General features: G+C 36.4%; 7 protein-coding genes across 8 annotated transcripts; 3 read left to right on the top strand and 4 right to left on the bottom strand.

Annotated features, from left to right (window-relative positions):
• The first annotated feature begins 2,578 nt into the window (after positions 1-2,578).
• Positions 2,579-4,599, top strand: LOC132270298 (protein FAR-RED IMPAIRED RESPONSE 1-like). The gene is made up of 3 exons (XM_059771482.1): positions 2,579-3,163; positions 3,244-4,352; positions 4,524-4,599. The coding sequence occupies exons 1-3, from the start codon at positions 2,579-2,581 to the stop codon at positions 4,597-4,599; spliced, it is 1,770 nt and encodes a 589-aa protein (XP_059627465.1).
• Positions 4,600-43,943: 39,344 nt separating this feature from the next.
• Positions 43,944-47,697, bottom strand: LOC132270299 (ferric reduction oxidase 2-like). Its single transcript, XM_059771483.1, has 8 exons — positions 47,514-47,697; positions 47,264-47,366; positions 46,742-46,936; positions 46,412-46,646; positions 45,941-46,268; positions 45,554-45,797; positions 44,519-45,234; positions 43,944-44,083 (listed from the first exon to the last, which is right to left on the bottom strand). The coding sequence occupies exons 1-8, from the start codon at positions 47,695-47,697 to the stop codon at positions 43,944-43,946; spliced, it is 2,145 nt and encodes a 714-aa protein (XP_059627466.1).
• A 6,751-nt stretch (positions 47,698-54,448) lies between these two features.
• Positions 54,449-93,757, top strand: LOC132271770 (protein VACUOLELESS1). The gene is made up of 15 exons (XM_059773243.1): positions 54,449-55,443; positions 59,732-60,022; positions 66,174-66,313; positions 67,569-67,674; positions 67,770-67,862; positions 76,892-76,981; positions 77,089-77,202; positions 77,436-77,543; positions 77,674-77,747; positions 77,878-77,932; positions 80,518-80,699; positions 81,411-81,540; positions 81,716-81,818; positions 92,727-92,824; positions 93,287-93,757. The coding sequence occupies exons 1-15, from the start codon at positions 54,667-54,669 to the stop codon at positions 93,449-93,451; spliced, it is 2,526 nt and encodes an 841-aa protein (XP_059629226.1). The 5' UTR covers positions 54,449-54,666; the 3' UTR covers positions 93,452-93,757.
• A 1,598-nt stretch (positions 93,758-95,355) lies between these two features.
• LOC132271772 (probable F-box protein At1g44080) lies at positions 95,356-98,577 on the bottom strand. Of its 2 annotated transcripts, XM_059773245.1 has the most exons (3): positions 98,364-98,574; positions 96,051-97,383; positions 95,356-95,803 (listed from the first exon to the last, which is right to left on the bottom strand). In XM_059773245.1, the coding sequence occupies exons 2-3, from the start codon at positions 96,471-96,473 to the stop codon at positions 95,777-95,779; spliced, it is 450 nt and encodes a 149-aa protein (XP_059629228.1). In that variant the 5' UTR covers positions 96,474-97,383; positions 98,364-98,574; the 3' UTR covers positions 95,356-95,776. The 2 variants fall into 2 exon arrangements, with proteins under 2 accessions (XP_059629228.1, XP_059629227.1); XM_059773244.1 differs by having other exon boundaries at positions 95,356-97,383; positions 98,364-98,577.
• Positions 98,578-106,316: 7,739 nt separating this feature from the next.
• On the bottom strand, positions 106,317-106,787 carry LOC132270300 (uncharacterized). Its single transcript, XM_059771484.1, has one exon. It carries the CDS (start codon positions 106,785-106,787, stop codon positions 106,317-106,319), a length of 471 nt encoding a protein of 156 aa, XP_059627467.1.
• Positions 106,788-107,068: 281 nt separating this feature from the next.
• On the bottom strand, positions 107,069-107,680 carry LOC132270301 (uncharacterized). The gene has a single exon (XM_059771485.1). It carries the CDS (start codon positions 107,678-107,680, stop codon positions 107,069-107,071), a length of 612 nt encoding a protein of 203 aa, XP_059627468.1.
• A 28,927-nt stretch (positions 107,681-136,607) lies between these two features.
• Positions 136,608-139,314, top strand: LOC132268657 (peroxidase P7-like). Its single transcript, XM_059769472.1, has 4 exons — positions 136,608-136,868; positions 137,770-137,961; positions 138,075-138,240; positions 138,543-139,314. Exons 1-4 carry the CDS (start codon positions 136,653-136,655, stop codon positions 138,932-138,934), a joined length of 966 nt encoding a protein of 321 aa, XP_059625455.1. The 5' UTR covers positions 136,608-136,652; the 3' UTR covers positions 138,935-139,314.
• Positions 139,315-144,179: the final 4,865 nt, after the last annotated feature.

The following is a 144,179-nucleotide window of genomic DNA, read 5'->3' on the forward strand; positions in this document are numbered from 1 at the left end:
TACAGTGACGAATCGCCTCTTCTAAATATGTAATTTTATTTCTTGTTTTTCTCTCCCAATTTTTCTTCCTTGTTTCCAAATTTACAATTTTTTTCAAAGGTTCGATTTAAGGGCGGAGAAGAGGAAGCTACAGTGACGAAGGTAAAGCGCTAAAGCGCCTGTTCTTAATCTTCTTTCTTCTTCTCTCCCAAAATATAGAAAGAAATAAATTGATCTTTCCTACATTGTCCCAGCTTTCCTTACTTTTGTTCTTTCCAAAATTACAATTTCTTTGGAAAGGTTTGATTAAACGGCGGAAAAGAGGAAGGTGCAGTGTCGTGTGGTTGATTTATGGCCGAGGAAGACAAAGCTACAGTTTACTGGTTTTGTAAGTGAATTTGTGAATCGTATGACATTGTGTTTCATTAGTTTTGTTTGGTTATTCTTGAAGTGTTATTAAATTGTGAAAAATTGAATCAGAAATTGTGAAAATTATATTATGAAATTATGAAAAAGTTGTTATATTCTATATTATATGTTATGTTTTAAACTTCCAATTAAAGATGTTAGAATAAAATTTCCATTGTATTCCTGTAATGCAGTGTTTCATTCGTGATAAGTAGTACAATATATTTGGGATATTCTGTATAATAAGAAATGGAGGTTTTACACGTCCAATTGAATATGTTAGAATAAATTTTCCAGTGTATGACATGTAAGTTTCCATTGAGAGTTATGATTGTTCATTATAAATAACTTAACATGGTTGTAATGTTTTTCAAAATAAGCTGAAGACCTTCCCATCATTTCCCACAAACTAATGCTCCCACATTTCATCATTGTCAGTTACACAAGTGGGAAAAGTAAGGAAACAAATAAACAATGAAGTAAAAAAAAAAACCTATTGAATAAATTAGATATATGAAAGAGTGAAGGAGAATTAATGCAGATTCTTTTCACCACAATATTCTGTTGTTGTTGGTGGTAACAGTGATTTGGATTTCAAAGCGCCCATCTTCTCATGTGTATTGACATTGATAGTTGGCTTGTTCACGTCCTTTTGACCCTTTATTTCTATGTTCCCCTGTTTCTGCTTGTTTGTGAAGAAGTGAGCAGTGGGTTAGGAATTAAAGTCACTGTGTTTGTGTGTGTGTGAGAGAGAGAGAGAGAGAAAGAAAGACAATGGGTTCTCTGGGACTTGAAGTTGCAAAGAAAGCAATGTGGCTTTATCCAAAGGTCATGGGTTTTAATCCTTGTGAGAGATGGGGGCACTATGCTTGCTACTCCAATGGATTTGTCTATGTCTTTGGGTATGTATCTTTCTTTAAAATAAGAGAAATGAACTTGTTAGTTTATTTTTTTGCTTCTCATTATTCATTAATAATAATGCTATTTGGAGTGTATTTTCTTTGATCATGATGTTTGGATTCCTTCTCTTATTTTACTTAATTAACTCTGTTACTATCTGTGTGGTAGCTTTCATGATGTTCTCTTGTTATTCTTATTATTAGTATTATTATTATTATTAATTTTTATCTATTTAGTTTTCAGTTTTGGGTAAAAATTTATGCTCTTTTTTGTTCTAGTCTGTTGGTATAGTTATCTTTGGCTAATAACATGTTAACTTTCCACAAATGTTATAGTTTTTTCCTGTTCTTTCTCTAATATTTGATTCTTGTTGGTTTGTCTTTGTTTTAATTTGTCAAATTAGTTGGGATGTTGTTCGGTTGCATGATTAGCTACATCACACTACTACTCTTGGTTTGTTGACATGGAAATGTTTTTTCAATTCTTATTGTTGTTTCTTCTTAGACCCCTAAGTTAACGGTTGTAATGTTTCTCAAAATAAGCCGAAAAAAGTTTGCAAGTCCATGTTTGATTTAGATAAAGTTAAATGAATACTTGAACATAGTTATAATTAGTTTGAAAATAGGAGGCCCAAAAAGGTTGGAAGTGCATGTTTGAGATGGAAAAAGTGAAATAAATCATTTATTTTGTTAGTTGTAGCAAAATTATGATGAGTGCAGTTGAGGAAGTCGGTTCTCTGATACATTATACCATCTTGAATTATGTTAATAGGTCAGAAAATATTTCGAATTAATAATTCATACCTGCAACATAGGCCTTCGTTGAAACATTCTTTTGTTTTTTTTCTTTTATTGTAGGTTTCTGATTTGAATTGTTGGAATGGAAGAGGTATTAAATAACATCGAAGACACCACATATACAGAAAACTCTCCTATTGCAGGGGCAAATGTCGTAGAATGGAAACCAAGAATAGGTATGAAGTTTGTAACTGAGGAAGAGGCATATGATTTCTTTAATTCATATGCCGGTCGAGTCAGTTTTAGCATCCGCAAAGAGTATTTTAATAAGAGCAAGAAGAGTAGTAAACTGTCATCGAGATTGTTAACATGATGCAAGGAGGGTTTCAGGGGTGATGACATTCGGGACAGTAATACAAAGACTCCCAGGGCCGAAACACGAACTGGTTGCCTTGCTCAAATGCTTATTCAAGTTTCCAAGTATACGCATAAGTTTGAAGTTACAAAATTTGTTGAAAGCCACAACCATCCATTGATGATTGATGATCGAATGCATGCACATGCTACCGTCGCAGCGTAGAATTAGCCGCGTTCAGGCCATTGATTTGGAATTGGCTTCTGATTCAGGAATAAGCCCTCGCAATTCATATGAGTTGATGGGAAGGCAAGTTGGTGGAAAAGAATCAGTCGGGTACATGAAGTTAGATTTGCTAAACCATATAAGGACCCGAAGACAAACTGAGCTCAAATATAGAGAGGCAGCATGGCTAATGAATTATTTTGAGACTCAGTCTTGTGAAGATCCATCTTTCTTTTATGCATTCCAATTGGATAGTGATCAAATGATTACTAACATATTCTGGGCTGATTCAAAAATGATAGTTGATTATTGCAATTTTGGAGATGTTGTAAGTTTTGACACAACATACAAAGTTGTACATGGCAACCATCCATTTGGAAGTTTCTTGGGGTTGAATCATCACCGGGAGACCGCTATGTTTGGAGCAGCGTTCATGTATGACGAGACTACAAAGTCGTTTGTCTGGTTGTTTGAAACATTTTTGAAAGCAATGTCCGGTAAAGCGCCAAAGACGATCTTCACTGATCAAGATGCTGTAATGGGAAAGGCATTGACACAGGTGATTTCAATTCAGATCTTCACTCTTTGCATTTCCTGTTGCATTATTATGTAGTTATATTACAGAAAATAATTATGCAGGTGATGCCAAGGACAAAACATTATTTGTGTGTTTGGCACCTAATGCAAAATGCACAGAAGCATCTAGGGTTCTTGTTTAGACGTGTGCAAGGCTTTAAGAAAGTGTTATCAAAATTAATGTTTCAAATTGAGGAGGAGGAAGAATTTACCAGGGAATGGAATTTAATGATAACAGAATATGGTGTTGTTGGTAACACGTGGCTTACAAATCTGTTAGGTTTGAAACATAGATGGGCCATGGCATTTATTAAACATGCCTGGTCCACGGGTATTCACAACACACAACTAAGTGAAAGCTTCAATGGTTGCTTGAAGGCATACTTATCCAGGCAACTAATTCTTCCAGATTTCTTAACACACTTTGAAAAGCTGTTGTCTGATAAACGTTACAAGGAGTATGTAGCCGAGTATGGGTTACTCCACAATCTACCTCAACTAAAAACAAACTGTAACATATTAGTAGAGGCGACAAACCTGTACACAAAGGTTATATTTAATAGTTTCCAGGAGGAGTTCTTAACAGCTGGTGCCAGTCAGAGGATCATTGGTTGCAGTCCCATCGAGGGCAACGGAGGCTGTGTTTACAAAGTCGTTGGTGAGGATGGAATGCAACGCGACGTCACGAGGACATCAGAAGATGAATTGTTTTGTTCTTGTTGTAAATTTGAAAGGGAGGGTATTATGTGCAGGCATAGTTTGAAAATCTTAAAGGACTTCATGTTCGCTAATACATTGCCTCATCGATATATATTAAGAAGGTGGACTAGAAGTGCAAGAGATGGCAGCTTGGAGGAAAATCTTTCTGGTGAAATGATTGCTAATGTTGATCCAAAAATTGAGGTTAGGAGATCGCATAGGGTACTTTGTCATATTCTGACAGAAATTTCGTCCATTGTATCGGAGGATAAGAACCGATACAATGATTTGTTAGTGAAAGCCATGGAGTGGAAAAAAATTGCCCAATCAAGTTATAGGCGTAGGTTTGCTGAGAGGAATGCAATTTATATTGCTAGTAAAGGCAAAAACCAATATCACGGGAGCAACATAAATACTGACAAAATCCCCAATGGCCTTAAGTGTAAAGATACATGGAAAGGAAAATTTAACAGGTTAAAACCGACCATAGAGCTAAAGAGTCTCAATAAAAGAAAATCACTGAAATGAACAGTTCAGCTTCAGGTACTTTTATCCCCTTACTGTTTTCCAAGTAGCTTCATAAGTAATTCTAGTTGTGTGTATTAAATTATACATACGTAATACTTCTCATAATTGTGTTGTAGAATTGCAATGAAGCCCTTCAATCCGGAGATGCAGGTGCCAGTAGTCATAGTGGAACAATCCCCTACCACGTGTTAGTGAATGTGAGTATTGTTGCATAACTATTTTCAGCACATTGTTCAACATTTGTTTTTTTTTTTCCCCCTAAATGATAGGAGTGTATTGAATATAAACAAAACCTTTGTCACACAAAACGAATAGAGGAGGGGTGAAATGGTCTAATTAAAAACTTTTCTCTTTGAAAACAAAACCAATCAATCATAACTCAAGCACATAACACAAAATTACAAAGGAAAACCCTCTCAATAGGGAAAAACCTTGGTTCTTGGCCTCAGCCAATAAAGCATCCACTAGCTGCAAGTATCTTGTTACACACTCAGATGTCTCACTCTCTGCACACACCCTTGTACAAGATTAGACACTAGCTTTCACAACCAATACTCACACACTAGCTCACTAATGTGCACAGATGCACTCCCCCTATCCAAAGCAACCCTGCTTGGACTTATAAGCTCTCAGTAGCTAAATCACCAATGGAGTAAGATGTCAATACATATAGAACATACTACTTCAGCTGCAACAACAATAACAGAATGCAATACACAGCCTCAAGTAGAACAATGTACAACCTTAGTCTTCAGTTTTTTTGCAATCAAAGGATAAAATTGTTAAAACACAATGCAGCTTCAGTTGATGCTCAAGCTAGGTTCCCACAGCCTTGTCTCAGTTCAACATACTTGCACAAATACGTATTGGATAGCGAATAGCAACTTCCGTTAACCATTCAGCTCAAATACACTTTAAACCCTCTTCAAAGGGTAAATCTGTCAACTCACAGAGTATCTTCTGTAAGAACCCCTTTTAATGTCATCATACCTTTATAATCTCAGTATATAGTTGGTAAAATGATGAACACATTAATCAAAGCAAGATAAAACACTTTCAGCCCCAAAACAGATTGTTTTCTGCAGAAACACTTCAGCTGGCAGCAATAACTTTACACAGATAATGTACCACCTCTATTCATCTTAAACCTGTGTAATCTCAGTTGCCAAACAATACCCTACACTTGCTTAACATATAGGATTGATGAACCAAGCAAGTTAAACCACTTCAATGCATATTTCAACATATCTCATCTCATAAGAAGCAAGATTAGGCTTAAATCAATAGTAACACTGCTCAAAGGGTAGAAATGGAATTTTGACTTTTGTCAGGACTTATCCAGGTTCTTATAGTCTTATATAAGCATTCTACTTATGTTTAAATGAAGATAACAATGATAACAGCATGATATCTCATATTCAGTTCTCAGTTCACAACAATGAGGTTGAAACCCTACGTAATTGAAGTTTACAAGGCCAACACAAAGACTTGTCCATTTTCTGAATTTAACCTAACTTTAACAGCTTCAAATCATCAAGTTAATCATGCTCAGATAGTTACCACAACTTTCATAGAAGGTTAAATCATTATATATCAGCACAGTAGGAATTTTACTTCAAAATATTCAAACAACAAGCTCAGATATATCAAATTCTGTATATGTGTGTCTTTAAGGTAATACCTGAGTTCAGCAGATGTAAATAAGAGTATTCAACTTGATTAAACCTTATTCCAGCTCGTTCAACCTCTACAGCAACATTTGATACCTCAGTCCAACAGTCTGAACAGCAGCCAAATTACACCAGCAGCACTTAATTCTTTGCAGGTCTTGAAGAGATATTGCACACATAGTTAATTTCTAAGATTTAAACTAACTTTACATGGTTAAATCACTGCTCAGAATTAATCATTTAGGTCCTCTTCACATTTCACTCAAGAACAGCCTCTAACACATATGAAAATCTATTCTTAGGGCTTAAGTCATGCAGCAGCTATAACCTTCCATTTATACTCAGAACCTTTGCTGATGTAGGCCTAAAATGGATGGATAGATATGAGCTAAGGTCCTTCAATCCATGAGGGAAGCAAATCTGACATTGTAGAGGTGATAGTACCTTTATACCCTTGCCAACACACCTTCTTTTGGCCTGCAGCTGACAGCATTGATAGTCCACCAATATATATATATGTAAATACACCAGCTGCAATGTAACATGCACACATTGTGTAGCTGTCAATACACTCTCTCACAAGGACCACATTACACATGTCCACACCTGGTAGCCTCTCACAGAATTACAAACAAAACGTCCCTACAATTGCCTTTTGACAGACCAGTAACAAACACCCTGCTGTATCATTTTTAGACTATGTGATTGATCTGTTACATTATAAAAAAAAGCTCAAACCAGCAATGTAGCTCTACAGAAAACAATGTAATATTGATATTAGGATGTGTGTAAAGACAAAAATACCCTTCGCTGTGGCTGTAGACAAAATGAGTGTGCTGTCACAGAATTCACATTCACTAAACTGAATATAGCTGTTATGACTTATTTGTAAGTTCTGTAGGCTATTTATCTGGATCAATTAATTAGAAATTCATTGAGTGAGCCTCCACCCTATGCTAACATGTTCGTTATGGTTATAAGTTATTATCTGGCGAAATGTTTTACAACATTTATTTTCTAGGGCTGTGAAATTCCAGTTGAATTTCTCAATGAAGAAAATTATGTGACACCACCAGAACGTGTTATGCATCAGACAAGGTTTTCGCAACCTGGTGAAGCAAGTACTCCATTAACTAACTAGGCAAGTTTTGCTGTTAAGATGGAACCAACATATAAATTGCAATTTACAAAGTCGCATATTTATTTAATTAATTGTTTATAATATATAAGGAAAAATATAAAATGTTGCAAACCTTTGTTGTTGATTCATGCAATTCCAATACCAATTATTCACATGATGATTGCTTTAGTGATGGTTTCAGAATTGATAAGGTACATAGTTATCCTCATCAACTCAATTCGTACCACTATAATTATTTTGCAATTTTTTTCTGTGTTGTCATGCTATCTAATTTGATTGCATTTTGTGGCATGATCATATTGAAAGATAGCAGATTTAAATAATTGTGAATAGAGTGTCAGGCGAACGCCTGAAATGCCAATCGCGGAGCTGGACCGACCAATTCAACGATTCTTTCCTACTTGACAATCATTACATTATGTATTGCACATTGTTTTTATAATGTTGTTTATTTAACTCTGCTTAATTGTTGTTCACTTTTATAACAATATCGAGGGGTTGGTGAACTTTGTATAATTTTCTATATTATCAAAATTATATTAAGTGGTTTTGATCATTTATTATGAAATTGAGCATACTATTGACATATGAGTGTAACTCAAGTATTTGAATTGGGGCAAATGCATTGAAAATATTTGCAAGGGCCAAATTAATATAATACAAATGCAACAACATTGTGATCCACTTATGCAACTGCATATGTAGCAGTTATCGTAATACTAATATACGTATATGCGTTATACTTTATGGGAAACCTCGTAATAAATTTGTGAACCACAATTTCGAAGGCCTAAACGAAACTCATCCAAATATAACTGTCAGCTGATAATTTATGCAAATATATATGTTGCATTTATCGTTAGATTTTTATAGGTAATATCCTTAGTAGTTTAATCAAACATCCCAATAAATTTGTAACATAAATTCTAAGGCCCAAAGGAAAATCATGCAAATATAACTCCCAACTGATACAGTTATGCAAATATACATGTTTTATGTATCCTTAAATTTTTATAGATAATATCCTATTAATTTATAAGAAACATCCTAACAAATTTGTAAGACTATTTCCATGGCCCAAAAGAAAATCATCCGAATATAACTCCCAACTGACCCATTTATGCAACAATATATGTTGAATTTATCCTTAAATTTTAATAGATAATATCCTACTAATTTATCGAAAACATCCCAACAAATTTGTAAGACCATTTCCCTGGTTCAAAGGAAAATATCCGAAAATATCTCCCAACTAACCCATTTATGCAAATATATATGTGTCATTTATCCTTAAATTTTTATAGATAATATCCTACCAATTTATACAAAACAACCCAATAAATTTGTTAGACCATTTCCATTGCCCAAAGGAAAATTAACCGAATATAACTCCCGACCGACCCATTTATGCAAATATATATGTTGAATTTATCCTTAAATTTTTATAGATAATATCCTACCAATTTATAGAAAACATCCCAACAAATTTGTAAGACCATTTCCCTGGCCCAAAGGAAAATCATCCGAATATAACTCCCAACTGACCCATTTATGCAAATATATATGTTGAATTTATCCTTTAATTTTTATAGATAATATCCTATGAATTTATAAGAAACATCCTAACAAATTTGTAAGACCATTTCCATGGCCCAAAGGAAAATTATCCGAATATAACTCCCAACTGACCCATTTATGCAAATATATATGTTCAATTTATCCTTAAATTTTTATAGATAATATCCTATCAATTTATAGAAAACATCCCAAAAAATTTGTAAGACCATTTCCCTGGCCCAAAGGAAAATATCCGAATATAACTCCTAACTGACCCATTTATGCAAATATATATGTTGAATTTATTCTTAAATTTTTATAGATAATATCTTACCAATTTATAGAAAACATCCCAACAAATTTGTAAGATCATTTCCCTGGCCCAAAGGAAAATCATCCGAATATAACTCCCAACTGACCCATTTATGCAAATATATATGTTGAATTTATTATTAGATTTTTATAGATAATATCCTATTAATTTATAGAAAACATCACAACAAATTTGTAAGACCATTTCCATGGCCCAAAGGAAAATCATCCGAATATAACTCCCAACTGACCCATTTATGCAAATATATATGTTGAATTTATCCTTTAATTTTTATAGATAATATCCTACAAATTTATAGAAAACATCCTAACAAATTTGTAAGACCATTTCCCTGGCCCAAAGGAAAATCATCCGAATATAACTCCCAACTGACCCATTTATGCAAATATATATGTTGAATTTATAATTAAATTTTTATAGATAATATCCTACCAATTTATAGAAAGCATCCCAACAAATTTGTAAAACCATTTCCTTAGCCCAAAGTGAAATCATCCGAATATAACTCCCAACTGACCCATTTATACAAATATATATGTTGAATTTATCCTTAAATTTTTATAGATAATATCCTACCACTTTATAGAAAACATCCCAACAAATTTGTAAGACCATTTCCCTGACCCAAAGGAAAATCATCCGAATATAACTCCCAACTAACCCATTTATGCATATATATATGTTGAATTTATCACTAAATTTTTATAGATAATATCCTACCGATTTATAGAAAACATCCCAACAAATTTGTAAGACCATTTCCCTGGCCCAAAGGAAAATCATCCAAATATAACTCCCAACTGACCCATTTATGCAAATATATATGTTGAATTTATCCTTAAATTTTTATAGATAACATCCTATTAATTTATAGAAAACATCCCTACGAATTTGTAAGACCATTTTCATGGCCCAAAGGAAAATCATCCGAATATAACTCCCAACTAACCCATTTATGCAAATATATATGTTGAATTTATCCTTAAATTTTTATAGATAATATCCTACGAATTTATAAAAAAAAATATCCCAACAAATTTGTAAGACCATTTTCCTGGTCCAAAGGAAAATCATCCGAATATAACTCCCAACTGACCCATTTATGCAAATATATATGTTGAATTTATCCTTAAATTTTTATAAATAATATCCTACCAATTTATAGAAAACATCCCAACAAATTTGTAAAACCATTTCCCTGGCCCAAAGTAAAATCATCCAAATATAACTCCCAACTGACCCATTTATGCCAATATATATGTTGAATTTATCCTTAAATTTTTATAGATAATATCCTACCACTTTATAGAAAATATCCCAACAAATTTATAAGACCATTTCCCTGACCCAAAGGAAAATCATCCGAATATAACTCCCAACTAACCCATTTATGCAAATATATATGTTGAATTTATCCTTAAATTTTTATTGATAATATCCACCGATTTATAGAAAACATCCCAACAAATTTGTAAGACCATTTCCCTGGCCCAAAGGAAAATCATCCGAATATAACTCCCAACTGACCCATTTATGCAAATATATGTGTTCAATTTATCTTTAAATTTTTATAGATAATATCCTACTAATTTATCGAAAACATTCCAACAAATTTGTAAGACCATTTCCCTGGCTCAAAGGAAAATATCCGAATATAACTCCCAACTGACCCATTTATGCAAATATATATGTTGAATTTATTCTTAAATTTTTATAGATAATATCCTATAAATTTATAGAAAATATCCCAACAAATTTGTAAGATCATTTCCATGGCCCAAAGGAAAATCATCCGAATATAACTCCCAACTGACCCATTTATGCAAATATATATGTTCCATTTATCCTCAAATATTTATAAATAATATCCTACCAATTTATAGAAGACATCCCAACAAATTTGTAAGACCATTTCCCTGGCTCAAAGGAAAATCATCCAAATATAACTCTCAACTGATCCATTTATGCAAATATAGATGTAATAGTTATCCTTAGATATAAATAGATAATATCGTTACTAGTTTATAAAAAATATTTCAATAAATTTGTAAGACCATTTCCAAGGCTCAAAGGAAAATCATCCACGTATAACTCTCAACTGAGTTATTTATGCAAGTACATATGTTCTATTTATCCTAATAGTTTTATAGAAACTATCCCAATATATTATTGCAAATACATATGTTGTATGTGTCCTTAAATTTGTAAGACAATTGCGAAGATCCAATGTAATATAATCCAAATACAATTCTCAACTGATCCACTAATGCAAAAACATTGATGACATGGCAATATTTCCTTTGGAAGCTAATTTGGAAGCTTCACCAGCACACTACATTTATGACATGGCAATATTTTCTTTGGAAGCTTCAGCAACACACTACATTGATGACATGGCAATTGCCATGTGATCAATGTAGTGTGTTGCTGAAGCTTCCAAATTAGCTTCCAAATGAAACTTTTATTGAGCTCTCTGGTCCTTTGGCTTAGTTTGTTTTGTAGTTCTTCGGATATGTAAAATATAAATCCGTAGTAATGGTTAAGTTACATATATATGAAGTGTTAACTATATCCAAATGTGTGATACTTTCTCTTTAATTATGTGTGATAGTATCAGAACATGAATTGTGTGATACTTTCAGCACATGACTATACACAGGTTCTTATTTTATAAATTGTGTGAATCATAATATATTCTTTAGATGACAGACAATTAATTAAGTATAATGAGTGCTGAATTGGTGCCAATGTGACAGTTTCCACTTAAAGGTTGAAAAAAGGATATATTCTTCAAATACATGCATGCATCAAGCAAAGGAATAACACTGTTTACAATTAATTGCGAATCGACTGGGTAATGAATTTCTGTCAGTTACCATTTAATGGAGTACATATAAGGCGATTACCATTTAAAGTTTCTAAGTTCGAGGAAGGGTTACCATTTCAAGGAAGGGTTACCATTTCAAGGAAGAGTTATCATTTGAAGGACGGGTTACCATTTAAAGGAAGGGCTACATATTTAGACGGTTAGTGTGAGAGGTTGTCATACCAATTTGTAGGAGGCACTCAATATAAAAAAGCAGAACATACACACATCTTTTATTTAAAACTCTCAATTCTGATATATTTTCTTTCTCACTTCTTACTTACAAAATATATTAAGAACATAGTTTTATAGGCACCAATACATGACTAGAAATACACAAATTACAAGACAATAAATAAACCACTAAGTTTAGCACAATTGTTTCATCTCCTAATGCCCAAGTCCATGTATTCCACACATGAGTTGGTTCATGTATTTTACACTTGAGTTGGTTCATGAATTCAACCCTTCATATTTCCAACATTTGGTTTAATCTTCCAACAGTTAGATTTAAATTGTATTTAAATGGGACTCCTCAAACATGTACTGTAAGATTATTTTGAGCAACTCTTATGGAGATGAAGCTGCAATTCACGATTGATGACGTGGTAAGCCGAATTGATGCCATATGTTTCAAGTCTTACCACGACAAGTGTGAGTGGTGAGTTATTTGTAAAATATTGCATTTGAAGTTTTGATGCATTACTAGTTTTTTACCATTCTGAAATTTAATTTATTTAGGGAACTGCAACAACTTGGGAATGCACCTTGGAGCACTTCATGGGACCATTATGATGTAGCAGAGCAAATACTAGCAACTGAGGGCCCACAACATGTACTCGGAGAGAGGCGTATCTACTTACAACATTGTATGGAGTGTATGAATAATGATGCAAGGTTTATAAGGAGTGTGGTACGATTTCTACCATTTTATATAAAATATTAATTTACATAAATAAATACTTTAGAAATGTAAATGCAAATATATGTTTGTGTGGTTGTTGTAGGTTGAATGGATTGTGTATAACCAAATCAAAGGGTTGGCATTCCTACGTGGAGGTGGACTTGAGTATACATATGTCATGTGTATTGCGTTATTGTTTGGAGACGAGGAAAATAAGGAGGCCGGAATTAATTTATTAAATATGCTATGGACAAATGAACAAGTCAGGGGAGCGGTGAAATCTGGGCGGAAAAAAATGGTTACAGTGATTCAAAAAGGGAAATGCTTCAATACTCGATTCTTTGAACATATCCCTTAATGCTGTAACGAAGGCAACCACGTAAACTGGCGATGCTGGATTCTTAACGAAGAAGAAATTACTTGCCATCGTTGTTGGTGCGATTTCAATGTCATGGTGTTGCAAGGAAAGCTTTCAAGTACTTATGTTCTCTCATAAAATTCGTTTTAATTTCCCTTGAATGGTTTAGGTTCATGAAATGGATTGTATTACACGTATTTACAAGTTATGATGTTTTTTTACACATATTTTTTTATGTAATATTTTTTTTTTGGTTTTTATCTGAAATTTTAATGTAATGGAATAGCACTTATTTTATCATTAATATTGTTTGTATTCAGTTGTCTTATTGTTTGCCTAAACTCTACTCATCAAATTGTCTAATAAATTTGTAAAACAATTTCAAAGCCTAAAGGAAAATCATCCAAATATAACTCTCAACTGAGCCATTTATGCAAATATATATGTTTATTTTATCCTTATATTTTTATAAATAATATCATAGTAGTTTATAGAAAATATCCCAATAAATTTGTAAGACAATTTCAAAGCCCAAAGGAAAATCATCGTAATATAACTCTCAACTGATCATTTATACAAATATATATGTTCTAGTATCCTTGTATTTTTATAAATAATATCGTCACTTGTTTATAGAAAACAATCCCAATAAATTTGTAAGACAATTTCCAAGACCCAAAGCAAAATCATCCAAATATAACTCTCAACTGAGTCATTTATGCAAATAAATATGTTAACTTTATCCTAAGGTTTTTATATATTATATCCTTACTAGTTTATAGAAATCTTCCCAAAAACTTTGTAAGACAATTTCCAAGGCCCAAAGCAAAATCATCCGAGTATAACTCTCAACTGATCGACTAATGCAAATACATTAATGACATGGCAATAATGTATTGCCATGTCATCAATGTAGTGGGATGGTGAAGCTTCCAAATTACTTTCCAAATGAAGCTTTGAAATAGTTTGTCAACAACAATTATTCTTGGCCAGCCACATATTTAGCTTCCAAAAGAAGCTTTGTAATATACTTGGGCACCAAGTATAGTTTTTGGCTATAAATAGCCTTGCAGTCATTCCATGAAAAGCATCCGACCAAGAGACAATATTTATGGAGCTGAAGAGAGTATATTGGTTATGTGTTTGTAAGAAAATCCGTTCGTCTGTGCAATCTTCAAGTGTCAGTTGAAGCTTGTGTTTGGGTGGATTTTTTCTATTTATGTAAAGCATATACTGTTTTGGCATTTCTTCTAATTATTTTTATTCTATTTTTTTGTCGTCTTTATATTTTACTTCTAATTATTTTTATGGTAATTGTTTTTCTAAAGTAATTAGTTTTTCTCATTTTCTCATGAATTGAACCATTTTCCTTCTAACCGACTTTGTACCCAGTGTAATACCCCTAATTTTACAAAGGATGGTTCTGGAATTTCATTAGTTATTTAATTGAAATTTTTAATGGTTAATTGTTTGAATTATTTGACTTAATTGTGATTATTTGCTTTATTTGAATTAATTGTTTAAGTTAATTATTTAATTGTTTTACTTGAATTTATTTAATTCAATTTCATTATTTTTTTCTGCCTTAACGTGTAATACCCCTAATTTTAAAAGGATAGTCTCGGTATTTTTTAAAAAAAAAAATTAATTTAATTGCATTTAATTTTTTTAGTTGATTTCTTGACAAATTGTTTACTTGTTTAATTAATTTAATTATTTGTTAAATGTGTTAATTGATTTAATTGTTTAAATATTAATTGTTTGATATCCCTCAGATCTGTGCTCGGACTTGATCACCCGTGGCTCTAGAATCGAGGGGTATCACAGTTGGTATCAGAGCACTCCAGGTACAAGTGTCTCTAGGGATTTATCGTTTTAAGACTTCCGCGTAGCGTATTCTTTTATTTAGAGCTTAAGATTAGGATTTGTTGTATTCTTTACGATTCGGTTAAATCGTACTAATGTCTGTCTTTCTATGTTAACAGAATGGTTAACGCTAGAAGAAGACGGGACAATCAGAGAAATAGGCAACAAAGGAAGGCAGCCCGTAGGCAGCGTCAGGCGGATGAGGGTCAGTTCCATGAGGAGCATGAGGAAGTTCAGCAGACTCGGGATCAGGGAGGAGATCCAGAGTTTCCTCCTCACATCAATGACCTTATTGCTCGGGCTATAGAAGCAGGGGTAACCGCTGCACTTCGGAATCAGCCTCAAGTACAGCCGGCACCGTTACCGGCACCGGTTGTTCGGATTGATACTTGGGAGAAGGCTAGGAGTTCTTTCACAAAGGGGAGCCCACCTGAGTTCACAGGCTCCACCGATGCGAGAGCAGCTCATCAGTGGAAACAGGATATCGAGCGACATCTTCGCTTGGTTCAGTGCACGGAGGTTCAGAAGCAGATGCTTGCTACCTTCAAGCTAGTTGGGGATGCACTGCAGTGGTGGGAGTCAGTTACCACCGTAACGGAGAGGATGGCATTGACTTATGATCAGTTCAGTGCACGCTTTGATGAAAAGTATTTCCCTTATGCAATTAGGGTAGCCATGAAGACTGAGTTTCTTAATCTGCAACAGGGGAACATGACAGTGGCAGAGTATGAGCAGCAGTTCACGCGCCTATCTCTTTTTGCACCGGAGGAGGTGGATACAGAGGAAAAGAAGCGCAACAGTTTTGTTAAGGGACTGATGTGGTCTATCAAGAGAGCTATTACGGGTAGTCCAGCCTATACTACTTATGCTCAGGTGGTAGACGCCGCTCTACAGCAGTATCAGTTGACCGTGGATTTCAGACAGGCCAAGGGTGAGAAGCGGGGTGATCGAGACTCTGTTAATCAGTCAGCTGAGAAAGGGAATGGGAACGGACACCGACAAAATGAAAGGGGCAAATTCCAGGGACATCAGCCTTGGAAGAAGCACAAGGGTGGTTCAGATGCTCAGTAGAATGGGGCACCTATTCAGAGGCAGCAGAATGGGGGACCACAGGCAGGACAGGGTCAGCCACAGGCTAACCGACAGAGGAGGCCATTTGGTACTTTCCAGGGTAGTTGCTATACTTGTGGAGAGTATGGTCACACTTCCAGGCAGTGTCCTACAGTAAGACAGGGACAGAGACAGGGACAACATGTGCAGTAGGGGCAGAGGGCACCAGTGCCTTTACCAGCTCCACAGGTTCCACGGATTCGGGGATAGACATATCCAGCTTTACCAGCGCCGCCGCAGCCTCAGGGACAAGCATCGCAGCAGTTACATTATGGCAGGGTGTACAACCCCATGCCACAGGATGTTCGGGCACCTCAGGCTGTTGAGGGTAAGTTTCCTATTCATGGTTTGCATGGACGTGTTTTATTTGATACGGGTGCTACACACTCATTTGTAGCTAGGACTTTTGTTGCTTTATCTGGGATGAGGACGAGGGTATGCACTAAACCTCAAGGTATTTCTACACCATTGGGCGATACAGCCATTTTACATGAGAGTGATGGGCCTGTGACACTAGATATTGGTAGACTCAGATTTCTAGCCAATCTATTGGTCCTGGACATGCACACTTATGACGTGATACTTGGGATGGATTGGTTATCGCATTACCATGCCCAAGTTAATTGTTATGATAGATCAGTTATTTTCACCATACCTGGTCAGGACATGTACGTCGTCGCTATGCCGCGTTCTAAGGGGATCACTAGCACCTATTTGTTTCATATGGAGGAGGAAACGGATGAGGGGACTACTGTATTATTGGATAACATACCAATTGTACAGGATTACCCAGATGTATTTCAGGAGATTCCAGGGTTGCCGCCTAGTCGCGAGATCGACTTTGTGATAGACTTAGCTCCAGGCACTACGCCTATTACTAGGGCACCATATAGGATGGCACCAGTGGAGATGCGCGAGCTGAGGGATCAGATTCAGCAGCTACTCAGCCAGGGTTTCATTCGCAGGAGTACTTCACCCTAGGGAGCACCGGTTTTATTTGTGAAGAAGAAGGATGGTTCGCTCCGCTTGTGTATAGATTATAGGGAGTTGAACAAGGTTACTATTCGTAACAAGTATCCTTTGCCCAGGATTGATGACTTGTTTGATCAGTTGAAGGGAGCTACTTATTTCTCTAAGATTGATATGCGGTCTGGATATCATCAACTTCGGGTTCGGGAGCAGGATGTCCCGAGGACAGCGTTTCTCACTAGATATGGATCTTATGAGTTCAGGTGATGCCGTTCGGGTTGACTAATGCACCAGCGGTTTTCATGGATTTAATGAATAGAGTCTTCAGAGCTTACTTGGATCAATTTGTCATTGTCTTCATAGATGACATTTTGATTTACTCGAGGTCAGAGGACGATCATGCTAGACATCTTCGGATAGTCTTACAGACGCTTCGTGAGCATCAGTTGTATGCCAAGTTTGAGAAGTGTGAATTTTGGCAGCGGGAAGTGAAATTTCTGGGTCACGTGGTGTCAGAAAGGGAAATAGCGGTGGATCCAGCCAAGGTTTCAGCGGTGGTTGAGTGGGGACAGCCTACATCACCTACCGAGATTCGGAGTTTTCTCGGTTTGGCAGGTTATTATAGAAGGTTCATCCAGGGGTTCTCAAAGATAGCGGGACCACTCACTCATCTGACTAAGAAGGGTGTACGGTTCGTGTGGGATGAACATTGTCAAAAAGCTTTTGATGAACTGAAGACTAAGTTGACTTCTGCACCGGTTTTGTCTACCCCACAGAGCGGGATTGAGTATCTTGTCTACACAGATGCTTCTTTGCAGGGTCTGGGATGTGTCTTGATGCAGGAGGAGCGACCAATTTCGTATGGATCTCAGAAGCTTAAGCCTCATGAGCTTAATTATCCAACACATGATTTGGAGTTGGCAGCGGTGGTCTTTGCCTTACGTATTTGGAGGCATTATCTGTTGGGTGAATCCTTCAGATTATTTAGTGATCACAAGAGTCTGCAGTACTTGTTCACTCAGCGAGAGCTGAATATGAGACAGCGCCGATGGTTGGAGTTTGTGAAAGACTATCATTTCTCTATCCAGTATCATCCAGGGAAAGCGAATGTGGTGGCAGATGCACTCAGTCGTCGACCTGTTGGTAGTCTTTCCACTCTATTCACTACTGAGTGGAATGCGTTGAAGAGGGTGGATGAATTGTCGGATGCTTTCTTGGCTTGCATGGTAGTTACACCTTCTATCATTCACAAAGTTTTGAATGCACAACTCACGGATCAGCAGTGCATTGATAAAGTTGCAGAGATAGCTTCCGGAGAGGTTCCATTCTACTATGTTGGGGCTGATGGAGGTTTGAGGTACAAGGGACGGTTAGTGGTACCTTCTGCTGATGAGTTGAGGAAGGATGTGATGACTGAGACTCACCACTCTGAGTTTTCAGTTCATCCTGGAGGTGACAAAATGTATCAGGATATGAAGCGGCAGTTTTGGTGGGCAAGTATGAAGAGGGACATTGCTCTATTTGTCTCACGATGTAGTACTTGTCAGATGGTCAAGATTGATCATCAAAGGCCGCCAGGAGCTCTACAGCCACTGCCGATACCGGAGTGAAAATGGGAGAGCATTTCTATGGATTTTGTAGAGGGATTACCTAACTCGTTTAAGAATCACAATTCCATTTGGGTCATCGTTGATAGGTTGACTAAATCTGCTCATTTCTTACCTATTCGCACTGATTACACTTCGGAACAGTTGGCGAAACTTTACATTACAGAGATTGTGAAGTTGCATGGCATTCCGTTATCTATTATATCGGATAGGGATTCGAGCTTTGTATCAGGGTTTTGGAAGAGTTTTCAGCAGGCTTTGGGTACAGAGTTGCATCTTAGCACTGCTTATCATCCTCAGACTGATGGACAGACCGAGAGGGTTAATCAGATAATGGAGGATATGCTTCGTTCTTATGTCCTTGACTTTAAGGGCCATTGGGATGAGTATTTGCCACTTGTGGAGTTCGCATATAACAATAGTTTTCAGAAGACTATTGGTATGGCACCGTTTGAGGTATTATATGGACGACCATGTAGATCTCCTGTTTGTTGGATGGAGGTTGGCGAGAGCCGATTTTTGGGTCCTGAGTTCATTAAGGATACTTCTGAGAAGATTGCTCTTATTAGGGATCGCATGCGCACTGCCCAGAGTAGGCAGAAGAGTTATGCGGATCGTCGTACTCGTGTTTTGGAGTTTCGGGTTGGGGATCAGGTTCTACTCAAAGTGTCTCTTATGAAAAGTGTACTGCGCTTTGGGAAGAAAGGGAAGTTATCACCACGGTTTGTGGGTTCATTCATGATTACCGATCGCGTGAGAGCTGTAGCTTATCGGTTGGCACTTCCGGATCATTTGGATCGCGTCCACAACGTGTTTCATGTTTCCATGTTGCGGAAATTTCTGTGCGATGAGGATAGGTATTAGCACATAGATGTGGGTGAGATTGAGTTGCAACCAGATGTAACTTATGTGGAGCCACCGTGTCGCATTATAGACCGTAAGGATCATGTCCTTCGCAATAAAGTCATATCATTAGTGCGTGTCCAGTGGAGTCACCATAATGAGGCTGAGTCTACTTGGGAACAAGAGGATGTCATTCGCTCACAGTTTCCAGATATAATGGAAGAAGGAAAGGGCGAATCCCGATGACGAAATTCCTTTTGTTAGGGGGGAAGAATGTAATACCCCTAATTTTAAAAGGATAGTCTCGGTATTTTTTTTAAAAAAAATTATTTTAATTACATTTAATTTAATTGCATTTAATTTTTTTAGTTGATTTCTTGGCAAATTGTTTACTTGTTTAATTGATTTAATTATTTGTTAAATGTGTTAATTGATTTAATTGTTTAAATGAAATTGTGTGTGATGATGTGTATTTATTTAGGAATTTAATTGTTTTATTTTATTTTTATTTTCATATTTTTAAGGAATTGGATATGAATAGTAGTAATGGACCAACCAATTGGGCTCCATGGACTACTTGGATAAGGGGTTTAATGGGGACGGATAATTACCCATGTATATGTATATTTAATAAATAAATAAATATATATATATATATATATATAAGGAAAGTCATATATATTTATATATTACATATAAAAAGGATTACACATAGATTATACGTAACATATATTTAAGTTACCTTTTTAGTATTTAAATTTTATTTTATTTTATTTTAGTTTGTCTTGGAATGGGAAAAAGATTAGGGTTATGTTAGTTGCCTATAAATATATAACTATAGGATTGGGAAAGAGGTTAGAAAATATATCACGTACTATATTTTAGAGAGAGAAAGAAGGAAGAGGAAAAGGAAGAAGGAGGTTAGGGTTTTTATCAAATCCCTAAAGGCAAATTCTAATTCTTCTCTTCTCCTTTGATTCGTACCCTATGCATGCTAGATTAATTCTAGGTTCTTTAAATAAATTAATTGAATCTAATTACATGAATTTATTTGGAAATTGTATTTCATGTTTTAATAATGGGTTTTAATTAATCTGTTATGCCGAACTGGCATTATTGGTGGCCTTGATTTTTAATTTAATTTAATTTATTTTATTTTATTTTACTTGAATTAATACTCGCATGTGTCAGTATTGTGTATATATATATGAAATCAAAATTTGTTCATGCTTAAAGAATGCACACGAAACGAGAGAAAATTAATGAACCAGTTTATATATTAATCGGTGTATGCATATATAGGTAAAGTCATAAGGTGTTTTTGCATAATTTGTGCGCGCCGAACGAGGAAACCATTGATAAGGGATTTAAATAAAAATCAGACTATGATTTAAAGGATAATGAGACTTTGTGTTTTGTCATGCACGCCGAACGAGGAAGAACAGTTTAGGAATGTTTCAGTTTATCTCATTGTATTTGCAATTGAAATTTCACTTCCTTTCTAATACATACACGCGGCACGAGGATGGAAAGGTCAGCTTAGAACAATTTGATATTGTGAGAAATTGTTAGAAAGGAATCTGGTATATTACAAAAATCAGTTATGCATTAAATATTTTAAAAGTTAGACTAATTAATGTTGGATATTAAATTGAGGCTATTGTTTTGTTATTAAGGAATTTTGTATTAAATATTTATTTATTTAATAGATTCATTAAGAATTGAAGTGCATAATTTAAGTTTACATGTTAAGTATGGGTTTAATTGTAAAAGGATAAATTAATTAAACATGGTTGGGTTAAATTATTTTAATCAATTGTTTAGATTTAAATTAATTTAAACAAGGCATGGAGATATACAATTTAGTGGAGTTGCATGTTAATTTCTTGTGAAGTAAATTAAATGCATGCCACTTAGAGTTGATATTTTGCTCAAGTAAATGTAAAGGATGTGTATATGATTTTTATCATATTTATTTGGATTGTTATATGTAAACATTATTGACATTATCCTTGGATTTGAAATTTTTATTTGATTATGATATGGATTAATGCACCATTATGGGATGGGGGCATATTAGGGACGGATTAACTTAAGAGTTAAGTCCTACCTATTTTAAATAAGGGAACGGATTAACCATAGTGTTAAGTCCTACTTATTCGTGTCAGGTCAACGGAATAGTTGGATGACATATTATTAAAATAATAATTGGATAGTTTATTTTGATGATTGGATAGGATGGATTTTATATATATAATTATACGCCATGATATGAGCTTAAGTCTCAGGATCAGTGGTTAGGGTGCGTATATTGCCAGGGATGTGTAGCTAGATATAGCGTAGTTGTGTACCCTGGTAGGTCTAGGTACTCATGCCCACTATATGTGCGTTTTGCATGTTACCTACTATTCAGGTTGAGACAACTCTATAGTCTAGTGAGGTTCCTTTAGTGTGTATATATCTATTTATGGACTATTTAGTTATTGTTGAATTAATTAGGATGTGTACGTGTATCGGGTCTCTGTTTGGGATGTAGTAGATTAGAACTTGTATGTGGGCCTGACCCACCATTATTTTTCAGGTGTTCGTCAGTTCCAGTCTTAGAGATTGTTCGTGCCAAGCAGAGACAGTCATTCACTCTTCCGACTCTACGTAGGACTCTTCTTCATGGTTTAATTATTAGTTTTATTTCAGTTCAGTATTTCAGTTAGGATATTGTTAGGGGTCCACAATATGGATTCCCGAGTTGTAGTTTAATTAATTACTAGTATCCGAGGATTGGAGGATTTTATTATTAGATTTTTAATTATTATTTATTTGAGAATTTCAAAATAGGGATTTATTATTTAGTTTCCTTCAGCTTATTATTTATTTATTTTTAATTTATCTTGTATTCCAATGCTTGTTTAAATATTAATTGTTTGATATCCCTCGGATCTGTGCTCGGACTTGATCACCCGTGGCTCTAGAATCGAGGGGTATCACATAACGTGACTGTATGGTTAGTTGCATACATATAGTACACAGTTCATAGCCGACATAGTTTATAACCTAGATTGTTCTATGGGCCGAGTAAATCAGATTAGGGTTTAATTAAGTCTAGGATTAGTGTGGCCTATAAATATTCACCTAAGTTGTCTACCTAGGGTTTTAGAATAAAATTACGACATAGTAAGGTTGAGTGAAGTTTTGGAGACGGCTGAGAGAAAACAGAGAACAAACAAAGGATTCGTTGGAGAATTGAGATGGACGTCGGTGTAACGCAAGTTCTATCCTTACTCTCTCCCTTAGGCTTCGTGTTCTTTGCATTCCTAAATAATTCTAGGATTGATTTAATCAATAAAAACGTTATCTGTTTATGCTAAAACTTTGATTATCACAGTATGTTTGCTTGCTTGCAAAACCTGTTAAAATGTGTTATTTGCTTGCTCAATTCTCTGTTTAAACCTATGCATGGAATGTATTAAAGACTTAAACATGGACTGGGAACCTACTAGGATGGAGTTACAACTTTTGGGAACCATAGCATAGGGCAGAGAAGTTGCAGAAGGCGTCTGAAAAAGAGAGAAGACAAAGAGACGAGGCAGGGAGGGAGAGAGCTGGCTCCCTTTGATGTGGAGGCGGCTCCCAAGTGTGGGAGCCTGCTCCAAGGCCTAAAGGAGGCGGCTCCACTTTTGGGAGACGTCTCCTTGCTGAATTTTTATTTTTTTCCTTCGTTTCCAGTCAATTTTGGTTGCAGTGATTGATTCTCTGTGGTTTTAGTTGGGTTTAGGGCTATGTGTGAGGTGTATGGATAATGCTTAGAGACAATTCTAAGACTTCAGGAGGCATGTTAATAATCTAACTGTGGTTGTCACTTGAACAGTATACGTTTTAAATAAATTAACACACTGTGGTTGGAGATGGAAGAATTAAATTGGTTTAATTCTGTGTGATTTGAAATCTTCTGAGACAGATAATATAATTAAAACATGCTTTATCATATATCATGATCATGTATCTGAATTATACTTGTTTAGGATGTGTTAGTGTTGAATGATATTAAGTCTTAAACTTAGCACTAACGGGATTTTTTAAAACAACTTAAACTAAGCATGTTTGTGTATATACCGTGGTTCTGTTGTTAATGCTTATCTTACCACTGCTGGTATCAATTGCTCGAAGGATGGACCTAGTTGATGGTTATCTTAACTGACTGTAATATCAACTGCTGGATGTTAAATGCTAATAAGATTTAAACTTAGCAGTAGATCGGATTTTATGGAACACTATAAACTGAGGATGCTTAGATAAATAGTTTAACCGTGCTTAATTGATAGTATCAGTGATGGATATAAAACTGAACGTGTTTATGTATATAGTTGACTGTGTTTATTGATGCTTACACTATGCCTATTAGTATCTGTGATGGAGTTATGGATTCAGTTGAGGTTTACTTTAATTGTTGGTATTATCAACTGCTGGATGATTGGATAGTATACACCGGTATGGGACTGTGGTATACTAAAGACGGTTTGGTTTAAAAACACCAAAACCTACCTACTTTGGATTAAGAATTGGATTAACTAAAAGTTAAATCCTATTGATTGTAGTGTCATGGCAACAACTAGTTGAGCGGCACTACTAGGATACAGGATGGATTTTAAATATATTGTTATGGTACCTCAATATGAGCTTGAGTCTCAGGATCGATGGTTAGGGAGCGTATATGCATTGGGATGCATGGCTGGATACGCTGGTTGGAGGTGTACCCTGTTTAGGCTTAGGTGCACATGCCCACTTCGTGTGCGTTTTAGCATGTTACCTCTATTCAGGTTGAGATCGGCCTGTAGTCCAGTGAGAGTCCTTTAGTGTGACTATATATTTATTTATGGATTATTAGCTATTGTTGAATTGTTTAGGATGTACATGCGTATCAGGCCTCTATTTGGATTATAGTAGTATAGAACTTGCGCGTGGGCCTAACCTACTTCTATTTTTCAAGTACACGACAGTTCCAGACTTGGACGTATTCGTGTTGAGCAGAGGTTTCTACTCACTCTACCGATAACATAGGATTTCTCTTCATAGCTTATATCAGGATATTCTTTCAGTTGTTTTATTTCAGTTTGGATTTTTATTAGAAGTCCACTAGAGATAGATTCCCGAGTTATTTAATCTATTGGAGGTTTTGGATTATTAGGATTTTAGTATTTATCTTTAAAGAATTGTATTTTAGTTTCTTTCAGCTTTTAATATTTATTCTAATTTCATTTTGTCATTTGTGTTCATTTTTAAAATATTAATTGTTTGATATTCCCTCGGGTTTGGGCCTGGGCCTGATCAACCCGTGTCACGGATCCGAGGGGTATCACACCTAGTTGTATGCGTAGGTTTTCAAAATATTTTTATTCTATGTATTTGTCGTAAAATGCATATTTTACTTGTAATTATTTTTATGGTAATTATTTTTCCATAGAAATTAGTTTATGTGTTCTATTCTCATGAATTGAACCACTTTCCTTCTAACCTGGTTTGTACCCAGTTTCATGGACTGAACTGCATGTCACATCCTAATTATCTACTATATTTTGAATTGGTGTCACACTTCAATAACATCCAAATAACTTCAACTGACCTACTCATTTATTGCATTTAAGAAACGTCCTCCCTCTATGCCGGATTGCAGTTTAGATTTTAAATGCAAATTACTATTCTCACAGCAAACAAATTAACAAGTATCTAATATGTGGTCCACAGTCACTTATTTTTTACTATAAATAGCACGAACTCGTCTAAAACCACTAGGCAAACAAATATATCATCAAGGTAGCATGCCCAAAATAGTTCTGGCTTATGAGGTCCCCGGAGAGGAAGAAGAGTGAACCCGAATCCTCCTCCACCTCCTCCTTCAGTGAACCCTCCGCGTTCTCTTCCTCCTCCTCCAGCACCCCATCATATTGCCCCTGATCCAGAGTATCTACTCATGAGGGTCAATCACCTATCGATTGAACTAAATCAGCTCTGGCGGTTATGCCGTGCCATGAGACGAAGGATCCACCTCCTGGAGAGGGATTTCCAGGACTAATCCGACTCTACCATAGTGGAGGTGCTGGGGGAAGCAAGTGACTCAACTGCCTCCTAACCCAAATATTGATCATTCTGTGGTTATTTTGTGCTTCTCTCATGGTGCTCTCGGTGTGTGATATTCTGCTTAGTTTATGTATGGATAACATGTTCCATGTCTACTATATCCCAACTATTGGTCACTCTGTGGTTGTTGTGTGGTTCGCTGATGGTGCTATCTATTTTTCAGTGGTTATGGGGGAAATGGTTTGTTGTTTTATTCGGCTCTATAAGCCATTCAGGTCCTTTGGTTTAGGTTGTTTTTTACTTCTTCGGATATGTAAAATATAAATCCGCAGTATTGGTTACCGTAAATATATATGAAGTATGAACTCTATCATTATGTGTGATACTTTCTCTTTCATTATGTGTGATACTTTCAGAACATGAGTTTACGCAGGTTCTTATTTTCTGAATTGTGTTAATCATAATATGTTTTTTAGATGCCAAACAATTAAGTAGAATGGGTAATGAATTGCTGTCAGTGTGACAATTTCCATTTAAAGGTTGGAAAAAAGGAATATATTCTTGAAATACTGTGTACAATTAATTGCGAATCGACTGGGTAATGAATTTCTATCAGTTACCATTTAATTGATTACATATATGGCGGTTACCATTTAAAGTTTCCAAGATGGAGGAAGGGTTACCATTTAAAGGGAGGGTTACCATTTTAAAGAAGGGTTACCATTTAAAGGAAGGGCTACATATTTAGACGGTTAGATTAAACTTGTATTCAAATCAGACTCCTCTAAAAAAAAAATAACAGATTGAACAACTCTTATGGAGATAATGCTGCAAAATACGATTGATGACGTGGTTGGCCGAATTGATGCCATATGTTTTAACTCTTACCATGACAAGTATGAGTGGTGAGCTATTTGTAAAATATTGCATTGAAGTAAATCATATGTTTAGAAATAATGATCGTTTTTGTGTGTTTTGAGTGTAGGAATAATGATGCAAGGTTTATAAGAGGTATGGTATTATTTCTACCATTTTATATTAAATAGTAATTTTCATAAATTAATACTTTACAAATGTACATCATAATATATGTTTGTATGGTTATTGTAGGTTGAATGGATTGTGTACAACCAAAGCAAAGGGTTGGCATTCCTGCGTAGAGGTGGACCTAAGCGTACATATGTCATGTGTATTGCGTTATTGTTTGGAGACGAAGTACATAAGGAGACCGGAATTAATTTATTAAATGTGCTATGGAGAAATGAACAACTCAGGGGAGCGTTGAAAACTGCGCGAAAAAAAAATGCTTACAGTGATTCACAAGGGGAAATGCTACAATAGTCGATTCTTTGAACATATCCTTCAATGTTGTGAAGAAGGCAACCACATGAATTGGCGATGCTGGATTCTTAACGAAGAAGTCATTACTTGCCATCGTTGTTGGTGTGATTTCAATGTCATGGTGTTGCAAGGAAAGCTTTCAAGTAATTATATAGAATCATAAAATTCGTACTAAAAGCCCTTGAATGGTTAATGTGAAATAAATGTCATGTATTAGACTTGACGTAAACGTTATGGTGTTGTTAAAATAAATTAGGGTTTGGTAGACGACATATTTATTTTGGCTTATTGTTTGTATTCGGTATATATATTGTTTGCCTCTACTCTATTCACTACTTATCAAAATGTTCATATGTCCTTATTATCCTCACTCAATACTGCAACCTGACGTGTATGTAGAAATTGCAAAATTTGTTTAAATTGTCAACTGATCAAATTATGAGGTTTTGAAATACAAAACTCCAAATGGGTTACTGTTGCCTGGCGGTTATCAGTGACCGTTTTGGTACTTTGGTAACGTTACAAATACAACCTCTATAAATTTGGACTTTCTTACATTACAATTCCTAATTTCTCGGGCCATCCATCTTCATCGTTAAAGCGTCTTAGTCAAATACACCTTCTTAGGTATTGGAACCTATAATCAAGAAAGTGCAATGGCTTCCTCATCCAACAGTCGTGCAAGTCGAAGAAATTTCAGGCCAACGAATGTATGTATTGTGGATCGACAATCTTCTTCTTTGTTTGCAAGCGTGTTTTTTATTTTTATTTTTTTCCATTATTTTTGCTGTATTTTTTACTGATGCTGAACTGATATTGCAGCCCATTAAATTCGTTTTAATTTCTTCTTATGTTTTTTTTTCGACTTCCAGGAGCCATCTTCCACCCAACCACCTACAAGACTTAAGGTATATGAATAAAATTTGTTGGTGTCGAGATGAACATAATATGACAAACATTAAAATCACAGGGAAAGAAGGCAAAAACAAAGGAAAGCTGTATTATGTATGTCCGAAGGAATGCCATGAATGTTGCGGCTTTTGGGAATGGTGTTAGCCTATTTCAACCAACATTATTCAAAGTGCAACTTCAACTAACCCACATGAATCACCATTTTCTCAGTCCATGGGAGAAGACATAAATTTGGTGGATGATGTGGAGGATCTAAATTATGAACGTCCAATGTATGCTTCAACTGTGAGACTTCTCGAAGCCAGCAATGCAAATGTGAAGCTGCTAGCAAAGTTTGGGTTTTTTATGACAACCTTATGTTTTTTTGTTAATTGTAATAATTTTTCTTCACATGTGATGTGATTATGAATTTCTGGGTTTTACACTAATGGATGATGTGGATGTTCCCTATAAATTTGTAACCACATTTTGTATAAGTTTATCAGGCTATATGAATAATTGTCCTTCTCAAGTTTTACCAAACAACAATTATATAAAATTATTTCCATTATACCCGTCAGAGAAGTAGACCCTAAAGTCAACAAAATTACAAATTCATTGGAATGCTTCTTAGAAATGATGAACGATAATATCTATATAACTATTAGCATAAGTTACACATATGTATTTGCATAAGTGGATCCCTTAGCGAGGTATTTCGATTGTAATAGGAATATTAAATTTATCCTTATATTTTTATAAATAATTTCAATAACAATTTTTATTCAAAATCCCAATAAATTTGTAAGACAATTTCCAAGGCCCAAATGAAAATCATCGACATACAACTCTTAAGTGATACATTTATTTTTCCATATGTAATATTTATCCTTATATTTTTATAAATAATGTCTTACTACTGTGGAAGCTTAACCATCACAGTACATTAATGAATCAGTTGAGAGTTATATTTGGATATTTTCCTTTGGGCCTTGGACATTGTCTTATAAATTTATTGTGATGTTTTATACAAATTATTACGACATTTATGTATAAAAATTTAAGGATAAATCAAATAGCTGTATTTGCATAAATTATCAATTGAGAGTTGTATTTGGATTATTTTCCTTTGGGCCTTAGAAACTGTCTTAGAAAATATTCCGCTTTTAATGACACACTTATGTTTTTTTTAACTTGTAATTATCTTTATTCACCAGTGATGTGATTATGAATTTCTGGGTTTTACCTGAATGGGTGATGTGGATGTTCCCTCTAACATATTTAGAACATTAATTTTAAGGATTAAACATTGAGAACAATATATTAAACGAGATATAACATGCAAATTTTTTTGAAGCAATTAACAACAATGACATAAAGGATTGCAGGTTCAAATTTTAAACATGCTCAAACTCATAGTTCTAAGCTTTCTTTATTGCTCTTGTTGTTTCATGGAATCATAGATGAATAGATACATGAATATTATAAATTTGAAATTTTATATCATCATATTAAAATAATCAAGTTCATACACCCAAATGTTCACTTATTTAGTGTTAGAAAAATAAATTTTAAATACTAATAGATTTTGGTGACTAAATTCAAAAAAAATTGCTATTTCGTGACCTTAAAATTGAGAAAATATGAATAGTCACCAATTTTAAAACTTAATTGCTAGCAACTTCATTGTTATCAAGTGACCATCTGATGTGATGAGTACCTTATTACATGGGTAGTTATATAATAAACAGTACACATATAGAATTAGCACATAAAGATAACACCTATAATCAAACGGGGTGTGGAACACAACAGTAGCTAAACAACAAAGAATTGGATCATCAAAAACTAATAACAATTAACTGGCTTCCAAGTAAACCACAAAGAAGAGGTGAGAATTTCGATCCCTCATTTACAAATTTGTTAAGTACAAACATATCCTGGTCTATAAAAGAGATAACGGACATATTCCAAAACTATGAACTGAAGCAAACATCCTTGGATTTTTGTCCGCATACAACACAAATAAAGTCTAATGATACTCTGGAGCTAACCCCCAATATTTTGGGACTTGTTCAGGATAACTCCCTCATATTTGACTTCAACCCACTTCATGGCATCCTCCTTTGTGACCTTGTGCTGGATTCCAATGGTAGACTTGCACCTACGATAACGCCCACACTCGATAACCTAGCAGTTCCACGACAACATAGAAATCCATACCGTAAATGGCAGTTGAAAGATCATACCTGAAAGTTGAAGGTAGAATAGCAAACAAGAATCAAAGATACAAACAAGTTGGTACATCTCTATTTCATAATAAAGCATGGTTCTATATACAATGAGGCAGAAAAAACTCAACCAACCCAACGATGAACTTGAAAAAGGTCCTAACATGTTTCAATCTGATTCAGATTAAAGAATCTGGTCCCAGATTGAGGAAGGGAGATAAGATCATACTATCCTTCAAGATGATGACGAAATAAAACTAAAAATATATGCATAAGTACAGAAATCTTAGATATAGAAAGTGAACAAGCCAAGATACACATAAAACTGTAATTATATTAGGATAATGAATCCATAAGTTCATCCAAATTAAATTAGCGAGAGTAAACTAATATTAGCGAAAGTAGACTAAGTTTGTATGGACATATTGAACGTAGACCCAATGTTACGCCTGTTAAAAGAGGAAGAGTTGTTTGCCTAAAAGGCAAGCGACACAGACGCAGACCAAAGCTTTTGCAGATTGTGCAATTCTACAATCTAGATTGCAACTTTAACACTACAAGGGCTGCCGGTCTCAATATAATAGTAGAAGACAACAAAAACAGCTTCTTATCTAACTGTCAACACTCCCAAAAAACATACCTTCCATTATTCTGTCACCTGAACCCCTTTTCTTACATTTCTATATTAAAATGGTTTACCATCAAAAGACGTGCTGTAATTAACAGACATTCCATGGAAATAAGATGTCTAATAATCACACAACTCTTATGGATATGGATTAGCGGAGAGGGAAAGGTGATGGGGAGATATGCATCTTACAAAGCACCTTAACTATTGAATTATATCATAGTCCATTTTGGCATACAATAACACACACCTATACATAATCATCTGAAATTGAGCATATAATGTATGCCTTTAAGTTGATCAAGACATGCTCATATAACACTGATGTATGCCTTTAAGTTGATCAAGACATGCTCATATAACACTGTCAAGTATTGATGAAAAAAAAACCTTGCATATAACACTGTCAAGTACTAATGCAACATAATATGTCATTGATTGAAATGAAGTAAAGTTATGAAGAAAGATCTGTTACTTGATTCCAAAACTAGGTGGCAACAACATACCACCATTCCCTCAATAACCAAGAACCCCTAACTCTCACATGTAGTTGGCAACACCATGCATCATGACGCCATAACTTCTTTTGATTACTTCAATAAAATCAATTTCATTTAGGACACCGTAGTAGTTTTATTTCCTTCATGGATAAAATCAAAATCTGCCTCATGCTCCAAAAAAATGGTCACCCTATGCATTTTGACAAATGAACAAACAATTAATTACCATAAAAGGCTGGTAGCATCTATACTGTCAAATAAATTAATAAAACATGTAATCCACTCATCAATGTTATTCTATTCATTCCAAAAGCACAGATATATTAAGAGGCAGATGGTGCATATGACACGAGACTCATATATCATTGTTTTACAGTTACAAGTTCTTCGTTCACAAATAAAAGAAGTTCAACCTTGTCTTTATTCATGCAAAACAGTGCTTAGTTCACAAAAATCATAATTATCTGTGTTTAGCAAATATTCATTAGGTTAAGGCAATCTTTAGGTCTATTAATTTAATTTTTCCTATTGTATGTTCATCTATACTTAAACTGGAATCATATTTATTAAGGCAGTACCTGTGAAAGATGCTTTCTTTTCATGGACAGTGTCATTTGTGTTTACCTAGTTTCATTCCAAGTAAAGCCTAAGTGACCCACTCTCAAAATCTTCCTTATAAATACAGCATTGACATCAATCATCTCCTTCAACTTTGGCAGCCTTATACAACTCCTCTCCGACTCTATTCTTGGGATGATCCAATAGTTCCACAAGGACCTCAGAACGCATTGGCTTGCAGTCTACCTGCAATATTACAAAATGTTACTGCCAAACAATACTACAACTTGTACCTTATGTACTTTATACATACATAGAAATAATAATGATAACACTACTTACATAAAATTTCTGATTGAAGTTAGTACCATTCTAGAACTACATATACCTCATAACCAACACACCACAACTATTCCTGATATGCAAACATTATTTAACTGATCTACTCAGCAATGGATAGTATTGGATTTATGATACGGTGAAAAAAAAAATTATTATGCACTTGTATTGAAATATATGTTTACATACGGATCATCCTAGAGAGGGATTTTATGGTCTGTCTTTGTTATGTAAGCTGGCCAGTTGTCTTCCCCCAAGGCAACCGCAACAAACTCATTCTGTAATACACATGAACCTGAAGTAAGTATGCATTTTTTATAAACCAAACTTTAACAAATGGGGTTGATTTCATTAAATAGATGTCTACCACACAATCCCCAAATGCTTTGTATCTGTACGGTCATCCAATTCCACATAGGTAGTCCACTACTTTGTTGGGTCGGTTGACAACGAGTAGAAACCAATGTTTGTCAATGATTGCAGGGAAGAATAACTATACGATAATGACTATAAAGTTAGAGACAACAAAACATATTGGTCAAAAATAGGACGATTCAATCATTCGTACTTAAAACATCTTCTACTTTACTGTAATGCATAACAAATTACTCCAAAATCAGTAAACTAACCAGCTCGGAATCCTTGAAGACCGTCGAATCTTGAAGCTTACATACTCGTTTATATTGTTCCCAGACTTTTTTTATGAAAGGCCTGCGCTTCTCTGCAGTGTCATATTTAATGACACTGTGTTGATTCATAAACTGGACAGCGCAACTATCAAAATAGTAGTGCTTCACATTCCCTCCTTGGTCTTGGTTCAACAGCATTGCCCAGAATTTGACAATCTAATTTCACAAATGCAATTCTAATAGGTTCATCATATCATAACCGTACACAACTGTATCAATTAATTGAAAATTAACGCACCAAGTTCGAGATCCAGTTCGGGTGAAACAACTCGTGTATGTTCGTCCTTGTAAGATGCATATCGTACATGGAAACCAGAATTTCACTAACAAATGTACAGAGTATTTACAAATTAGTATACGTGCACTAATACAATAGTTCTTCGTAAATAATAAGGCCCAAACGACAATACAATGAACAACAATATATGGACTTAGGAAATTCACAAATGTGGGTTACACTTACCCTTTATCTTGATCATCAGCTTGCGCAGCAGCATAACTCAACAATTTCTTCTACTTTGGAGTCAATTTAATTTTCTTACTATCCCTCAATACCCATGGAGAGAAGCAATATGGTGCGGGTTTTCTGCTCCTAATACCTCTTCTGACTTGTTTCACCGCATGCTTCCCTTTACCATGTAAACTTTCCGATGTAATATCAATGACTAAAGAACTGGGAGTTATATGTGTTGCTCCTAGGTTCTCCTCCAAAGCCATGCCCACAACGTCATTCAACTCTGTCCTCTCATCCTCATTCAGTATATCCTTGCTGGTGGGACTAAAGTGGCCATGATCTGTACCACAACATTTTGCTTCCTCACCTCTGTCAACCGGAGATTTAAATGTTTCCCTCTCAACTTCATTTTCAGAATTGAGTGCCGCATCTTTGTCCTCAACGGACACTCCCCCATCTCCTATAGAAATGCTTGGTTTTCCTCCAGGCCCTTTCGACTTTTTTCTGACCAATCTCTCCATTTTCTTCACCTTCCTCTCAACATTTTCCTATTTTCTGCTTCTCTTTCCATTTTGTTGCGAATTTCTTTAACGCAACGCTGCATACAAAATTGTAATTGCTGTCACTGATCAATTACATATTCACAATTTCATTGATACTCATTAACCGCAAAGTAATATATCGTTACCTCAACCTCACTTTCTGAAGAACTACCATTGTCTTTTTTACCTCCAGACCACGACGATGACGGAGACCGGGACACATTCCCCTTAAGAACTGTTCCAGATAAATATTTCGAACCAAATGTACGTCAGTAAGGAAACGGTATCATATACAACAAAAATTGGGAACTTACAAATACTTGTACAAATTAGTGTCAAACCTGACCCATTCCAAAACCTCCCATTTTCAACTCCCATTTTAAGCGTTCCCGTACTAGGGATGTGTCCCAAAAAGCAAGACTATTTTTTTCGCCCGTGGTTGGATAACTTAGGTATTCCACTTTACACCTCATCAGATATAGCAGCTGAATTAAAATGCAGCAACTTTAATCAGTCATGATTCATACTAATCACATAAATGATAAAGTTTTTTGCAAAATATAAGTACGTTATGTTATTTACCTGTAAGAAGAGCACGCATCCGATATACTCGTGCTTCATTTTCTCACGTCCTTCAGATTCACCCAAGTGAGCCATCAAAGTTTCAAGCACGTACGTACACCAATTGTACGACTTGATTTCATGCACATTGTGCACAGCCTTTAATTCTTTGACATACGCACTATAACGTCCATTGGGCGTTAGAAACGCAGCACATGCAAAAAGAACAAACGCTCTTTTGAAATCATCACCAGCCTCACACTGCTCTACCCTTTCCATCAGCTTATTTACATGCAGCCCACTTCGATATCCACCTTCAGTTACCCAATCGGCTTTAAAAAGCTGATATGTAGGAACGTCCATAATTCCAGTGGGTAACCCAAAGATTTTGTGGACATCGATTGCATTTATTGGCAGATATTGATTATCTTCAAGTTGAATGCACTGTTTTATTATGTCCAAATGGCCAATTATGTAATCAAAGAGTGCGGTAGACAAATGCTCACATTGTAGGTTCAGCAAATAGCCAAAACCTATATCTGTCACATCCTACCTCTTTTCATCTCCAAGTTTTGCTACTATGTTAATGAATTTCGCGATTGAGTATTTGTTCCACCCACTTTTCACCTTGTATTTAACCTACAACATCCCAATAAATTTCATGTCACATTCAAAATTTCATTTAACTACCAGTACGAAAGCATTAATTGCATTATTTTGTACTTCATATTATGTTATTAACACAATAACAAATTAAATTAATAATTTAATTAAACTCCCCAACTTACCTTCTTCTTCTTCTTTTTGTTGACTAGTAAGCCTCCACGGCTTTTGAACTCAGCATCACGCAATCTTTTATCTTCATAATATGGACCCTTCTCCACCATGGTCATACATTCCAAGCATCCTTGCATTTCAATTCCAATATTTTTTTATCTCCCCCCTTCATTGGCCCATGCACGTGTTGATAGTTCTTCATAAAAGCAGCTCTCATAGACACAATATCATATACAATATCACCAACTCAACATTAGACTTATCGATTCAAACATAAACATGTTGAACCAAATATTTCCTAAATGCTCATATTTACCAAACTAACACATCAGTAAAATATCAATTCCATTTCAAAGGCGTGCAGAAATTATGTTCTACCATTATTAATAATTCATCTTAAAGAATCAATTTCCACGCCAACGTAAATATCAGACAGATGAAAAATAATTCATAGAAATGTTATTCTTAACATTAATACTAAAATGAACGTATACTTACTTGAACAAAAGGTAAACTCCTCCTCCACGCTGCATATTATTAACTGATGCGCTGCTGCTTGGCTGCGGATCATAATTCTCTTCCTCCACCTCAACATTGTAATCCTCATCACCAAGGTCAGATGATTTACGGATACGGCTACGACTACGAGTAGATGATTTAGGCGGGGGAGGTGTACGCCCCGTAGAAGAAGATTAATTACGCATAGTTTTGCATCATACATTGGAGAGTAGGAGAAGGAGGCCGATCAACGATATTGTCCGCATTTTTTTTCCGTATAGGTAATTTTTTTCGTACAGGACCTTTCTTTTAAGCTATCGACTTCTTCCGATCCATTTGTAAACCACTCTTTACAGCACAGTAAAGCACACTCTATTATGCACAAACAACCTTTCCACCAATTGTCAATCAACAAAATTTTAACCACAAACAGATAAAACAAACACACACACGATTAACTGCAAAAATGGTGCAACAACAAAATCATACCACCAAACAACAGATACAACACACCAATTACCATTACAAATTGTATAAAATATTGCATTCCCTTACACAAATAACATTTTTCATAATTTGCAATTCATTTTTCCACAATTTAATAATAACAAATAACTTCTATCACGAATTATACTGGACTATCTGGGCCACATATTGGAACTGGTGGGAACAGGCACAGGAGAGGATTCCTTCCCGTGTGAACGACTAGAGTTAACTGCAGAATTAAACAATTGAATAGACCTTTAATTTAAACAACTTGGAACCACTCCATTACATACTATTTTGTATGGTCTAAAGTGCATAACATGTAAATACATCCTCTCAATCATATGATTAGTTAAATGCTTTATGAATTATGATTATTAAGTAGAAAACACAGTTTGTAGCTACAATTTTCTAGGCCATTGTGTTGTATGGTATAAACTTGTTTTATGAATGGCTATAGCACAATTATAAATTAGAGTTTGAAAATTTTGCAATGTATCTCATTTTGATGATCTAAAGAATTTAATACATATACTATCATATTCCTCAAATTTAATCTAAATTACATGACTGGAAGAGATTCCACTGCAAAATTCCAACAAACCACTATCTATCTACCCTTTGACTATTAAGATGTGCATAATTTAGACGATGATCTTTCACATTTCAAATTAATCAAACATAACTAATAAAACAGAATTTAATATACTATATTCAATCAAGTTAAACCTCTGACTTTGGAAAGGGATGGACAGAATTTAATAGGGTTCAATCAATTTATACTGTATTCTTTATCACAGAATAACTTTTCCAGAATTTCACAAATAATCAAACAAAACTAATAACATACAATTTAATATAGTGTAATAACACATAATTTATTTATCACGAATAACTTTTTCAGGATTTCACAAATAATCAAACAAAACTAAAAACACATAATTTAATATAGTGTATTCAACAAAATTAAAACCTCTGCGTTTCTGAACAGGATTTAATATAGTTAATTCAAAGAAATTAAAACCTCTGTGTTTCTGAAAACCTTCCGCTCCGCAAACCTAACTCCGACCACTGTCACAACAATCCGACAACTGTAATAATAACAATAACAACCTCTTCTCGCGACCTTCTTCCACTTCCACCTCCACTTCCGAAAACCTAAGTCCGACCTTGACCTTCTTCCACCTCCACTTCCGAAAACCTAATCGCCTCTACTCCACTCCACTTCCGAAAACACCTTCTTCCACATCCACTTTCGAAAACCTAATTCCGACAACCTCTTCTCGCGATCTTTACTCCACTCCACTTCCGAAAACCTAATTCCGACAACTTCTACTCGTGATCTTCTTCTAAGTCCTCCTCAATCGCTCCTCAATCGCCTTTTTCACCTTTTGAAAGTACTTCTCCTTCCGACCTAGAAAAATGAAGGATAATTTGGAGGATTTTTTAATGTCAATGATATTTCAGTAAATTCCTCTACATATACACAATATAATATATACATACACTAACATATACAGTACAACGTATAAAAGTAAAGGCAAGTAAACGCGGATGGTAACTTTTTCGGCGCCAATTTGCTTTAACCGACGTGGCGCAATCTGGGCCACACATCGGAACCGACTGGAACAGGAACAGGAGAGGATTCCTTCCCCCATGTATGTCAACCCAAAACAAAACAAACCCAGGAACATTTTGGCATTTTTCTTTTTTAATTAAATTTATCATAAAGCAAGACATATATGTGTATATATATCAGCACAATAACCCTATCAAATAGGGTGAGGTCAAATTAACAGTGTATATAGGTGTGTACAAAGGTGCGTTTGGGTGTAATGGTTTCATTAAGGGGCAATATAGTATTCTCATGTTTGCAAGGGCATTATAGTCATTAAGTTATAATTTTTATGTGTAATGGTTAGGGGTGTTCAAAAAATCCAGTAAACCGAAAAACCGAACCGGGCCGTACTGAATCAGGCGGTTTGGGCTAGTTATATAGCGGTTTGGTTCGGTTCTGGGCCCAAAATTATGGAACAGTAATTTTTTGATCCAGTCCTGGTTTAGGGTCGTGTTGGACCGGACCAGCCCAGACCGAACTGTTACTATGTTATATAATATATATATATATATATATATATATATATATATATATATAAATCATGTAGGACAAACAAGCTCTCATGCGGTCTAAAAAACGGATTTTTTAGTGGACCAAAAGTCAAATAGTCAATTAGCACTTTTTTACTTTATCAGACGTAACCATAGTTAATATTTGTTATTCAATTTACCATAGTTAATATTTGTTACCTTTATTCAATCTCTCTCCTCATTAATCTCTTCCATCTTCCTTGCAAGTTCAACCACTACCGCCATATCCACACCATCACTGTCACCATGGTGTCCTTTTAATTTTTTTATTTTTTCTTTCAAAAGAGAATTTCGTTTGCCAACACTATTAAACAAACCCTTTGCCTCCAAACACGATATAAAAAATATATATCCTTCATTCTAGACTTTTTCCTAATAACAAGAAGCATTAGCCACCTCAATTTCGAAGCTTCATTCTCCAAATTGACTTCCAAGTCAACGAAGGTGGGTGAAGGCCAATTGACTCCTATACCAATATATCCCTCGGAAGAGCATGGAGGAGATACTAATCACTCGGATGCACAATTTTCTGATACCATAAACTATTTCCAAAATTGGGATAATGAGATTGGATATTTAATTGTATTTGTGACATAAAATTTGAAGGAGATTGTAATGCATAAAAATGTAAATGGGAATGAAAACGAGAAAATTGCCAGAATCAAAATTGGGAGATTTTTCTTATTTTTGTCTTAGAAAATCTAAATTTGGAGACCTTTTATTGTTTCCATGCCAGGATTAAGCAATATATGCTTTCTGTTTGAGACTCTATTATTCACGAAATGTGGAATAATGGGTCAAAGAAAAAAATTAAGAAAGCAATAAAATAAAATAAATAAATAAGGAGCAACAGTTAGGCCATCAAGGGAAAAAAATTAAGAGAGCAAAAAAATAAAAATAAATAAATCAAAGTGTAAAAAAAAAAAGAGAAAGAAAAAGAGAGTAACCGTTGGAGAAGGAATATGGTAGTTGTGTTGTGATCGCAGTGGTGAAGATGGTGGCTGTGATAGTGTGGATATGGTAGAATTGGTTGAGATGGCAAGGAAGATGGAAGAGATTGAACAAATATTAACTATAGTAAATTGAATATTAAGGTAACAAATATTCACTATGGTTGTTAGGTCTAATAAAGTTAAAAAAATGCTAATTGACTATTTGACTTTTAGTATACTGAAAAATCCGTTCTTTTGGATTGCATGAGAGTCTGTCTGTTATATCCTAAACCTAAATCAATTAAAGTTCTCACGTGCCCTTTTCTTTCTTTTGTTCTTTAAATTCTTTAAATTTCTTTTTAAAAAAAGTCAAATTTCCTTTTTCAAATATATCTCAATTTTCTTTCCTTTCCTTTCAAATATATCTCAATTTTCCTTCTTTTTTTTTTTTTTTGCGTATTATATCAATGTTAGTTGATATTTTTAAAAAAAAAAACTTTGCCCCCCTCTAAATTAAAATAAAATAAAAAGAAAATCAACTGAAACCGACCCGAACCAAACCAAACCGGTTTTTCGTGGTTTGGTTTGGTTTGGATCCATGAATATTATTATGGTTCAGTTTGGTTTCAAAAATACTAGAACCGTTATAAATGGTTTAGTCCCAAAATATTCCCAATCCGGTCCAAACCGGACCGTGTGCACCCCTAGCAATGGTTACAATAAGGGGCAATATAGTATTCTCATGTTTATAAGGGCATTATAGTCATTAAGTTATAATTTTTATGTCGCGTGACCGCACATAATATTTTATCAGTGAGATCCAACCGGAGCATTGCCGAGGCTATTTGCAACAAAAATATGTATTGTTGCATTTTTGGTATTTCAGGTTAATTACATTTTGGCCAATAATTCAGAGATTTTTTTGTACTTTACCCTTCAATTTTACTATGCCAAAAATAAGATATTACAAGATGATAATAATATTGCATATTAATTCTAATTTAATGAAAAAAGAAGTCCAGTATTCAATTTATTTATTTATTTGATTGGTATGGTAGTTTTTGATAAATAAATCCTACAATATTTTTGGAGAAGTTAAATCATGATACCATTAGGGTTAGGACCTATGTAACATAAGTAACAGAGAACAGGGCATACAAAAATACCATAATTGAATTATAGCTGAAATGACAGAGATTTCATAAACTTGAGACTACCACTCATCCAATTTAACCTTTTCCAAAACAATTCGGTTGTACATGGTGGTTTGGATCTTGGATCCAACAATTCGGTTGTACATGGTGGTTTGGATCTTGGATCAACGTAGTTTGAATCTTTGGTCAACCTCACATCTCAAACCCAAACTTAAGGCTCATGGTGACTTGTACAATTAGTTTACTCCAATACATCAATTTAGTGCATGCTATCGTTTGTTTATGCGAGAGATTACTAATGAGGGTGTGAGGAATTAGAGAAATGCACTAGTCAATGAGCAAAAACAACTCAATTTTCATGCTTTATTTTGCATTATGCATTGTTTTGACATGCAATACTTATTTTGGATAAAAAAAAACTGGACATTGAAATCCATATATATATATATACATATATATATATATATATATGTGTGGATAAGTGTAAGAAATATCTTGAATTATATATTTCATAACACTTTTACTACTTATTTAAAAAGGTGTACAAAATACATCCCTATTCTTTTTAATTTGTGCAAAAACAACCTTTTAATGAGTATAATACCCATTTTACCCATTTACTCTTTCAAAAATGGCGCTAACCAAACCCATTTATCATCACCATCACCCCTCACGTTCTCATCGCCGGTGGGGGACCCAAGTTCTTCACCGGCCTCGATGCATCTTGGACGCCGCCGTCCGTTCCCCTTCCTTGTTGCCAAAAGTCTCGCCGGTGAGAACATTCCAACTTCTTGCCGGCCCGTTCAGGCACATTGTAACCACCTTGCTATTTGTACCGCCGCTTCACCATCGTTCATCCTCATCATTAGCAGTTCACCATCGGCCACACCGAAGATGAAACCTGTTGGTTTGATGATGAAGCACGACGGTCGTTTCGTTGACGCTCCGACTTGTCGCCGAACCGAACTGGGTTGCTGCACCTCTGCAACTTCCGGCGAACAAAACCAGTCACCAGAGTTTTGAAATTTTTGTGTGCTTCACCGTTACTCGGGTGTTAATTTATTTATTGTAAATTTTGGTACAAATTGAGATGAATTTTTTAACATTGGGTGATTTATATAAAAAAACTTGGAGTAGAGGAGAATGTGAGTGCTGGCAATTGGGGATCTTTGCATTCCACTCAGGGCACCTGATCTGCCACCAAAGTTCAAATCCGTACATATCATTTGCACCGGCAATCTTTGTATCAAAGTACGCCACTTCTTCTTCTTCTCAATCTTTCGAATATTCTTTTTCCTAGTTTATTAGTGTTTTCTTGATTATATATATATATATGTGTGTGTGTGTTTTCTTTTTCTTCTCAGGTTTAATCCTCTTAGAATAAGGGCAGTTTTTTATCAAATAATAACGGAAGCTGGAACCCGTGTCTGAATTTCATTCACACGACCCAATACATTTGATTTTTCTTTTCGAATATGTTTGTGTCCATAAACACAATATGGATCTTAAATGCCAGAAGGTATGAAAAGATTTGTGGTAACTTGATTTTTTTTTTTTAATATGTTTATTATTTTGGTATGTGTCCCAACTACCATTTGATGGCTTGGGAACACGTTGAAGTGAACTGGTTTCCGTACTTAGAGCTTCACCGGAAAGAATGGGACTGGGTGGTGGCGGTGACGGCAATGGCGGACGTCGCCGACACATGATGGGTCTTCTCCAATCTTCCATTCCCTCTCTGCGACGGCAACCATAAGATGATGAAGAAGAAGGGCCAAACCCTTTTTAGTCATTTCACAAAATATTTTATATTTATATATATATAATAAAATGTGTTGTTAAGGGTATTATAGTTCAATTTTTATAAATAGGACCTATTTATACAAATATCATAATTGAAGGATTTTTTTGCAATATGTACTATTAGTATAGTTTTTTGCACTTGACCCGAGAATATATATATATATACATATAAACATACATATATAGAAGTACGAATGCTTTTGGGCTCTTCAACTTAATCTCAATAAAAATAAAAAAATAAAAAACTTGACAACTGTAAGAGTTATGAAGTTTGATTATAAAATTTTACTAATTATATTTGAGATTTTATGCATACTAACAAGATTGGTACGAATGGTGTTTTAACTTAATCATTAATTTAATGGGTCATGGCTCACATATATGGCATAACAACGTGTTTTTTTCAAATGGAATTCTAGCGTGTTCTCTGCAAAATTTCATTTGAAATAGCCATGTTGTTAAATTTATGAAATACAAAATTGTCATCAGAATACATAGTCCTGTAACTGGAAAATCAGTGGCAACTCTTTTTCTCTCTCTCTACATATAAACATGTATACATATATAAATATGTGTGTTTTAGTGTTTGATTTATCCCCATACGCCAATCTCTCCCTTTCTATCCCTCGTGGAATTAAATTATATTGCCATGTATGTGCTGTTAGGGCTAAAATTAATCAATGCATGTCGTCGATCAGCAATCATAAGCGACAAGTGGAGCTCAAATCAGAATCTAAAGCAGCTATTGAAGCTCAACAATGTTCGATTAGGGCTCAGCTGTTGATGTTCTGCATGTGTTTGATTAGGGCACAGTGATTCCTACAAGTGATATGGTGACCTATGTGGATGGTTTTCTATTTTTCTGTGTGAAAATGAAATGGAAATTGTGCTAGATAATGTTTATGGTTATTGTAAGAATCTTTGCATTTGAAGAATTCAGAGATAGAGGAAAAAATGTTTGATCTTGTTTTCCTTGATGTTGACCATAATTAACACTCTATGCAGACAATACTCCAACATGCATTATTTATTATATGTACTATAGGTTGGATAACAGTGTTCTTTAAACAAGTGCAACATTTATCATTTAATTTTACTATTTCAAAAATAAGATATTACAAGTTGATAATAATATATTAAATCTAATTTAATGAAAAAAGAAGTCAACTCCCATTTTCCCTCTAAATTTTCGAAGTAAAGGGAATTTATTTGTAATTGCACATATATAGTAGCATTCAATTTATTTATTTATTTGATTGGTATATAGTAGTTTTTGATCAATAAATTCTACAATATTTTCGGAGAGTTAAATAATCTACCTTTCACTTTAAAATGAGATGAGATATTATTAGGTCACATGCCTTAATTTACAAATCACCAACCTAATAAAAGGGAAAGATATTCTTTTCAAAATAATTATTAGTGTAAAAAAAAAAAAATATATATATATATATATATATATATATATATATATATTATTATCAACTCTCTCTAGTGTGACAGTGTTCACTGTAAAAAAGAAAAAATAATAAAAATAAATAACCTCTACTAAGTAGCAGAGAACAGGGCATACAAAATACAGAGAATGGCAAGGCAGCTCCTCCCAACCAAAGCAAAGCAACCAACAACCATAATTGAATTATAGCCGAAACGATAGATATTTCAGTCGTCATATCTCATACGCGTAAGTAAAAGCTTTCTTTCAGATCACCAGCTAAAGCTGATCGATTCAAAATGTAGGTTATTTGCCAAGCCAGATGAGCAGATCGCTGCAACTTCTTGTCTCATCTTCCAAGGGCCGCTAACGAGAACTCCAATGCTTGATCCTTCACGCTCTAACAGCATTTCTGAAAAGGAATCATTGCACCTAGCTACTTCAGCTTGAAAGTAATAGAGGTTGGGGAAAAGAAAAAATAAAAAATCCCGGGATGCAATATAGTTGTGCTACAAAGGTTGTAGCCTAGTAGTATTTCCTCGCCTTCCAAAATAGAAAGTTCATAGGGACAAGTGAGGTGTGTGAATGTATTTTTTTTTTTTTTTTTTTTTAAGTAACTTTAGAATTGCCTGAGCCTCTTTTTACCATTGTTACTTCTATATGATAAATCATCATCATCATTAATCTACGACTAATTAACACCATATCTGTTAACTAGTTACAGAAGGATACTTCTTGAACTGCAGGTAATGCATGATATCATGTTATAATAGTGATATATATGGTTTGGTGTTCTTTTGGTTTATACAAATTAAAGAAAATAAGTGGGATGGTAAGAATATCTTACTCTTGAGATTGGGTCTTTCACCAAAGTGCACCTTGGTAGCTTGAATAAAAGATTGGTGGGGAAGGCTTTCCAACTCTCTATCGGCACTGTAGAACTGTGAAGCTGACCCTGGCGATGTCACTGGCGTTGGCATGTCCGTGTTTTGGATCAGCCTCGATTCCTGAACAGTCCCTTTTTTGTTCCAAAGAAATGCTGCAGTTGCTGTCATAACTATGGAGATGCTTATGAATAACATGTTTAGAGCAGATCTTGAAGTGTTCGAGTATATCATATTAGTGTTATGATCGATGGGATATATGTAGTATCGCGTGAGAATGCCAATGAGCAGAAGAAAAATGACAAATGAGGATGAAATTATAGCCCCAAGCCAAAGCCAGTTGTTTGAGCCCAAAACTGCAGAAACTGGTGCATCCAGTGCACTAGGCTTGAACCAAATGGTTCGGTGGTGCTTCTGATCATCTTTAATGGGCTCGTCTTCTCTTGTTACGTATGCCTCAATTTGTAACTGCAAGTGAGAAATGTCATAGGTAGTGCTGGCGGAAACTGGGATGAGAAGGTCTAACATGGTGAGATCCTCAGCTTTTCTGAAAGCAGCAATGAGGAGAATCCGTGGCTTCTTGCAGCTAGATGTGCTGGCAGTAAAGAGGAGTTCACGGATTATGGAGATAAAAGGAGTAATGCCACTTCCTCCACTGACCATCACAAGCATGTCATGCCTGCACATTGCAATGCATTTGAGACAGTCTTAAACTTTGTTTGGTAGAATGTAAAATTAGTACTTCTTTTTTCTGTATTGCTTGATAGATCAAATTTTCAAACCACTAAATCAATCATAAGTTTATCACGTAAGACTTTATTTTGTACATTTAAATGTATAATATGATTGATAATTGCAATAAAATGAACTTTTTTCTAATAGACCTATGGCAAAGCTTATGTTTGTTAAAAGTATTTCAAAATTTTAAACTGTTAAAAACAAGGAAATGCTGCTTCTACTCATCTGTGATCTTACTGTTTTCCTATAATTATGCTTACCTTAAAAAATGTGTTGAAGCAGGTCCATAAGGTCCTTCGACAGAGATCTCTACGCGTTCCATTGATGAAGGCGATGAAATCTTTTGGTACAGCTTCTCAGACCAGCTTCCTTCACTTTTTATGACAATGCTTAGCTTCTCGGGCTCCATATTACTGTTGGAGGTAATACTAAAAGGATGCCATTGAAGCCGAGAGATGCCAGGTACGTTTACGAACAAGGTGCTTGTTGGATTATAACTCAATCCTGGTCACATATTGAAGGCAAAGACGAGCATAACATCATTAGTTTGTAGTGAAGGCAAGTCCCCTTTCATTTCTACACATGATACTAGTGTGTGTTTGTGTGTGTTTTCAAATCATTAGCAATTCTAGAGTACAATTTTTCACCTAGGCTTTTAGAGAAGTTTAGTTCCACAGCTTGACAAGGTAAAACCCGAGCAGAAACCAAGCGAACCCTTTGCTGGGATTGCAAAAACCTTAGGTACCGATCAATCAAGAAGAGGTAGAAGCCTGGAAGTGTGATGCAAGAATAGGAGAAGCTGACATGGAATACAAAGAATACGATGAATAGAATGTAGAGATTGTGAGTGTAGAAGAAGAGCTCAAACATCTTTCGCCTTATGCAGGGGAAGCTTGCTGCCCACATGGCCAATCCAAAGAGCAAAGCTACTTCTCCAGCTACATTCGAAACCCCAACTGTATCCCATTTGATCATCTACATTGCCACAAAATCGAAGCATGTTAAAGTTTCTTAAGCCCTCAAAACTACAAGAGATATAAAAGAAATTTATTGAAAAAAAATAAAAAATTCCCAGTGTTTCAGAAATCTATAACATGAATAACAGTAATTAGTTGTACCTCTGACAATTGGTTTTTGTCAAACCAAAATGTAATGTAACATAAGCCGTGCGCGGTGAAGAGGGTCAGAACAATATGCCCCAACCAAATATGATACTTGATACCTGACTCTGATGTGAGGCCTATGAGGCGCAATATGGAAGATCCTCTGGTTACCGGGAAGAAGAGAAATGCTAGACAGATATTACCGACGAGCCCCAACATTAGTGATGCACTGTCCAACTTAACTTCCCACCTGCCCAAACCATCATCATCACCATTTCATAATTTGGATGCAACATTAGTAACAAATTTCTTTACTCGGTTAAAGAAATTAATGTTAGTTCTTACTTTTTCTCATTCATTCGCGCTGCAGATTCTCTAGTGATGTTTGCAAACATGCCATGTAAATAAGCAGAGAATGACCAAATCAAGAGTGCAATGAACATACAGAAGAAGGATAGCTCTGTCCACGACACGATCCCTAGAGGTCCTTTCACGAGTGCTGGCCGTGTCCACGAAGCCAAAGGGGGATTCTTTGCTCTGCTGTCAACAGAAACCAAGTATGGAAGGTATAAACATCAGAAGAAAATCTCATTATGTATTCCGTCTAATTCGAGATGTGCTTTACAAAAAATTTACAAAAAAAATTGGGATATTTGTTAAACATCCCAACTTTTTTTGCAAGGTCCATCCCAAATTGAACGAAACAGGTCTTATTGCTCCACTGGAGAGTATTCAGGTCTATAAACCACCCTCGACCTAGAGTAGCAACTATGACAACTATTTACTTGATCCAAAAAACTAATAATAAATAAATAAAACCAAGACAATTATTTATATAGAATGATAGTGATTAGCTTTTGTAACTACCTTTCATTGTTCTGTTCACGAAGTTTCTTTCCCAAATGGAGATATAAACACCCCAAAGTAGCAATGCTTAGGATTGGGAATGTGTAAATAAGAATGTTTGCACCTATATGGTTGAAAAATGTCAGCAAATTAAAATTCAAAATGCTCATAACACATCAATATCTATAATTACAGTTCTTTTTTAATAGGTGAAAAAATATGGTATCCCAAGCTTTTCTTTTAAATACAGTCAAACAATAAGAGTTCAAACCTTGTTGTCCAAAGTAGGTAGAATTGGCCTTAGATTGAATGTTGGGCAACCAGTGTAGCCAAAAAGTGTTAGTCGGCATCATTATCCATATCATGACATGCCCGAGAAAGATCACCACTATGAACAGCTTCATTGCTAGTCGAACTGTCTTTATTCTTTGATGTGGGTTTTTTCTCATAGCCATACGATTCATCTGTGTGTGTTTTAGTGTGTGTTCTACTGTGTGTATTAAGGGTCTTGAAGCCCTTGTATAAAAAGGATGTTATATACGTATTTGTGAAGAGATCAATTGAGAAAGTTACAGAAGTACAAGGGGAAAGTATCATATTTAGGGTCCAACTGTGGTGGATTAACGTTTGAAAACAATTTGCAAGACATTAGGCGCCAATTATCATGTGGGTGTATATACGTTGACCATGGTTTTTAACGGTCCTTGCAGCACAAAGTGTCATGTAACAGTTTACAAAATATACTTTGGTATCATCAAGTCAGTGCTTTGAATTTGGAATAGGAGGAAGTTTAGTTCAAAATTAGTACTAAAATTTCTTCAATATTAAATTAAAGGCACTAATTTAGTGCTACCAAATATGGCATGATTGTTTTTCAATTATGTCATTTTCAAGAAATGTTTGTTTGTTATATGATTTTAATTTTATTTTATTGTTTTTATTATTTAATAAAAAAAATGTTTCAAGCTCTGGAAGTAATGTGCGTCTGTTATATGATTTTTATGTTTTACAACAAATGTTTTATGTGTACGTTGAATTTGCACCTAACTCTTAAAATATGAATTTGACCGTTAGATTGTTATTGTTGAATGCTAACACAGATTTGAGTCATGAATATTGGCTTGTCTGCATCTATGCACGGTATTAACACACCATCTTTAAGATTAAAAGTCCATTGCTTTTATGCATCTTGAATTGTAAAATACTACTATATTGTTATGTTTGGAAACAACAAATCAGTATTTTGGATTTAAGATTAGAGGAAATTTAATTCAAATTTTATACTAAATTTTTTCTAATTTTAAATCTAAAAGGCAAATTCGGCTCTGTCAGACATAGCATATGATTAATCTTCTTATGCTTTAACTATTTATTTATTAATATAACTTTATAGAGGTAAGGTTCTTGTAAAAATTTTGGTACTTCACAGTGATTAACTACTTATGTGATGAAACTTAATCCAAATAAAAACATTTTAAGATTAATACATATGTACCATTTTGTACAGAAAACTAGTTTATATTCAATGAAATTTAAGATAATCATGTTTGAGGAAATATTTCATCATAATATAACCCATTTGTAGTATACTCTGTATGAGATTGCACCATGAAAAAATCATCAGTAGTTATTCATAACTAATAAACCAATTCATGTATGAGATTGCAAATGTCTCAATAGTCCAGTAATAGTGCTTCCGATGAACTTTAAAGTGTCAGATTTCGACTCTTTGTATCTATGAATTTAATTTCTTGCCTTGAAAAAAAATAATAAAAAAAAGATTAAAAAATGGTGTTATATTAAGGGCTTAAATCATAAATGCTAATTGGGCTGTGAAAGGACAAATTTGATCTTATCATTTAATGTTAAATTAAAAATAAAAAATTATTATTTTTTAAATTATAAAAATACCCTCTCTTTTTTATTACTGTGTTTGCATTCTTATTTCTTAATATATCCTCTGTGAGTTTGAGTTTCTCCATCCACTTTCTGATTCCTGAAAAGAAGAAAAGGGGAACAGGTACGTAGAGAAGAAAGCTTCTCTGTTAGATTTCAATATTTTACCCCTCTCCTAGTATATTGACCTAGTACACCGAACAAAAACACAATCTCGACGAAAAGGCTTACGAGCTGGGAATTGAGAAGGGAATTGCCATCTTTACTAGCCCATCAAAACAAAAGAACGTCTTAATATGCATTTATATGAGAATTCTATTTCTCTTATCTCAACAAAGTGGTTTTTTGCTTTGAGAAGAGATTCTATATCCTTGAATCCCATGGTATCGAAAAATGAGTTATTTTTTCCTGATTTGTGGAATAGATTGGATTATGGTCTGAATAACCATTGACATAGCGCCGCGTTTGGACTATGGGTCACTTTGGTGGAAATCTTGAGTAGCAAACAGCGACCCAAGGCTTGAGAGAAGGACGGGGATGGCCCCCGTCCATGGAGAATCCAGATCTCTGTCCAGCGATTTGGTGGCAGCGAACAGATGGGCAGCGACAAACGTAGTTGCCGGCAACCCATTTTGGGTCAATTCATGGTTCCAAGTGGTTGATTCATGGTTCAAGGTGGTCGATTCATGGTTCAAGGTCGCTGCCTTGTGCAACAACAGATTATATTCAGTTCGGTGACTCCACGCCGGGGTGAAGACTCCGGCGGCAAGTTGTTGGCAAGGAAGAAGAACAGTAAAATGAAAAAGAGGGTATTTTTGTAATTTTAAAAAATATTTTTTAGTTTTTAATTTAATATTAAACAGTAAGATTAAATTTGTCATTTCACAATCCGATATTGAGCCAATGTGATAATTTTTTAAACATATTGAATTTTTAGAAACAGGTTAGAATTTGATAATAAAAAATTAAAAACAAGAGTTGATTTAATCCCTTATATTAAATAACACCACCTATGAGTTCAAATCTTCTTAGGTCATCTGGAGGAAAATTTTTCCATAATTATCTATGCACATGAAATGTCCTAAGAGCTTAGACATCACTATTATCAAAAAATAAATAAAAAATATAAGACTCGTCTTATTACTCCAAAAAAAATTATATAAGACTCGTCTTATTACTTCAAATGGTATGGACGTAATTAAAATCTTCTCCGACGCAACAATGCATCTCTCATGACCAGTGAAGAAAAAATAGAAATACACGTTAGGACAATGTTGAATTGCAAGGTCAAACATTACTTGTATTTCAAATTATTTCATCAACCGTGTACTAATACGCCAAGATATGATTTTTATCCAATTTTTGGCCTGACCGACCCTTGATCCTCCACATTACTTACTTGGCATAAATCATCGCGTCTTGAATAGCATTACTACTGCTTAGTACCTACCGATATATGAAAGTGAAAAGTTCATGGTAGTTATCCCTACTTTTATTTTTGAATTAATTACAATGACATTTTCAAAAGTTTGTTATAATGACAATTATATACAAGTTTAACTTTTTTTGAACAATGACATCACTCAAGTTTGATTCATTTGCTACAAACACCCCTTGAGTGCTTGACACATGATAAAATGACCTAAATGTCCTTTGATGACATTTTTAAATAATGAAATTGCCAATTTACCTATTCTTCATTTTTTTGCCCAATCAGTGTCTCACCTCAATCTCCCAGTTCCTTTTTCATATTAACCTACCCACAAAGCAGCAGCCCCCACCGCTCCCACCATCGCCTCTTCTTTCCTCTCTTCAATCTCTTATATACACACACACACATGTATTACATGCAGTCACATACATATACACACATACAATTTCAATCCAGTCCAATCCACTCCTATACTGCCCTAACCTTCCCCAAATTAATCACAAAAAAATCTCTCCAAACCCAGTTTTAATGGAGACCATCACCCAGTTTGGCAACAAATGGACCACCATCGCCCCTTCCTCTCGGATCGAACCAACAAGGCCAAATAGAACTACTAGAACTCCACCCTCAAGTGGGAATTGCTTGTCGATGAGTACCGACAAAGGCGATGGAGTATTTAAATCAGTAGCCATTAAAGAGATCGGTAAGTGTGGATTCTCCCCTTTCGGTTTTGGGTCTGTATCTCAGACTGGGTAATCCATCCGGGTTGGATGTAATCGAATCGATCCGACCAGTTTCGTGTTCGACGTCTCACATACCAACCTGTAAGTGAATCGAGCCTTATCCAAATAGATCCGGTGATGCTGCAGAATCAGAGTACGGACTTAATATCGTGATGACAATCTCTATTAAGGAGAAGCGATAAGGCGGAATACCAACAACAGAGATGACAGTGGTGCCGCTGTCATAGGAGGTGGAGGATGTGTTTGGGCCGTTCAGTAAGGAGTTCTTGGCAGTGATACAATCGTCGCCGGTGATGGCCCGAGCAAGGTGTTGTACCATGCACTTCGAGCTTCGAATTTGTCCGAGTGGTGTGCTATTGGTGGCGAGCATTTACGATATTTATAGGTGATGATTTGTATCGATCTTATTCATTGACAACTGGTTACCCTTATTCATCAAGGGGGAATGAACGACACTGGTTTAGGGAATGAATAGGTTAAGTGGAGAAGGGCAAAAGTGTATTTTTAAAATTATGATATTTTATAATTAAAATTATGATGTCCAATTTCGTCTTTTTCAACCATTTAAGGGCGTGTTTGGATCAAAAATTCTGACAGGGGTGTCATTGTTTAAAAAAGCATAACTTATCTATGATTGTCATTATAGCAAACCTTAGGGGGTGTCATTGTAATTAACCATTTATTTTAAATTAAGGGTAAAGTTCAGCCACACCTTTTGAGAAGACGAAATTATCCCTCAATATTAAAATCAAATTTATTATAAAATATCAAATATAGTAAAAAGACACAATTACCCTCAATTTTTTTCAACCACAAATTGGCTACCAAGTAGCACCAGATTAGACTACCCACCTGACCAAACCACCTTCTTCCCCCACTCTCTCTACGTTCACTGCCCCACCGCCGCCACCACCACCCTCTTCTCCCCTCTCTCTCTATTTATATATACACACGATGTTCACTCTGCTACCGCTACAACTACCATCCATTTTTCTCCCTACACCACCACTAAGGATGGCAACGAGGACTGATTTGGGTGGGTGTACGCCTCCCCACCCCCACAACCGTTTAGAAAACTCCACCCCCGTCCCTGTCCAAAACCACAAAAACGGGGGGACTTTCCACCCAATCCCCGCCCCCGTTTAACATTTTTACCCCTACGGGTACCCGTTCGGCCCCGTTTAAAACCAAAATTTCTCCTACATTTAATTTTTTTATCAACTAAAATTATATAATTATTGAAAAGATTCATTAAAAATGGAAAATAAATAGTTAATTCAACATTAAAGACATTCTATAACAGCAATTTCATAAAAGATAACATACCAAAACTAGACAAGTCAAATTACATTATTCCAATGCGAGTATATATACTAAATAAAATAAGGATAATTAATTAATTACCTATTAGGTGACGGGTAGGCGCAGCTGAGAGTAATGATGTGAATGAGAGAGTTAAGAAAACCTAGAGTTTCTAATAGGAAATATATATAATAATTAAATAAAGGTAGTTAAGTAATTTCCATATCTAAACGAGGCGGGGCGGGGCGATCTCCCTCAGCCCCCACACCAAACCCGCGCGGGTTTTTGTTATATCAAACCATTCCCGCCCAAATTAGCTAAATGGTCCCCCAAAATTGCCAAAAATGGGGCGGATAACCGCGGGGGCGAGTCAAATTGCCATCCCTAACCACCACCACCTATTTTCCCTCCACCACCACCGATCTAAAACTACCGATGGTGCACAAAGAGGAGAATCGCGAATCAGATGTAAAATCCTACTACTAGAGCTCCACGCGTCGTAAACAAGATTGTTTTCCCTACACGCGCCGCACGCACCACTGTGGAGCTTTCTGCAACAAAGCCAGAAGCGACATTGAGGCTAGTTCCAAGGGTCGGAAGTCTTGAAGAGCAGTCACTTGCTTCTAAGACATAGAAATCAAAATGATGACATTAGCAGATCCGTTCTGTCGTCGATGCTTCTGGGTTTCGCCGGACTAAACTATCACCGATGCTTCTGGGTTGGGGTCAATCCCTTCATCCCTCATTCTCCCAAACAATTTCATCGCCTCCGCTGCAAAACCCATTTTCAGAGTACCCTGGTATCATCGAATTCCACGACACTATATCTCTCTCCCTAATTTCATCAAACACTTTCCATGCATAACCCAATTCACCACATCTTGAATACATTGTGATCATTGAATTAGCCATATAACCATCCACACTCAACCCATTCTTGAAAACCATTTAATGGGCCAGCCTCCCATGTTCAAATGCTAAAAGATTCGCACAGACAATAAACAAGAATGGAAATGTAAAATTATTCGGCTTTAAGCCCCAAAACTTCATTTGGTAATAGAATTCTAATGGAACTCATAAGACTCAAGTCGTCTTTTTGAAAGCAAAAAGAAAAGACACCTGGATCCATGTAAATGGCCAATATGCTCATTGATGTCATCTTCACTTGACCTGTTTGTTTACAGTGAACAAAAGATAATGACCGAAATAAACAACTACCCAGAAGCATCTTTTTCATTTCGAGTTGTTTGCCATGTAGTTGTTAGGCCACGGATCATCACATTAAAAGCGTAGTCACTGGGTTCAGTCATATGAGAGAAGAGAAGGGAAGCATTGTTGAAGTCTTTGAAATCAATAAGTTTTGAGAGTAGAAAATTGGGTTTATGAATAAGGAAGAGGGTGATGACGATGGCCGTTATCCAGACCATAGCCGGCGCCGTCTGGTCTATTGAGAGAGAGAAAGTATTAGGTAGTAGATATTGAGAGAGAAGAGACTTTTTTATATTTTATTTTTTATTTTATGCATAAATTGTTCATAAGGGTAGATTGATCCAATTTATTAAATTGTAGATTTAAATAAGTTTCCTAAATGGTCAAAGGATAATTTGGTTAATTTCTTGTGTTAGGGGTGTCTTTGTTTATTTTTGAACCTTTAAGGGTGTTTTTGTCTAAAAAATAAGTAAGCATCACCTGCGTGTCCTTTTGACAAACCGCACGGGGTGTTGCTGTATTTTACCCTTAAATCAAAAATTGAAGGGTGAAATTGTAACTTCAGCTTCGCTCTTTCAACTTCCCCATTCTTTTTCTTTCATTGTTATACGATGTTGCGCTATATATATACCTACCTTTTTCAAAACCTCAGCTAATCTACAACACCACCACTGATTTTCCCCCAACAATCCACTATTTTCTCTGTAAAATCTCATCAATTTAGTCTTCCTCAATCAAGCTATTCCCACAAGAAAAAAAATCTATGAACCAACCCAACAAATCTATAACCCTAACATTCTCTTCTACAACATTCTCAAAACCCCAATTCAATTCGATTCCTCATGGCGGCAGTATCCGTCGCTGCCGAGTGGCAGCTCCTCTACAACCGCTACTACCGTAAGCCCGAAATCTATTCAATGCAATGGAAACACATCGACCTCAGCCGCAACAAGGTCGCCTGCGCCTCCTTCGGTGGACCAATCGCCGTCATCCGTGACGATTCCAAGATAGTCCAACTCTACGCCGAATCCTCCCTTCGAAAGCTCCGAATCTTCAACTCCGCCGGCAACCAGATCTCCGAGACAGTGTGGAGAAACCCCGGTGGCCGATTGGTTGGGATGGCGTGGGCCCATGACCAAACCCTAGTTTGCGTCACCCAGGACGGTACCGTTTATCGGTACAACATTCATGCCGAGCTGCTTGAACCCAACATTTCAATGGGTAATGAGTGTTTTGAGCATAGTGTGGTGGAGTGTGTGTTTTGGGGCAATGGAATGGTGTGTATCAACGAGGCCAACCAGGTGTTTTGCATTCAGGATTTCGAGAATCCGATGCCGTGCAAGCTGGCTGACACCAATCTCGAGGAGTTGCCTCTCTGCGTGGCGGTGATTGAGCCGCAGCATACTATGTCAGAGAATGTGGAGGTGTTGCTTGGTGTGGAGGATCATGTGTTGTTGGTTGAGGAGGATGGGGTTCAGCAGTTGGGTGCTGGAGTAGGACCACTGCAGAAAATGGTGGTGTCGCGCAATGGGAAATTGTTGGCATCATTTACGCATGATGGGCGGCTTCTGGTTATGTCCACAGACTTCTCAAAGATCATTTTTGAGTACAGTTGTGAGGTTGGTTTGCCATTTCTTTCATCAAAATTGGCTTTTACATAATTTAGTATTTCTGTTTTCTCCTGTTACTTTATAGTAGTAGCATTGAAAAGATACACTCCACTAGAAGAGTTGACCAGTATTAATCTTGCTGTAGCTCAATATATAACTATGTGACTGACATTTAATAAATAGAATTTTAACATCTAAGTATGGGCACAATTTAGTAGTTGTATGATTTGTGTCTCAACTGTCATCTGAAGTGTTCGTCTGGCTAACAAATTTTTTTTATTGTAATATTCATTTATCTCTTTATTTTTTATTATTATTATTATTTTTTAATTTTGTCAGTAATCATTATTAACTGTTAGTTTTCTTTGTGTTTCCACAACTCTCTAACTCATTCATGAATCTGAATGCAAATAAAATTGAACATTGTGGCTAACTCTCTAATCCGTGGATACATGACTGTACTCAACTGATCTGCACCTATCCAATGATCGGGATTGTAAACAATTATCCAAGTAATAAGTGTCAATGTTCATAAGTAACTTGCAAATACATATATTGTGGTTTTAATAGTACAAACCTCACCTAAGAGACGCTCACGCTGTACCATGACTAAATAATGGGGGGATCACATGCAGCTCACCTGCCAAGGCATGCTCGGCAGGAAAGGGGATCATAGAAATTTCACTCATGTAACCATCAGAATCACGTGGAGCTCACACTTCTCTTCAAAAAAATTCTTAAGATTTCCCACAATCAGTGGCTTAATCTTGGGAAGGGTTATTTGGTATGCCATTGCTACCCCAAGGTCTTACCCATGCAAAAGTGTGCATCGTCACTACTACAAGTTGTTCATACTAACCTGGGAATATCATGGGATGCACCTTACCCTCCTAGAATGTTATTGTTCGATACATCGACTCTCCCACAGATGGATCTTTCTAGTTTTGGTTCCTTATCTTTTACTACTCCTAGATAATCAAATAGTTAATATTACATGTTCTCTTAAGGTCTTGTGCACTATGAAACGTTTGAGTTCAATTCATGCCCTTTCAGTGCTCAAGCTAAACTAGCGTAATCTCTGCCACTTAATCTCATGGTTATTAAAGTCAAAATACAAACTGTAAAATTGCATGATCCTACGATCCAAACTTATGAATCGATCTAGATAGTACGAAAAATCAGAGGACTGGATCATGGTAGGATTATCATAGGATCGTCAAGATCCTAAGATTTCCATAGGATCACAAGGTTTTGCCATAGGATCGGTTTGGTATGTAAAAAATCCAATTATCTTTTTCTTTTTTATGGTACTTGAAAATATTCTAAAGTGGACTGATTCTAAACCTTTTGTCAAAAAAATTCATTGTTGTTAGCATATGTTTTTTATATTTGGTAGATTAATTAAAGAGTTTTCTTGGACTTTGTTTCATTAAGAAGTTATTTCAATATTATGAACATGCATTTCGTAAGAGAAATTGAGAATAGAAGTAGTTGAATATTGATCTTCCCATGTACAACCTTTTCTATAGGCTGCATGGTGCATTAGGACTTTTCATACTGACCCGTGCTTCATTATCAAATTTACTTGCATGAACTTGTGTATACATGCATGTTCCATTTGTTTATTATAATATTTATATTTTTATGTATTTAGAATTTTTCTCTATCTGTTTTAAGAATTCTTTACTTGTACATATAATTTTAGTGTGTTTTTTCCTTGTTTTATAGGATCTTATGATCCCTGATCTGGTCCGATGGACCTGCTACTCGATCCAACATAGGAACCCAATCCTAGCAACCTTAGTCCTTTTATGTAAGATATCTTGGGCTATCTAATACTTTATGAAAATGTTTGCTAGACTCTAAAGAAGTCTTTAATAATCCCAAGACTACTTTTGAGGATAACCTAAATAATATCTAATCATATAAAGCGAAAAATGTTATGAAAATCTGACCTTTCTGCCTTCCTTAAAATAACTACAGGTTATTTATATAGAATGTGGTTGTGAAATTTATACTTTCAGAGACTGGACTCGATGAGCTTTCTTGTGACATATGCTTCACCAGTTCACCCCAATCCAACTTCGGTCGACCCCTCAACTAACCTCTTAAAGTTTGACCTTTCGTGCAGTTTCGGTCGACCCCTCAACTAAGTTCTTAAAGTTGGACCTTCTGTGCCGTTTTCTTCCAATTTTCTCTTTGTTGTACCACCAAACGATCTCGTAATGGCATGAAATGTTAGGTGCTTACTATTATCATATTGAGTCGGGTGATGTCATATTCCTACCCAAAACCTGAGTTAGTCAAAGTGTCTTGAGTCGTTTGTGGATATCTATTGAAGATATAGGAGACAGAATCGTGAAGTTCACGGCAGAATATCGCACCCTCAATCACAAATATAGTATCAAGTAAATGGACTTTAGTGATGCCTTAGTTGGACCTAAATTGATGTTGACTGGGCTCATAAAATGTGTTAAATTGTACCTGACTAGACTAGGTCCCATGATTTTTCCCCTTTCGAGGGTTTCCACATAAAAAATATGTGTTGTTCATTCTTTTCTACTGTACTTTAGTTTCTGTTTTTGTTGACTTGTGAGTTGATAATTTGAGATTTAAAGCAAATTAGGATTAAAAAATTAATTCTCACAAAATAACTACCTGGAATTTGAATTAGAGTAACTGATTGTCGAAAAGTTGGTTAAAAGCAGAAAAATATCCATAAGTCCTATTTACCCCAACCCTCCTTTGAGGTCTACTGCACTGCTCACATTCTGACTCATCAGAGCCTCAGGAAATGGTCAAGCACACTTCCACTTATTTCTGAACAGCGAGTATTTTAACTGTAGGATTTTTGGTCCTAAAATAAAATCCAAGATGTAGGGTAAGCATTAGGGTCGATAAATCTTGCGAGATTAGAGTTTTGGGGATGAAATAAGGGTTGCTCTGGGACCATGAGTCGCAATTTGCGAACAATAATTTAGTTTGTTTTGTGTTTTTGGGTTGATAGAATTGAAATGTTGATGGAGAAACAATTAGGTATACTGAAATAAATTTTATAAGTTTAGTAATTATTAAGACTGCTTGTGGGTTAATAGGACTGCAAACAACCAATGGAAGGAAGGAAGGAAAGAAACTGAACTGGACTGTTTTTCTCATACTTCTACTAGATTAAGAACCTACTGTAAAGCAATTAGACTGTTTTTTCCTCCTCCTACTTCTACAAGGTGAAGGCGCAGAGGAGGTGGAGTAGAGTAGGTGTTCTCGTTCTCATACTTCTACTGGTGGAGGAGGAGAAAGGAGGAGGATCTCGAGCTCATACTTCTACTAGGTCACAGACTTGCTGTAGAACACCAAATAACATAATTTGAACAGACACACACACTATACCAAAAAAAAAACGAACTTACGGATCATTACTATATCTGAATGTTTGCAAATGAAATCACCAATTTTTAAAAAAATCTAATCTATATCTAATTGTTGTCAAATGAAATTATCATAGTATCCTTCAACTCCTAACATTTTGTGAATAAAACGGATCACCAGCACACTAAACTGAAAAAATATACGTGATTGCATAATATTAATTTCACACACACAAGCAAACATATGTATGTGCATCTTGAGAAGTAATAACACATAAATAGCTGAACTTTAATGGTGGACATTGTGAAACATTGGGTTTGACCTAACATTGACTGAGGTTCTTTGTAAATCTATAATTAATGAGCACTTCTTCTCATCAACCATATGTGTCATTTGAGATGGTTTATCTTAGTTTGAATGAGTAAGTTCAGCTGCCTCGAGTTTTGCTGTTTGTTGTAATCTGTTTGTTATGGGAAGAAAGGAACTGGTGAAGTATTTAAGTGAAGGACCTCCAGCTAAATGGAATTTTACTATTTTTTTTGGTTCTGCAAAAAAGAATTCAGAGATCCTTGTGGCTAATTGTGTTCCAGTGAGTTGATTTGTCCAACTCAGTATCTTTCATCAAATAATTTTACTTATTTGTGTGCTGTGTAGACATTTCTTTTCTTTCTTCTTCTTCTTCTTTTTTATTTTATTTTATTTTATTTTTATTTTTGGTAATGAACACACGTTTTACTGTTTGTGAAATAAATTGGCAAACATGCACAACGATTGCAACTGCAGTTTGAAGAACCTAGTGGGCAGAGTTAATTTTTTATGGGGTTTTTAAGTTCCCTAATACATTTTAGTCCCTGATATTATTTCCAAGGATGATTGTTAGCCAAATAACATTTATATCTTATTCTTTGTATTTCATTTTTCTTATGTACAGTCAGCCCTTCCTCCAGAGCAGCTAGCTTGGTGTGGAATGGACAGTGTATTACTTTACTGGGATGATATGCTTTTGATGGTGGGTCCTTTTGGAGATCCTGTGCGCTACCTTTACGATGAACCGATTATTCTTATCCCAGAGTTTGATGGAGTGAGAATACTTTCTAACACAAGTATGGAATTTCTACAACGAGTTCCAGATTCTACAGAATCTATTTTTAAGATTGGGAGCACATTACCTGCAGCTTTACTATATGATGCGTTGGATCATTTTGACCGGCGCAGTGCCAAGGTAGGGCAAAATTCACCATTCATGATATAATTTGTATATATTTTTGGAACTCTTTTAGATTCTAAATGTTTGTGTTCACCTTGTTCTTTCTTTCTTTCTTTCTTGCTTTCTTTCTTTCTTTCTTTCCTTTTTAAAAATTTTCTCTTAAAATGTTGTATGTTTCAAACAAAGTGTTTTAACTACGGTCTACATCTATTTAGCAGTCTTACAAAAAATAGTTCTCACTTGTCATATTATGCCATGTTCTGAACTTGTTGCATAAATTTTATGCATGGATCAATTTTTTGGTAGAAACATATTTATGTGCATACATGTTAAAATTATGATTTTAAGAATTGTTGGTTGATTTATATATGTGAAGCAAAAGGAATTTATATCCCATCAGGTGCTCCCTCTCCCTCCCCCCCCCCTCTCTCTCTCTCTCTCTCTCTCTGAATAAAATACAAATAATATGAGTAGAAATATATAAAAAGAAGAGAAAAGAGAGAATTGCGTAAAGGCTTGAATGAGATGAATTACTCATTCACAGCTCTAGTATTTATAGATAAAATGAGCACATGCTCATATTACAAGAAAGGAAACTAAATCAAATCAAAATCAAATCACAACTTATTCTAAAGCATATTCTATGGCATATTCTATAGCATAGTCAACTCTCTGCTATTATGGTAAGTCATACCATAAATCGTGGTATCATATATATGCTATTATATGCATAGTCAAATCTCTGCTATTATGGTAAGTTATTCCATAAATCGTGGTATTATAAATACTAAGACTCCCCCTCAAGTTAGTGCGTGGATATCTGAAACGCCCAACTTGGACAATGCATTCTCAAACACAATCTTGCTGACGCTCTTTGTAAGAATGTCTGCAAGCTGCTGAGAGCTTGTGACAAATGGACTGCAAATTTGACCAGAGATGATCTTCTCTCGAATAAAGTGACGGTCCACCTCTATATGCTTAGTCCTATCATGCTGAACGGGATTTGCTGCTATGCTAATGGCAGACTTGTATCAGTAGAGTGAGAATGGAAGCGACACTGGAAGGCACAAGTCTGTCATCAAGGTTTTCAGCCCAAGCAACTCACCTACCCCAAGAGCCATAGCCCTATACTCTGCCTCTGCACTAGATCGAGAGACAACATCCTGCTTCTTACTGCGCCAAGTAACCAAGTTACTACCAATAGTGGTACAATAACCTGAAGTAGACCTCCTATCTGAAATTGAACCTGCATAATCAGCATCTGTCCAAGCCTCAACACGTAAGTGAACCATGATTAGCGAACAAAATACCACGGCCTGGACACCCTTTTAAGTAGCGAAGAATCCGAATAGCTGCATCAAGGTGTGGAGCACGAGGAGAGTGCATGAATTGACTCACGGCATAAGCAATGTCAGGTCGAGTCATGGATAAATAGATGAGCTTCCCCACAAGTCGTTGATACTGACCAATATTTGACAACAACTCCCCCTCAGAATCAGCCAACCGATGATTCTGCTCAATCGGAGTATCAGCAGGACGAGCGCCTAGCTGACCAGAAGTAGAAAGCAAGTCAAGAACATACTTGCGTTGAGAGATGAAAATGCCAGTCTTGGAGCGAGCCACCTCAATGCCCAAGAAGTACCGTAGGGGACCAAGATCCTTAATCTCAAACTGACGGCCAAGATAGCTCTTAACCTCATTAATTCCGGTAGTATCATCGCCGGTAAGAATAATATCATCAACATACACAATGAGAGCAACTGTCTTACCGCCTGAATGACGTAAAAACAAGGTATGATCAGCTGCACTTTGATGGAAACCAAACTTGAGCATAGCAGTGCCAAAGCGATCAGACCAAGCTCGAGGAGACTGCTTGAGGCCATATAGAGAACGACGAAGACGACATACCATATCAGAATGAGCAGGAGAACGAAAGCTCGGAGGAGGAACCATGTACACCTCCTCCTGCAAATCACCATTAAGAAAGGCATTCTTGACATCAAACTGAAATAGAGGCCAAGATCAAATTGCAGCAACGGAAAATAATACACGGATGGTATTCATCTTGGCAACAGGGGCAAAAGTCTCTTGATAATCTATGCCATAAGTCTGAGCATAACCCTTGGCAACCAATCGGGCCTTGTAACAAGCAACTGACCCATCTGGATTATGCTTAACTGTAAACACCCAACGACAACCCACAGCCTTTCGTCCAATAGGAAGCGGAACCATGTCCCAAGTCTGATTTTTCTCAAGTGCTTGTAGTTCTTCTGTCATAGCATCACACCATTGAGGTTATGCTAGTGCATCTGCAACATTGGAAGGAACGAGAACCGAGGCAACAGAAGCAAGAAAACTCCGATAGGAGGGTGAGAGAGCATAATTAGAAAAAAAATTAGAAATAGGGTAGGTACAAGAACGCTTATCCTTTCGAAGAGCAATGGGGCGATCATCAAGCGAAACAATTGCGTGAGAAGGCGGAGCTGGTGCCGAAGGAACAGGGCAGTCGATCGTGGGAGTAGAAGCTTGTACCTGTTGTCTCCGACTATAAACCTGTGAAAAAGGAACAATTCCCCTTGCTGGAGGGGTATCACGAGCAGGAATTATAGAACAAGAAACAGGTAATGGTAGAGGAGTTGAAGACAGAAGAAGGTGATCATCCATTATATTCAATGGGAACCATTCACTCTGAGAACCAACTGAACCACTATAGTATGGTGTATGCTCAAAGAAAGAAACACCATGGATATAAACCGCCAATGACTGGGAGGATGGTAACACCTATAACCTTTTTGAGAGTTTGCCCCAAAAATACCCCAAAAATACACACTTCAAAGCCTTGGGGTCAAGCTTTGTACGAGTTTGCCCCAACTGGTGAATAAAGCACACACACCCGAAGACTCGCGGAGGAATAAAAAATAGAGATGAATTGGGATGTAAGATTGAGAGTGGGGCTGCAAAGTTAAGAATCCTAGAAGGAGTCCTATTAATGATGTAAACAGCGGTAAGAACTGCATCTCCCCAAAATGACTGGGGAACATTCATGCCAATGCAGATTGCTCTGGCTAAGTCAAGGATGTGATAATTCTTTCTCTCAGAACAACCATTTTATTGAGGAGTTTTAACATTAGCCAGCTGATGCTCAATCCCAAATTCTGTACATAACCGTTGTACCTCCCCATAAGTGTACTCTGTACCCTGGTTAGATCGGAATTTTTTAATGGTGCGACCATATTGAGTCTGAACCATTGTCATAAATTTTTTAAAAATGGTGTATACCTCATTTTTGGTTTTCATAAGATAAATCCAAGTAACACGACCATGATCATCAATGAACAACACGAAATATCGAAATCCAAGACTAAACGTAATTGGGCAATGACCCCACACATCTAAATGAACAAGATCAAAAGGTGTTAAAGCAGATTTATTACTACTAGCTAGATAATTGGAACGAACATGTTTAGCCATATGACATGTTTCACAGGATAAATCTGACACTGCCACGTTGCACAATAAGGAAGGAAATAAATGTTTCAAATAACCAAAAGAAATATGTCCTAAACGCATGTGCCAACGCATAAGCTGGGCTTTATTAGATGAAACAATATTAGAAAATGAAGCTGAATGTGCTTAAGGTGACAAAGGAGCATCCAACAGGTATAAACCGTCCGCTTCACGCCCACTGCCAATCGTCAGTTTCGACACCAGATCCTGAAAAATACAATGAGAGGGAAAGAACGTTACACTACAATTTAATTGTTTGGTAACGCTACTAACAGAAATAAGATTTGTAGTTAACTTTGGAACATGAAGTGTATTTGACAAAGTTAATGAAGGAGTAACTGATATGTGACCCTTCCCAGCAATGGAAGATGGAGAGGCATCCGCAAGGTAGACCTTGCGTTGGCCAGAGTGGATACTATAAGATTGGAAGAGTGAGGATATACCAGTCATATTGTCTGAAGCACCAGAATCAATGATCCATGGTGTTGAAGATGTAGATACGCTATGTGCAGACGCAATAGTACTTGAGTGGGCATAAGTGGAAGTTGACTGAGATGATGCCTCCATTTGGTTGAAGAATTGCTTGAACTTGTCCAAATCAACTTGAGTTAGGTAATTGTGGCAGAAGATGTAGAGGCAGGGTTGTTAGGAGTTGACAACGAGACTGGTTGTGTAACAGAATGTGCAGAGGATCGAGGCTGTTGTTTCTGTTGCGGTGGACGTCCATGTAGAGCATAACAACGAGATTTGATGTGACCAATTTTTCCGCAATGGTCACACCGTCCACGTTGTCGTCCCAAAGGAGGACCGGTGGTAGTGCTCTGAACTGACTGGGATGGTGAAGTTCCTGAAAGGTTGGGAATCCGAACTGCCATAGCAGAACGATCAACAGAAGCAACACCTAATGGATAAGTCCGGCGGCTCTCATCTAACAACACATAGGAATATGTATCCTCAAGAGTAGGGAATGAAGATAAGCCCAATAAATGAACACGAGCATACTCAAACTCGTCGTTCAACCTGGCAAGAAACTGAAACACTCGATTCTTTTCCACATAAAACTGCATCATCTGGATCCTTCCAAGAGTGGAAGGAATCATAATATGACATCTCCTCCCAAATAGCACGAAGCTTGGCGATGTAACCTGAAACTGTCAAGTCACTCTGAGAAATCCTGGTGATATCTCGCCCCAGTTGGAAAATTCGTGCATTATTCTGCCTCTGAGAATAAGTGCGTTGAACTGAATCCCAAATCTGCTTAGCAGTCTTCATAAACATATAGCCAACAGCTATGTTTGGTTACATCGAATTGACTAGCCAAGACATAACCATAGCGTTATCTGCAAACCACTGTGGATATGCCTTCTCTGACTCAGCTAGCTCTTTCTCAGAACCAGTAATATAGCCAATCTTGCCTTTGCCACCAATGAACATCTTGGCAGACTGTGTCCAAATCAAATAGTTGGAACCATCCAACTTCACTGTGGTGATTTGAAGTCCTGGATTTTCTGATGAGTTGGTGGGAAAAATAGCACCACCACCCACAGAACGTGAGCCAAGAGAATTAACAGTCGAGGACCCTGAATCTGCCATAATCTGTCACATGACAATAAAAAGAACTCCAAAATCACCACAAATTCTGTTAATAAATCAAAAGGTCTCCTCAGACCATTAACAATGTCTTCTCAGACCATTCCCGAAAAATCCAAATACATATCTTTTTTTAAGGAGCGCGGCCCGCTTACATATAGCCAGACAGCCTCCTTCCTAATATTCGGAACCTCTTTGTAAACTAATTTTTTTTTTTTTACCCAAGCCCTTCTAGGCGTTGGAAACCAACTATCCCAATTTACCCAATCCTAGAAGAGTGAAAAAGAAATTGTAAAACTTAAAAATGCCTGTTTTCGATCACAAAACAGCAACACAAAAAAACATGTGTAGGTAACGTCACACGATGTCACAAACAGCCTAAGGTAGCTGTCGCACAAGTAGCAAGGCTGCTGAAAGGTGTGGAAAGGTGTTGGCTCTGATACTAACTAAAAATATATAAAAAGAAGAGAAAAGAGAGAATTGCGTAAAGGCTTGAATGAAATGAATTACTCATTCACAGTTATAGTATTTATAGACAAAATGAGCACATGCTCATATTTCAAGAAAGGAAACTAAATCAAAACAAAATCAAATCACAACTTATTCTAAAGCATATTCTATGGCATATTCTATAGCATAGTCAACTCTCTGCTATTATGGTAAGTCATATCATAAATCGTGGTATCATATATATGCTATTATATGCATAGTCAAATCTCTGCTATTATGGTAAGTTATTTCATAAATCGTGGTATCATAAATGCTAACAATATGTAATAATTGGAAAAAGAGTACAGCAGAGACAGGATGAGAGATCCTTTATAGAAGAAACCAAAAGTTTGGCAACAACCAAATAACTTAAAGCAGAAACACATGAAAATTTGCTTCTCTTTACTTTTTCATCTTTTCCCCCTTTTCTTCAATAAGTAAATGCTATGGACTTGAATAAAGAAAATTTCATAGGCTGAGCTTAGAAAGAAAATTTTTCCAGAAAAGCGTTCAACATTGTTTTATGTTATTACCTAACAAAGAAAGTTTTATTTTATTATGATGTCAAATTGGTTGTCAGGCTGATGAAAATTTGAGATTGATACGTTCATCTTTACCCGAGGCTGTTGAAGCATGTATTGATGCTGCCGGTCATGAATTTGATCTTTCACGGCAACGGACCCTGCTAAGAGCTGCAAGTTATGGCCAAGCTTTTTGCAGGTTAGTTTTGCGGCATTGTTGTAGTAGGTCTTGAAATTATATTTTGTTCATGAAAAGTGAGGAATCAAATGCTTTTTGTACATATCATGAAATATTTTTTCCTTGTGCAGGTGATAGGTAAAAATTAAGTAGTGCAGTTTGTCATAACAACTAGTTCCAGTTTATCTCAATATAAAATTCTACTTTGGTGATTGCTTTATATCAATGATAAATTCTAGATTCAGATTTGGTGCCAATGTGTGGATTATTTGCTTTCTAAGGGTTTGGCCTTAAGGAGATTGCTAGTCACTATTTGAGTAAAATCAATTACTTGCTTCTGTTGTCTATGTTAGTCAGTCCTAAATAAATAAAAGAAATTTTGAAGAGGCAGCATTGCTGCACAAATGGAGGTCTAAAGACTAAAGTGGAGGAAGGGGAACCAAAAGCACAGATAGTTGTTTAACACTATATTAGGTAGAAAATTTGTATGATATACATGTAAGTGAACGTAGATGCATGCACGATCACCATCACATGTAGTTATATGCATTGTTATGTTTACAACTTTTTCAAGCTTCTGACTTCATAAAATGCAAATGGCTAGAAAAGAAAAAAAATATCAAATCAAATCATTGTTAGACATAAAAAACTTTCATGTCCAGGTTTACTTAAAAAAAAAAAAAAAAAATATTTGGAGGGACTCCCTTTTGTTGTTCTGGCAAGTGCCTTCATGCTTTTGTTCTTTTTCATATTCTTTATCTCATATTGGAGTAGAAATTGTAGTTCTCTGAGTTAGCTAAATTACCTCTTCTTACCCTGTGGTCGAGTTGAAATCTGACTCCTGTATCAGTGTCTAGATATAACAGGTGCCGTTTTGTATTTACCGTAATTGGTTAGCAATTGACATTAAACCAAAATTTGGAAGGACACTGAAGCATATGATGCATTTTTGAGATCCTGAGCTGGTTTGATTTTATAAATATATTTCTTTCTATCATTTTCTAATACATTACAGCAGCTGTGGGGTGCCATTCTTTATGTTCTTGCTGCTTCCTTTAACCTCTCGTACTAACACCTTAAAATGTAAGAATAGGATTTTACTTTCTTCAGTTTTCTTGCACTGATTGAACTGCAGAAGTCCAATTTGCATGAAGTTCCTTCCTTTTTTTGTGACTTTCACTTTACTGGTATATCCGTTGTAATATTACTTTTTACATAGTTATAGCATACCCCCCGATTTCTGTTCTCGGTAATGATATCTAGTTGGCTTTGGCAGCCATTCTCAACGTGATTGCTTTCAAGAGATGTGTAGAACTTTACGTGTCCTAAATGCTGTACGCAGCCACGAGATTGGCATCCCTCTCAGTCTTGAGCAATATAAGGTATACAGAGTGTACTGAATTTAGGCTTTCAGTTAAATAACTGAAATTGCATGATATTTCCTTGAAAGCATACTTAATATGTCTACCCTTTTCAGATGCTTACATCATCAGTTCTGATTGGTCGTCTAATTAATGCCCATCAACATCTTCTAGCCCTGCGGATATCGGAGTACCTTGGTATGAACCAAGTAAGTCTCTAAATTCTTATTTGTCCATGTTTCATCACGACTTCATTTTTATTTCCTTGCCTGAACTACGCATTTTTTTAGCCAACATGTTTTGGGCTATACTCCTCTTAGATACTGCTGGGAGTTGTGATCATAAGACTATCGAGTTTTATATTTGATTGAAATTCAGGATTTCAGCATTTGAATAAATAGCTGGAGATTTTGCGACATTGCGGAAATGAAAATCTGCAAATAAAAAGCGTTTAACTAGGGGAAAGGCAAGTGACTATTTGTAGGGTTCTTTTGCAGATGGGTGATTGTGAGTTATGGTAGGTAATAATAATGGATATGGGGTAGTGAGTGGAAATAGAAGTCCAAGATATGAATGTAATATGTAAGAGTAGAAATATATAAAAAGAAGAGAAAGGAGAGAATTGCAAAAAGGCTTGAATGATATGAATTACTCATTCACATCTCTAGTATTTATAGATAAAATGAGCACATGCTCATATTACAAGAAAAGAAACTAAATCAAATCAAAAATCAAATCACAACTTATTCTAAAGCATATTCTATGGCATATTCTATAGAATAGTCAAATCTCTACTATTATGGTAAGTTATACCATAAATCATGGTATTATACATGCTAACGTATGCATGGTCAAATCTTTGCTATTATGGTAAGTTATACCATAAATTGTGGTATCATATATGCTAACACTCCCCCTCAAGTTGGTGCGTGGATATCTGAAACGCCCAACTTAGACAATGCATTTTCAAACACAATCTTGCTGACGCCCTTTGTAAGAATGTCTGCAAGCTGCTGAGAGCTTGTGACAAATGGAGTGCAAATTTGACCAGAAATGATCTTTGCTTCTATGCTAATGGCAGACTTGTTGTTGCAGTAAAGTGAGAATGGAAGCGACACTGGAAGGCACAAGTCTGTCATCAAGGTTTTCAGCCAAAGCAACTCACCTACCCCAAGAACCATAGCCCTATACTCTACCGCTGCACTAAATCGAGAGACAACATCCTGCTTCTTCTTGCGCCAAGTAACCAAGTTTCCACCAATAGTGGTACAATAACCTGAAGTAGACCTCCTATCTGAAATTGATCCTGCATAATCAGCATCTGTCCAAGCCTCAACATGTAAGTGACCATGATTGGCAAACAAAATACGATGGCCTGGACACCCTTTTAAGTAGCAAAGGATCCGAATAGCTGCATCAAGGTGAGGGGCACGAGGAGAGTGCATGAATTGACTCACGACACTCACGGCATAAGCAATGTCAGGTCGAGTCATGGATAAATAGATGAGATTCCCCACAAGTCGTGATACTGACCAATATCTGACAACAACTCCCCCTCAGAATCAGTCAACTGATGATTCTGTTCAATCGGAGTATCAGCAGGACGAGCGCCAAGCTGACCAGAAGCAGAAAGCAAGTCAAGAACATACTTGCGTTTAGAGATGAAAATGCCAGTCTTGGAGTGAGCCACCTTAATGCCCAAGAAGTACCGTAGGGGACCAAGATCCTTAATCTCAAACTGACGGCCAAGATAGCTTTTAACCTCATCAATTCCGGTACTATTATCGTCGGTAAGAACAATATCATCGACATACACAATGAGAGTAATTGTCTTATTGGCTGAATGACGTAAAAACAAGGTATGATCAGCTGCACTTTGATAGAAACCAAACTTGAGCATAGCAGTGCCAAAGCGATCAGACCAAGCTCGAGGAGATTGCTTGAGGCCATACAGAGAATGACGAAGACGACATACCATACCAGAATGAGCAGGAGAACGAAAGCCCGGAGGAGGAACCATGTACACCTCCTCCTGCAGGCATTCTTGACATCTAACTGAAATAAAGGCTAAGATCGAATTGCAGCAACAGAAAATAATTCACGGATGGTATTCATCTTGGCAACAGGGGCAAAAGTCTCCTGATAATCTATGCCATAAGTCTGAGCACAACCCTTGGCAACCAATCGGGCCTAATAACCAGCAACTAACCCATCTGGATTATGCTTAACTGTAAACACCCAACGACAACCCACAGCCTTTCGTCCAATAGGAAGCGGAACCATGTCCCAAGTCTGATTTTTCTCAAGTGCTTGTAGTTCTTCTGTCATTGCATCATGCTATTGAGGTTGTGCTAGTGCATTTGCAACGCTAGAAGAAACAGGAACCTAGGCAACAGAAACAAGAAAACTCCGATAGGAGGGTGAGAGAGCATAATCAGAAACAAAATTAGAAATAGGGTAAGTACAAGAACGTTTACCCTTTCGAAGAGCAATGGGGTGATCATCAAGCGAAACAATAGCTTGAGAAGGCAGAGCTGGTGCCGAAGGAACAGGGCAGTCGATCGTGGGAGTAGAAGCTTGTACCTGTTGTCTCTGACTATAAACCTGTGAAAAAGGAACAATCCCCCTGCTGGAGGGGTATCATGAGGAGGAATCATAGAAGAAGAAATAGGTAATGGTAGAGGAGTTGAAGATGGAAGAAGGTGATCATCCATTATATTCAATGAGAACCATTCACTCTGAGAACCAATTGAACCACTGTAGTATGGTCTATGCTCAAAGAAAGAAACATCCATGGATATAAACCGCCGATGACTGGGAGGATGGTAACACCTATAACCTTTTTGAGAGTGAGAATAGCCCAAAAACACACACTTCAAAGCCTTGGGGTCAAGCTTTGTACGAGTTTGCCCCAACTATTGAACAAAGCACACACACCTGAAGACTCGCGGAGGAATTAAAAAAAGAGATGAATTGGGATGTAAGATTGAGAGTGGGGCTGCAAAGTTAAGAATCCTAGAAGGAGTCCTATTAATGATGTAAATAGTAGTAAGAACTGCATCTCTCCAAAATGACTGGGGAACGTTCATGCCAATGTAGATTGCTCTGGCTAAGTCAATGATGTGGCGATTCTCTCTCTCTGAACGACCATTCTGTTGAGGAGTTCTAACATTAGCCATCTGATGCTCAATCCCAAATTATGTACATAACTGTTGTACCTCCCCATAAGTGTGCTCTGTACCCTGGTCAGATCGGAATTTTTTAATGGTACGACCATATTGAGTCTGAACCATTGTCATAAAATTTTTAAAAATGGTGTATACCTCATTTTTGGTTTTCATAAGATAAACCTAAATAACATGACTATGATCATCAATGAACAACACGAAATATCGAAATCCAAGACTAGAAGTAACTGGGCAAGGACCCCACACATCTGAATGAACAAGATCAAAAGGTGTTAAAGCAGATCTATTACTACTAGCAGGATAATTGGAACGAGCATGTTTAGCCATATGACATATTTCACAGAATAAATCTGACACTGCCACGTTACAAAATAAGGAAGGAAATAAATGTTTCAAATAACCAAAAGAAATATGTCCTAAACGCATGTGCCAATGAATAAGCTGGGCTTTATTAGATGAAACAATATTAGAAAATGAAGCTGAATGTGCTTGAGGTGACAAAGGAGCATCCAATAGGTATAAACCGTCCACTTCACACCCACTGCCAATTGTCCGTTTCGACACCAGATCCAAAAAAATACAATGAGAGGGAAAGAACGTTACACTATAATTTAATTATTTGGTAACGCTACTAATAGAAAGAAGATTTGTAGTCAACTTTGGAACATGAAGTGTATTTGACAAAGTTAATGAAGGAGTAACTGATATGTGACCCTTCCCAGCAATGGAAGATGGAGAGCCATCCGCAAGGCGGACCTTGCGTTGGCCAGAGCAGATACTATAAGATTGGAAGAGTGAGGACATACCAGTCATATTGTTTGAAGTACCAGAATCAATGATCCATGGTGTTAAAGATGTAGATACGCTATGTGCAGACGCAATAGTACCTGAGTGGGCATAAATGGAGGTTGGCTGAGATGATGCCTCCATTTGGTTGAAGAATTGCTTGAATTTGTCCAAATCAGCTTGAGTCAAGGTAACTGTGGCAGAAGATGTAGAGGCAGGGTTGTCAGGAGTTGACAACGAGACTGGTTGTGTAACAGAATGTGCAAAGGATCGAGGTTGTTGTTTCTGTTGCGGTGGACGTCCATGTAGAGCATAACAACGAGATTTGATGTGACCAATTTTTCCGTATTGGTCACACCGTCCACATTGTCATCCCAGAGGAGGACCGGTGGTAGTGCTCTGAATTGATTGGGATGATGAAGTTCCTAAGAGGTTGGGAACCCGAACTGCCATAGCAAAACGATCAACAGAAGCAACACCTAATGGATGAGTCCGACGGCTCTCATCTGACAACACATAGGAGTATGCATCCTCAAGAGTAGGGAAGGAAGATAAGCCCAATAAATGAACACGAGCATACTCAAACTCGTCGTTCAACCTGGCAAGAAACTGAAACACTCGATTCTTCTCCACAATTCCTGCATATAAAACTGCATCATCTAGATCCTTCTAAGAGTGGAAGGAATCATAATATGACATCTCGTCCCAAATAGCACGAAGCTTGGCGATGTAACTTGAAACTGTCAAGTCACCTTGAGAAATCATGGTGATATCTCGCCCCAGCTGGAAAATTCGTGCATTATTCTGCCTCTGAGAATAAGTGCGTTGAACTAAATCCCAAACTTGCTTAGCAGTCTTCATAAATATATAGCCAACAGCTATGTTTGGTTGCATCGAATTGACTAGGCAAGACATAACCATAGCGTTATCTGCAGACCACTGTGGATATGCTTTCTCTGACTTAGCTGGCTCTTTCTCAAAACTAGTAATATAGCCAATCTTGCCTTTGCTACCAATGGACATCTTGGCAGATTGTGCCTAAATCAAATGGTTGGAACCATCTAACTTCACTGTGGTGATTTGAAGTCCTGGATTTTTTGATGAGTTGGTGGGAAAAATGGCACCACCACCTATAGAACGTGAGCCAAAAGAATTAACAGTCGAGGACCCTGAATCTGCCATATTCTGTCAAACGACAATAAAAAAATCCGAAAACACCATAAAGTTTGTTAATAAATCAAAGGGTCTCCTCAGACCATAAACAATAACAATGTCTCTTCAGACCATTCCCGAAAAATCCTAATACATACCTTTTTTAAGGAGCGCTGCCCGCTTACATACAGCCAGACAACCTCCTTCTTAATATCCGGAGCCTCTTTGTAGACTAATTTTTTTTTTTTTTACCCAAGCCCTTCTAGGTGTTGGAAACCAACTATCCCAATTTATCCAACCCTAGAAGAGTGAAAAAGAAATTGTAAAACTTAAAAATATATGTTTTCGATCACAAAACAGCAATACAGAAAAACATGTGTAGGCAACGTCACACGATGTCACAAACAGCCTAAGGTAGCTGTCGCACAAGTAGCAGGGCTGCTGAAAGGTGTGGAAAGGTGTTGACTTTGATACCAAGTAGAAATATATAAAAAGAAGAGAAATGAGAGAATTGCGTAATGGCTTGAATAATATGAATTACTCATTCACAGCTCTAGTATTTTAGATAAAATGAGCACATACTCATATTACAAGAAAGGAAACTAAATAAAATCAAAAATCAAATCACAACTTATTCTAAAGCATATTATATGGCATATTCTATAGCATAGTCAAATCTCCGCTATTATGGTAAGTCATACTATAAATCGTGGTATCATATATGCTAACAGTAAGATATGATCCAAACAGTTAAGTTGTTTTCTTAGATTGTTGTTATATGAAGTTGTTGATTTATCTTATAAATTTAACCAATATTATGCTGGGTCTGCGTATGCAATGTAGTTTGCTTAATAATTTTAACAAAGGAAATATTACGTGTCACCTGGTACTGGTTGAGGTAAAGTAAATGTTAGATTTATTTATTACTTTGTCATAAACGAAAATAACTTAGATTGTTCATATATAATTTCCACTTTCTACCATGTGAGTTATGGACATTGGTGAGCTAAATTCTATGAGGGGTGGCAATTCGTGTTGGCGTGTCGTGTCAGGACATGTGGGTCGACATGAACACGACTCAATTATTATTTGTGTCAAGAAACATTGACACAAACACGGCACAATTATTAAATGGGTAACACGGCACCTATGTTACATGGACTCTTCAAAAGTAGCGAAGTACCCGTGTCGGACATATTGCTCGGATATAGGTATGGAATGTATGTCCAACACTTCTGGTTGGACATGTACTTAAAAAGCATATCCAATCATTTAATTATATTATATTATTACTTTAAAATGAGTTAAATGCCTACATTAAACATTTTATTAGATAAAAATATTACTTTACTCTAGAAAGTAAAATAAAATAATTAATAAAATGAATATTTAGCCGGGTCCGTGTGTCCTTCTGTTTGGAGATTTGACATGTCCGACACATGGATACATACCCGTGTTCGACACATGTACCTGCGTCCATGTAACATAGCACGACACGACACAAAACTCAAACCCGTTTAATAATTGGTTAAATACTGGATATTGACACATCAAGACACATTTAATTAAAATTTTATATTATTAGAGTTATTTCTAACATGAACATGACACCTTTATCCGACACGCGTAGTTAAATGGGTCATCACGACACGTTTATCCGATTCAGACACATTTAGTTAAATGGGCTAATTGAGTTATAAATAGGTTGGCGGGTCAATCACAAACACAACATATTTAATTATTGTCTCAATTCGAGTTGACACGATAAGACCCGAACACGATTAATCCAAACCCAAACCCACTTATCATGTGTTGTGTTCGAGTTGTGTCAATCATTGCCACCCCTACTTATGATAATTATTTCCTTTTGACATTTTGTAGATTATAGTAATATTTATTTGAGTGTGTGAAATTTATAGTTCTACTTAATACCAATAGCTTTATCCTAAACTTTTGGGGCTGATAACAAGAATTATGTATTTCCAGTTATCTCACTATTAAATTAATGAGTCATATGATGAAACTTTGGGAGAGTGATTGAACGACGACTAAGATGGGTAACTGAAGTGTGGGAAAATTAGTTTGGAATCATGTTGGAAAATCTGTTTGGATTAATGTTGGGAAGGTCACAATGGAGGCTATTTACTTATTGAGGAAAAGCTGATGATTTTATTGATTGTGGGAAAGCTGATGATCGGGTTCCTAGAAAATCTAATATGGAGGATTTTAGAAAAGAAAGAAGTCACAAAGGGATATATTGACACAATAAAGCACATGTATGATTATAGTTTGAACGTTGTACGAGACAGTAAATTTTCAATTACTGTAGGATTAATAAAGGGTCAGCATTAAGCCCATACCTTTTTGCCTTAGTTATAAATGAGTTGACAAGACATTCAAGTTGAGATTCCATGTTGCATGTTATTTGCTGAAGATGTTATTTTAATTGATGAGACTAGAGAAGGAATCAATGCCAAATTAGAGGTTTGGAAGGAAGCTCTAGAATTAGTAGGTTTTAGGATAAATAGGAATGAAATTGAATATATAGAGTGTAACTTTAGTAAATCTAGAAATAAAAATGTTGGTGTAGTGAAGATTGAGGATTAAGAGCTACAAAAACTTGAACATCTTTTTGTTATTTAGGCTAAATTATCCATAATGAAGCATAAATTGAAGATTATGTTAATCATAGAATTGAGGCAGGAAGGTTAAATGGAGGAGTGCATTTAATAAATTTTGTGATTGGCCTGTCTCATTAAAATTAAAGGGAAGTTCTATAAAACAGCTATTAGACCAGCCATACTCTATCAGACGTAATATTGAGTTGCTAGGAAACAATATATGCATAAAGTGGGTGTGGCAGAGATGCGAATGTTGAGATGGATGTGTGGTTAGACAAGAAAGCATAGAATTAGAAATGAACATTAACTTCCAATTGTTTCTTTATTCATTTACTTACAATTCAAGCTTAATACGTATAATTTTTGAGAGTTTATGATGCAATCACGCTGCCTAGTTATCATTAGAGAATAATATGAACATTGATCTGATCCAATCTTATTTGATTCTAGACTAATTTATCGGATCTGGGCTTATTTAGATATTGCTTTTCTTTAGAGCATAATATGAACGTTGATCTGATCCAATCTTATTTGATTCTAGACTAATTTATTGGATCTGGGCTTATTTACATGTTCCAAAATTTGCATGGGGGAATATGGATGTTGTCTATGATATTTGACTAGAATTTGGATTTGAATACGGATACTATCGTTATAAATGGATCTGGACTTGGATTATGTTGATCTATTCCATTTCACCCTACCTGTATGGTTTCGTAGTTTCGAGCTTTTCTTTTGGGCAAAGCCTCTAAATTGATCAAAATCCAGTTGTAGTTGTACATTAATAAACTAGGTCTGGCAAACCAGAAGGTGCTTAACATAGCGACATTTAAGATAGATAAACCACCTCAGTAGACTCACACTTCTGCTGCAGCAATTGCACTGTTGCGGCCTACCGTCTTGACTGTCATTCAAGGGGCCAGTGGCACCTTGGCCAGTCAGAAAGAAGAAATTGGCTACTTTAAATTCAAATCAAAATGTTGTTATCTCAACTCATCCAACTTTGTTACAATATTAATGATAATATTGAGATTTCATGTTGTGGTTAAGCATCCAATCATTTGTTTATGGCGTAAAAGGGCTAGCCCAGTGCATGAGGCTCCAGCCACTGCAAGGTTTGCTAAAGCCCAGCCACCAAGACCAGGCCTCAATCATTTGTCTATGGCATGAATGTTCCTTTTTTTTTTTTTTTTTTTTTTTTTGAAAATGTTCACCTTTTTACCCCCCTGAAAGAATCTCCTTGTAATTATTATGGGAGCATTTTGCAGTTTTCCTACTACTCGTGTCTAAATTACCTTTTATGACTAATTAAGGGTAGCATAGAGTTAAAACACACCCGGGGTGTACCGCCTACTTCTACTTTATTGGAAAATGAACACTTGTTATTTTTTAAGTTTGATTCAAAAGTTGCTTTCTACTCAGAAACAAGTATAACATCACTTAAATGTGAATTTTTTTTTTTTTTTTTTTTTTCTTTTTTTGACTCTGTAGGAGGTGGTGATTATGCACTGGGCATGTTCAAAGATAACCGCGTCCTTGGCAATTCCTGATACCAGTCTCCTTGAAATCTTACTTGATAAGGTATGTGTAGTTAGTGTCACAGTTGCTTAGATTAGCAAAATGTGTTGTTTGCTCATTGTTTTTCATGCAAATGCAAAGTCTGAAATGCTGTTTTTATGGAGCTTCAGCTGAAATTATGCAAAGGCATATCTTATGCCGCAGTTGCCGCTCATGCAGATAATAATGGCCGTCGGAAGTTGGCTGCTATGCTTGTTGAACATGAACCACGATCCTCCAAGCAGGTTTTTTAGTTCTTTCTTCTTATTTTTTTTTTATTTTGATTTTGATTTTATCCTAGAATTTTCGGTTAAAAAGATCTGTTTTTGTTCTCATCTCTAGTCGGTAGTTCATTGCTGAAGTTAGCTACCTTTTGACAGAAAAATTCAGCTGCTGATCAAAAGCAAAAAAGAAAAGATTAAGCTGCAGTCATTGTCCATATAGTTTATTATATATAATAATATTTATTTTTCTTCAGGTTCCTCTCTTGCTAAGCATAGGAGAAGAAGATACAGCTCTGACAAAGGCAACCGAAAGTGGTGATACTGACCTTGTTTACCTTGTCCTCTTTCATATCTGGCAGAAGGTATTACTTCTTTTAGAAAGTTTTGACATCATTAAATATTCTAATAAAGCAAGCATATATGAAATATGAACAAATAATGCTTTGAATTATAATTTGTTCGCCTGATCGTTGCAAATTTTCTTTATGCAAGAGGCCACCCTTGGAGTTTTTTGGAACAATACAAGCCAGATTATTGGCACGTGATTTATTCATAAGTTATGCACGGTAGGTGCACTCTACTACATGCAACCTAGTTTTAGAATGACTGGTCAAATACATGCTTCCTTTGTGCAACAGCCTTGAATTGCATATGATTTTGCATTACTTATTTTTCTTCTCTCTGCCCCCTCTTCAGGTGCTATAAGCATGAATTTCTGAAGGACTTCTTCCTATCGACTGGGCAGCTTCAAGTAGGTTTGACTTGTTTGATGTGGATTCATATATAATATGTACATTTTATTTTTTCTTCTATTCAAAAGAGTGCTCCAAAACATAGTGAGATAGTGTACTTTGGTTGTAATACCTGTAGAGTAGGGATAGGGAGAACGAAAGTTATCCTCGAAAAATAGACTGAACATGACATGGCCCAGTCACGTCAAAATCTTTAAAAAGCAAGGGTAAATTGCACTGACCCCCAGGTTTGGGTTAAAGACAACCATCTACAACTTAAGTACTTTTTAGACAAAGACATCCCCCAGGTTTGGTAAAATGAACAAAGAAACCCCCAACCATGATAAAAGTACGTACTTGCCCTTTGACTTCTGAATTGACCCATGTGAATTATTAAATTACCTTTATAACCTCCTATTAATTGACCAAAATGGCCCTCAAGAGTGAACAAACACAGATGATTTATTGTTACATGTTTTCTTTTTCTTTTTCTTTTTTCTTTGTTTTTGTGGAAGAAAAATGTGACATGTTGTGTAAGTAATGTTGTTTGTAAACACTAAGAAATAAAAAGATTAGCTTGCGTGTGATTACTTGAAGGTGATATTTAATATTTGAATATTAAAAATGTTCTTTTAATATTTAATATATTACTATAGAATAATAATAAATATATATTTAAAACTCATATTTCTTACTTTTTGAGATGGAAAGTCAGTCTTGTATTATAATTTTGTTTAAGCATTAGATAATATAACTAATCCATCCATTTCAGCTAGGGCATTCCCCCTTAAAAATTCCTGGCTCCCCCCCAGTCATATGATGTTGGTGGCCACAGTGATGGAGTTTGGTTTTTTTTTTTTTTTTTTTTGCTAAGGGTCATTTTAGTCAAATTAAAGGACTTATAAAGGTTAATATTGTACTTTAATGTTTAAATGGGTCGATTCAGAAGTCAAAGGGCAATTATGTACTCTTATCATGGTTGGGGGTGTTGTTGTTCAAGTTTGCAAACTTGGGGCACAATCGGATCACACTCTTCCTAAGTTGTATCTACCTGTTTTTATAGTAAACTTGGGGGGTGTGAGTGCAAGTTACCCAAAAAGCAATAAACATTCTCTCTCACGCGTAAAACTGAACAAAAAAATGGGTGAAGCGTGGAAATAGAAAGCTGATGCTGGTGTGAAGATAGCTGAAGATGGTGGGTAAATACAAAGATAAGACACCTTAAGACATATATATCTATATACACGAGAAGTTGTTTGGAATTAGTTATTAGGGCAAACAACTACAGCCCCTTCTTGGAATTAGGGCAAACAACTACAGTCCCTTCTTTGAGTTTGGCACAGATGGAAATGGTGATTAGGCTCTTGTCGATCGTCAAAGCAGGAAATCATGGCGCTACAAGAACCAAACACACAACAAGGAAAGATAAAAAAACACTACACCCATGTGCGGTTCAGAAATGAAAGGTTGGCAGGTGTGAATTTGGAGTTGGGGAGTGTAGCACCAGCAGAACTAAGAAAGTACGCCTAATTTGATTGACGATGAAAATGTTGAATTCCATGAAATTTAGAAGGAAGAACCAACCTCAAATGGCCTCCAACCCAAAAATGAAGATTTTGTGGTGGAATTGCCCGGGTGAAAACTGATTCCCCAACATTTCCCATTGATTGTAATTTAATTGGAGAGAAAGAATGGTAGAATTGAAGAAATTCGGGCCTTTTTACAGTTCGATAATGTTTTCTAAAGATCCTTATAGTTTCTCAGGTGGAATTGCAATCCTATGAAGTCCAGAGATTTTACTGAAAGTGATGGACATACAAGATCTCCAAATAACAGGAAGGGCATTATACCAACTTGACTGAGCTTTTAGCATTTGAAAATGGGAGCCTATTTTCTCCAGAACAGTTTTACTGCCATCGTCAAGCATTTTCGTTTTTTTTTCATCAGCCTTAATGCGTGAGAGAGATGTTTATTCTTTGTTTGTTAAAGAGTGTGACCTCATGTTCAGTCTATTTTTGGGGGATTACTTTCGTTCTCCCTATCATTACTCTATGCTGTATTGTCTGGATATGGATTAGTGTGTTAGGTCAATTATGGCTGTTGAAGTTTAGGATTTGTTTGATTATCCCACTGTAGGGTGTTTGACTATTGGACAAGGCTGTCAATATTTTTTCACTTTCAGTAGATAATGTTTCCTCTTTTAAAAACTACATATATTATAATTTGATAGTTTCCGTTGTGCTTCAACTGTTCAATAAATTTTCCCTATTAAACATAAAATATGGCTCACCAAACTCTAAAAATTAAATTAGTTTTAAAACTGTTGCCCAATTGTACTTCTTTCTGCAAGTTGTAAATTTTGACCAAACAAAGTCGGGGCAATTTCTTTGATGTTCTGACCACATGTTACCTTACGCATTCAGTTTATGTTGGTAAATCTTGTAGGGTCTACATCATCTAGTTTTAGGTTTAAAATCTGATGAAGTCTGCTAATAGTTCTGTTCTATTTCCTCCTTCCCCTCCCCCCCACAGCAAGCCCCCCCCCCCCCCCCCCCCCCCCCTCCTCTCCTCTCTCTCCTTAACTGAAGGTTATTTGGTGTTGTAGGATGTTGCTTTTTTGTTATGGAAAGAGTCATGGGATCTAGTAAAAAATCCAATGGCAAGTAAAGGATCTCCACTTCATGGCCCACGCATCAAACTTATTGAAAAGGTCCAAAATCTTTTCTCAGAAACAAAGGAACATACTTTTGAGTCGAAGGCTGCTGAAGAACATGCAAAATTATTAAAGTAAGCTTTGTCCTTTTACATTGTTTCAGCACATAAGTGCTTAATGGATAAAATTTTCATTCATCTATAATTGTGGCATTTGGTTTATGGCCTTAAGACCCTTGTCTAGTGTCTTGTACAATCAATTATCTCACACGTAGAAGCGACTATATTCCAGGATTTAGAGTTTTTAGAGATGTAGTACAGTCTAAAAATCAAATTCTATTTTTCTCAGTGAATAAGGTTTTTATTTATTTTCAAGAATGGCATAAGGGCATGGAGACCAAAGGAAAGCAGAGGTAGTTCCTTCAGTTTGATGAGAGGAAACAATCGGGATCACTTGAAGACTTTCAAAAATGTCTTATTTTGCTACTTCTGTAATTTATGTTAGTCTACATACAAACTTTAAAAGTGATCCATGTGTTTATTTGACATCTTGTCCTTTGGTTAAATATATTTGAGTTGGACTGAGACACTTTATGCGATCGATTAAAAAAGATATTTTTACTGCATGTTCTTTTTTGCCAACACCCAAATGGTAAGCGATTCAACAATGAGTGGTCAACATGACTGATCAACAATGTCGCACTTGAAATATTGTGGAACCATTCAGATTTGTTTCTATGATGTTAAATTTTTCTGTGTTTTGATTAATTTGGTTCTTAATCTTCTCCTTCTATCCTTGTATCAGTTGATTTGCTCTTCTCGTTACTAACTTTGTGATTGCTACAGAATGCAACATGAGTTTGAAGTGACTACTAAGCAGGCCATTTTTGTGGATTCAAGTATCAGTGATACGATCCGCACATGTATCGTATTGGGGAATCATCGGGCTGCAGTGAAAGTTAAAACAGAATTCAAGGTTTGCAAAGTTACCACTGTGGCTCCCTCTGCTGATAATTTTTTTCTGTAATCTGCATATTGCATAAAAAATGTGGAGAAGAAAATTCATCATCTTCTATGATTGTCTATTTGTTTAACTCTGCAACTTCTTTAATTTGCAATGTAGTTACTATGTTGTCGTTAAATTGTTTCAGGTTTCAGAGAAGAGATGGTATTGGCTTAAAGTTTTTGCTTTGGCTACAATCAGGGATTGGGATGCCCTAGAGAAATTCTCAAAGGAGAAAAGACCACCAATAGGTAAATCTTTCCAACTTGATTAATTTCAGGGTGCAATGTGTCCCAAATTAGCATTTTTTTTAACCTTTTATTTTCCTTTTTTGGGGGGAAGGGGTGGTGGGATTCAATTGAGATTTTGACTGTTGTATGTTGTTACAGGCAAGCATGTTTTAAACAGGTTTATTAGGGTTACTTTGTAGAGGATAAAATTTTGGAGGCACAAATATGATTTGATAATATTGTTCTTTGAAGCTTAATATGTCCAGGGAAACTAATAACAAAATGATTGATTTTATGTTCTTTTGCATGATGCCAGCAGTGGAGCAGGAAGATAAGTTCCTCCAGTGATGACAATGTCATCCACATAAACAACTAAAATCACAATGTCGCGCTCTGTCTTCTTAAAAAAAAAAAAACCGAATGATCAGTGTGGCTTCTAGTTATGGCATGAGCAACCACTGCGTTGCTGAACTTATCACGAGGTTTGAGTCCATAAATAGACTTCTTGAGGTGGCAAACATACTCCCACTTGGACTCAAAACCAGGTGATGGAGCCATCTACACTGTCTCAGTAAGATCTCCGTGCAGAGAGGCATTTTTGATAACTAGCTGATGAAGTGACTAGTCAAAGGAGGGTTGTAGCATGATAGCATCTATACCCTTTCCGACTACAGGAATGGCCTAGAAATATCCAGTTGTGGGCTGGAGGGTCAAGTTTGTCTCGCCTCAAACTTAAATTATGCACAAAAATGACACACCAAACACTTTTGGGGGAAGAGAAAAGGGGTCTTTGTCAGGAACAATTATCTGGACAGGTGATTTTCCTTCAAGGACCCGAGATGCCATTCAATTCAAAAGATATGCCGCATCAAGAACTGCATCTCCCCAGAAATGTTTTGGTACATTCATTTGGATCATCAGAGCACAATCAATAGCAAGTATGAATCCATTCTTTCTTTCAGCTATTCCATTTTGTTGAGGTGTATCAACACAGGAAGTTTGATGGGTGATACCCCTCGACTCGAGAAATTGCAGAAAGGTACCTTCTTCATATTCAAGAGCATTGTCAGTCCTAAGAATTTGTAACTTGGTATCAAATTGATTAGTTATTTCAGCATAAAAAGATTTGAAAACATGAAGCACTTGAGATCTATCTTTAAACACATATAACCAAGTTAAACGAATCAATAAACGAAACAAAGTAACGTGCACCAGACAAACCAGTAACATCGGAGTGAACTAGCTCAAGAGGGTACAAAAAAGGCCCGTTAGTTGTAAGCTTAAAAGAAGCCATGTGATGCTTACTAAGCTCACAAGTTTCACATCTAAAACTAGAAAGAAAGAAAGAAAAAGGTAAAGAGGGAACTAAATTACAAAGATTGCCTTACAACAAGATGGCAGTGCCACTGATATGGAGAGGTCGTGGTTTGGTGTGCGGATGGAACAGGTGAGCGAGACTGCTGAAAGTAGTAGAGTCCATTCCTCTCAAAACCCCACCAATCGTGCTCTTCGTCTTTAGATCCTGAAAGACACAGTGGTTAGGATAAAATGTTACTAAGCAGTTTAAGGTAAAGGTAGTTTACGAACGGGTAATAAATTAAAGGGAAACTGAGTTAGGTACAAAATAGAGGAGAAGGTTACACTAGGTGTGCTAATAGTACCAATTCTCTGGACTAGAGACTTGGGTACCATTAGCTATTATGACAAACGAAGAAGAGGAAGTACAGGAAATATCAGAAAGAAGGGAAGAGTTACTTGTCATATGGTCGAAAGCTCCTGAATTAATAATCCAAGGTATTCTGGATGAGGAATGAAGACAAGTCTTACCGGAATTGACCAAAGTGACTGTTTAGGTGGATGGAAGATTGGCGAGCTTGACAATTGAATCATACTCAATTTCAGAGATAAGAACATGTTCTTCGGCAGTGGAATTAGAATTCTCCCCCTCAACCTTAGCCTGATTTGCCCATGTGGGCTTGCCATGGAGTTCCCCACAGTTACCAATAGAATGGTTGGTGCAGCCACAATGTGTACATTTTTTGGTATCGCTAGCACCACGACCTGTGTGTGGAGGACCACATCCCCCTCGGCCTCCACATGGATTATCAAATTGCCCAGCCGGAGCTGCAAGGGAGGAGCGATCTTCCTTTTCGGTAGCAGAAGAGTGGATGGAGGCTTGTCGATCACGAGCAAAGGTCTCACTGGCTGTCGGCAAGTCTGTGCATGAGAGAATATGAGAGCTGATAGGTGTGAGTTGTGGCTGAAGACCCGATAGAAATTTTGCCACTTGAAATTCATCCCCGTGCTGTTTCTGGGTCTCCAAATCTGCAGTCAAAGGCTGATACATATTGAGTTCTTGAGCTGATAGGTGCGAGTTCTGGCCGAAGTCCTGATAGAAATTTCCCCACTTGAAATTCCTCCCTGTGCTGTTTCTGGGTCTCCAAATCTGCAGTCAACGGCTGTTACATATTGAGTTCTTCCCCCATATCTTTCAGTTCAAAGTAGTAGTATTCCTCAATCGAACAATCACCTTGCTGAAGAAAAAATATATCCTAATACAATTGATAAATGTGGGTGATGTTCCATCCCAAATATCCTTAGCCAATTCCAGAAATGATACATTATTGAATACCTCTGGCTCCAAACTATTCCATGGCCAATTCATGATCTGTGCATCTTCTTGTTCCCATGTGCGAACATGCTTGCAATCTGTAGGTTTGAGTGACGATTTAGGAGAGTTTCCCATGAGCTTTGAGAAAAACTTGGACTGCCCTGGACCATTGAAGGTAATTGGAAACCTTCAATTTGGTACTTGTCATAGATCCAAAAAAGAGAGTCCTTGGTTTCAGGTTTGTCACCCATGATATTCAAGACAAGGAGATCCGAGATGAGTAGATTTGATCACAAAATTCGAGTGACACAAGGAGAGTCAAACGAGTCTAGAATCTAGATCATATAACCGAGAGGAATTGGTGCAGGTACTGTATTTTTATTATTACTTTTCTTTGGAGATGGGAGAGAGAGAGAGAGCTCAACTGCAGGAAGTCAACTTCTGTCTAGAAAAAATGAGAATAAGGAGAAGAAGAGAAGACGAAGAAACTTACGTTAGGTCCCAATCGGATGCTTTGATACCACGTCAAGAAACCTGATGCTTTGATACCACGTCAAGAAACCTACTGGAGTCTTACATTAGAGAGAGAATAAAATTATTTGACATATCAAACGAATGAATACACTGGGTATGTATGCTATTCAAAATGACATAAAGTACGTAATACATAAAGAAGGAAAAGTAGACTAGAATAAATAATGAAATGTTGACTAGAATACAGGCTGGTACACAGTTGGAATACAGCTGTATGGTTGTACCAGTTGAAAACGACATTGTTTTCCATTTTGCTACGAATGGCAATATGGTTGTGATCTCTTCTTAAGACTGTGTCAAGTCCATTATTAGATATATGCCAACATCTGAGAAGATGACTTCATAAGATGCAGGTTCTAACCAAGCCCTTACCGCAAAAAGCCCAAAATGAAGTAGAGTTTCTGTTAAGACAAAACAGGATGTCTATCTAACTACTGTCTCATCCTGTTATCAACCTGCTGATTAATGACTATTGACACTATAAAGAAGATTTTTTTCTACGAGTGAATTGTTGACCAAAGCTGTGAACTGAATATTAGAATTGAGATTCTTATATTTTATTGTAGTCCTAGGTCAAGGACTTTATTGATTGTGTTACCACTGTCACTCATCACTGCTATCTGGAAAAGGTGAAAAAGATGAAAAGGTTAGCGTTTAAGATCATTGAATTGGAAAAGGTGAAAAAGATGGGAAAAAAAATTTCCTCTTTAAATTAGATGCAAACGATGTGACAACTTTTGCATAATTTAAGGCAAGGAAGTCGTAGCGTCAAAATTCTAAGGAGTTTTATCAATCAATAGCAAGAAGTGACTTATTGTAGAGTAATGAGCAATTATTGACATACTATATTAGTGGATCATGGCCTAAAATACATGAATCCATCCTAGTCTTTCATTTATTTTGATTAATTTTGGAGGCTTACGAGTGGGTTTTGGTGGTATTGGAACAACAAAACAAGTAGGCTTATTGCCGGCTTCGGCAGCAGTACCACAAATTTGCAGCCCACTTTTGAAGGAGAAGCAGTACTTACAGTAGCGCGAAACAATGCTCAGAGCCGCTATAGGCAGTAGCTGCCAAATATTGCTGGGGTTCAAGGGTAAGCTGCCATTACTGACAATAGCCAAAATTTGAGGCAGACAACAGGCCAAAGTCGTAGAGGAGACCTTGTGGTGAGGATGGTGTCATGTAGTAGGTCTGGGGAGCCTGGATGTGATTCATTCGAACAATCAGAAATGTTTAATCTCATGGCATTCTAGGTTTCTTATTCAATTTTTACCCATATTTCCAATTTTTTTTACATTCCTACCCCTGATGTTTTCATCTATGACCCTCATTTAATATTTTTTTAGGCCTTTGTTCAAGTTCAAGTTGTCACAACTAAAGTACCTCAATAACCATTGGAATTTGAGTTTAAGGCATGCTAAATAGGTAGGCTATATGCGACAATTTTCTTTCACTTCATAAAGCTAGTACAGACAATCATGTAGTCTTTCTTTGCTTGTGGATACATACAAGAATGTTGTGGATTTGATTTCTTTTTGCGATTTCTTTATGAAGAGTGCATAACTTGCCTAGATTTGAAGGACGTCAAATATGGATGGCAGTTGAATATTTGTTGCATGTTGGTTTTTTCTTCAAGGCTTGAGGTTGTGATTTTATGGATGTTTGATGTGCAGAAAGATCATGATAGAGCAGCAAAATTTGGGACATTTTATGAGAGATCATTATAGTTTTGGCCTAACTTAAATAGGGAACTAAGTAGGCATGTGGAATGTTGTCATGTGTGCCAAAAATATAAGGGAGTGGCAAACAAAGAATGCCTTTACATGCCCTTTTCATTACATACTTGACTTGGGTGGCAATTAACATGAATTTTATGTTTGGGTTGCCTGTTACTCAAATTCAGTGCAATCCTGTTGTGGAATGTTGTCATGTGTGCCAAAAATAGAAGGGAGTGGCGAACAAAGAACGCCTTTGCATGCTTTTTTCATTACTTACTTGACTTGGGGTGGCAATTAGCATGAATTTTATGCTTGGGTTGCCTGTTACTCGAATTCAGTGCAATCCTGTTGTGGTGTTAGTTGATAAATTTCCAAAGTTGGTGCAATTCTTATATTGTAAGAAGACCACATATGTGTACAACACCCTGAACAGTGTGGTTCTTGTTAAACAAGGATGCTGGGAGGGGTGGACCGGATAAGTTGTGATGGCCTGAACTTGGACAAAGGCCTAAAAGCAATCTTAAATAAGGGGCATAGAAGATGTAAAGAAAGTTGGACATATGGGTAAAAGTAACATAAGAAACCTAGTGTGTCATCAGAACTAACATTCGAATTGCATTGATAGCAAAAAAATTATGTAGAAGCTTGAGATGGCAATGTGTCACTAGTGGGTGAGACCTAGCCATGCAACCACCCTTATATAAATGGGTAGATTATGGTGATGGGAAGAGAGGAGTGGGAAGAGAGGAAGGGAAGGAAAGAGAATGAAAGGGGAAAAAAGGAGGAAAAGAAAGGAAGAAAGAAGAAATATGAGGATGTAGATATTTCCTTTAGCATTATTTGCACGTAGTGGTTGTTCTCATGATTCAAACCGGTGTTCTTACACTTGACATGATAATCAGTTTACCACTGCTCTTCTTTTCTCCAAAGAAGTTTAGAAGTTTCATTGTTTCAAATAGAGATACTAACTTTGTTGGAACTTTCGGAGAATTTTATGGAAGGATCTATACCCAACAAAGCATGATTTTAGTAATTTTCATCCTCAATTGATGGACTAACAGAAATTGTTTATAGAAGTTCAAAATTTTGTTGGGATGCTTAAATGCTGAAAAGTACAAAGTTTGTGTATCTACTAAGTTTTCTTGTGTTCGTTAAAGAGTTGGACTACAAATATTTCTCCTTTGAGGTTCCCTATGGAGAAAAGCCAAATAGTGTTCTTGATTTACTCCTATTCCTACTATTGAAGATTTAATGGAGGAAAATCTTTCAGTAATTGATGTTGTTTCCTATTATTGAAGATTTGGTGTTACTAGAGGAATCAGTGGAGAAAAATCCTCCTTGTTTCCTATTTTCTAATTCTTTCCATTATCATAATTTATTCTCCTATATAAAGGAGCCTCTACCATTGTATTGTATATGAATTGAGAGAGTATTATAAAAGTGATGTAGCCCTCTAGGCTCTTTGTGTCATGGATGTAGACCCTAGTGGCTGAACTACGTAATATCTATGTGTTCTACTTGTTTTATATATCTCTTCACTTCCGTTTTATGGTTTACAACATGGTGTCAGAGCCTAATTTCTCTTCCTAGATTCAGACCCCTATGTTGGGGTATTCCCCCTTAGCATCTGAAATGTTGCTAAAGGATTTTTTGGTGCTATTTGTGACTTGTTTGGGATGTCGGTTTGTTCGACAGTAATGTTTTTTGCCTTTGTCGTGTCTCCGGCAGTTTTTATTGACTGGTTTAGGCTGCCGGTGTGTTCGGTAGCATTATCTTCGTCTTTGTCGTGTCTCCGGGAGTTTTTATCAACTTGTTTGGGCTATTGGTGTGTTCGGTAGCATTGTCCTCGCCTTTGCCGTGTCTCCGGCAGTTTTTTGTTGACTTGTTTGGGCTGTCGGTGTGTTCGATAGCATTGTTCTTCGTCTTCTCTCTTCATCATTCACACTTGTTGTTACTCGTCATCTCAATGGTAAGTTGGTCATTCATGCTCCAACTTGAGGGGGAGTATTGAAGATTTAATGGAGGAATCTGTGGAGGAAAATCTTTCAGTAATTGATGTTGTTTCCTATTATTGAAGATTTGGTGTTACTAGAGGAATCAGTGTAGAAAAATCCTCCTTGTTTCCTATTTTCTACTTCTTTCCTTATCATAATTTATTCTCCTATATAAAGGAGCTTCCACCATTGTATTGTATATGAATTGAGAGAGTATTATAAAAGTGATGTAGCCCTTTGGGCTCTTTGTGCCGTGGATGTAGGCCCTAGTGGCTGAACTACGTAATATCTGTGTGTTCTACTCGTTTTATATATCTCTTCACTTCCGTTTTATGGTTTACAACACCTACATCTAAGAAGGTTAATTTGAAGGTGAAGAGCTGGCTGAATTTCTTGAAATTCATAAGAATGCGAAGCTACAAAGAGCAACGAGTGTCAAATATAAGGCTGCAACTGAATCTCACAAAAGAAAGGTAATTTTAGATATTGGAGAGTATGTTCAGGCTATTCTTACAAAATATCGACTTCCAACCGGGGCATACAGGTTGGGAGATAGGAAGATTGGCCCATACTGAGGTTGTCAAGAAGATTAATGGCAATGTCTACCAGTTTAAGTCGCCCAACTATATTTGCAAAGTGGATGCAATTAATATCAAGTACTTGATTTGTACAAGAGCCACTTTTTTAGAAACTCGAGTGTGTGTTCCAGCCTGGGGATTGATACAGCTGTGGGTAGAAGATAAGTTTTTGCAGCATTAGGAGCATCCAAAGGAGGCTAGGAGTGAAGGGACTAGAAGAATCGATTAAATATCTCACTTTTATTAATTTGAATATATTTTTTGTAATAAAGCCAATCACGGCCAGGATTGAGTTTTAGTGATGAGATGGCTAGGATTAAGTCTGTTCTAGTAGGAAATCTATAAATGCTTGCTTAGCTAGGGTTTGGGATTATTAATGTTGTTTCAATTTCAAGTAAAATTTGGAGCAATGAGAGTTTTCTTCTTAATTAATCCTTTTTCCTGCTTTATTTATTTTTGTTTTTCAATCCAACTGTGAAGGATGGCTCCCTCTTCCTCTAAGCTTTCCATCCGTTCTGCCCAAGATTCAAAAAATGACCTAGATTCATCCATTGCACCTGGCTTTGGTCCAAGTTCGGCGAGCTATTAAATATACAAATTTTGGTAGGAAAAAAAAATAATAATAAAAATCAAGGATTAGAAACAAAGAAACGATGTTCAATTTTTTCAATTTCACAAAAGTAGGTAATCCTCTATTTTTTTTTTTTTTTTTTTTTTGATAAGTAAGAAATGTATTGAAAGCGATCAAGAGGGGAACGCATCCCAAGAGAACAAACACAGGGCCAAAACAACCCTTTAAGCCTTCAAAGAGGCCAAGAAAACAACAATATCCTCAGAAGATCTAAAATCTCTACCCGAAACCTAACAAAAAAGAGTGGAAAGAATAGAGAACTTAAGAAAAGAAATAGGCCTCTCCTTTCCCTCAAAATATCTTTTATTCCTTTCCAGCCAGATACACTACCACACACAAAGAGGCGTAACCCTCCAAGCATCACGAGCATGGGCCCCTACAGAGAACCCTCTCCAAGCCTCAACCATCTGTCTAGAGGAGCGAGGCATAACCCAATAAAACCCAAACAAACAAAGCATCAAGTCCCAACATTCCTTAGCCACGGGGCAATGAAGAAGAAGATGATCCACTGTCTCATTATCCTGAAGACACATGTAGCACCGATTAACCACTACCTGATTCCTCCTTCTCAAATTGTCTTGGGTCAAAATCTTACCCAAAACAGAGGTCCAAGCAAAAAAAGCCACCTTGAGAGGAGCCTTAGAGCGCCAAACAAACTTCCACGGGAAGGATCCTCCAGGCTCAGCTGTAAGACACCTGAAGAAGGAACGAACATCAGAGCAACCTTGCGGATTTGGCTTCCAAATCCAACAATCAGAATCACCAGCCATAACGCTTTGACGATACAACGCCTCCAACAAAAGAGTGACATCCTCGACCTCCCAATCTTGAAAAGGACGCCTGAATCGAACATCCCAAACCAGTCTCCCATTATCAAGACAAAAACAGTCAACCACCTGGGCTTGTTTATCCGAAGCCATCCTAAACAACCGAGGGAAAGCGAGAGCAAGAGAAACCTCCCCGCACCAAACATCGTCCCAAAAACTGATCCGCCTGCCATCCCTAAGTCTGAAACGAACATGAGTGGAAAAGACAGTCCACCCCTTCCGAATAAACTTCCAAACTCCCACACCCCTCGGGCCACGCATCTCAAGAGAGCACCACCCTCCTCTACCTTCCCCATATCTACTAGCAACAACCTTCCGCCAGAGCCAGTGCCTCTCCACCCCAAACCTCCACAACCATTTTCCAAGGAGAGCTTTATTGAAAGGCACCAATTTACGAAGGCCCAACCCACCATAACGAATCGGCTTACGCACTTGCTCCCACCGAACCAAATGAAACTTAAACTCCTCCCCTCTTCCCCCCCAAAGAAAATTGCGTTGCAACTGTTCAATTCTCTCGGCAACAAAGAGAGGAATCTGAAAAGTGAGATGAAATAAGTAGGAAGGCAAGAAAGGGTACTTTTAATTAGAGTAACCCGCCCCCCTTTAGAGAGATATTGCTTCTTCCAACCCGCCAATCTCCTCTCAAATTTGTCCACAACAGGATCCCAAACCCCCCCACACCTCGAAGGAGTTCCCAGAGGGACCCTAAATAGGAGATAGGAAAAGAGCCAGTACGACAACTAAGAATGCCCGCAAGCGAAGCTAACTCAGGCACCTCCCCTACTGGCACCAAAACACTCTTGCCAACATTCACCTTGAGGCCAGAAACGATTTGGAACCAAATCAGAACACATCTCAAATACCTGAGTTGGGACACCTCTGTATCACAAAACACAAGCGTATCATCTGCAGACATCAAGTGGGAAATCTCCAACTGGCTGGCAACATCCCTACCCACCCGGAACCCATTCAGGAAACCCAACTCAACAGCCCTCCTCAACATCCTACTGAAGGCCTCCATCACAAAAAGGAACAAAAAGGGGGAGAGCGGATCCCCCTGTCTCAGGCCCCTTGAACTAGAGAAAGAACCCGTCGGAGCACCGTTCACAAGAATAGAGAAACGAGCACTGGAGATGTAAAAATGAATCCATTTCCTCCACCGCTCCCCAAAACCCATCCTCTCCATCAGATAGAGAAGGAAACTCCAGCTCACATGGTCGTACGCCTTTTCAATATCCAACTTACACAAAACCCCTGGTTCCCCACTACTTAGCTTGGAATCCACACACTCACTAGCAATAAGAACTGAATCCAGAATCTGACGGCCTCCCACAAAAGCATTCTGAGAATTAGAGATCACACCATCCAACACTCTATGGTTTAGTTCTTCATAGAATATTCTTCTACTTCGATCTCCTATACAGGTCTGGATCAACGACCACGTGAGCTTGATCTTGAATCTGGATGTTGATCATCTTCTTCATCCTCACTTGGTCAGCGAACGTCATTCATATGAATTGTTGTATACTGTGTGAATCATTGATTGGATGGTTGTTATATGAAGAACTTTCCATCAAAGTGGATTCTTTTAGCTACTGAGATAGGTGAATCCAATTTAGCTCACTTTAGAAGGTGCTCATATGTGCATATGGTCCTTAAATTATATAATTATGTATCTGTTGAAATGGCATGTCAAATTTTTTCTTTGTGCTATAGTTTGCTTAGAGATAGTCATGTTATGAGTTTGTAACAGACATGTTTGGAGTTTGTCATTCAACTCTGGGTTTTTTCTTTAACCTTTAACAACTATGTTAAAGAGATGATTCTTCTTTTGTTTCACTTTAAACTTGTTTAGCTAGTTTTTGATTGACAGGCTTTTCTGTGTTAACATGAGCATAAATGGTTTCCCACTTTGTGTTGAATAAAAGTGTGGCATGTTTTTATGTTTTCCTGGAACCACCTAAAATAAACTCTCATGTGTGTACCCATGGAATAAAGCTTTGACGAGCTGGGTATGTGTGTTGCATCAATAGGTTATCGACCATTTGTGGAGGCATGCATTGATGCAGATGAGAAAGGTGAAGCTCTAAAATATATCCCAAAACTGGCAGATCCCCGAGAGAGAGCTGAGGTAATTTGAATATAATATGCAATTTTTGGAATTCACCACCTTTATTGATTCTTCTACATCTTATTTATGTTTACGGAGCTTTACTGGGGAAAAAAAATGCTTGCTCAGAATTCTGGAAAAGAAAAGATTGTTTCAGAATCTTTCCACATTACAGTGGTTTTATAATTTTGACTTTATTTTCTTCTTTCTCTATCAGCCTGATGCAACATTTATGGAGTTATGCATTACTTTATTGATTGTCTAATTAACATCAACAGTCAATGGTTTTTGAAGGAATGACTTGCCATACTAGGATCTGCACTCTCTCTCTCTCTCTCTCTCTCTCTCTCTCTCTCTCTCTCTGTATGTGTTTGTGTCTGCTGCGTGTCTGTCTGTGAGTGTGTGTGAGTGATGGCTTATTATTAAATCTTCTTTCGTATTTGTTAAAAGTATTCTCAAGGTACATCTTTTATTCCTGAACAGGCCTATGCTCGAATTGGCATGGCCAAAGAAGCTGCAGATGCTGCATCTCAGTCTAAGGATGGTGAGCTGCTTGGGCGGTTGAAGTTGACTTTTGCACAAAACGCAGCAGCTTCATCCATTTTTGACACTCTTCGAGACCGACTGTCCTTCCAAGGCGTTTCTTAGTCTTGTTTCCGCTCACTATTTTCGTTCCCTCTATTTCCTTTCGTGTTGCATGTGTATTATGCTTTTCATAATGCGGTGAATACAGAGCAGACTGTTTCCCTTTCTGGTATCGTGTTCACATGGTTGAAGCTACAACCCTTCAAGTTGTTCCCCATCCCCATCATCGAGGAAGCTGTCCAAGGCACATATGTTTATTTATTTTTAGTTTTCTTTATATAATTAGGTAATTGTATTTGTAGGAGCAGTGATTCTCATTTTAACAAAGATTCTCTAGATCATGTTAATATGAGAAAGCCCTTTGTTTGATTGTCTCTTCCATGGAGGTAATTTCCTGAAAGATTGTCACTCATTTCCTGGAAAATGGGGTGATACAATAGTGGCATTTACAAGTGACTACCGTCAGTAAGGGCGGCAAATGGGTGGGTTGAGCCCAATTTGGGTTTGGGCTGGTTTGAAATTGAGTGGGTCAAATATGGGTCAAGTCAGTAAGGGCGGCAAATGGGTGGGTTGAGCCCAATTTGGGTTTGGGCTGGTTTGAAATTGAGTGGGTCAAATATGGGTCAAGATTCATATTCAACCCGTTCAGAAAGAGTTAAAAATGAACGAGTCAAATGTATAGGGTCAACTCGACCGGTAGATTCATTAAAAATTATTTTTTAACTATTTTTTTTTAAAATTATTTTATTTTTTTTTTGATTTTTTGATTCTTAAATTTTTTTAATTATTATTTATTTTAATTATTAATTATTAATTATTTTAAAATTTTAAATTATTTAATTATTAAATATTTTTCTATATTTTTTTATTTTTTAAATTATTATTATTATTTTTCAGAAGGTTTTAAAATTTTATTTAATAATAAATAAATAAATAAAATAATTTCAAACTCAGCAATATTTACCCACTCCTTTTAAAAAAATAAGTAAATAAATTTTTAGAGAGAAACTTAAAGAGAGGGGATTGTCTTTCGGAGAGAGCGAAGTGAAGGAAAGAATAAATTTCTAGAGAGAAACTTAGAAAGGGGATTGATGAAAGACAAATTTAGAGAGACGATTGTGAGTGAGAGAATTTTAGAGAGAAAGAAATGAGTTGGGTGTAATATAGAATAAATGTGTGTTGTCTATCTATTATGTAATGGGTGAAATATGGGTTGAATATGAGTATTCATATTTAATCTATCTTGATTCTTAAATTAAGTGATTAAAAATTACCCAATCTATTTTTGACCCATTTTAAATAGGGTTTACTCATAATTATTAAAAAGCGAACAGATATGAACGGATTGATGAGTTGTGACCCATTTTTCCACCCGTAATTGTCAGCAATGAATACTTTTCATGCTGCAAATAAAAGGTGGATAGAAAAAGTATCACACATCAGCATATATTATAGCAAACTCTAGAAATAAATTACTATATTATTAATGCAGACTTATCTTCCTTTATGTAATATATATGTGTGCGTGTGAGTGAGAGAGAGGGCTTCTTTTAAGCACACGTCTATTGTCCCCATTTTTGTAAGTAAAAGTATATCCCAATATTTTCTTACTGCGCATCCCAATATTTTCTTACTGTGCATCCCAAACATGGATGACATGGCTATTTCTAGATTTTCAAAATAGAGTAAATGACACACTATTTCACTGGAAGTAATTTTCACTCGTGTTTTGAGTAGGAAATGACTTCCATTGGACAAGACAACCCAAATTCAGTTCAGCATTCTATATCCTTAGTTTTGTGTGTGTACTTTGGCACATAAAATTCATCATATATGGACTGTTAGGAAAGAGCACTTGGGCTTTAAGGACAATAGTTGAGAGCTGGATTGCATTACAATGACACTTCAACCATCAAGAATTATGATTCAGTGTTATTTCCAACCCTCATTATGCTAACAGAGGAAAAAATAAAAGACAGTTAACTTTCTTATAAAATAAAATGAAAATTAATTCCAGCTCAGGAAATATTTATAATATCATAAAAAAAATTGAGAAAAAACCACAATAATATTTAATTATGTTTTACAAACTCGATCCAACAATTTGATACAGCTAGAGAAATAACAGATTTTTTTTTTTTTTTTTTCGCTGCATAAAAATGATAAGCAAAAATACCTAAAATAAAATTAGATTTGACCAAGAGACACTCCAAACAAATTAAGCCTATACTCAATTTCATAACACAATTGGCACAATTCCAATTCGTTTAGGTGAAGGATCAAGGAAGTAATGTGTCCCAAAGCTTCAATTCTCTATGTTGAAGATATCAATTTCATGGCGTCTGGGATGCCATAAAAGATCAATAAAATCATCGGCGTATGTGGAATTCAGCTCGCATCCGGGCCATTTGGAAGCTGAAACACAAATGGAATGGTTATGTCCCAAAAACAGGGTGTCACTGCCCAAGCTCTTCATTTCAACCAGCTTAGCCCAACCTTGCTCAAATTGGTCTAAGAGCAACTTGAAAACCTTAAAAGTTGTGTGATGTGTGTCATTTTTAGATTTAAAAATCCTTTTTACAAGAAGTAAATCCCCCATAGATGATTCGACAACGACAAAATACTTCGGTTTAGAATACACATTAGTCCGTGGTATAATTACCTTCACTTGGAGAGCCATACCATCTCCTGGCCTTCTATTAACATCAATCATTCGTACTCCACCTCTATTATCAATTGCAAAAATCTGGCCTTTATAATAGGTGACATCATAGATCATTATAAATCTCTCTGTATTTATGCAAGTCCAAGCGTCATCTCCTGCCTGAATAAATACCAAGCTATGGCAACCACTATAAATGGCGGTAACAATATAGTCATTAGGAGATGAAGCAGGATCAGCTGACAATATAACCTTAATAACTTCAAAATCATCATCGTCATTGTCATAGTCTTCATGAGGAGGTTCCAATTTTGAGGGCTCCATAATTGAAGGAAGCTCAATGGTAGCGCCAGAGAATGGGTTGATTAAGGTTATGCCCAATGATTCATTCACAGTATACAACCAACCATGTGTGGAGCCCATAACTGAAAATCATATAGTTTACTGTGAGTGATGCTGTATAGTAAGGCTGCAACTCGGGCGGGTTTAAGGTATAACTTGAAACCAACCCACTATATGAAATGCTAAACCCTAACCCTATCCTCAACCTTAACTACTCAACCCAAGTCCAACCCATCCTTCTATTTTTAAATTCGGGCTTGCAACTCGGGCTTAGATTCTGGGTAAAAACTTCGGGTTAATTCGGGTTACTCATATGACTAATCCTTACACCAAAAATTTAATATGATATTGAATTAATTTTAAATTAAATTACTCTTAAACAAGAAAAAGTTTAAAGACTTTTTGTAGAATTTTAATGAATTGCAAACAAATTTTTAGAAAATTAATTAGCCTAAATATTAACATACAAGAAGTTGAAAAGTAAAAAAGTAATCATAATTTAAATATTATATTTAATGTATTTAAAAGTAAAAATATATATAAAAATAATATTAGAATTCGGGTTCGGGTTGACTCAGGTTGCTAGCACTTCAACCAAAGCCCAACCCTAATTAAATTCGGGTTGAGATTTTTCAACCCAAACCCAACCTAAATTGTAAAAATAATTGTCCAAGCTCATAAAAAATCAGGCTGGGCTCGGGTTGGGTTCAGGTTACCCAACCCAAGTTGCACCCCTACCATATAGACTAAGTCTTTCCTCGCTATTAACTTTCATAGGACCATCAAGAATGGAACTTGTCTGCAAGCCTTCTTTTCAAGGACTTGAACTTCGTTCTCCATTGCCACAGAATGCCATTGTTTACAAACCGCACCAAAGCGAACATAGTCTGAAAGCGAAACTACTTTGTCCAGAATCATGTCCAATAAGATCTTCGGAAGCCATGCCCAATTTGACTCCAATAACGAACCCATATTCATAATCACAATTTCACTGCAATGCCAAACAATCAGAATAACTTCCCTCATGTCTACAATAATCAATTAATTGAAAAAAAAAAAATCGAATGGAATTCATAATTTTAAACTAAGCTAGTCACAAAAAACAATACCTCTTTCCTCGTACACAATGTAACAAATTTGCCACTAAAATTTTGAAAAACTGCTCAAGAAAAAGAATTTTCAATACTTAAATCTAATTGTCCCACTCCCAAACCCCAAGTCCCAACCCATAGAAACAATATATATTGCAGAATAAATATAATTCGAACACTTATAGCAACTTTAATCCATTGATATATATATATATATATATATATATATATATATATATATATATATATATATATTTACGTGCATGAATTTAATTAAGCATTCAAATACATGATAGAGTAATCATAAATTCAGCTAATATATACTTCAAATAAAACCTAGCCATCACAGCTAAGAGTCATTCATGTACTGTGTGGATGAATTTCTTGCTCATTTGATCATTTCCATGTATATATATATATATATTCAAAACAACTCACCAATGAGTAATGCTGACCTAAATACATATAAACTGAAAAGTTGGTAGAATCCTAATATAAGAAATTAAAGAGCAAGAAAATCAATTAGCAATACAAAAACCTAGAGCCAAAAAAGAGAAAAAGAAGATCTGAAAGACGATTTTTGTTATAAAAAAAGGTTCAAAACCTAGAAAATAAATAATAATAATAATAATAATAAATTAAAAAAAAAGAAAAGGAGTTGAATAGGTTATTTGTACCCTTTGTTCAATAACTAAAAAATTAGGGCTTGTGAGAACAACAAACTCCTTAATGGTAATTTTAGTGCTTGTAAGAAGGAAGAATAGAGGGGAAAAAAAAATTTGGGCTTGGAAGTTGTAACATAAAAAAATTAGGGCTTGGAAGTTGTAACAGAAAAACAAATGGAGGAAGAGAAGAAAAATGAGAGAATAACAGAACTCACCGGAAGGGATTTGTGTTTTCCGGTGACCGATCGACCAGCTCCACTCAACCGCTTTGTTGCTTTCAAGTGGTCTGCACTGAAGAGAAAACTTGCTTGGAGTCTTTCTTAGGTTACAGATTTTACGGAGTAGATAGAAAAGCTTTTGGGAATGGAGAGATGTTAATGTACAGACACGTGGATTATGTAACTACGTAACTTAATAAATATAATTGGAAATAATTAATATATATGTATAGTATATTGCACTAATATAATGTATAAAACACAAACAAAGGGGCCAATGAGTGTTATATATATATATAGTCAACCGTCGGAATGCTTGGATCCTATTCTATTGTCAACATGCCATGACAGCTTTATTGGATAAAATTCATAATTCGCAGTATCGATCACGATCGTAGTTGCGGTATAATGAATTCGAACAAAATTAATATAAATTGATCGATACAAGTCACGTATCGAACTCAAAAAAGAATTGCGTATCGATCGATACAATTTCGATCTCTTTAATTCATATTCGATTTATTAAAAAGATATCATGTTCATGAAATTGGATTATTAATGAGTTATCGAATTTTTATTCAATTCATATCGAGATATTCGGATCCTATTCGGATTTAAGGATTGGGTTTGGTTTTGATACTAATTACAACGAATGTACACTTGTTTATTTATTTAAAATCTAAACTGTTAAGTAGTGTTATATACCCATTCATTTATACACAATCATTTTTTCATTCCAATTTGATGTGCTAAATTGTCGGAATAGGAGGGCATCGAGCTAGCTGACTAACATAATTGCCAAAAAAGAGATCGTGCGGTGACAGCTATACTCGACTCCCACATGATGGCTACTGATTGAGATCTCCACAAATAACATACTATTTGTTCGCAAAAAATTGTAATTAGTCATGATGTCAGCACAATAGTGATTAGCTCATATCGTGACTCTCGGCTAGCAAAACAATGTAGCTAGGCTGACGTGGCTGGCAATTTAAATATGTATTATAGCATGGCGGGGCTCGTGAATTGGATTAAATTCCATTTACCTTCACGTTTAAAGCCTACTCACCTACTATTTTGTCATTGAATCATTCATTTCCTTAAAAAAAAAAAAAATTATTGATATTTCCCACAACCACGGCCGCGGCCACCACCACCATAGCCATGAATTTGTTGATTTTTCCCACCACCGCTGCCACAATCAAAATCATTAACTAACAAAGGATTAGAGGATCTTTTTGTTACTTGATAAAAATTTGAACTGATTGGGCCTGTGGGCTTGGTTGTTTTGGACCTGTTTGGTCTAGGACTGTTTTGGTTTGTTGTTCGATTTTGTGTTGCTTTCGTTGGCGCCCATTGGGCTTGTTTGGCCTTGGTGTGTTTGGGCCTTGGGGAATGCCCCATGTATATATGTACAACTCTTTTCTTTTATTACAACTTATTATTTACGGAAAATAAAATAAAATAAGTTAATAAAAACTATTTGAGTAAAAGAATTTAGTATTTGGGAATATAAATCTTTAGATTTAAAAATTATGATAATGGATTCAAAAAGTTTAGTTCATTGATTAAAGTTTTTACGATTATTTTCTATGTAGGAACGAAGCTAATTAAGGAGCTCTCCAACAAAAACAAAAACAAAAAAGCTCCTATTCTTAAATCATTTTATAAAAGAACTTAAATCAAATAATATATCTTCTACAAATTTCAATTATATGTTGTTGCTATTGTTTTTATATCATAGTTGGTTGTAGAACAATAATTTTATTTTACTTTTTTTTTTTAACTTAAATTTTAGATAATTTAAGGTCATTTTATAAATCTCTTCTACAAAATCCTGCACACAGCACAGCAAAGCACAGCACACACTTGATTTTAGTTCTTAGTTAATTTTGTTATTATTCCAAGCACAAAAACAAGCAATGGCAATCACAAAAAACCATGGAGAATTAATATGGGTGTTTTGAGCTTTGTGAAAATTAAATGCAAAATGTCTGAATTTAGTAGTTTACTATTCACCCTAAGAGATTTATAAAAATAAACCGAAGCGGGGCCAAGCCAAACTCGATTAAGTCTGCTTGGATTCAACTTGTTCTTTTGTGGGTTTAGTCCGTGCTTGGATCTGGATCACGAAGAGCTTGAAAGTTGAGTTCGGGCTTGACTTGTTTAAAAATAAAAGTTACGGTTCTAAATTTTAATTTGGTTATTTATATGCTATTATGAGTTTATTAATGTCTATTTGAGTTAAATTGAAATAATAATAATAATTGAACTCGGTACGATAGACTGAATAAGAAAATTTTGTTAATGCTGTTATGCATATTGAATTTTATTAGATTGTAATTATAAATTACTAAGGTGAATTGTAGACATATAAGAAGTTTTGAAACCAAAAAGAATAATAAGAAATTTAGGTAATAATGGTAAAGGGTGAAATGTCAAAGAATTGAGGGATTCACTCAAATAGGAAAACATATTAACGAGGGTGTAAATTATGAAATTTAGAAATTAATGGATTTAAAATAAATAAGGTAAATTGTTAGTGGTGGTTGAAAGTATAAATAAAATAAATAATAGGTTTATACTCTTTTTTTTTTTTTTAAAAAAGAGTAGTAGTAGTCAATTCCCAAACAAGGCCTTAACTAAGCAAGTTTTCAAACGAAGCGATTCTCGCAATGTATTTGTCCAAATAATGGTATACAAAGGTCCAAAGGGTGACAGAAACCATAGCATATTTAAAATTAGTCAATAAAAATTAACTATAAAGTTGTACCAAATTCACCTATAAATATATATATATATATATAATGTTTTAATTAGATGATGTTCTTGTAGGCAAATTAATTAATTTGAAAATGAATCTTAGAGACAATGTTCAAAATTAAAGTGTGACCTAATACGGTGAGACATCTTCCTTTCGGACTTTTCTACCATATCATATATGTTAAGCAACGACCATGATTTGCAGTATTGGCCGATAATGGTTCGTAACTTTTTTTCAAAGGTTTGATATCATTACACACCTTCATAAATCAGTCGATTTAGCCTATTTATACTGATATTCGTCTGAGTCCATTACATCGCAATCGCGACCGATACCGCAACTAATACCGTTAGCAATTGAAAAAGAAATAATAGAATGAGATATGAAAGTATGTTAAAAAAATCTAAATGGTCATAATTAAATAATATATGCCCACAACAATTTAACAAAAAGAAATACTTCTAAAGAGCATCTTACAAAAAATTCCCATAAGAGTTCAATTTTGCGATGTTAGTGTTGACCCTAAAATCGGCTCCTAAGATCCGATTCTAATTTGATGAGTTGCGGGCGTGCCAGAACCAAATATAAGGTTCAAGTATAAATTGTCAACTTTAGTCCCTTTGAGCAAGTTGACTTTCAGGCGATTGCGAGTAAAAACGGAACAGAAAAATTCCTCTTTAGGTTCAAAATTGCCTAGTTAAAGGACTTTATAGTGAATAAATTATAGTATCGTATTAAGAGAATAGAAATGGGAGAAATATGGATATAGCAAGAATTTAGAGAAAGAGAAAGAGTTAGAGAAAGAGAGAGGATGCTATTTTTAGGAAAGAGCTTGAGAAAGCAAACAAATAATAATAAAGATTTTGAGGGTGCTGGACCTCTTACACAGCATGCCTCCCTGTTTATTTATAGAGTAAATAGTAAACAGAAACCTAAATACAAGCATCCTAGTTGTATTCTAATACATCTAAATAATTATTCAAATCTAACTAATCCTAACTAAATACTAACTCTTAACTCCATTTAAATACAAGACAAACATATAACTTTTATCTAATATATTTGCAATTCAAATATCTTCTATCCTATCTGCAGTGCCCTTGTATGTAGCTTTGCCATCTTTTGTGATTTTGCCATGTCATCCAAACCAACCACAATCCATGCAATGTGTGAAGCCCAACATTCTAACTATATTGTATTATCCCAGCCGAAGACCAAATCAATTGCTTACCAAAATATCTTCTAGCCCAATCTCATTGTCGCATGCTTCAGCCCATTATCCTCTCGGCCCAATCCTCCAACACATCATTGTTTCACAGGTTTTACATGGCCCATACTACTACTTACTTCACTGTCCATCAAATCCAATTAGGGCCAAAACCCAATTACCAAAATGGGTGCCAAGGACATTTGGTTTATGGACTCATGATTGGGCCGAAGATGGGTTTACAACCCAAATGCCAAATGGGTGTCAACAATGCCCCCCAATTTTGGTAGCCGTTTTAACCATTCGGCTTCCAAAATTTAAATACACCCATTGCGTTAGGACATAACACACATATCATATAATCTCTTGAGTTATATCAGGAGTAGATTTCCCAAAAATGCCGATCACACTAACCCATCTTATCAGTCATTAATTACATTGTGATGATCCTTTCATTTTCCACTAAAAAACACGTCTCTTCTCTCATTTGAACAAAACTCTACAAACAAAATTCTCTCTTTCTATCAAAGTTCTTCTCTCTCTGAAACTCTTTCTGCAACTAAATCCTTTTTGCAACCATGGCTTCAAAATCACAGAAGCAAAGTGATTTGACTTTAGAAACTCCCTCTCCCGAAGCAACATCGCATACCCAAATGACAAAATCTGTAATCAAAACCCTAGCCCCAACCGACTTGAATGCCACCACTTTGATCAATATCACAGAAAACGCCAAGGGACTTGGCCCAGTGTTTCTTAATCGATTTCCTCCTTCGTTATTCTCGATTTATCCCCAAGCCGAGTAACAACTTCCTTTCTCAAAACCTCTCTATCTTACAGCGGAAGGGGACAAACCAACCCTCTTTGTTAGAAATTGGCATCCACCAATGCTCTAATGGAACGACTGGGTGGATTGTGTATCAGCAGTGAAAGGAGAGCAGTGGAAAAGGATGGGTATTTACGACCTCATCCAGCTCAGTAAGATCCCTTTTACTTTTGACCGAGCCTTGTTTTTTGCTTCTTTACACTTCTGGTCACCCACAACCAATTCACTACACTTGCACTGTGGTATGATGGCCCCTATCTTGAGGGATGTCTGTTTTTTAACGGGGTTAAGGCATGGGGGAGATGAAATCAATTATCTCCTTCAGGATGAAGAGACCTCCTTTTATTTTCCAGAGCAAAAAGGGGCTAAACCCTATGTGCAATCACATGGTCCTTTCCTAAAAGAAATGTTAGGGGAAGAAGGGACCGATGTAGATGAACAAGAACACATAGGGTTTCTACTATTGTGGTTATGTAGATATTTGTTGTGTACCCCTGCCATTCAGATCACCAAAGACCTTACCCAACTGGCCATTGCCCTATCTAAAGGAAAACCCATGGCATAAGCTCCGTTTCTCTTAGCTTCTTTGTACAGAGGCTTGTTCGATCTCATTACTTCCAACTTTTCAAGGTCTAGAGGACCACTTTGGCTCTACCAATTCTGGTTACATGCATATTTTCCTGAACTAGCTCTTCCCATTCGGCTTGCTCCAAATAATCCTTTGCTGTCATTCAGGTATGCTAGAGTCAAACCCAAAGACTATTCCTTTAATGACTGTTTTCAATTTTTCTATCATCAATGCAAGATTAGGACTCAATCCCAATTCCTTACTTTTTCTAAATGTCAACTAGCTCCATCCTGGTTGTTTCCTCTTACTGCCGAGTATTTACCTGAACAGATTGACCTTTATATCACTTCATGGGGCCATTTCTTGATTGCAAGAGATATACCTTACAATACCGTTGCTCCCAATTTGCCCAAGAGCCGAACTGGGGTTGAATTTTACAACCCAGCGTAGTTAGCTCGGCAATTTGGATTAATCCAAATGATCCCAGTGCCTCCCCATTTTTCTTACAACAAGAATTATCACAAGCGGGTTAAGCTCTCAAACAGTGCACAGATTCAGGATGTTACCAATCGGTTTACCCAACGTCTTCAAGAATTTCAGTACAAGTCCTTCCTGGAAGAACCGCATACAGATCCAAGCTTTGAAACCCGGTGGGCTTCATATATCAATTTTACCAAGACTGTAGATTCCAGTCAACTTGTGTCCACTCTCCTTGGTTCCTACAAATTCATATCCCTCAATTTTCAAGGTGTGGATTCCATTGAACCCGTTTATCTTACTACCGCTCCTGAACAAGAGAACGTAACAAATGTTGCACTAACTCGTTCCTCCTACAGCTCTTGTAGGTAGGACCAAATCCCGCTCTCGACAAAGTAAGTTTTCTATCCTTGTCCTTTCCATAATACTTCTGTTTGGTTTATATGACCCCTTAACAATAGGTAACATAAATCCAGGCACATATTCCAATGCACCAGAGAAATCTGCACCTACCAAGTCTGAAGAAACTTATATTGATTTCTATGTTCCTTTGCAAAGTATATCCCCATCTTCGGCCACTCAGGTAATACTCCTAATTGAATCATATATATCCTTTTTGACGCATACCATTCCCTTACTTAAACTTCTTTTCCAGAAAGCTACAAGAAAGAAAACCATGGGAAAGAAACCCAAAATGTCAAGAGCCAAGAGGCACTTTGATTTGATTGATGATGATGAAGTCATCTCCAAGAAGAAGAAACCTACTACTGAATCTCCCAATGTAATTTCTTTGTTGCCTGATCTTCTATATATTACCTCTTTTACTCCTTGAATATAACTAATTCGGCATTATTTTCAGAAAGCTCCAGTCTCCTCAGATCAGAAATCAATTCAAGAAATTTCTACAGATCATGTCGAAGATGAAGACAAAATTGAATTATCAGTAGAACAAAAGCCAATGTCTCCAGTGTCTTCCCCAAACCTGGCTGCAACTTCAATTGGTGAACAAATTGGAGATTCTGATGAAGTAAGTGATGATATATATATATATATATATATATATATATATATTTTATGACCTGTTCTTGTAAACTCATTATAACTATGGCTAACCTAACATATTTCAGGTACAAAAAGACTCGGCTACTCCAACCATTCCTGTCAGTATCAACCCAAATTCTCCTTTCACAACCATTGACTCATTATTTGATTCTGTATTTGACTTACCAGATCCTGAGTCTCCTGAAATCCCATCTGAAAAAACTTCTGAAAATCCCCTGGAAGTAACAAAAGCCATTCAGATACTGTCCCAAATGGTGCAGCAAGACTTGTCTCTAGCCCCTTCATTCAAAAACGAGTTAACCGAAACACTATCCTGCTTGAGTAGTTACCCAAGATTCTCTTTAGGTGACTAAGCTCTCTTTAAGAACTTCCAACTTCAAATCTCTTCTTTGACCACTACTTATAATGAATCTGTCCATACCATCGACCATTACTCTTCCCAATGTCATGAAAAAGAAAATCTTTCTCAGACATTAAAGAAAGGAAATGAGCTTCATTTATCTCTGAAGAAAGAGGCTGCTGAACTGGACGCTAAGGAAAAGAAGCTTCAAGCCAAACTTGCTCAACTTCAGTTAGACAAGACACAGCTTGGTAGTAAGGTGGCTGAACTGAAAGTTTAAACGGAGACCGCAGCCCTCAAATTCAAAGCTTTGCAAGCGCAGATGCCGAAGTTGGAGCAAAACAAGAAAGTGGCAGAAACATCCCTTAATCAATCCCGGGCTTCGTGGGCAAACTTCAAAGCCAAATTTGAAGAATTTCACAGCAATTTCAACAAAATTTAAACATTTATGGGTCTGTAATATGCTTTTGAACAATTTGCCTTTTGTGATGTTTTAAATAATCTTGCTATAATGATATTCTGGTCTTTGAAGTATACTGAGCTTTTATTTACTGTATAAACAAATTTATCCATAAATTGTTCAATCAAAAAGGCAAAATATAATCCAAGCTATTTTGACTTAAATGGAAACTTCTTTTCTTCCATAAGCTCAAAAATAGTTGGCTTATATTTTTTAAGGTACCTTCCATTTATTGGCCTTTCATGCACTTCACCATCTAGATTTTTTTAACTTGTAAGCTCCTCCATGCAATACTTGGTGAACCAAGTATGGGCCTTTCCATGTGGGTGACCATTTTCCATAAACTCTATCCACCTTTCCAGGTGGAAGACTTGTTTGCCACACCATGTCACCCTCTGCAAACAAGTTGAACTTCACCCGTTTGTTGTAGGCTTTCATTACCTTTGCTATATGGACCATAAGGTGGTCTAAAGCAAGTTTTTGGACTTCATCCAAATCTTCTAACTCAACAAGCATAGTTTCGTTGTAATCGGCAGGTATAAGATTATGTTGTAAAGCTACTCTTGCCGATTTCACATTTAACTCCATCGACAGCACGGTATCATGGCCAAATGTAAGCCGATAAGGAGTTGTCCCAGTACTTGTCCGCTTCGAATTTCTATAAGCCCACAAAGCTTCTGAAAGGGTTTTATGCCAACGCCTCGGCTTGTCTTTTATCATTTTCTCAATAATTAAATTACAACTTTATTTGAAGCCTCTGCTTGGCCATTCCCTTAAGCATAATAGGGTGTGGAAGTTACCATTTTTACTTGTATATCAATACCAAGTTGTAATACTTCATTTGCTCGAAACACAGATCCATTATCGGCAATAATTGTTTCTGGTAAGCCAAATCGGTGAAAGATATATCGCTACAGAAACTATATCACCGTGTTATGAGTTACTGAAACATATTCCTTGGCTTCAACCTACTTAGTAAAATAATCGGTAGCTAAAATAATCTAATGATGACCTTTTGATGAAGGAGGATTAATCTTACCGATTAGATCCATGGCCCAACCTCTGAAAGGCCATGGTTTAACTAATAATTGCATTTCTATTGCTGGAACCCACTGCATTGGGTCATGCTTTTGACAGTCTATACAACCTTTTGCATAAGTCATACAATCTTTTCTCATTCCAGGCCAATAATATCCATATCGGCGTATCAACCATCTCATCTTTATGCTGGCTTGGTGAGCTCCACATATCCCTTCATGTACCTTGGCCATAATCTTCAAACCCTCAAACTTATTAATGCACTGAAACAACAAACCATCATCAGCCGATCTTCTATAAAGATCTCCATCCATATGCACATAATCAACTGCACTTCTTTTTATTCTTCGGTCGGTTTCTGGAGTTGGATGTTGCAAGAACAAGATGTAAGGGATTCGCCAATCATCATCATCCAACTCGGCAACATCAGTGGCAAAGACTTCTTCCATAACTTGATTTCTTATTTCAGCCGATGGAAGAGATCGACGTGTAATCCTCACTATCCTTTCCTTCATACCACTCGGCACCCTGACTCCTGAAGCAGTCTGTGCTAAATCATTAGCTATTTTATTCATGGTCCTTGGTCTATATTCCAAAGTTACATTATGAAATTGGTTGACCAATTGGGTTGCCAACGAATGAAATGGTCTTAATTACCAATTTAAGCATCTAAAGTCTTCTGAGAATTGATTAATCATTAAACTTGAATCTCCCACAATGTGGATGTCTTTGACTGCCATTTCTAGCAAAATTTCCAAGCCGATAATCAATGCTTCATACTCGGATTGATTATTTGAGCACCTGAAATCCAAAAAGAAAGAAAACAAAATTTGATTCCCTGTTGGGGATATTAGCATAATGCCAGCTCCTGACCCTTCACTGGTACTCGACCCATCGAACATTAAAGTCCAAGGGGTCATGAATATGGCTACCGCGTCAAGCTCATCAAACACTTCTGATTCAATTTCAGGTGATGGATGATCGGCAAGAAAGTCTGCCAATGCTCTTCCCTTAATTGCCTTTTGTGGAACATATGCAAAGTTGAATTCCATTAGTGCCAAAGCCCATTTGCCAATCCGGCCTGTGATTAATGGCCTTGATAACATATACTTTATAAGATCTGTTTGACAAATAATATAAACCAAAATAGGCAACATATAGACTCTTAATTTCATTGCTGCAAAATACAAAGCCAAACATAATTTCTCAATTGGTGTATATCTACACTCGACTGGAATTAAAACTCGGCTGAGATAATATATTGCTTGTTCACTTCCTGCTTTATTCTCTTGTGCTAACATAGCTCCAATGGATTCTTCAACAGCTGATAAATATAATTTCATTGGCCATTTCTTCCTTGGTGGCATCATGACAGGAGGACTCGACAAGTATTTCTTAATCTGGTCAAATGCCCTTTGATGTATATCATCCCATTTGAATTCTTCCATCGGCTTCAACTTGAATAGTGGGGAAAACACATGTAACTTCCCAGCTGTATTAGCAATAAATCTCCTTAGATAATTCATTTGCCCAAGTAACCTCTGCAACTGTTTCTTGTTTCTCGGCACACTAGCATCAATAATCACCTTAGCTTTATTCCTATCGATCTCTATACCCTTTGATGAACCAAGAAACCCAAAAAGTTTCTTGCCGATACTCCAAAGGCACACTTTATTGGATTCATTTTTAGCTTATGAGCCCTCATCCTCTCAAAAGATGCTTTGAGATGGACTAAGTGCTCTTTCATCGTTGCTGATTTCACCACCACATCATCAATATACACCTTTATAAACTTGCTGAGCATATCATGAAAAATAGAATTCATGGCTCGCTGATATGTGGCCCCAGCATTCTTCAACCCAAAAGGCATTACCACCCACTCAAAAGTTCCAATCGATCTAGGACACCTAAAAGTTATCTTTGGAATATCCTCCTCGGCTATATAAATATGATTATAGCCTGAGTGTCCATCTATAAAAGACAGAATTTGGAGCTTTGTAACCGCATCAATCAGCTGATCGGCTATCGGCATTGGATACTCATCTTTTGGAGTTGCCAAGTTTATGTTTCGGAAATCAACACATATATATAATTTTCCATTCTTCTTGATAACAGGGACTACATTTGATAACCATTCAACATAACTTGTAGTTCGAATAAAGCCAACATCCAACAATCGTTCGATTTCTACTTTGACTTTATCTATCACCTCTTGAGACATTCGATGAGGTGGCTGTTTATATGGCTTCTAACCATCTTTAATGGGCAGCAGATATTCCACCAGATCTCTGGATAAACCTGGCATTTCCTCATAATTCTAAGCAAAACAGTCACTGTATTGCTTCAACATACTGATACCCTCGGCTTGCAATTCTGGTTCTAACAGTGCACTAATATAAGTTGGTCTAGGCTCTGCGTCAGTGCCTAAATTCACCTCCTTTAATGGATCTTGAGTTTCTGCTTTAAGATCATCGAGCTTAACTGGTGCTATTTCCAAGTCTTCCAACTAAATTGCATCCAACTTTTCATTATTGAACCGATTGATCTTAGTAAGATTAACCGATGGTCCTGGCTCTATTATTGCTTCTTTTTCTAGCCGTTTTTCCGCTATGTATGCTTGTAGCCTAATGCAAGTGGCCCTAAAGGCTTGCTGCCGAGTAGCTTCCCTTTCAAGTTTTGCTTCCATCAACAACTTCTTCAATTATAGCAAGCCGAGGGAGTTCTACCTTCGGCCTGGAATTCTCCTGCTGCAACTCGCCGATTTCACGATCGGCAAGAATTCTTTTCATGGTTGCCGAGGTTGGTCTTCCATCGGCTCCTGTTACCACAAATCGAATAGGAACACATTCTTCGTCATACAAAACAGCATCTGCCGAGTACACTTTTGCCACAAATGGCTTATCATCGGCATTTACTATTTTCACCTTATCTCCATCCCAAAAAATCAGCATTTGGTGCAATGATGATGGGATACACATATTTGGATGAATCCAGTCACAGCCTAATAACAAATTATAGGAAGTCATGGATTCAATAATAAAGAATGCCACAAAAGATGTTCTACCTCCAACTTCTACTTCTAAGGGAAGGATCCCTTTAGTGCTAGTAGAGCCTCCGTTGAAACCACAAATTGCTACATCAGTAAGAATAACATCTTCCATACTCTTGCCGAGTTTCTTCAATGTGTTTGCTGGAATAACATTCAGAACCGAGCCATTGTCTACCAAGACTCGATTAATAGGTTGACCTTCTACCCATACCTTAACATACAAAGGCCAGAGTTGTTGAGTCATTGCTAACAAAGGTTTTTCAAAAACCACTTTCTCTGCCGATTCTGAAAAAAAGAATTGATAAATTCTGAATCAGCAGAGTTTCCTTCTCATTTTTCTCAGTATTTGCATCTGATACCGATGGAGCCTAGAACATTGCTGGTAATACAAATGCCATGTTACATGACATCTTATCTGGGAAACTGCCAAACTGAATTCTGAACTCATTGTTGTGTCTGGGCCACATCGGCTGATGCTCCTCATCCGGTTCATCTTTATCTGGAAAACCGATTTCCTCTGCTTGCACTACTTTGCTTCCTCCCTCAGCTTTCCTTTTTTCCTTAGCCCTTCTCCTTTGTTCCCTATGCTTCTGAGATCGAGTTAGGCCCTCATTCGGATATTGTTGAGCTTTAGGGAACTTTGGATGATTAAGTCGAGTCTATCTTCAGTTGAGTCTGTCCTTGGTTTCACAGTTCGTACTTGGTGGGTCGTCGTCTTACCATGAGCTTAAGAGTGTGCATTAAGGCTAAATCAAAAGTTTAGCCAAACAACAAGCATAGATTGTCCTCCCATTTAACACTACACTACAACTACACTACATCTACATTACTAGCATGAAAATAAACTAGGGGAGAGACACAATCCATCAAGGAATAATTATGAACCATTAAGAGAATCACAAGAACATTCCTTTAAGCACTATGTTTTGACAATCTCCAAATCTATAGCATCAATACACATAGACATACATCAATAACACAAAATCTAGAGACAAGCACATAAACATCTATTCTAGCATACATAGACATATGGATAGAATAAAATGATCAATTGGAAGCATTAAACCACATAAATCATTAAATAAACAAGATCTAAATATATCAAAGTGTCAAAACATTATTTACAACACTAATCCCTCAATAATACACAAGATTAAGATATAGAAAGCATGCTTGGGGCTAACTCTAGCCCAAGAGGATGTCTAGCGACTCATGGTGATATTGCTCCAACCTTCAAAGGCTAAATCCATGGAAGAGGCTTGCTCCTTGGTTGATGAAGAGTTTCCAATGGTGTCTCTGGCTTCCTCCTCCTCTAAACTTCTTCTCCAAGAGATGATATGAAAACAATATTGGCTCCTCTTGTAAAAAGCAATCCTTATCCTTATATAGGTAGGTCAAAATGACACCCAAAATAAGCTGGGGTTGTGCACACAATTTCCTAATGATTAGATAAAAGACAACTTTCAATGAGATGGAATTTTAACTTTTTCGCACTGGAGGAAGTTCGATCGATCGAGCCTTGGTCTTGAATCGATCGAACTTAGGCTGGATCGATCCAACTGGCTGAGCGTTTTAGAAAAAGACAAATCTGAGATATTTTGGGAGATATTTATGGGAAAAGGACAAAAGTGGTTAGTGGGTGGTGCAGCTGTGGATAGGATCAATCATTTTGAATAAGGACAAAAGTGTTCGATCGATCAAAGGATAGTGTTGGATCGATCAAACTTTTGGACTTTATGCTTTTGGGTCTGGGCTTAGATCTATCTTGAAGTGCTGAGATCGATCATTATTCGATCGATCGAACCTTGAACTTGGATCGATCGAACTTTGCTGCTTCCCACCTTTGGCTTCATTTGCTTTCTTCTTTCTCCACTTTGCTCCTTTCTTTGTTTAATCCCAGAATTGCTTCAATTAAGCTTTTATTTGGCTGAGTTAGCTTATTCTCGGGATAAGTGCTTGAAAATGGAAATAATATAAAATCAATCTAAAATGGTAAAGTAAGATAGATAAAGGTACTAGAATGCCTAAGCTTAAGGGGTTTAAATACGCACTTTTCAGCGCTCATCACACCCCCAAACTTAAATATTGCTAGTCCCTAGCAATGAACTAAAAAGTAAAGGAATGAAATGAACAACTATAAAACTATGAACTAGAAAACAATAAATAGATAATGCCACTTTCGTAGGAAACACGATTGCACTTAGCATATGCAACAAGCCTTTTAAACCCCTAGGTTACCCCTAATGGATAAGTGAAGTCTCGTGAGGGTTTCCAGAAATGGTACCCATAAACATTAAGCTCATTCTTTCAAAAGAAGCACCAATATTGCAAACAAGCATTGGGAGAAAACTACCTCAAGTATGCAATTTTTCAAACATTTCTAAGCAATCTCCCAAAATCTCAATATCAAGCAAGCAAATATGGTCCTCTACACATCAAGAAAATGATCATGCAAATCAAAACAACTCTAGAATCCTTTTGAGTGGACCAGCATCAAATGTGTTACTATCTTAGCCAATTAAAGAATTAATCACATCCTTACCCTCAAACTAGCACACAAATCTAGTACCGATCATCAAGAGAAAAAGTGGACCTTTTATTAAAGCTTTATTCATCTAGGTGTGCTTATTCTTTTCACTCGATATTTATTATTCTTTTTTTTTTTTTATAGGATCAAAGATGGAAGTATGGTGCAATGTGTTGATCTATTAAGCTTTCTAGCGATTCATGAGGTTGAGCGTTAGGTCAATGACTCCCAAACCAGACGGCTTTAGGGCATTAGGCATTCAAATACCTTACGGACTTACAAACTCAAATCAACTAGGCTATAAATCAAGACAACAACCATCTAATAATTTCCCACTTCTCACCTTTTGGGAGAAGTCCTCACTTTTTATTGCTTTTTTTTTTTTGAATTCAATTATTAACTTAGAGTTTGGGCCCTCCACCTTTCGGCGCGAGAAGTTCAGTGCTTGATAAGGCTAGAATCCTGGTAACTTAGTGAAAAGGGGTTGTTATCCACTTTTATCAAGAATGAAAGCTTTCAATGTACTACTAGTCCAATGAGAATATAACCAATTTAATAATCAACAAAGCATGTACCCCACAAATGAATGCTAGTGTGCGCCTGTGCTAGTGTAGAAGACTAGAGTGAATCTCAAAACAATCACAAAATCAAGATGATGTGGACCACAAATGCAAGCAAGATATCAATCTTTCAAAAAAATTACTCTTAAATGGCATCCACAAGGCATACAAGGAGTATTGGACTCTCAAGTCAAGCAATTTTTAAATTTTAAGCAATATAGTCCTCAAAAGATCAAAATCATAGCTAGATATGGACCAATCATAGAAATGTCCCTCAACTACATAAGTCATGCTCAAAATTTTGAATTTAAAACTAACACTGTAAAGCACCATTCCCCCCAAACTTAAATGGCATAATGTCCTCAATGTGCAAGAGAACAAAGGAAAGAGTATACCAGTGCAACTAAGCAAGAATGATGGGGACTGAAGTATCCGAAGTGGGTGGCATGGCCCCCCCAAACTTGGGATGAACTGTGGTCCTGAAAATTGGCACTTGGATAAACTTATCAGATAACAAAATGGGATAATCAGTGCATAGTGGACATGCAAATGTAAATGGGATAAACAGATAAAGAAATGAGAGAGGTATAAGGGTGGTCCTGAAAATTGGGTAGCACTCTCTCACTGACATCACTGTGATGCACCTGATGGAGTCAAACATACAGATATGAGAATATAAAATATAACATCCATAACAAAAACAGATATATAAAATAGATAAAGTACAGGTACAACAAAAATATCAAAGCCGACAGACCGGCTGTAAAACTAATAATGTACAGTGACAAAAGTAAAGTGTCAAAAGAAGAGAGGGATCATGAGATAGAAAAAAATTGGGGGCTCATGAGGATGAGGTAGGACGGGCAGGTCAGGTGCCGCGGATGTTTCTGGATAGATCTCAGAATATGGTCGCGACATCCGTGCGGAAGGCAGCAAAATCAGCTCTGTGGGCTGTAAGGTCAACTCGGATGGCGACAACAGCATCCTCAAGCGTCTGCAGACGTACTCCAAAGCCGGGGATCATATCTGGAGCCTTAGGCATAAATGAATCAGAAGAAAGCTCCTAAGTCTGCTCCTGCTCATGGATGGGCGACCTGGCTAGAGAGTCCTGCTCTGTGTCGTCTGCAGGGCACTCTAAGTCTATGTCTAAATGCTCGGCAGCTGGATCGACTGGTGCGTCGTCCGCTGCGAAATGTGCTGCTACTACCTCTGCTGGTGCCGATGCCTGTGCCTGGGCCTGTGCCTGTGCCTCCTCTAGCTCTAACTCCGCTGCAGCCACTACCGCGTGGTCCTGCAGCCTGGTAATAATGGAGAGGTAACTCTTGTTCTAGTTCTTCCTGAGGAAGTGACAGAAACCTCTCTCGGGGTACTCCCGAGGATGGATGGGGTAGCGCTGATTTATGAAAATCTGGGTGATGAGGTGGCTGAAGGGAAGAGACTTAGCCCATCCGAGCGTTTCCTTGCTGATGTACTCATCATACAGCTTCATCATCACGCTCCAGATGAGCGCGGGAATGGACACCCAGTGCCCGGTATAGAAGGAGTAAAGGGCTGTCTGATAATCGCCCCTCCTCTAGATCTTGTGCCCGACCATGTATATGTTCCGATAGAGAACGGAATCGGTGAACCATAGGTCGTCGGGAAGGAATGTCCGAGTGGCGAAGGTCTCTCCACTTGCATGGTGACCTGTGATAAAAACTGCCATGTCGGCATAGGAAGGCCTAAATAGCCTCGGATATGTGTCCTGAAGCTCTGGAGGACATCTGTGTGGACAGCTGCAAGAGCGGGCTAAAAAGTCCACTGTGATGGTGATCGGATGGCCATCGACAGAAGTGACCATCTCAGCTGTGGTGCGCGGCAATGGTCGGAGGTTCTGGTAGAACAATCATACCAGCCGCGGGTAGACCAGCTCTGTGATGGGGGCAAAAATAGCGGCCAGGCCCCTCTGAATGATATCATGGTAGGCGGATCAGGTTAGCACTGATTTAGAGAAGAAGGCCGTGTCGAACTCTAACTCATGGTAGAGCGTCATATGCGCATATCGAGGCGTAGGCCTATCACGCCCTAGATGAGCTGGCTGAGCGGGTATATGTGAATGCTCAGCTCTAGTCTGCGGTGGAGATAGTGATGGAGTGAAAGCAGGATGAGCTGCAGAGGTGGAGGGTATGTAGTTATCCTCAGGCTCATGAGATGGTGACTGAGGTGGGGTAGCCTGTGCTGGCTCCCGCTGTGCATAAGAGGGCTCTGCTGGCTCCTCTGTCCGTGGCCTAATATGTCGGGTGGGCCCGTGTTGCCTGTTGGCAATGGTCTTCCTCTTAACCATGGCCTGTAAAAAGAAAAAGAAAAACTTACAATGGGAGTTAGTGCCAGAATAAGAAATTCTAAGCACAATATAGAAACATATGTGTCAAGTAAACTAGACAAAACAAATATGACACGAATCTATGCAAGTGGTAGAATATGAAACATGCTAAACAATGTAAGTATGAAATGCATTCAATATGGAATATCACAGGCATTAGGCATAGATATGATATCATGAACATAAGATATAATGAATGAAGTGTGTGTGTGAGATCTGTGAAGTTCGATCGATCATAAAAAAAAGTGAGATCGATCACAAAAGTTGGATCGATTGAAAGTAAGTGAGATCGATCTCACAACTTTGATCGATCAAAGACATGAGTTCGATTGATCTACCAAGATCGATCGGAGATACAAGTTCAATCAATCGAACTATGCGACGTTGAAAACTCAAAGGTCACAGATCTGTGACTTTGGAAGCACGGGGCCTACACGAACGTGTTTGTGGGCCCAACAACACATCAAATCAACAAATCCCCATCACTGAACGAGGCCCAAACTCCCAATATGAGATCAAAATCCGAAAATATGCAAAATATATACACGAAGCAACACACACACATATATATATATGGAAATACAGTGCTTTGAAGCTTCAAAAATGGTGGATTCGATCATCTAAGCATCCTAAATCAAATATATAGAACACGTATGCATGAAATCAAATCAAGTTTCAAAGTAGATCTCGGTTCTTACCTCAACCGAAGAGAAAAGTGGAGATGAAGAGGGAGAGATGAAACCGAGATGAGAGAGAGTGATTCGGGAAGCTTGATGACACCGGAGGGCTTGCTGGAGAAGGGGAAGATGATGGGTGAACGATGGCGCAGAGAGGGAAACAAGGGTTTGAGAGAGAGTAAGATCGATCTAAATGATCGATCTTGAGAACCCTCGATTCTATTTTTAAAAACATTCCCGATAAAGTTCGATCGATCGATCGAACTTCAACTGAGATCGATCGAATTTTGATGAACTCTCTTCAAAGTATTTTTGGATTTTTGAAATTTTTGAAAATTGCAAAATTAAAATTAAAAATTGGAATTAAAATTAAAAATTGGAAAATAAAATAAAATATTTTTGGTTTTTTATTTATTTTTTTATTTTAATTGAATAAACACTAATAATTAAAAATTAAGTAAAATATTTTTGAATTTTTGAAAACTTTTTGAAAAATAAATTAAAATGAAATAAAATGAAAATAAAAAAAAATACAAATGCAAATATTTTTGGATTTTTGAAAATTTGAAAAGTCAAAACAAAGTCAAAATAATAAAATAAAGAATTGAGATCGATCGAAATAAGAGTTCGATCGATCAGACAGAGAGCAAAAATATGCGGGTTTTTGGCTCAGAAAATTGGCTAAGTGTTGGAACATGAGATCAATCGAACTTGGAAGTTGGATCGATCGAAGAACTTTCAGATCGATCTTGGAATGTTTCGATCGATCAGACAGAGAGCTGAAATATGCAGGTTGATGCAGGCTCAAAATTTTTCTAAGTGTTGAATTATGAGATCGATCGAACTTGGAAGTTGGATTGATCGAAGGTCTCTTGATTGATCTAAGAGTTAGTTCAAACGATGGGACAGAGAGGTGATTTGGATCCAGATTTCTGCAGGTCGAAATTTTTTCTAAATGTTGGATGCAGAATGGAGTTCGATCGATCGAACTCAAGTTTGAGATCGATCGAACTATGCAGAATGCTCATTAATGACACAAAAGCTTATGCAATCTTCACCAAAGTTCCTTGAAATGCATATGAACCAAAAACAAGTATCTAGACTTCTCAAGAAATGAAATGAAAGATAGAAATGGGGGAGGAATAGGGTTTTGACACCCTACGAATGCTTTTGCTAGTCTTTAATGTCTCTAGCAAGACATTGGGCTCTTTTAGCCCGGATCAAAGATCTTATAATGCATCCCCTCCTTGTTGGGGTGATAGATGCTTTGAACTCCACCCAACAAATGGTTCTTTGAAGGACTTGTTGGATTAAGCTCAAAAGAAGTCCCTTGTCTATGCAATCATAACCTTTGGGCTTCCATGCCCTTTCAAAGCATTAATTTGAAACAAGATTTTGAGAATGCAAGGTTGAAGATGATCCTTTGGAAGTTTTGGTCTTACACAAAAGCTCATTTCCTTGACATTGAAGATCATGACATTTATCTACAACATTAACCTCTCCTTCATATTTGTCAAATGAATTGGGCATAGGATTAAAGATATTCAACTTCACCTTCATGTGGTCAAATGAGATTTTCATTTTCCCCGTCCTACAATTGATGTTGGCATTAACGGTTGCCAAGAAAGGACGGCCAAGGATAACGGTAATTTGGCTCTTAGGATTAGGGACCGGTTCTGTGTCTACGACAACGAAATCAACCGGGAAGAAGAATTTATCAATCTTTATCAAAACATCCTCAATTATACCCCTAGGCTTCTTAATGGATCGGTCGGCAAGTTGCAAAACTACCGACGTCGGTTTCAATTCACTTAGGCCCAATTTGACATAAACCCAGTATGGAAGAAGGTTAACACTTGCTCCTAAGTCAAGAAGCGCCCGATTAATGATATGATCACCAATAATGCATGATGTAGTGGGTGAACCGGGGTCCTTAAACTTTGGAAGAGTGTTATGTTGCAAAATTGAGCTTACTTGCTCGGTCAAAACCACTTTTCTTGGTGTTTGGCTCTTGTTCTTCTACTTTTGGATGCACAAATCTTTCAAGAATTTGGCATAAGCCGGAATTTGCTTGATTGCATCCAATAGTGGAAGATTAAATTTCACTTGCCTAAACATTTCCATGATTTCATTGGTTTTTGCCTTTTGCTTGTCTTTTGAAATGGATCCTTTTAAAGCATCCGGAAATGGAACCTTTGGTTCAAACACTTTTTCAAAATTTTCTTTTGAACTCTCTTCAACACAAAAAGTTTTCAAATCATTTTTCAACAAAACCTTTTCAACATCATTTTTCAAAACTTCTTTTTTAAACACATCTTTCAAGACTTTCTCATTTATAAGATCATGTATATGCAATGAAGAAGGAATAGGATGTGAAACGGGACGGGTAACAACTTGAGATTGCACTGGTTCACCCTCTTCATTGGACATTCCAACTTGATTGTCCACAATCCTACCACTCCGTAAGGTGGTCACCGCATTAACATGTTCAATGGTGTGGCCTTCCGATGAGGAATGGGTTTCCACAACACATTGTTGCTTAGGTGGGCATTAATAGGCATCTTTCCCTTCTCTCTTGCATTGAGAGTGCTTGCTATTTGCCCTACTTGGGTTTCTAGCTTCGCAATAGATTGAGAGTGAGAATGAAGCAATTGAGTGTTAGCCTCTAAAGTACCCCAAAGCATTCAAAACTTTCTCTTCAAAGGCAGGACTTCTAGCGTTTCCTTGGGAATAAGATTGGTTGGGAAAATGAGAGTTAGCAAATTGATTCCCTTGTGATTGATAAGGTCTATAACCTTGGGATCTTTGGTTTTGAAGTGGAGGTGGAATGTACTTCCCTTGAAAACTGCCTTGGGAAGGGTTTGAGCCCTCCCCTTGGTTTTTCCAAGAGAAATTCGGATGATTCCTCCAACTTGGATTATAGTGAGTCCCATAAGGATTGTTCCCTTGGTTCACAAAAGCTGCATTGACTTGTTCATTAGGTTTATTTTGCACTTGTCTGTGAGGATAATGAGAAGTAGAAGGAAGAACACTAGAACAAGTCATATATGTTTCATTTGATGCACGATGAGAATGGTTAGGGAAGGAAGATACTTGGTTCGCCGAGTTTTAGTTAATCAAAAATTGATCAAACCTTTGAGATAAAGACTTCATTTCGGCGGCTATTTCATTTGAATGGTCGACTTGATGTAAGCCAACACTTTTCCTACCTTGTGAATTTCTACCATTCTTAGATGATAGTGTTCTATGCAAAGAATTTTCACTCATGCTCTTATAGAGACGCCACACGTCATCCTCATGCCTATCAATGTATGAGCCACCCATGAAAGCATCAACCATACCCTTATAGTTGTCCGATAAGCTTTCAAAGAAGTATTGAACTAATTGCCATTTGGGCATGCCATGATGTGGACACTTCCTAAGCAATTCATTAAAGCGTTCCCATAGCTCATGAAACGTTTCTCCATCCCCATGTGAAAATTCTCGAATTGAGGTTCTTATGGCATTGGTCTTAGAAACCGAATAGTACTTCTTCAAGAACTCTTGTCGCATTTCTGCCCAAGCAGTGATTGAAAAAGGCCTAAGATTGTTAAACCAATACTTTGCCTTGTCTTTTAAGGTGAATGGAAAAAGCTTGAGTCTTAAAACCTCTTCCGGCATGTCCGTATATTTTACGGTGGAACATACTTCAAGAAACTCATCCAAATGCTTGTAAGGTTCTTCACTTAGAAGTCCATGATAGTTAGGAAGCATTTGAATGGTTTGTGGCTTAATTTCATAATGATGTGCTCTAAATGGAGGCAATTGGATGCATGTAGGTGCATTATACTCATTAGACACATAATGGTCTCTTAAAGCAAGAGGTGGATTAGCTACTTGAGATGCAACATGAGCACCTTGGTTTTGAATTCCTTGATTATTGATGGGAGGTTGTGGAGCATACATTGGCCTTGGCATTCCAAATGGAACTTGGCCTTGTTATTGTGGTGGTTGATGAATGAATGGCCTAGGCATGCCTAATGGTACTTGTATGTTCTCATTGTGCACATTGGGATGAAGGATACCTTATTGGTCTATGTGACCAAGGTCCTCAACATGATTATCATTATGGTCATCCGTTGATAGATTGGCTCTATTTGAACTTCCTCTTCCCCTAGGATTTCTAACGATATATTCAAGATGCAAATCAAGAGGGACAAGAGTTGGTCTCAATGAACGACGTCCATGCATGCACAATGCAAAATACAACAAACACAAAGAATGACAAACACTATGCCTTCACAACAATACAATTAGACTTCTTCCATAAACACTTAATTCCTACTCCCATGCTTTAAGAACAATGATGCAAGACAATTAAAAATAAGCCTCCACGCGGGCCGACGATTTAACTAAGGGATTGAGTAAAGAAAGTCTCACAAAGGTCCTTTAGCACTTCAACTCCAAATTTAAAGCTTAGCTTAGCAAATTTTTTAGAATTTTTAGCTTTTTACTTTCTTTGCTTGCTTGAATGCTTGATGGCTCCTTTGTTTGCTTCCTCTCTAATAATGCACCTAGTTAAGTAAGAACAACACAATAAGTAACCAAAAAGAAAAATAGAAGTAAAGAAAAGATATTATCAAAAGAGTACTAATCTTAATCAATTCCACAAATCCGACGTTGCCAAATCTAATCAATCAAATCCCCGGCAATGGCGCAAAAAACTGGTGGGTCGTCGTCCTACCATGAGCTTAAGAGTGTGCATTAAGGCGAGGGCCAAGAGTTTTACATTTATAGAAGCCACTACTTCCTTTCAATATAAATATAGCTAGGGCGAGTAGGGATCATCCCAAGGGATTTGTGAGGATCGAGCAATGTCGTGGAATCGTTATTAGGGCTAGTAGGTCGAGTGATCAAACAATTGGTTGGTTAGTTGATGAGAGAACAACTAAATTAAACTAAGTGATAACAAAGAATGCAATTAAGAGTAAGTAAGAGAGAGAGATCTTTGGGTTTAGATATCACCACCAAGCAATGTATTTCTATATCATTGACAAGTGATTAATAAGGGCAAATGGTGTGTTGCAATATTAGTGTGTGTGTGTTTGGTTGATTCAACAAGTAAGGATGACTAGTTAAACATGTATTGTCTAAACATCATGTGAAAGGCACAATATATCGAAGCAATGAAGCATATATTGTCTAAACAATATGTGAAAGGCACAATAGATCAAAACAAGTCATTAATCCTTTCATTAAGCTCACAATCTAAATACAACATAAGGATAGAGACATATGCTACTTGCATTCAAAAGCTTGGATCATCAAACAACAAGCATAGATTGTCCTCCCATTTAACACTACACTACAACTACACTACATCTACATTACTAGCATGAAAATAAACTAGGGGAGAGGCACAATCCATCAAGGAATAAGTATAAACCATCAAAAGAATCACAAAAGCATTCCTTTAAGCACTATGTTTTGACAATCTTGAAATCTATAGCATCAATACACATAGACATGCATCAATAACACAAAATCTAGAGATAAGCACATGAACATCTATTCTAGCATACATAGACATATGGATAGAATGAAATGATCAATTAGAGGCATTAAACCACATAAATCATTGAATAAACAAAATCTAAATATATCAAAGTGTCAAAACATTAATTACAACACTAATCCCTCAATAATACACAAGATTAAGATATAAAAAGCATGCTTGGGGCTAACTCTAGCCCCAAGAGGATGTCTAGCTACTCATAGTGATGTTGCTCCAACCCTTAAGGGCTAACTCCATGGAAGAGGCTTGCTCCTTGGTTGATGAAGAGTCTCCAATGGTGTCTCTAGCTTCCTCCTCCTCTAAACTTTCTCTCCAAGAGATGATATGAAAACAATATTGGCTCCCCTTGTAAAAAGCAATCCTTATCCTTATATAGGTAGGTCAAAATGACACCCAAAATGAGCTGGGGTCGTGCACACAATTTCCTAGTGATTGGATAAAGGACAACTTTCAATGAGATGGAATTTTAACTTTTTCGCACTTTAGGAAGTTCGATCGATCGAATCTTAGTCTTGGATCGATCGAACTGGCTGAGATCTATCGAACTTAGGCTAGATCTATCCAACTGGCTGAGCTTTTTGGAACAAGACAAATCCGAGATATTTTGGGAGATATTTATGGGAAAAGGACAAAAGTGGTTAGTGGGTGGTACAGCTATGGATATGATCAATCATTTGAATAAGGACAAAAGTGTTCGATCGATCGAAGGATGGTGTTGGATCGATCGACCTTTTGGACTTTATGCTTTTAGGTCTAGGCTTAGATCAATCTTGAAGTGCTGAGATCAATCATTGTTCGATCGATTGAACCTTAAACTTGGATCGATCGAACTTTGTTGCTTCCCACCTTAGCTTCATTTGCTTTCTTCTTTCTCTACTTTACTCCTTTCTTTGTTTAATCCCAGAATTGCTTTAATTAAGCTCTTATTTGGCTGAGTTAGATTATTTTTGGGATAATTGCCTGAAAATGGAAATAATATGAAATCAATCTAAAATGGTAAAGTAAGATAGATAAAGGTACTAGAATGCCTAAGCTTAAGGGGTTTAAATACGCACTTTTCAGCGTTCATCAGTATTCTATATGAATTGGCTCCTTTCTGTACCCAAATTTCTGACTGAACCGGCGACTGCCTCTTAAAACTGGGATGCCAATTTTGGGAATGAAATCAGCTAGATATATCAATTTGTCGAGTTGGCCTTCCCGCTTTTAAATGGCTGTTGCTGGGACCACCTTGCCGAGGCTCCTCCCCAGGCTTCAATGAGAAAATAAGCATCTCAAGAATTCCTTTCTTCTTTGGTTGAACCTCCATTGGCACATCTTCCTTTGGTTTTTGCTTTCCTTTACAATTTGGGCAACACCCATGGTCAATCAAGGCTAATTGAGCCTCCCTTAATTGCTTCTACAATTCTGCCATCTTTTCAGGTGTCGCAATTGATGAAAGGAACTCACCAGATATCTTTTCAGCCTTCTGCCGATTTTCTCGCTTGGCTAAGCTTATCACATTTGTAGATGTGATTGTTGGAAATGGATTAGTATCCACCTTCATGGTCTCTGAAGTTTTCTCCTGGAATTTTAAAGTACCTTCGTCAATAGCATTCTGCAACACACCTCGTAGAACAGTACAATCATTAGTAGCATGGTTCCAAGAGTTATGATACTTACAATACTCTTTTCCTTTTAAGTCACTTGCCGTTGGAATCCTATGCCCTTTAGGCAAAGATATCATTTTATCGGCCATCAAGTGATCAAAGATTTGATCTGTTTTTGACAAATCGAAAGAATAGCTTTTCCCCGTATCGGCAGGACCTTTCCTTACTGCCGATGTTGATGTTGATGATGTATTGCCCCCCGTGGTCGGTTTAGGTTTAACTAACGCCTCACAAACGTATGGCTTTTTGATATTGACCTCTGCGACATCAACTTCTAATTCATCTCCAACTTTTGCCAAGAACACCTCATAATTAGGGTCCTTGTACCAAGTACCCTTAGAAGAATTCTTTGTCTCTTTCACTTCTTTTAGTATCTCCTCATACCGAGAAGCCCTGTCTGCTAAGTCAAAGAAATCTTGAAACTCAACTCCATCAAACCTCTTGCGATGTTCAATGTCTAGACTATTTAATGCCAACTTGATGTATTCTGGTTCTGGCAAACTTACTCGGCATTTGAGTTTAACCTTTCTGAACCTGGCAACAAAAGTCTCAACTGATTCGCTCGGCAACTGACATAATCGAGATATGTCTGCCAGCGTGGCTTCTGTCTCTGTTCGGTAAAATTGGGTATGGAACGCCTCCTCCATCTCATCCCAAGTCTGAATAGAATTGGCCGGTAAGTTGCTGTACCATTCAAACGCCGCCCCGGCAAGAGAGCTAGAAAATAACCTCATCTTTAACCAAGGGCTAGGACCAGTTTCTCCACATTGTGCGGTAAACCTTGCAATATGCTGCACCGTAGAGAAATTTGCTTCGCCACTATACATAGAAAAATCAGGATACCGATAATTTCTAGGCAACTCACGAGCATAGACATGATCAGGATAGGGCTTTCTGTATACTGGCTGAGCACGTCTGCGACCTTGTGCTACTTCGGCCTGTATTAAAGCCAAAATCTGAGCCCTATCAATCCCTGCATTTCTTCCTGGAGGATCATTTGGGTGCCGCGGAATGAATGGATTAACCCATTCCCTTTGATGATCGGCATGTACTTGCCCCCTAGCAGCCGCTGGAGGTATCAATTGATTAGCCCTACCTTGGTTTAGGTTGCCTACCATTTCTTGTTGATCTCTCGCTGGTGGAATCGACTGCACATGTGGACGCTGTACATTCTGATTATGCTGATTATTTTTTGGTGGCTGGTACACCGGTATAGTATTTACTGCCGGCGGATCTGATAAGATTGGTGGATTCCCCATTCGCATGCTGAGTGTATGATTCGACACATTGCCGATAGTAATACCAAGTCCTGCACTTGGCGGTACGATGCTTGTTCGAGGCCCTTAGGAAATATGTATCAATGGTGTCGTTATACGCTGAAATATGGACTCATTAATATGAGATACTTCATCTGATTCATCTTCTCCATTTGAGTGTACATCATCTGATTTAATTCTCCAGTCATTGACCTCATCTCATGTATCTGAGAAACCAAAATTTGATTTGATTCTCCCACCTGAGACCTTACTTCACCGATCTGTGCTTGCTGGGCATCAATTTTCTGCATAATCGATTCCAATACCCAACCCAAAGGAAGATCGGATAGAATAGATGAGTCGGCATCATCACCAATGCCGAGTTTCTGGTTCTCCTCATCAACATTGTCACCTGTAGTCACACTTTTTGAATTTCTTAGCTTTGGAGGCATCTTTACTATAACTTGCTCACTGATGTGTCCCACCAGGCGTGCCAAAAATGTTGACCCTAAAATTGGCTCCTAAGATCCGATTCTAATTTGATGAGTTGCGGGCGTGCCAAAACCAAATATAAGGTTCAAGTATAAATTGTCAACTTTAATCCCTTTGAGCAAGTTGACTTTCAGGCGATTGCGAGGAAAAAGGGAACAAAAAAATTCCTCTTTGGGTTCAAAATTGCCTAGTTAAAGGACTTTATATTGAATAAATTATATTATCATATCAAGAGAATAGAAATGGGAGAAATATGGATATAGCAAGAATTTAGAGAAAGAGAGAGAGACTGAGAATTAGAAGGAAATAGAGATAGATAGAAAGAGAAATAGTAAGGATGCTATTTTTGGGAAAGAGCTTGAGAAAGCAAACAAATAATAATAAAGATTCTGAGGGTGCTGGACCTCTTACACAGCATGCCTCTCTGTTTATTTATAAAATAAATAGTAAACAAAAACCTAAATACAAGCATCTTAGTTGTATTCTAATACATCTAAATAATTATTCAAATCTAACTAATCCTAACTAAATACTAACTCTTAACTCCATTTAAATACAAGATAAATATATAACTCTTATCTAATATATTTGCAATTCAAATATCTTCTATCCTAGCTGCAGTGCCATTGTATGTATCTAATGGAAGAAGTAGAGGGACGAGATCGAGCCAGAAGACATTGTTCATCAAAAATTATTCTGACTGTTCCGTCAATAATGCAAAACGCACCTTAGTGGGCATGACTACTTAAGCCTAACAGGGTATACCTCAACCAACATAGCCAGCTATGCATCCTACTGCATATACGCTCCCTAATCGTCGACTATAAGACTCAAACTCATATCGCGGTACCATAATTATATATATAAATTCCATCCAAATACAATGTTGTGTCGGTCAACTGTTCGTCGTCCAGACACAACATATAATTAGGATTTAAATGATTTAATTAAATCCCTATCCTTTCTAATATAGAAATATAAATAACCATCCAATATGTCGTTCAACTGTTTTAGTTGACAGGACATAAAACCATGTAGGATTTAACTGTTTAAGTTAATCCATTCCGTACGTATGAATGGGTAGGAATTAGCGTTTTGATCTAATCCGTTCCTCCATATGTCACCGTCCCATACCGTTACATATAATGCATATGATCCGTAAATGATGCAACACTTTAAATAGTACATCAAATAAAATGTACATAATCCATATAGTTGATAAAAACAAAATTGAAACAGTTCATCAACTAAAAATCCATAATAATATCCATGTAATTGACGAGACAAAGTTTAATCGTTCGTCAATTTAAAATCTAGAATCCATCCATGTAATTTACGAGACAAGATTTAATAGTCCATCAATTCAAAATCTAGTATACATCCATGTAATTGACAGAATATAATTTACTAATTCTTCAATTAAAAACCAGACCAACATCCATGTAATTGACAGAAAATATGTAATTAATTCTTCAATTAAATTCAAGAGAAACATAACAAAATCTAATATGTATAAGACCCTATTATGCATCCAAAACAACTTAAAAAAATCCTACTCCAGTTATCTAGGTTGCTAAAATAAATGTACGCATTAAATATTGTACATCCATCAACCGTGTGCGACATCACTTGAAACTTCCACATTGTGAATACCATTAGCATATAGAGATAAATTATGCACTGTGGGTTCAATTACAACATAATATCATGTTTAGGGTCCATGCTACAATCCGTTAAATTTTTAAAACAAGATTACACAATTCAGTCCTTCCTATCCGTTAAAGCATGCAAGGTTGCTTATTTTTATACTGTTTATTCCATTTGCTATACGGATCAAATTATACAATTAGAGAGTTTAAAATCCCTTGAAATTACTTTTAAAATTCTCAATCCAGTCCTTGAAACAATTCAGAATCCCCAATAAGCCCAAAACAGTGCCCAAACAGTTCCAGAACGCAACCAAACGAGGCCAAAACAAGGGAGCCTGCTCTCTAAACAACAGAGCAAGCTCTAAGCATTATGGAGCCTTCTCTTTTAAATTAAAGAGCCTTCTCTTTTATCAAATATCCTTCTCTTTCAAATCAAGAGCCTTCTTTTTTATCAAAGAGCTTTCTCTTTCAAATCAAAAGCCTTTTCTTTTATCAAAGAGCCTTTTTCTTTCAAATCAAGAGCCTTCTCTTTTATCAAAGAGCCTCCTCTTTGCTAAAGGAGCCGCCTCTTTGCCTACCACGCCTTTTCTGCATCATCTCCGACAACTTTCGTTGATTCCGTTCATCTATGTTAAGGTCTCTAATGGTCTTAACAGTCTAATATATATCCAGTATCATCCCAATCCCTTGTTTATAACAGTAGGAATTAATACCACGATTAAAACAATACCAATTTGTTATGCTTTAAAAACAGACGACGAGCTTCCAAACTTGCAAGAATTATTTCAGACAAAATTAAACATACAACAGATAATCAATTTAACATATATTACACATACAAGATTCAATTAACGTCCCATTAAATTCCTAGAGATCATCTAGGTATGCACAGAACACAGGCCACGGGGAGAGAGACAGAATAGAACTTACCTATATGGTTTTTAAATCAAAACCTCGTCGTCATCTTCCTAAGTTTTTCTGGCAATCGTGACTACCGTCAAGAACTCCTCTGCTCCGATTCTAACCCTCGAACAGCCCTCAACCTTCCTCCTTGGTCCAGCCTTTAAGCCACAGCCGAAACCCTAACGAAAATCCCTCTGTTTGCCTCACAATCTCTCTCTGTGTTTTCTCTATATAACACTATACGTGCCTAGGGTTTTTCCAACCCTTTTGAAGACGTATAACAGTGTATATATAGGCACCAATAAAACCCTAGGTCCAATTCTAATTAGAAATGGAAAACCTAATTAACTCCTAGTCCAGTCGGCGTGAGACATAAAGACTAAAACCCTATTCTAACTTTATAATTAAAAACACTAATGATTAAATCTAATTAACTCACTTAAATAAACTAACCAACCATTTAAACAATTAAAATTAATTTAATTCAATTAAAGAAAATAAAAAAAATACAATTAAATATCCAATTAAACAAACAATTCAATTTAATAACAATTAGTCAATTAATGCAAATAAACAGGCAAACAAAATAATCAATTAACAACCAATCCATGTAAATAAAACAATTAATCAATTCAACATAAACACATATCCACATAAGCACATCAAATACAATAACTAAATTCCAATTAAGTCCTTTTAAAAATTAGGGGTATTACACAGCAGTCGTATTTGCTTTGAAGTTTTAGAGACATTACTTGTATGATGAGAGATTCGAGGTGTACTCGGATTATAAAAGTCTCAAGTACCTTTTCTCCCAAAAGGACTTGAACAACAGACAGAGAAGATGGGTTAAATTCTTGGAAGATTATAATTTTGACTTGCAGTATCATCCAGGCAAGGCAAATGTGGTAGCAGATGCCTTAAGCCAGAATTCTCGTGGAACTTTGGCTAGTTTAGCCATTTGAAAATGGAAGATGCTTGAAGATCTAGCAGAAATGGGATTGCAGTGTTTTGATGACGATGTTTGCTGTGAGTCGGCATTCTTGTTTAGTCCTGTGGCTCAGCCTACTCTTGTCAGACGAGTGATTGAGCCGCAGAGACATGATCCGGATTTGGATGCCAGTTATATCTTGATCTCCAGTGGTAAGACAGTGAAAGATTAGACTTTACATACAGATGGAGGTCTACGGTACAGAGCTTATTGGTTGTTTCCACAGGATGTCGTAAGGATGTCTTACGGGAGTTTCACACTTCCCGCGTTGTAGTTCATCTAGGTGGTACTAAAATGTATCACAATTTGAGACGTCAATATTGGTGGAGCGGAATGAAGAAAGATGTTGCACAATTTGTGGTTAAGTGCCTTACCTGTCAACAGGTGAAGGCCGAGCATCAGAGACCAGCCGGTTTGTTGCAACCATTGCCTGTAGCGTAGTGGAAATGGGAGCAGATTGCTATGGATTTTGTGACAGGTCTTCTAAGGTCACAGAAAGGTAATGAGGTCGTATGGGTCGTCATTGACAGATTGACCTCACTTTTTGCCTATTAAGGCAACAGATAATGCAGAGACGCTTAGTGTTCTTTATGTGAAGGAGATTGTAAGGTTACATGGAGTTTTAGTAACAATTGTTTCGGATAGGGATGCCAAGTTCACTTCGAAGTTATGGGAAGGATTTCAAGTAACGTTTGGCTTAGCGTTGCACCTTAGTATGGCATTCCATCCACAGACGGACGGCCAGTCGGAGTGTACTATCCAGATTTTAGAGGATATGCTTCGGGCATGTGTGCTTGATTTGGGAGGTAGTTGGGAGGATCACCTTCCACTTATTGAGTTTGCCTATAACGACACAGGCAAGCATTGAGATGCCTCCATTTGAGGCTTTGTATGGCAGACCATGTAGATCTCCAATTTGTTGGACTGAGATAGGCGAGACAGCCGCCTTAGGACCCGACCTAGTGCTGAAGACTATTGAGAAGATTAAGTTGATCAGATAGAGGTTGCTCACAGCTCAGAGTCGACAGAAGAGCTATGCTGATAGGCGGAGACGACCGCTATCTTTTGAGGTGGGAGACCATGTTTTTCTACGGGTTTCTCTACGGAAAGGGTTGATAAGATTCGAGAAGAGTGACAAGTTATCGCCACGATTCATTGGACCTTTTGAGATCATGGACCGAGTAGGAGAGGTTGCCTACAGACTTGCTTTACCACCACAGATGGACAGAGTCCACAATGTCTTTCATGTATCGATGCTACGGAAGTACGAGCCAAATCCATCTCACATTTTGAGTTGGGTTGATGTGGAAATTGATAAGGATGTTTCCTACGAGGAGGGACTAGTTCAAATCCTTGACACACAGAAGAAGGTGTTGAGGAACAAGATGATATCATTGGTAAAGGTTCTATGGAGGCATCACGACGTGAAGGAGGCTACTTGGGAGCTTGAACAGGAGGTTCGCTCAAAGTATCCAGATTTGTTTTCTCCCTCAGATATGGCTTGATTTCGGGGACGAAATCTTTTAAAATTTGGGAGAATGTAATGTTATGCTTTATATATATATATATATAATGGAAAAGTTGGTGGAGCCTACCCTTATCATAAGTGACCAAGACCCTTTTTTTCATTCAGTTTTCTTTCTGTGTTCGCGACAGTTCTCTCTCTCTAATTGGTTCTATTTTTTTTTTTCTTTTTCTTTTCCACATCAATTAAGCTTGATCTTTCCTTCACTACTTAGTATTTTTAAGTGCCGCTTGCGGCAAATTGAAGCCCGCGACGAGGTCTACGAGTTGATTATGGCCAATTACCATTTGGCCATCATTTGAAGGATCTCTAAATCCTAGGGTTTGAGGTGAAAATTGGGGCTTTTGGCTTAAATTGAGGTAGAGTCTCTAATTTGCATTTTCTTGTTCATTTGTGAGTCAGTTCTTGTTATTTGATGTCAACATGTTTAATTGAAATTAATTACCTCTAAAATGATTTTCTTGTGGGTGTAAAGTTCATGATTATATGTGTAATTGTTGATTTGTATAAAAAAACTTGTTTCATTATTAATTTTCTTTATGTTATTGTGTTGACAAAATTGCTAGGAATGATATATGGAAGCTTATGGAAATTTTCTTAGAATTATTGTAAAGTATACTTAATATGTTAATTTTTCCATACCTATGATGCTTAATAATTTATTGAAAATTTTATGTGAAAGTATGTTAATTATGTGATAATAATTCTTTCCATTTCCATAGTATTAAAAAGGCATGTGATATACATTCATAGCATGGGCATGAAAAAGGGTACAATGATTTGATAAGAATGAAAAAGGAGATTTTTGGGAAGAATTTGATGAAACGGTTTTGAGAAAACCAGGTTGCCGTGGAGTCAACAAAGGGCCGGTGTATTAATATAGCCTAGAGGGATTTAGGGAGATTGCCCTAGCGTGGCTGAGCTATCTTGGCCCCAAATGACGCTGCGGAGGTACCAAAAGTCAGGGATAGTAGCCAATCCTTCTCTCGTGTCGCTGCAGAGTCACCAAAAGGCAGGTTATATTAACAGTTTGTAAAGTGATTGAAGTTTTCTAAAAATGGGGAGTGACATGCATGACATTGTATTTATGGCACGACATTCATTTGTTTTGAACTTGCAGATTTACATTGTATTTTCTCCGGTTTAGCATGACCCCTCTTCCTATTGTCCTATTCATTATTTGGGTTCACGAGGTCACAAGAGGTGCGTATTAGGCACCACCTACTGAGCTTTTTGTTCACCCCATTATTTAACATTTTTCAGGGTTCAGAAAAGAAGTGGTGGATGACAATCCCCCGCAAACTTGAAGAAGATTAGGAGTTGTATTTTGTTATCTTTTGTATCTTAGCCCATTTTGTTTGTAGTGTCTCAAAACTAGAATGTCGTGTATTTATTTTTGCAAGTCAAAGTCATGTATTATAAATCATAACTCTTGTTGGTATTTTGAAGGGAAGCGAGATTATGTAAATGCTTAAGTTGAATGGGATGACGATGATGGGCTAATTTGGGGAGGTTGTTGATATTGTAATATTGGGGAATGTATTATATATATATATATATATATATATTTTTTTTTTTTTTGTATTGTGTCTTGAGATAGGTTGGATAGATCTTGAAAGAGCATTGTATTTTTTTTCATTTGAGCAAGTTGTTGTAAGCCCCTTTTTTTTATTTAGTTTGAGCCATTACAGTTGAGATGTACTAAATCGGAAAACAATCATGCCGCATACAAATTTATATATAACAAAAGTTGACAGGGGGCAGCTGCCACCACTCGCCCACGTGTGGATCCGTTGTTGGTATGGCATAGAAAGGGAAAAAAAATCATCGATTAACAAAGTTACACAAATTCTCAGAACCCATGATAGTTCAATGTAATGGTGGCTACAATTAGAAGCCTTTTAGATATTGCACAGAGAGGTTAACGAGATTTTTTTTAAACACACAGCAACTTGTTCCACAAAGCACAAAGGAGAATGGTAAGGATATGTGTCCCATATGCATGTATAATTATTTACAAACACCAAAAAATAAACAATGAACATCAAGAAAAACAGATTAAATAATTTGTTGCTATTTGTTGAAAGCTAGGAACGCAGTGGTATTAAATATTGTAGAAAGATAAGGCCAATACAGTGGTGTTACTGAGATTAACACAACCAAAATGGGAATATTTGCTTAGTGGAAGATTTTTTCCCCCTAACCTATGGAATATATGATCATCAAAATCCAATACAACTATCATTTCCTTTTTCTGTTTATTAGAGTGCGCAACCGATAGAGAGAGTTTTGACTCAGATAGGCTGTATTGAATCCTTCCCGACGGAAGTCTTCTTATTAGTTCCATCTTTTCAATACTCTACATCACATTGTAACACGCTACATCACGAGATGCAACCCTCATGCAACAACGATGTAATACTGTGCAACACATATTTACATCGAAAATGCAACACATACTTAGATCGAAGATGTAACATATTGCATCATGATGCAACAGTACAACACCATTATATCAAAATCTTAACACCTTTACGTAGTTGTTGCATTGTCAACTTAAAATTCTTGCTAAAGTTGTCGCATTGTCGATTTAAAGTGTTGCATTACTGATTTAAAGGCACAAGACAATCGCACAAGAGGATCCTGATTCTAGCCAAGATACCCGTGACATACACATTAAGAAAGATAGTTGAGTTTAGTGATTTTGTAATCAATGGCCTGAGTACATTCTATCGTTTACCAGGGTCTAAATCAGCTTTGTACTTTGTCAGAATTGGTGGAATTAGTAGCTGATTGGGGACTACATTGGTCCAGCCAGCCAAAAGAGTTAGATGATCAGGACTCGGAGATCCTATATTTAGTGTTTGGAAGCAAAGCTCAAAAGAGTGATTCCTAAAGTCATGTGGTCCCCAAATTATTGATTTCAAATGCTTGCATCTGTTCCAAACCGAAAATATATAACATGATGATATAATTAATCCAAATTTCAAATCCAAAATATATCTAATAAAATAATAGTATCAATAGTAACAACAATTATTATTATTATTATTATTACAATAATAATAATAATAATAATAATTTTTAGATGAAATCGTAAATTTTTTAAGTTCTTTGGGTCTATAGGACTCCCTTTTTGGTTTTGGTATTTGTATAGGTCCTGTGCCGTGTTTCCCTTTTGAAGACTTTTTAATACAATTTTATTTATCAAAAAATAATGATAATAAACAATTTTCGTCAGCAACTAAATGGAGTGCAATAGAAATTCTCACATCTAATATACATGTACAGAATACAATATCAGAGTTAAGAATAATTGAACCTAAATGAATTTGATTGTTCACAAACTGAAACTGATAATATCTCTAGAGTTCTGTGTGTTAAAGTTGTACTTAATATCCTATAATGAATTCATTTTTAGGTCCGAATTTCAACATAATATTGTAATTTGCTCTGTTCATAAGGGAATTTAAACTGCCGATCTCAGAATCTGAGATGAAAGTTTTGTCATTACACTACCCATTTGAGAAGTTTTTATCTCGTTGAGATTTTTTTTTTTAAAAATTATTTTTAATTTTTTAAATTCAAAAACATTTTAGCAATAAGCAGGTTTGAAGCAAATGATTAATAACATTTTCTGGGTGAGCGGCTCCAACTTTAACTCCCACCTCTCTCTAACTTTCTCTCTCTAATCCCTTCGTCTTCTTCATCTCTCTACCTCCCTTCCATAAGAATGGGGAGATGATGGTCGCCTCCCACGGCTACAATAAACTCGGCGTGTTTCCATAAGTGCACTCCGTGAGTATTTTTTTTACGTCGTTTTTGTTTTTTTTCGGCTAGATCTATTCATGTTTGATTCGTTTTCGAAACACATAGACGGATTTGTTGTTTCCTTCGACTAGATTTCTGGTTTAGGTCGGTTTTGGTTTTTCTTACCTCGATTTAATCTTTTTTCTCTTGATTTGATCTTGTGCGGGGTTTCTTGTGTGTTGGAGCGCCTTGTGGTTATAGTTTTGGAGTGGTTGCTGTGCTGATGGCCAGACTTTTCGGTCTCTCCAGTTTGTTGCGTTCTCCTATGGTGGTTCCGTTTGCAGAGTGTTGAGCTCTATTTCCTCCACAAATTTGGAGCCTGCTCTTCATTTATTTACTTTGTTTTAAGATTTATATATTTTTTCTGACTTAGTTTTATGATTTTATACTGCCAAATTGGCTTTTATGCTTCTGAATGACAAAAATAAATAAATAAATAAATAAAAAATTAATAACATTCACTCGACCAAATTTGACTCTGGAACACAATTGGGACCCAATTAGTTAAGTAGTCCCTTTAAGATCATATATGTTAATTGTTTGATACTCCGGTAAGCTAAAAAAGCAATCCATGATGAAGCAAAACAACATATTGGATGTGAACTGAGTGACGGATTGAATTAGGGTTATCCTTTGACGTGAACTTTAAAACCGGACATACCTTAAAATCGGACTTCTCAGATTCGATTCTCATCAGATGTAAAAAATATACTTATATTTTTTTTTTTTGCTTTTAGTTATGCATGCCTGTTATCATGAAGTTGAAGCTTCTAGATTGGACGTGACTAGAATCACCACTTTAAATTAGCATTGGGGAGAGTGAATTTCAATATTATCATTTTCAAACATTAAAAGTAGGAGTGTCAAAATGGATCAGGAATCATTGACCCGCTCATATTCGCCCTCTATTTAATGGTTATAGGTGAACCATATTTAGTTAAGAGTCAAGATGAGTTGGGTAATTTTTAACCATTTAATTTGAGAGTCAAGATGGATTGAATATGGTTAATCATATTCAACTCATATTTCACCCATCATATAATAAACACACAACACACATTTATTCTATATTGCACTCAACTCACTTCTCTCTCTAAAATTCTTTCATTCACAATCCTCTCTCTCTCTCTCTCTCTCTCTCTCTACATTTGTCTTTTATCAATTCCCTCTCTCTAAGTTTCTCTCTCGAGAAATTTCTTCTAAAAAAATAAAAAATAAAAAATAAAAAATGATAAAAATATAAATAATAAAAAATATAAAAAATAAAATATATATTTTAAAAAATAAAAAAATTTAAGAATAAATAAAAAAAATTAAAAATTTAAATAATTCAAAAAATAATTTTAAAAAAATAAATTTTTTTTTTAAAAAAAAATTTAACAATAAATAAAAAAATTAAAAAATAAATTTTTTTAAAAAATAATTAAAAAAAATTTTAAAAAATAAATTAAAAAATTAAAAATAAATTTTAAAAACAAATTAAAAATAATAAAAAATTAAAAATAATAATTTTTTTTAAAAATAAAAAATAATTAAAAATAATAATTAATGGGTCTACGGATCATAACGGGTTGACCCTGCCCATTTTCAACCCGTTCAGAAATGGTTAAATATGGGTCTTGACCTATATTGATCCGCCCATTTTCAACCCAACCCAAACCCGACCCAACCCGCCCATTTGCCACCCTTAATTAAAAGTCATGTAATCAAATAATTAGAGTTAATTTCATCTGTTACTTTTTTTTGAACGGGTTAAATATGGGTCTTGACTCATATTGATCCGCCCATTTTCAACCCAACCCAAACCCGATCCAACCCGCCCATTTACCACCCCTAATTAAAAGTCATGTAATCAAATAATTAGAGTTAATTTCATCTGCTACTTTTTTTTAATTTCTTCCATAATTGACGTGTATAGTGTAGACGGCAACCACTTTATGTAAATAATGTCCACGTTGAAAAATATGATAGCTATATATATAATATATTGACGTGTAGTGCTTTTATTTTAATAATAACTTAGGTCCTACTCCAAATTAAAATTGCATATATTTAGTAACCAAAGATAGTTTCAATAGAAAAGTCAAATATTAACACTTGTTTATAAAGTCGAAAAAATCCCATTTTAATCAGCCTTTATTGGTATGATCTCTCGAGTCATCACCAAATCATAGATTAAGTTGGTTTATTGGGACCCATTTTGACAAAAACATAAACCTAAATGTCACACTGTCTTGGTAGCATATCTTTTCTAAAAGAACATACACGCAACAACCTTTATTTTATTTTATTTTTTATTTTTATCACTTCTCACTAAATCAATTAAATTAATCAGTCAATCACTTATTACTTTATAGCTTTTTCCCGCTTTCAACGTAGACATGCCATGCAAATTGAGTCATTGAGTTAGGTAACCTGGCCAAAGCCAATACCTTGAGAGAAAAACTCTATATATACTATTACTTGTTACACTATGTTCACAACACACACATCACACATTGATCTCTCTAGCTCTCTCTCTATTGTTGAATTGTAATACAACAATGGCTTCATTTTCTTCTTTCATGGCCATTGTGACTTTGGCTTTTCTTGTGCTCTTTATTGGGAGCTCTTCAGCTCAACTCTTAACAAATTTTTACTCCAATTCTTGTCCAAATCTTTTTACCACAGTCAAATCTGCAGTGCAATCTGCAATTTCAAAAGAAGCTAGGATGGGGGCTTCTCTTCTTCGCTTATTCTTCCATGACTGTTTTGTTAATGTAATTTTACTTGTTCTCACACTTGCTAGCTACTAATATTTTTATTTTTTTAAGTTACCTAAATGTCACCTAACCCTTTCTAGGTCATGCAATGACAGGAGTCTCGTGCCGTGGGGTTAGTCCTTAACTTACCTAAATGTGTTATGCCACAATAGTCGTCTTAAATTCCATTTTCTTTCCTCAGGGGTGAGATCATTAGGTCAAAGAGTTTATGTTGGGTCACTTTCACAAGTTTAGCCCAACTCGGATTGAAATGTCACTAGTGTTTAGAGTAGATTAGCCTTGTTAAAAGAATATATATATATATATATATATATATATATATATATATATATATATATATATATATACCCTTCTTTTTTCTTTTTTCTTTTTTTTTTTTAAAAAAAAAGAGAGAAGGAATTCTCCTTTTTATTGTTTTTATTATTATTTTTGTGTGTCTCGAACTTCTTAGAATATTTCACAATCCATCACTGAATACTTACAATCCCGTATCTCACATACACCATACAAGTACCCCAAAAATTTTCCTAAGTGAATTTTAATTCCTGACTATTTATTCGTAAGTAAGATGCTGAGCTTATTTGCTTTGCCACCGTTAGTCACAATTGTTTATTGTCTTTTTCCTATTCAGAGTAAACAATGGAGTCACTATCATTATTTGAAGGGGTCATCTTGTTGAATAATATTGGGCAGTTGAAACCTGAAAATGCCCCCCAATAATACCCAATATAAAATTGATGGACCTGAACTTGGCCCAAAGGTTTGGGAAGCGTCAAGATTATAACAGAGATAGGTCTAAAATTATTGACCAAAAAACACAGAGAAAAGGACTAACTGATTCTTAATTTTTATGAGGTCCAATTACTAAACCTTATCTGCTTCTTCTTGACTTTGTCAGGGATGCGATGGATCCATCCTCCTCGACGACACATCTTCCTTCACCGGAGAGAAGAGGGCAGTCCCGTATTTGAACTCCGCTAGGGGATTTGATGTCGTTGACAATATAAAATCCGTTGTTGAAAAGGCATGCCCCGGTGTAGTCTCATGTGCTGATTTATTAGCCATTGCTTCTCGAGACTCTGTTGTTACAGTAAGTCCCCTAGAAATCCAAGTGCTACATCAATTATTGTATTTACGATAGAGCTCTCTTACTAGCATTACTCTCATTAAATCACGTACTTTCTTATGTGATCTAATTTCTAGCTTGGAGGGCCAAGCTGGAATGTCAAGCTCGGAAGAAGAGATGCTAGGACAACAAGCCAGTCTGCTGCCAATAACGGCATTCCTCCTCCAACTTCTAACCTCAATAACCTCATTTCAAGATTCAATTCTCTTGGCCTTTCTACCAAGGACATGGTTGCTTTAGCTGGTTCGTCTTTTATTTATTATTGTGATATTTTAATCTCGAAAGTTCGAACAAACCTCAACAAGTTTCAAATTCTCAACCCTCTTCTATCACTTGAAATGATGCTCATTGATAACGTTATGTGGTCGATTCTCTCTCGAAAGATGTCTTATTCATCTCATACTAAGCAAGTACTATAGTGACAGAACAACTTAACTTTTTAATAAATTGGTTCTTAATGTATCAAATGAATAAGAAACTCAATTAAACTTATCGATTAGATTATTAAGTTTGAATGACATTATTGTCTTTTATAAAACTTGTAGGTTCTCACACCATTGGACAAGCAAGGGGTACTTCATTCAGGGCACGCTTGTACAATGAGACAAACATTGACGCTTCATTAGTTCAGACAAGGCAAGGGAATTGTCCAAGAACCGCAGGCTCAGGGGACAACAATTTGGCACCTCTTGACCTTCAATCTCCCACAGCTTTCGACAACAACTATTACAAGAACCTTGTCAACCGGAGGGGGCTGCTCCACTCCGATCAACAGTTGTTCAACGGCGGATCAGCCGATTCGATTGTGAGATCCTATAGCAACAGCCAGAGCAGCTTCACTTCTGATTTTGCCGCGGCCATGGTTAAAATGGGAGACATCAGCCCCCTCACCGGATCGAATGGAGAGATAAGGAAGAATTGCAGGAAGACTAATTGATGATCAATTAGCTTTGGGATTGATAATAAAATTGATTGGTAGCTCTATTTTGCTTTGATGATGATAGAAATGTGTGTGTTTTGAATTGCGTGTTTTGAGGTCCTTTTCCTTCCTTAGGTACCTATTAAGGGCATGACCATGTCAAAGTAGCTCTATTTTGCTTTGATGATGATAGAAATGTGTGTGTTTTGAATTGTGTGTTTTGAGGTACTTTTACTTCCTTAGGTACCTATTAAGGGCATGACCATGTCAAAGGAAGTGTTGTTGAGTTCTGCTGCTTTTTTAGACTTGGTTGAAAATTCAGATTTTCATTGAAAATCTTAGTAAGATTTTCTGTGAAAATCCTAAATAAACTGAACACTTTTTGTTAGTTATCAATATATGTGACTATGTTTATAGTTTTTCAATATATGTGCCTATGACTTTATTTTAATTTTCAAAATTCAGTCTCAATCATTATCATGGGATTATAGTAAAATCTGACATTCCGAATTGTAAGGGTAAACTGATAAAATAAATAAATAAATAAATAAATAATAATAAATAAATAAATAAATCTATTATATGAAGAATATGCAAATATTCTATGGTGTTTGAAAAATAAAAAATAAAAAAGACTTCTACAATTTCTAATTTGAGCAAATAAAAATATTTTCTCAATTTGAAAACGAAAATACCCTTAAGACAATAAAATAAAAAGCATTTATTTCAAATTTTAAGAATATTTTGAGATTTTTATTAAAAAATATTATCAAAATTGACAATCAATAAATATCAAGAGACAATTCGCACATATTTTGAAATGTTAAAAATCATATGAACTTGTTAAATAGTAGGGTTGTTCTATACATTTTTTTATATAGAGGATAATACTACTAACATTTTTATTTGAAAATAAAGGACAATTATGTCAAACCAAAAACTAATCGGAGAAAAAGTAATCATAGAACTAAAAAAAAAAAAAAAAAAAAAAAAAAAAAAAAAAAAAAAAACACAAAAATTTGTCCATATAAAAAAATAACTTATCAAAAATTGATAAATAAATTATTTTTGTTAAATTTTAATAGTTTTATACATAAATATTTTATTAAGAATAAAAAACTAAAATATATTGTACAAACGGAATCTTAAAGACCGTGTTTGAGTTTCAAGAATTGATCTTCTATCGTTCTACCCATTAAACCCCCAATGGCAAACGAACCTAACCTTATCCCTGTTGATTTGGAATGCGAATCTGCTCAAGTGCACCTCTCACTAGAGCAAATCCAGTGCAGATCTAAGGGCTGAGGTGAAACCATCTTAGCCCATTTGCCACATCATCGTTCAGTCAGCATCTTACACAATAAAGTTACTGATTTATTATTTCATTTACCACATGTACGAATATCCCATACACTTATACTAATACACCATACATTTATACATTATACGTATAAAAATTCTTGATTTATAATTACATTTAACTTTATTTTTTGTTAAAAATTACATTTAACTTTACCTTTGGGTAAAATTACAGAACCCTAATCTCCCTCCTCTTCGTCTTCGTCGTCTAGACCTTCCACTGTTCTTCTTCCTTTCAATCTGTCTCCTGTACTCTCCTCTTCGTCTTCGTCTGAACTTCAAAATTTCAAAATTTAATGGCTAGGTTAAAATCTATAACGAGGAAGAAAGCGACAAAACGTATGTTCCAGTTACCTAAGAAGAAGAAGGCAATGTCTACCAATGACGTAAGAACAAAAACCGTCTCAAATGAAGGACAAACCTCACGTGAAGGACGAAGCAGTGTTGGTATTTTCGGTGGTGAGCAGGATTTGGTGAACGCGCCTCCCACAGTGTTCTTAATGTATATGTAAACATTGATTATGTATCAGTTTTAGGGTTTAGAAATTTATTTCAGATTTTAGGGTTTTGAAATAATTGATTAATTATATAGATTTTAGGGTTTGGAATGGTGAAATTGAGTTTCGGAAGTTAATTTTTTTAACGTGTTAGGAAAATATTGTAATGATATATGCAATTGATACATGATACATGTTTTAAAAAGTTGTGATAATAATAATTTGTTGTTTCCGAATATGAAATCTTTTTACATATACTGAAAGTGTTTGTGGTTGTTATTATTAATTAAGGAATTGTGAAATTGAGTTGTGGAAGTTAATTTTTTGAACTTATTAGGTCAATATGTTGATGCAATATAAATAATAAGTTAATTTTATACATGATACATGTTTAGATAAGTTGTGAGCATAATAAATTGATTTGTTCACTTTTGTATTGTATTGCGTTACAAATAGTAGGTGATGAAATATGCAAATCTTCGTACATATATGTTGAAAGTATTTGTGGTTCTTATTATTAATTTATGAATTGTGAAACTGAGTTGCGGAAGTTAATTGTTTTAACATTTAGAAAAATATGTTGATGTAATATGCAATTCATACATGATACATGTAAAAATAAGTTGTGATAATATGCAATGTATACATGAAGGGCTGACTGCATTAGAAAGTATCGGACAGAGCACTCAAAACATGACAGGTTACTGAAGGCAGTGATGCATTTGGTGCACAAACGTGCTAGATAGACATGGAATGCAATGTCTGCCGCTAAGAAAGAGCCATGGATCAGAGAACGTAGAAGACGACATGAAGAGTACAGCAAGCTTCCTGAAGAAAGAAAGGCTCCAAAAAAAGAAAGGGTAATTAAATTTTAATGTAAATATTTTATTTGATGACCAAACCTAGAATGTATGCATAATGTGCTGTAATCATATGCCTTTGAAGTAGAAGAAAAAGGAAAAGATCAATCCCACCCAAGGTGCGTGGCACAGGTGCTCTCTTTCCAAGTTCCACGAAGTAGTGTCACAGCTTGATGAGGAAAAGATAAAGGTTGTTGAGGAGCTTGGTTTTGAAAAATTGCTGGAACATAAATGTTCTTTTTTGTCCCGGGAGTTATGTATGTATTTAATTAAAAATTTTGACTCTGAAAAATGTTGTATAAAAGTTGAAGAGATAGGCTATATACCCATCCATTCAGCTGATAGCCACTCCATCTTTGATATACCATTTGGTGTTCCAAAAGTGCTGAAAAATGATCATTTTTTTAATTCTAAGTGGATAAATGAAGGTGGTTACAAGGAAGCTGGTGGAATGCACCAAGATGTATTGTTAGAGCAAGTTTTAACGATAAAGGGAGTGGATGAATTCAAGCGAGCATTTGTGCTCTTTGCTTATAGTAATGTACTCAATCCCACCGGTCGTAATAATTGTCATTAGGGCTTGTTGAAAACTGTGGATGATGTGAATGCAATTAGCACTTACAACTGGTGCAGATATGTCTGTGATTGTTTGGTGAGAACCCTAGAACCATCTGCAGACATCAAGCTGAAAAAGTCATACGGTGGCTGTATGATTTTTTTGCAAGTATCCTTGGTTATGATTTTTATAAATTTGCCTTTAAAATGTGTGTGAATTACATATTAATTTTATGAAACATAATTAATATTTACTTTAATTTTTGGTCTTTTAAATCAGTTGCTTTATTTGATGCATTGTGATACTCAATACCGAGCTTATCCTGAGGGAGATATGAAAAGTTTTGGTTTTTGGACATCAGAGGTTGTACGATCATGCATTAGATGGGAGATGGGTAATGGAGGTTTTGGACATGGACAGGTAATTATTTTTGTTATGTATGGACAGGTATATTTACGAAAAGTATTTTGTATTGTTGAAAATAGTTATATATATATATATATATATATATATATATATATATATATATATTATAATTTGATGATAGACTAGTGTTATTTAAATATGAAATGGAAAAAGTTGATCCCTCTGAAGCCGAAAACATGTAGCAGCAGCAGCAGTGGTAATGATGTGGCAGCCGAATATAGTTTCAACCCTTGTTTAAACATGGATTTTGATGATTATCATTTTTCTAACTCGGATGTGGAGGTAATTATGTTGTAAAATACATTTTCTCTATTTACAGGATATATTTGAAAAAGTTATGTGAACTAATTATCCTTATTTTATGCAGAGTTGCATAAGTAAAGTGCGAATGCACATACAAATGTCTGAATTTAATGTATTAAAATCCAAAAAAAGTCTATTAAAAATGTTGTCTGCCTTCAAGAAGTGGGACATGCAAAAAAAAAAAAAAAAAAGCAAGACTGTCAAGGGACAACAAAGAGAAGAATGATGGGTTGGGTAAGCAACCAAGTGATGCAGATGGTAATGATGATGATGGTGACCGTGTTGAGGAATCAGGTGGGGATGAAGTTGAGGATGAAGAAGTTGAGAATGAAGAAAGTGAGGATGATGAAGTTGAGGATGAAGAAAGTGATGGTGAGAATAAGGAAGCTGATGATGAAGAAAGTGATAAAGACTCTGCCGATGGCAATGAGGCCAATGAGGAAGGTGAGGATGAAAAAAATAATAGAGAGTCTGGCAATGGCAATGAAAGAAGCGAAGATCAAGAAAGTGATCGAAGAAGTGAGGAGTGTGTAATGATGATGATGAGCAGGAGCAGGGTGAAAAGAATGAGAGTTGTTCTAGTCCAACTCACAGTGTTTTACTAAGTGCCGAGGAAAATAATGACTTGAATGCTTCTGTTGCGGCCACTTGTCGAGATAGTCAGTTAAGTTCGGACCACATTGAGTTAACAAAGAATGAAGGACTTGTAAAGGTTACAAGGGGGAAAAGGAAATTAAAGCGCTACGAATATGCTTACGCTCCCTATGTAAAGAAAAAGAATAAAATGGTTCATCTCACCAAGGAACAGAAAATGCTATTAACATATGTGGGAAAACTTGATGGAGAGAAATTGTAAGTTTTTTAATGCACACTTGTCATCTTCTGCATTACATATGTTTGTGTTTAAATAATTATTGCATGTGTTTATATGTAATGTGTGAGTATAATAATTAATTTACAAGTCTTGTCCTTAATTGTCCCATCAATGAAATAATCGTTTCCATGTTTGGTCGCACTATAAGTCGTCATCAGATTCAAACTGTATTCCATGATTAGTGGTTGTCCGATGATGTGAGTTTAATGAATTTATTACATTACTATTGCATAGTTATGGTTGTTGATGGTATAAAAATTGAATGTATCTAAATGAAATGTATTTATTGAAAGGTGATTAATTTCTTTGGGAATATACTAAACATGGAGGAAGGACCTGGTAGGGAAAAGTATTGCTTTAATAGTAGAGTGGTACAGTTCATTATTGA

This window comes from Cornus florida, unplaced genomic scaffold (assembly GCF_030987335.1).
Source record: "Cornus florida cultivar Cherokee Brave unplaced genomic scaffold, ASM3098733v1 CherokeeBrave_3.0.0_Hap2_Chr08, whole genome shotgun sequence".
NCBI lineage: Eukaryota > Viridiplantae > Streptophyta > Magnoliopsida > Cornales > Cornaceae > Cornus > Cornus florida.

Coding starts and splice junctions, on each gene's coding strand:
- LOC132270300 (XM_059771484.1), bottom strand. CDS start 106,787: ATGATAAAAGACAAGCCGAGGCGTTGGCATAAAACCCTTTCAGAAGCT.
- LOC132271772 (XM_059773244.1), bottom strand. CDS start 96,473: ATGGGCTCCACACATGGTTGGTTGTATACTGTGAATGAATCATTGGGC.
- LOC132270301 (XM_059771485.1), bottom strand. CDS start 107,680: ATGAATAAAATAGCTAATGATTTAGCACAGACTGCTTCAGGAGTCAGG.
- LOC132271770 (XM_059773243.1), top strand. CDS start 54,667: ATGGCGGCAGTATCCGTCGCTGCCGAGTGGCAGCTCCTCTACAACCGC. Junction 77,544..77,673: donor TCTTTCATATCTGGCAGAAG/GTATTACTTCTT, acceptor TCTTTATGCAAG/AGGCCACCCTTGGAGTTTTT. Junction 81,819..92,726: donor GGAGAAAAGACCACCAATAG/GTAAATCTTTCC, acceptor TTGCATCAATAG/GTTATCGACCATTTGTGGAG.
- LOC132270298 (XM_059771482.1), top strand. CDS start 2,579: ATGCACATGCTACCGTCGCAGCGTAGAATTAGCCGCGTTCAGGCCATT. Junction 3,164..3,243: donor TGGGAAAGGCATTGACACAG/GTGATTTCAATT, acceptor ATAATTATGCAG/GTGATGCCAAGGACAAAACA. Junction 4,353..4,523: donor TGGAAAGGAAAATTTAACAG/GTTAAAACCGAC, acceptor ATTGTGTTGTAG/AATTGCAATGAAGCCCTTCA.
- LOC132268657 (XM_059769472.1), top strand. CDS start 136,653: ATGGCTTCATTTTCTTCTTTCATGGCCATTGTGACTTTGGCTTTTCTT. Junction 137,962..138,074: donor CTCGAGACTCTGTTGTTACA/GTAAGTCCCCTA, acceptor TCTAATTTCTAG/CTTGGAGGGCCAAGCTGGAA. Junction 138,241..138,542: donor GGACATGGTTGCTTTAGCTG/GTTCGTCTTTTA, acceptor TAAAACTTGTAG/GTTCTCACACCATTGGACAA.
- LOC132270299 (XM_059771483.1), bottom strand. CDS start 47,697: ATGGCTATGAGAAAAAACCCACATCAAAGAATAAAGACAGTTCGACTA. Junction 46,269..46,411: donor ACAAAAACCAATTGTCAGAG/GTACAACTAATT, acceptor GTGGCAATGTAG/ATGATCAAATGGGATACAGT. Junction 44,084..44,518: donor TGAAAGACCCAATCTCAAGA/GTAAGATATTCT, acceptor ATTCCTTTTCAG/AAATGCTGTTAGAGCGTGAA.